The sequence below is a fragment of the Brassica napus genome, chromosome A10 (genome assembly GCF_020379485.1).
Source record: "Brassica napus cultivar Da-Ae chromosome A10, Da-Ae, whole genome shotgun sequence".
Lineage (NCBI taxonomy): Eukaryota > Viridiplantae > Streptophyta > Magnoliopsida > Brassicales > Brassicaceae > Brassica > Brassica napus.
Window position 1 is genome coordinate 341,971 of NC_063443.1, and position 111,758 is coordinate 453,728.

The 111,758-nt window shown below is 35.6% G+C and overlaps 21 protein-coding genes, 2 long non-coding RNA genes and 1 other non-coding gene across 27 annotated transcripts; 12 read left to right on the forward strand and 12 right to left on the reverse strand.

Annotated features, from left to right (window-relative positions):
* Positions 1–1,069: 1,069 nt before the first annotated feature.
* On the forward strand, positions 1,070–5,345 carry LOC106351843. The gene is made up of 8 exons (XR_007317290.1): positions 1,070–2,337; positions 2,424–2,508; positions 2,659–2,883; positions 3,017–3,163; positions 3,854–3,941; positions 4,038–4,137; positions 4,224–4,261; positions 4,567–5,345. It is a non-coding gene; the product is annotated as an uncharacterized LOC106351843 (long non-coding RNA).
* Positions 5,346–10,101: 4,756 nt separating this feature from the next.
* LOC106370879 (zinc finger CCCH domain-containing protein 1) lies at positions 10,102–12,138 on the reverse strand. Its single transcript, XM_013810872.3, has 4 exons — positions 11,883–12,138; positions 11,464–11,559; positions 10,535–11,364; positions 10,102–10,449 (listed from the first exon to the last, which is right to left on the reverse strand). The coding sequence occupies exons 2-4, from the start codon at positions 11,525–11,527 to the stop codon at positions 10,330–10,332; spliced, it is 1,014 nt and encodes a 337-aa protein (XP_013666326.1). The 5' UTR covers positions 11,528–11,559; positions 11,883–12,138; the 3' UTR covers positions 10,102–10,329.
* Positions 12,139–13,293: 1,155 nt separating this feature from the next.
* LOC106370880 (protein REDUCED CHLOROPLAST COVERAGE 1) lies at positions 13,294–22,817 on the forward strand. The gene is made up of 25 exons (XM_022693218.2): positions 13,294–13,546; positions 13,738–13,861; positions 13,990–14,051; positions 14,832–14,924; positions 15,319–15,391; positions 15,587–15,871; positions 15,950–16,017; positions 16,138–16,269; positions 16,355–16,396; positions 16,485–17,000; positions 17,074–17,228; positions 17,325–17,847; positions 17,924–17,986; positions 18,078–18,179; positions 18,274–18,591; positions 18,700–18,792; positions 18,892–18,993; positions 19,116–19,220; positions 19,299–19,432; positions 19,529–19,712; positions 19,811–19,942; positions 20,045–20,157; positions 20,284–20,371; positions 20,454–22,428; positions 22,515–22,817. The coding sequence occupies exons 2-24, from the start codon at positions 13,801–13,803 to the stop codon at positions 22,338–22,340; spliced, it is 5,331 nt and encodes a 1,776-aa protein (XP_022548939.2). The 5' UTR covers positions 13,294–13,546; positions 13,738–13,800; the 3' UTR covers positions 22,341–22,428; positions 22,515–22,817.
* Positions 22,634–23,871, reverse strand: LOC106369389 (pathogenesis-related protein 1A). Its single transcript, XM_013809548.3, has one exon. The coding sequence runs from the start codon at positions 23,727–23,729 to the stop codon at positions 23,010–23,012; it is 720 nt and encodes a 239-aa protein (XP_013665002.1). The 5' UTR covers positions 23,730–23,871; the 3' UTR covers positions 22,634–23,009.
* Positions 23,872–24,943: 1,072 nt separating this feature from the next.
* LOC106370881 (aspartyl protease family protein 2) lies at positions 24,944–27,890 on the reverse strand. 2 transcript variants are annotated; one of them, XM_048743314.1, is made up of 2 exons: positions 26,282–27,890; positions 24,944–25,120 (listed from the first exon to the last, which is right to left on the reverse strand). In XM_048743314.1, the coding sequence occupies exon 1, from the start codon at positions 27,777–27,779 to the stop codon at positions 26,334–26,336; it is 1,446 nt and encodes a 481-aa protein (XP_048599271.1). In that variant the 5' UTR covers positions 27,780–27,890; the 3' UTR covers positions 24,944–25,120; positions 26,282–26,333. The 2 variants fall into 2 exon arrangements, with proteins under 2 accessions (XP_048599271.1, XP_048599270.1); XM_048743313.1 differs by lacking the exon at positions 24,944–25,120 and adding an exon at positions 26,063–26,232 and having other exon boundaries at positions 26,275–27,890.
* Positions 27,891–29,250: 1,360 nt separating this feature from the next.
* On the reverse strand, positions 29,251–31,146 carry LOC106370068 (cytochrome P450 703A2). Its single transcript, XM_013810139.3, has 2 exons — positions 30,163–31,146; positions 29,251–29,990 (listed from the first exon to the last, which is right to left on the reverse strand). The coding sequence occupies exons 1-2, from the start codon at positions 31,075–31,077 to the stop codon at positions 29,337–29,339; spliced, it is 1,569 nt and encodes a 522-aa protein (XP_013665593.1). The 5' UTR covers positions 31,078–31,146; the 3' UTR covers positions 29,251–29,336.
* Positions 31,147–31,566: 420 nt separating this feature from the next.
* Positions 31,567–34,141, reverse strand: LOC106370882 (transcription factor bHLH13-like). Its single transcript, XM_022693216.2, has 2 exons — positions 33,951–34,141; positions 31,567–33,853 (listed from the first exon to the last, which is right to left on the reverse strand). The coding sequence occupies exon 2, from the start codon at positions 33,689–33,691 to the stop codon at positions 31,943–31,945; it is 1,749 nt and encodes a 582-aa protein (XP_022548937.1). The 5' UTR covers positions 33,692–33,853; positions 33,951–34,141; the 3' UTR covers positions 31,567–31,942.
* Positions 34,142–34,288: 147 nt separating this feature from the next.
* LOC106370883 lies at positions 34,289–37,905 on the forward strand. Its single transcript, XR_001274390.3, has 2 exons — positions 34,289–37,212; positions 37,364–37,905. It is a non-coding gene; the product is annotated as an uncharacterized LOC106370883 (long non-coding RNA).
* A 2,352-nt stretch (positions 37,906–40,257) lies between these two features.
* Positions 40,258–41,066, forward strand: LOC106370885 (ethylene-responsive transcription factor ERF023-like). Its single transcript, XM_013810877.3, has one exon. The coding sequence runs from the start codon at positions 40,328–40,330 to the stop codon at positions 40,892–40,894; it is 567 nt and encodes a 188-aa protein (XP_013666331.2). The 5' UTR covers positions 40,258–40,327; the 3' UTR covers positions 40,895–41,066.
* A 1,992-nt stretch (positions 41,067–43,058) lies between these two features.
* On the reverse strand, positions 43,059–44,993 carry BNAA10G00630D. Of its 2 annotated transcripts, none has more exons than XM_048743315.1 (2): positions 44,564–44,993; positions 43,059–44,214 (listed from the first exon to the last, which is right to left on the reverse strand). In XM_048743315.1, exon 2 carries the CDS (start codon positions 44,209–44,211, stop codon positions 43,204–43,206), a length of 1,008 nt encoding a protein of 335 aa, XP_048599272.1. In that variant the 5' UTR covers positions 44,212–44,214; positions 44,564–44,993; the 3' UTR covers positions 43,059–43,203. The 2 variants fall into 2 exon arrangements, with proteins under 2 accessions (XP_048599272.1, XP_013665594.1); XM_013810140.3 differs by having other exon boundaries at positions 44,679–44,986.
* A 732-nt stretch (positions 44,994–45,725) lies between these two features.
* LOC106370886 (ORM1-like protein 3) lies at positions 45,726–47,269 on the reverse strand. Its single transcript, XM_013810878.3, has 3 exons — positions 46,901–47,269; positions 46,248–46,396; positions 45,726–46,058 (listed from the first exon to the last, which is right to left on the reverse strand). Exons 1-3 carry the CDS (start codon positions 47,093–47,095, stop codon positions 45,920–45,922), a joined length of 483 nt encoding a protein of 160 aa, XP_013666332.2. The 5' UTR covers positions 47,096–47,269; the 3' UTR covers positions 45,726–45,919.
* A 743-nt stretch (positions 47,270–48,012) lies between these two features.
* Positions 48,013–49,461, forward strand: LOC106370070 (ras-related protein RABA3). The gene is made up of 2 exons (XM_013810141.3): positions 48,013–48,541; positions 48,806–49,461. Exons 1-2 carry the CDS (start codon positions 48,279–48,281, stop codon positions 49,254–49,256), a joined length of 714 nt encoding a protein of 237 aa, XP_013665595.1. The 5' UTR covers positions 48,013–48,278; the 3' UTR covers positions 49,257–49,461.
* Positions 49,462–54,558: 5,097 nt separating this feature from the next.
* On the forward strand, positions 54,559–56,522 carry LOC106370887 (cytochrome P450 78A6). Its single transcript, XM_048743316.1, has 2 exons — positions 54,559–55,625; positions 55,700–56,522. Exons 1-2 carry the CDS (start codon positions 54,630–54,632, stop codon positions 56,324–56,326), a joined length of 1,623 nt encoding a protein of 540 aa, XP_048599273.1. The 5' UTR covers positions 54,559–54,629; the 3' UTR covers positions 56,327–56,522.
* Positions 56,523–62,461: 5,939 nt separating this feature from the next.
* LOC106370888 lies at positions 62,462–63,697 on the reverse strand. Its single transcript, XM_013810885.3, has one exon. The coding sequence runs from the start codon at positions 63,515–63,517 to the stop codon at positions 62,597–62,599; it is 921 nt and encodes a 306-aa protein (XP_013666339.1). The 5' UTR covers positions 63,518–63,697; the 3' UTR covers positions 62,462–62,596.
* Positions 63,698–65,519: 1,822 nt separating this feature from the next.
* On the reverse strand, positions 65,520–66,892 carry LOC106370890 (GRF1-interacting factor 2). The gene is made up of 5 exons (XM_013810886.3): positions 66,626–66,892; positions 66,415–66,491; positions 66,227–66,347; positions 65,859–66,153; positions 65,520–65,748 (listed from the first exon to the last, which is right to left on the reverse strand). The coding sequence occupies exons 1-5, from the start codon at positions 66,695–66,697 to the stop codon at positions 65,684–65,686; spliced, it is 630 nt and encodes a 209-aa protein (XP_013666340.2). The 5' UTR covers positions 66,698–66,892; the 3' UTR covers positions 65,520–65,683.
* A 1,419-nt stretch (positions 66,893–68,311) lies between these two features.
* LOC106370894 (CBL-interacting serine/threonine-protein kinase 9) lies at positions 68,312–71,720 on the forward strand. Its single transcript, XM_013810888.3, has 14 exons — positions 68,312–68,619; positions 68,976–69,038; positions 69,152–69,223; positions 69,380–69,487; positions 69,579–69,659; positions 69,784–69,837; positions 70,030–70,155; positions 70,242–70,331; positions 70,451–70,576; positions 70,680–70,787; positions 70,880–70,996; positions 71,084–71,140; positions 71,236–71,310; positions 71,394–71,720. The coding sequence occupies exons 1-14, from the start codon at positions 68,431–68,433 to the stop codon at positions 71,469–71,471; spliced, it is 1,344 nt and encodes a 447-aa protein (XP_013666342.1). The 5' UTR covers positions 68,312–68,430; the 3' UTR covers positions 71,472–71,720.
* A 3,013-nt stretch (positions 71,721–74,733) lies between these two features.
* On the forward strand, positions 74,734–76,702 carry LOC106370893 (3-ketoacyl-CoA synthase 1-like). The gene has a single exon (XM_048743317.1). The coding sequence runs from the start codon at positions 74,971–74,973 to the stop codon at positions 76,558–76,560; it is 1,590 nt and encodes a 529-aa protein (XP_048599274.1). The 5' UTR covers positions 74,734–74,970; the 3' UTR covers positions 76,561–76,702.
* A 612-nt stretch (positions 76,703–77,314) lies between these two features.
* TRNAA-AGC lies at positions 77,315–77,387 on the forward strand. Its single transcript has one exon. It is a non-coding gene; the product is annotated as a tRNA-Ala (tRNA).
* Positions 77,388–78,269: 882 nt separating this feature from the next.
* Positions 78,270–80,866, reverse strand: LOC106370895 (protein IQ-DOMAIN 18-like). 2 transcript variants are annotated; one of them, XM_048743319.1, is made up of 5 exons: positions 80,502–80,866; positions 80,142–80,420; positions 79,686–79,934; positions 79,279–79,419; positions 78,270–79,185 (listed from the first exon to the last, which is right to left on the reverse strand). In XM_048743319.1, exons 1-5 carry the CDS (start codon positions 80,616–80,618, stop codon positions 78,394–78,396), a joined length of 1,578 nt encoding a protein of 525 aa, XP_048599276.1. In that variant the 5' UTR covers positions 80,619–80,866; the 3' UTR covers positions 78,270–78,393. The 2 variants fall into 2 exon arrangements, with proteins under 2 accessions (XP_048599276.1, XP_048599275.1); XM_048743318.1 differs by having other exon boundaries at positions 80,142–80,423; positions 80,502–80,865.
* Positions 80,867–81,849: 983 nt separating this feature from the next.
* LOC106370899 (60S acidic ribosomal protein P1-3-like) lies at positions 81,850–82,948 on the forward strand. Its single transcript, XM_013810896.3, has 4 exons — positions 81,850–81,963; positions 82,124–82,207; positions 82,387–82,602; positions 82,695–82,948. The coding sequence occupies exons 2-4, from the start codon at positions 82,136–82,138 to the stop codon at positions 82,746–82,748; spliced, it is 342 nt and encodes a 113-aa protein (XP_013666350.1). The 5' UTR covers positions 81,850–81,963; positions 82,124–82,135; the 3' UTR covers positions 82,749–82,948.
* A 119-nt stretch (positions 82,949–83,067) lies between these two features.
* LOC125575234 (pyruvate dehydrogenase E1 component subunit alpha-3, chloroplastic-like) lies at positions 83,068–85,000 on the forward strand. The gene is made up of 3 exons (XM_048743321.1): positions 83,068–83,544; positions 83,737–84,514; positions 84,583–85,000. Exons 1-3 carry the CDS (start codon positions 83,320–83,322, stop codon positions 84,858–84,860), a joined length of 1,281 nt encoding a protein of 426 aa, XP_048599278.1. The 5' UTR covers positions 83,068–83,319; the 3' UTR covers positions 84,861–85,000.
* A 136-nt stretch (positions 85,001–85,136) lies between these two features.
* Positions 85,137–86,347, forward strand: LOC106370898 (31 kDa ribonucleoprotein, chloroplastic-like). The gene is made up of 3 exons (XM_013810894.3): positions 85,137–85,575; positions 85,659–86,069; positions 86,148–86,347. Exons 1-3 carry the CDS (start codon positions 85,174–85,176, stop codon positions 86,202–86,204), a joined length of 870 nt encoding a protein of 289 aa, XP_013666348.2. The 5' UTR covers positions 85,137–85,173; the 3' UTR covers positions 86,205–86,347.
* A 207-nt stretch (positions 86,348–86,554) lies between these two features.
* Positions 86,555–91,104, reverse strand: LOC106369390 (phosphatidylinositol 4-kinase gamma 3-like). Its single transcript, XM_048743320.1, has 8 exons — positions 90,066–91,104; positions 89,903–89,971; positions 89,466–89,534; positions 88,526–89,087; positions 87,864–88,234; positions 87,683–87,769; positions 86,937–87,060; positions 86,555–86,856 (listed from the first exon to the last, which is right to left on the reverse strand). Exons 1-8 carry the CDS (start codon positions 90,197–90,199, stop codon positions 86,809–86,811), a joined length of 1,464 nt encoding a protein of 487 aa, XP_048599277.1. The 5' UTR covers positions 90,200–91,104; the 3' UTR covers positions 86,555–86,808.
* Positions 91,105–105,481: 14,377 nt separating this feature from the next.
* Positions 105,482–107,544, reverse strand: LOC125579308 (putative F-box protein At4g21240). Its single transcript, XM_048743322.1, has one exon. The coding sequence runs from the start codon at positions 107,413–107,415 to the stop codon at positions 106,171–106,173; it is 1,245 nt and encodes a 414-aa protein (XP_048599279.1). The 5' UTR covers positions 107,416–107,544; the 3' UTR covers positions 105,482–106,170.
* Between the last annotated feature and the right edge of the window lie 4,214 nt (positions 107,545–111,758).

Consider the following 111,758-nt stretch of genomic DNA (forward strand, 5'->3'; position numbering starts at 1 on the left):
CCGGATTTTTAAATGTGTTATATCGATGGGTTTGTACATTGTTTGGTATGCTAATTAGAGTAGAGATAGAATATGCTGAGTTATATTCTAGCTAGTAGGTCTTCACATATATACTAAAGTTCCAAAAGTAAAAGGATAGGTTCATTCATACATTGAATTTGAGAATTTTTCATGCATCGGGTCCCATATGTCTTGACGAACCATAATAAATATAATTTCCTGTTGTTGTTTACTTTGAATTTAGTTGTTAAAAATATCAATTGCATTATGATAATGTCTAGTTACGGTAATACCATATATATCGTTTTAATAAATACTACTCTGGAGGAATTTATGAGTATCAGTCGGAAGATTAATACGTGATACTGGGGCTTCTGATTTGTTAAATCTCGTAGTGAAAACGGTTCAGCCAATTGTCATATGTCAATGGTTGGGAACCGTCTTCCTAATAATATATTTTTCAATGTTCATGTTCCTGCTCAAAGAAACCGACGAAGAAAAAAAAAGGATTAAGCGCAAGTAAATTAAATGCCATGCAAAGTTATCAACCGCTAATCACGCTTCCAAAGTTCCAAATCAGTAATTTATGCAAAACTATTATAATTAGTGATTTCAACTTTTGTTTTCTCAGAGGACCCATATTGACTCTTTCTTCAAACAAAATAAAACATATACACGTCTAAGATAACTACAAAGTTAAATGATAACCTTATCTTCCAACGTACTAATTATGGTTTAAGGTTTGAGATATAAGAATCTCTCTATCTTGTAACCATTTTAGCCAACACAAATAACTAAAACTGGAGTTTTATCAATTCTACAAAAGTCATTATCTCGTCTATTTTAATGCTAAGTTATAATACACTACTTGTAAGATTAAGGAGCGGTAGTTGATGATAATTATAGTAACCTTATCGGATAGGGTAGGACAGGATCAGCTTTGGGCATTACGCATGCAAATGAAGAACGCAGAAAAAGATGGCTTTCACGTAAATGCTAACGGCCACATGATAAAACGACCTCTTTTTTAGTAACAGCGACATCACAACCAAATATGGTCAAACTATAGGAAAATATGTTTACGTGTCGTTTTATTATTGGTGTAATTGTCTGACTATTTTCATGTTCTCACTTATTGTGGCGTCTCTCGTGAAACTGATATACGTTGCAAATCTACTTTTTGCTTACTTTGATAACTTTTTTGCCGGCCAATAGATTCCCGAATCTGTGCAAGCGAATCAAATAAGAAAGAAAAGGAAAACGTTAAAAATGTAATTTACTTTTTTTGCTTTTATCCGCAACCACCGAACCAATGGTCTCTTTTCTCGTTCAGTCAGACATGGAATACCCCGGCTTACACTACACGAACTAATTCGGCTGAGAGCATCTCTAACCCAAAATCCCATTTTAATCTAACCTATACTAAAAGGGTTATATAAGCATCAGAGAGTGTGTCCACGTAGGACAATTAAATCATCCAATCAGAGAACAGCTCTCCGCCACGTCAGATACGCATGACAAATTTTAATTTTCTCAAAATCGAATCTCGATCCCTTTCTCTTCGTCTTCTCCGTCTGCTATTTTAGATCGAAACCGTGTTCGACTGGTCTTGCAGCGACGAATCACCCGCGAGGCATAGTCTTATCTTCCGCGGTTTGATCCATGTGCTGTACGCAGGGTCGGCAAGATCCTCGCACGATGAATCGACAGAAGAAGCTATTGAGTTTGCGACTCAGCAGGGGAAAGAGAAGGAGCTGTGCAAGACTGGAGACTCCGTTGTTGCTCTACTCCGAGTTGGGAACGCTTCCCTAATCAAGATCTTGACCGTTAAGTGATGATGATTAGGAAAAATCCCGTTTTTGGCGTCTGGCGTTTGGAGGAAACGCAACTATATACGTTTTTCTTAATATGAATTTTATTCAAGATTTGTGATTAAAATCTTGAGATTGAAAACTCAAATTCTATTTCTTGATAATTACAACTGTGGTGACCCGTGTGAATCCACTTACGGTTTTTCTTTCTTCTGGATTTCTATTGGTTGTATGGAACTAATGAATCGTACACGTATCTCTACTATCATGATTTTTTTTTTTTTTGGTGAAGTTTGATGCTTTGGTTGCAGCCCTTCCGTTATCAGACTGAGGTGAAGAAACTCAGTTGAAAAGAATTGCTGAACTCCTGGTATTGATAAATAAATCATTGCATGTTCCCTTCTATGCTATTTTTCTTCAGGTGGAAAATGATGTTATTGGCCAAGAGCTCTCTAACGATTTACATCTATTCTGATCCAACTGCTGCGGAACGTTTGTATCAAAGAAAGATGTCATGTAGAAAAAGGTATGTTAAACAGTTTACTCTCTCCTTATATTCTAAACTAAAACCTCGGAATATAATTTTAGTTGTTTATCTTTGCTTTATTTCAGTCATCAGCTGGGCAAGCACAAGGTTTAACAACCACTAAACCACTCAGTTGAGACAGTAGGATCTCTTTCGTGTTGATCATACAAGGTCTGTTGCTAGGCTGAGATTTTTATATTTTTCTGTGAGAATAAATGTAGTATGAAAAAAAATTAACCAATCCCTAACACTTATAACAAACTTCACTATCTCCCTCTCTATTTGTTACCAACTCAAATCACTTTTACTATGTCATTGAAGCTTGCGATATAGAGCTAGAAGACAAAGCCATAGAAGTAGCAGAGCTGAAAACAGAGAGGTAGAGCTAGAGAGAATTACAAGGCTGAAGCATGTAGAGGCAGACATATCCCCAGCTAAAAGTTAACGATGCAAAGCGGAGGCTGATTGGTCGATTATTAAGGACATGGACAATATTCAAACGCTGGATGCAAAATTGTTTTCAGTATTTTATTTGCTAACGCCACCGTGAGTTTATTATTACCTCCATCACCTTATCTCTTAGAGTTACATAGATTTTTTTATTTCTTTCTCTAAAACAGAAGCTTATCATTCATTGTTCCTAATATTGACCACTCTCTTTTGTTTTTCTTTGTTTCAGGTATGTGCAGGTTGCAGAGTTTAAATGCCTACTCGGTGTTAAAGCTAATACCAAAGAATGAATACTATAACAAAACTCTCCAGCTTCCAAAAGAATTTGATGCTACAACCGCTTGGTGACAGTGCACCAGTGTTGGAAGGATCCTAGGTTAGTCTTAGATTCCATTATTTGTGCCTCTATTCATTGTCTTGAAAAATATGATATACTGGTTCTTCTTCTTAAGTTCTGTATCTAATTCTCTCATTGAGTATCACACTAAAGATCAGGTAAAACTTTGCTTGCTAGGTTTTTATATTCATTAGTGTCTTCTAACAATTTCCAATTTCCAACAAGACAAAAATTGATGATTGCTAGCATCTTTCTATCAGAAAGATTAATATGGTGTCCAGAACATCATTTAGATAGTAATCGTCTATACACTTAAGTCTATGTGGTTTTATTCCGAAATCAGTTGTAAGAAGATACTGTTGTGGTCGCTTCTTTTCAGAGTACTGTAGTAAAGGTTCTTCTCGACATGTGCAGGTGCTTTTTTATACAACTAAATAAATGTCTAATACCAACCCGAGGATGCTGTACATTGACAATGTTGATGATGAAACGGAAGATTCCGAGGACGATTTAGATGAGAACTTTCATGGGGATGACATGCCTGCATCCCACTGCAATGTCGACGAGTTTGACTAGAAAAAAATTATCATTATTTTTTATATCTCTGTTCAGGGGAAGAGAAAGATTTGGCTCAACAGATGCCGCCAACATATTTTTTTATCCTTCTTTTCGCTTCGGTACTTCCACAACACATAATCTATAATTGTTAGTTTGTTTTTCTCTCCTCAGGTCTCATTCATCTTCTGTCTATTTGGAAATTAAACTTACTGAAGAAGTTGCAAGGGATAAGCAAAGTTGCTTCTTCTTCAGGAAACAAGTAAGCATCACCTCCTCTCTGAGAAATGTTTCATTGTTTCTTCGACTTTGGATCAATTTTCCGGAGGTTTTAACACTTTCACTGAAATTTTTTAAGGTTAGGTTGCAAGAAACACTGACACCAAAGAAGTTGCTTATTCTAGCTCTTCAGGAAGCTGAGAGAAATGGAAATAGCATATATATTATCTGCCTTATCCGTGAGTACACTTATGGCTTCCACTCACACTTTAATTAGTGTTCCAGAATTAGTTTGGGGCTTTATGTTAACTGCTATTGGTTACAGGTGTGGAGGATTCAGAGGATGAGGACCATACTTCTCAGGTAGGTTCTTACATTACTACTTAACAATTTTTTTACCTTAGAGCTGAGATCCTTTTTTTAACAATATGAACCTTTGTGCCCACGTATGTAAAAATAAATACTGTCCAACCCCTTCTTTTGTTTAGTCATGTGTGCTCCAAAGTACAAAGTTGTGAAAAGACGTTCCCATTATCGAGGAGATACGTCATACATGTTCCATCTATCTATTATGCTTCCCTCTGGTATTAGTTGTTTTGTTTCCATGATCAGGTGGCTAAGCGTTGATGCTTTTTGATCAGGTGGCTAAGCATTGATGCTCACTGCAGGTTTCAACTGAATCACTTTGGTTTACTCCAAAAGAGAGGTATTAGCTTATAACTACTATACACTGTGCTCTTTGGTGTCTGAAGGAAAGAAATCTACTCTCAGGTATATATTTAAATATATGGTTTTCGTAGCAATTTAAAATTGGATTCATATAGTTTTAAGCACACAACAGATATGCTAATTTGAAGGTTCATCGCAATGGAACTCTATAATGTCTGAGAGGTCCTCTATAGTTCCATCGTCAGGCTTCCCAAGTTTAATCTTTCTCCAAGGTATAAGTATTTTCACTATTATATTTTTAAATTTCACTATCTTTTTATCTATGTAGTAGCATATTGAAAACCCAATGTGATAAGAATCTCTCATTCTGAGAATTCAAAAAGTTTCCATATGGCGGAAGGGATGTAACACTTCTGAAGTCATTTGAGTTCCAAGACCTATATTCATGTGGTCAGTTTTTACCGTTTCAAGTTTCAACAGTGGTCACTCCACTTTGGATCAGCTTGCATTCAGTTACATGCCAGTTAAGTTCAAGTTTCTTCGTGCAAGAGCGTGCACCCGAACATCACCTCTCAATTTAGCTATAGAGATTCTGAAATGGAGTGAGGAGAGAACAAACATATGCGTGATGTATACTCTATGTCCAGTACTTATCAAGTTCTTCTCAAATCAGTGTATTCACATTAAAAACAAGTCTAATGTAAATAGTCACCACTATCTGGAGTAGAGATTCTTACACATTGATCTTAATTGTTTGAGATTCAGTTCAGCGCATTCATTTCTTTTTTGAACTTGACCATTGAAACTCTTCGCAACTAAACCATGACTTGAACCCCTCTAACCATCGACTGTTCTCTTCTTTTTTTTTGTGACTAATCGACTGTTCTATAATGAACGCTGACATTAACATTTTAACAATCTGTGAAACAAAACAACTCATCCTTCGTAAGTAATCCTGTTGAGCAGCATGCATCATGAACTAATAAAATATATTTTTTTTGTGCAACATTAGTTATCTACTTAATTAACTTCATTTGGTAACTAAATGTCTTTTTAAAAAAAAAAATATCTCGCAAGTTATCATGTAAATACCATATGTTTTGAACCAAGTGTTGTCCAAGGTTGAGTCCTCACAAAAAGAGTACGAAATATGAGGAAACCATAAGAGAAGACAAATTAATACCACATTAAACAACAACATGTCAACGTTTTTCATTTATGTTCACAAAAAATTAAAAAAAGTTTAAAAATCACAAAAATGTATGAAGTTTAACAAAAACAATAAAAACTAAAGTTAATTAGAAGTAAGAAAAAAACTAATAATGACAGAAATTTTACGGAAATAAAAATCAATGAAGTTATATCGAATTAGAATGTGATATTAATTCAAAACAATAAATGTTTTTACTAAAAATGAAAATATGAAAATAATGGTTTTGGATCATAATTTTGGACCGAAAATATATTCTAAATTCCCCTAAACAATTAAATAGATGCATTAATCCTTAATATTGTAATCAAGCATATAAGAAAAAACATTACGTTAGAACGTATATAAACATTACAAAAGATAAAAGATAGTATCTGTAAAATTAAATAGTATTTAGTGGTAAAAGTAAAATAAATTGAGAATATCTAGATTGTGTTTTTACACTGATTTTAATCAATGAATAATATTTTAACTATAGTTAGATTGTCAAATATTATTCTGTTTATAATAAAAATATAATATATTATATAATAATAATTTTGTAGAATTTTTAGTTAATTTAACTCATACAACATTTTTTCAAAAATTGTTTTAATTTTTTGTATGAAATTGTTTTTTAAGTTAAAAAAATACCATTTAGTTTATTTAAAACAATGAATAGATAAATTAGGTATACTTATTATCAAACAAGTAATAAAAAGAGGATATAAGCTTTAGATAGAGTGTCCATGTAGGCGAACATAATCGGCCAATGAAAAACTACATTTTTGTCATGTCACCTCCTATATTTGTTTTACAAAATGATCCTTTAATTTTTTACTTAAAAAATTATAATTGAAATTATTTTTTAGTGAAAATATATTATTTACATAAATATAATTATAATTTTTATTTATATAATAGTTTGTAAATAAATATTTAGTGTAAATAATATCATAATTTTATAAAATACTAAAATAAATTGGGTTGGTTTTCAACTTTCACAAATAAAAAGTATTATTTGTAAACTTAGAAAAGAATATATCAAGAATATTCTTTTCAGGAGAGAAAATAGAAAAATACATCGGAGACAAATTCATCTCTATTATGAAATTCCTCTATTTTAGAGAAAAAATAGAAGAATACATTGGAGATGGTCTAAGGCATGGCTGACGTAAATGATCGACGTTGAGATTTCAGTTTTTATGATTCTTACTATTCTAATGTTTCAATATAATTTGAATATTCCCTTTACTTTATAATATAATGGTTTAAAAGTATTTTTTGTTTCACTATATAAATTGTTTTTATATTTCAATGTAACTTTATATTTATTAGATATTGTGTTGCCAATTAAATTATATAAACTACTGTGTAATTGATTAAATTTATATATTAAATGACAGTTTTCTAAAATAGTAACTTTTGAATATTTTTTCAAAAAAACTTTTAAATATTACAGATTTTAATTAAAACTGGAGGATATAAGCCTCAGATAGAGTATCCACGTAGGCTAAAATAATCGGCCAATGATAAACTATATTTTTGCCATGTCACTTCCTCTTTTTGTTTTTACAAAATGATCCTTTAACTTTTTACTTAAACAATTATAACCGAAAATAGTTTTTAGTGAAATATATTATTTATATAAATATAATTATATTTTTTTACATAATAGTTTGTAAAGAAATATTTAGTGTAAATAATATCATAATTTTATAAAATGCTAAAATAAATTGGGCTGGTTTTCACCTTTCACAAATAAAAAATATTATTTGTAAACTTAGAAAAGAATATATCAAAAATATTCTTTTTAGGAGAGAAAATATAAAAATATATCGGAGACAAATCCATCTCTATTATGAAATTCTTCTATTTTAGAAAAATAATAGAGGAATACATTGGAGATGGTGTAAGACATGGCCGACGTAAATGATCGACATTGAGATTTCAGCTTTTCTGATTTTTACTATTCTAATGTTTCAATATAATTTTAATATTCTCTTTGCTTTATAATATAATGGTTTAAAAGTATTTTTTGTTTTACTATATAAATTGTTTTTATATTTCAATGTAACTTTATATTTATTGGATATTGTGTGGCCAATTAAATTATGTAAATTATTATGTAATTGATCAAATTTATATATTAAATGACAGTTTTCTAAAGTAATAACTTTTAAATATTACAGATTTTAATTAAAACTGATTACATTTTGAAACAAATAGAGTAATCTATAAACTAACTTTATATAGATATGAAGACAAAATTGTAAAGTGGTCTCACCTTGAACTTTTCTTATTCTGTGCATTCCTAATTGAAATGTGATAATAAACATCTAATATTATATTACTCTGAGTATATTAGAAATGGTCGAACAGAAAACCAATTAACGATGATGTAAGGAAGACATAAAAATGTATTTCTAATTATCACAAATATAGAATCAATTGACAACAACTTAATTATGTCCAGCGTAAGACAACCGAGAAGAGTTTCCTTACATTCTAATATTATAATATCTCACTATATTAGTGGCTAAATCAGTTTTCTCTAGCATAAATACTCACTTCATTCTTGGAGTTTAAGCTTTTCTATCTGATGATATTAGTAGTTTGATCCAAAAAAAAACGATCGAACGGTACATTGTAATTGGAGAATGAAAACAAACAAAAATCAAGCGGAGACTTTTCAGGTATATGAACAAAAATTAGAAATCGCAATTCTCTGCAGTTAAAGAATAAGGCAATAAAATTGTAAAAATACAAAATAAAACAAAAAATATACAAAGAAAGAAAGATTTAGCAAAATAAAATCATAATATAATTTCCATAATTGATAGTGCTCAGTTAAACTAAAAAGTCTAAATCTACAACATACACAGTTTTATTTACATCTTTAAACCTATTATCTAATTAAAATGATTCTACAAAAAGTGCCAGCACGAAGAGTTAGAAAATATATGATAAAATATAATACATAACGTTAAAATACATTATCACTTATCACAAAAAAATCATGTTAGTAGTAATAAAAATGAAATGACAACACATTTATTAAAACCATAGAATAACACGCAACAAGGTGTTATTAAATATACAAACTAAAAATTAAATATGCTCAATGAAAACATAAATAAAAATGAGGCATCATATTTGGATATATTTAAAATTATGAAATATATTATATTCTTGATAATTTTAAAATTACTTAAAAAGAAACTACATTATTAAAAAAATAATATACAAATATAACTAAAGCAATTTTGGTAACGTCAAAATAAAAAATAAATAAAAAATATATTATGTTAATAAAATAGGTTTTAGATTTTAAAGACTTATAATTCATGTAAAATTACAAAATTCAAAATTTTTTATTACAATTAATATTTTACCATTAGATATATTAAAATAATATTCTAGATCGATATCCAATTGTCAGTTTTCAACTATTACACGTAAAAAAATATTATTACGTACGCTTTTTTTGAAAATGAGGTTTTATATTTTAAGTAAGTTATTGGAGTACTTTTTCTTTTCGTGAATTTATTCGATATGAGATTTCGATCTTTTAAAATAAGATAATTTATGTTCTATACATAAATATTTTTTTTACATAACTCTAAAATCTCGAACTTGATTCTTCATATTTTATTAGTTAATTGTATTACATATAATAGAAATACTTACTTCCAACTAAAAATATAAAAAAAAATGAAATTTAAAAATTAGTTATATATAATTTAATATAAAAATTCACATACAAATAAAAATGATAAATGTAACAAATTTAAATATATTATCCGCGCGTAGCGCGGAGAAAGAATCTAGTGAAAATAAAACTTTAAAATGAAGATTTGAAAATTAGTTATTCCAACTATAAATCCTCAAAAAATCTTTAAAAGTATTTATTTGCATTAAAGTCTTTGATATTAACAAAAGTTACTAATATTTATGACATAAATAACTATAAAAACCAAAAAAAAAAATACAAGATAATTTTGAAGTTGTAAACAATGAAACCTCAAATTGGAGGTTTCACTATTTGCAACTTCAAAATTTGAGGATTTGAAATTGGGATGAAATGATACAAAACTTTAAAATTTTAAAATTGGAAGTTGGGTTGAAGATGCTCTAAAGAAATGATTCAGTATTCACAAGTTTTAGACTGATTCAGCCAATATGTACTTGATCATCGTTTTGAATATATCATTTTTTTCTGCTTATCATGGGAGACATGCCTCGACAGTTCGAGTCCCCCATGATGAAAAAGAACAAACATTCACAGCCTCCATGCGCATCAGGAACCTTAACTTCTGTTGCGCGTAAAGTAAGGTCTTAGACATGTCCAAAAGAGTAGAGAGCTTATGTGAATCAGGATATTAAGTTTTAACGACTATTACAGTTCTGACGATGACTACTAGGAAGCTGAATAACAAGTATCAAACGTAAGAAACTCCTCGCCTGATCTGTAAAGGACCATAACAGTATATAAGCCGATGAACACAACAAACAAAAGGCATTCCTCAAACATGAGACAGTAAGTTTTGGCTTGTAATAGAACAAACAAAATTCACAATCCTTGAGCTTTGCTCCGTTCTTCAGCCATTCTCTTCTTGATCTCATGTGCCGCATTGAAAATCCCCATCGTTGGTTGGTTACACACAAAGCACTTCTTGTTCTTCGTGTGATGCTGCATATCATTAAATGAACCAAAACTCACAAACCAAACACACATAATCATCATAGCTGGCACTTAAATAAATTCATCATCATACCTTTAGAGCACAATGTTCGCAGAAGTAATGCTTGCATTTAGTGACAACTGGATCAACGAAACTCTCTCTGCAAATGAAGCAAGCAAAGGGCAACGCATCTTCGTCTTCCTCACTGTCAGCCTCATCATCATCTTCGTCTTCAACTCCCATAGCTTTGTTTCTCTTCCTAACCTTCTCTGCTTCTTCCCACTCTTTCTCTATCTGCCACCCAGGTTTGTAATCTCCACGGTCATGCAGAAACTTACACGAGTCTCCATACCCACAGTAACCAGTTTCTTTGTAATCCTTGCATATATCAGGCTGGTAATCGAACCTAGCGGATACTCTGATGTGCGCAGAAGCTCTCAACGGCCCATGTGAGCCTCCAGCCTTCTCGCTGGAGATGGTTTGCTCTCTTCTAAACCCGGCTTTGTGATCCGTATATCCATGGATTCCGGTATAAAGCTTCTCACCGGAAGCCTTGTTTTTATTCCCTTTCAAAGCTTCGTCAGCTCGCTTGAGAACTCTCTCGCGGATGGCTCGTGCGTCTTGGTTGAAGTCGGTCTCGGTCTCAAGAGTCGCGGTGGCTCTACTGTCGTTCTGAACCTGGATCTCCTTTGATGAATCGTAGTGAAAGACGACGGCCTTTTCAGGAGCCTCGCTCGTCGTCGTGGCAGAGCCCTTGGACGGTCCAGAGGAGAAAAACAGCTTGTTGTCGGGCTTAGCAACTTTCTTGAGGTTGTTCAATATAGAGGTTTCGCTTTTGGCATCTGCGTCTTCTTCATCAGCATCAACCGCAGGTCTTTTCCTTAGATTTTTAGCTTTAGATGGCTTCTTGAAGAAAGTGCAAACTGAAAAAAAAAAACAGAAGAATGATTATTAAATAAATGGGAATTTTATTTAAAGCTAACAAAGAAGAAGAAACACAGTGACACAAGTTAGATAAGTACCTTGTTGAGATTGAGAAGCTTCTTCTTGCTGACATGTTTTGGGTTCTTCTCCAGAGTCTGACATTGTGAGATCAAATTTGAAATTTGCGCCCTTTCCTGCAAATTATAATTTCAGATTAGAGTTGCTTCTTAGCTCGTACTGATCCTAACAATTCAATCGACTTACGAAACGTAAACCTAATTCTTCGATCCACTGAGAAATCACAATACCTAAATAATCAGAGCTAAGAAACCACCCTAAGCTTTACTCGATTGTACACCGATTCCATTCACAGGTATATACCGAAAGCAATCGCTAACAGATAATCCACAACGAAAAAAAAAAACACCACAGTTCCGAAGTTTCTTAATTGAAAGCTCGACGAAGATCAAGAGGAGAGAAGCGAAAGTTGGAAGAAAGAAAATGATGTAAATAATACCTTTAAGAAGCTCGGAGATCCTCGCCGGTGAAGTACGTCGGGAAGAAGAACCACGACGGCGTTCGCACTTTTCTGATCTGAAACGGTTCTATTCAGAAGAAAAGGAGAGGAGAAATAACTAATAAGGAACCCGAGCTGAGACTGGCGGTTTAGTTAAGAGGCCCAATCTTATTAATGGGCCCAATCCTTCTATCTTGTTTATACAACAACCTCGCATCTTTTAGGAACATCAAGTTTAAAAATTATTTTGTTCGTTTTCATGTTCAGACGATTTGTAATTACTTTTAAAGAAACTCTAGGAGAGTAAATATTAATTTTAAGCGACTGATCATTAGAGATTAGGCCATATCGATAACTATATTCACAAAAATTGACGAGTGTATAGATAAAAATACCTTCTTATATATTCAAGGAATTTCTCTACAAATTGGCCATTTCGTTTTGGTTATATCTGTCTGTAAGTGGATCATGGGAGGAGCCAGCTTTACGTGCTCCATTTTGCACCGTCGCCTTTGTACTCAGATTAAGATTTTGAGCGGTTGTGATTCCTCGGAGCACCCATTTTATATGGGACCCATGTGAAACGATGGTCCCGCTTCTTGTCTCTTCGTTCCACTTGTGACCTGCCATTGCCTACATTACTGGACGACAATCTCGCCTGCGCTTTCTTCACATAAAAATCTTTTTTATTTTATTTTTTCCTATAAAATAAATTATACCTCTTTTTTAATTATATTTTGCTTACCAAAACATATTTTTTTGTTTGTCTTAATTAATCACCACCTTTGATTCATTATATGCAAACATACAAAAGTATATTTAAATTATAAATATATCATCCTTGTTAATTAAAATTATACATATTTTTTTAATAAGACTAAAGACAGAGAATTTTTGAACACTAAATGTATTTTAGTCATAAAGGGCGATTTTTCAAACCAGCATTTGAAAAAAAGCTTGAAACAGTGTTGGTTAGCCATATATGCATACCTACTATAACTTGATTTATAAGAATATTCAATTAAATTGTGTTATGTAGTCATTAAACAATAAAAACACGTAAAAATATTTTACCATTTCTTGTTCAAATGTAATAGAATGGCTCATACTTATAAGTTACAAGTTCTTGAATTAAAATTAAATATTCAAAAACGGCTCCGACTAAGAGGGTGTGAAAATTTAGTGATTCCGTGTGGTAGGTATATCAAAATGGAAAGGAGTATAGTCCCCAAATGAATGAATAAGAAAAGAAAGAAATAAGACAATTCCCTCCAGGCCCATTTAATAGGTAAAAGGCCCTAAAATAGGAAAGAAATCATTCCGAAAGAAGAAGCAAAATTCAATACAGACTAAAAGACTAATATACCCTTTCAAGAGGAGATAATTACGGTAAAATACCACCAACGTCCATAAAATGCCATCCTACCCATCTGACTATTGAATCTCCGCCCTTGCTTCCTTATCACTCGCAAAACTTTTACTATCTCTATCTTTTTCTCTCACACCCTTCCTCCATGAAAGCTTACAGCTTCAGCTTTTCTTCGCACTGCTAAACTCTCACATAACTCTTTCTTATCATATTTTTTTACCATTCACTTTTTAGATTTCATATTTCGCTGGTGGAAAAGCTCACTAAACTAAGCTAGTGCTCTACCTATCACTCGGTAACTACCGAACTTTGATTATTATTTTTCGTGTTTAGTTTGTGTTATATCAGCAGATAACATAGCTAACTGTATTATATTCAGTTTAAATGATTTGGATAAAATTATGGACATATAATTTTCTCATTTGTTTGTATGTCAGACAATGGTATTGTTTTAAGTTTTAACTAAGCAATTCGATTTATTTTCAGTTTATTTGGTTCTCTTTCAATAAAAGTAAAAAACAAAAAACAAAAACAAAAAAAGCTCGAGAAATGGCTCCCAAGAGCAACCGTGGAAAGACAAAAGGAGACAAGAAGAAGAAGGAAGAGAAAGGTATCACCAATAGTGAAACCTTATCTATATGAATTTCAATTAAAAAAAATAAGCTGTTGATTAATTTTCTTTAATTAATAATTAAATTATAGTTTACATATGAACCATGGTTTACGGTTTATATGCAGTTCTTCCGGTTATGGTGGATGTCATTGTGAACCTTCCGGACGAGACGGAGGCTATTTTGAAGGTTCGTGTGATTATTTTCCTCGCATCATTTTCGAATTGTGTTGTTATTTCTCATATTTCTTGCGTGTTAACAACTGTTTTTTGGGGTAGCGATTTCTTTGTGAAATTCGTTATAACTTTTAACTTACAACCCGTTTTCTATTTCTTTGTGTTTAACACTTTCATGCACCTGGCTGATTTCTATTACATTAGTTTCTTGACTGTATAATTGTATAATTCTGAAACTTGATCTTAATATGTTTCATGTTTTGCTTTTGATATATAAACTCCCAATGTGCATGGCCGATTTTCTTGTCTTTGATTTTGTTGTTGTTGGGATAAGGTGCGAAAGAATACACGTTACCATAAAAATTGATAGTTATACATGCTGTATTATTATTGTTTTTTCTAAATAAATCAATTTCAATTGACTTAGAATTATCTTTTATTTTTTTATCATTATTTGAACGTGTATATAAATACAAAACTGTGTGTAACACACGAATTCGATTATCAACTTATTCACTTATTTAATATTTTGGTCAATAAATTACGTAGACGTTATATAGACAGTGAAATATGTATAACGATAACATGTGTATATATACAAAATTATCGTCAATAAACACGTACAACTAATATTCATATTTTTCGAAAATTTGTTAAACAGTTTTCTTCTATGATGCAATATCAGTGGTATATATAAGCCGTATTCCAGGCATAGGTTACGCATGTTTATTATCTTAGAAGAAAATATGATCAAATGTAGATTTAACAGAGAAGCACGTATGTCTGAAAACAGGGCATATCAACGGACAGGATCATAGATGTTCGTCGGCTTTTATCCGTTAACTTCGACACCTGCCATGTTACCAACTATTCTCTCTCCCATGAGGTAAAAAAAACTATGAATGATATTTTGAGTGGAAGTTTCTAAATCATTTTCTCGTTGGTTACTTGTTAATGTTGGATGGTCCAGAGATATTCATATTTATTGGGGAATCTCATAGGATCTGAATACCAAAGTAAGGAAAAAGCAAATGAAAAAGACTTCTGTCTAACATCTGATAAAAAAATGATTTTAAGTGTGATTGTGCCTAAAAATTGCTAGTTTTGACTTTTCTTTCCCTTTTCTGCAACTAGAAATGTTACCAGAATAAGTTATTTTTTCACTGATTAAATCATAGGAATAGTATAAAGAAAATAAAAGTTAGAATCATAGTAATAGTATAAAAGGAGTAAAATTTGTACTGTGGTAAAATACTCACGATCCATGTCTGTCGTTACAGGTAAGAGGATCGCAGTTAAAAGACACAGTGGATGTTTCGGCGCTTAAGCCGTGTGTTCTCACGTTAACAGAAGGTAAAGTTCCATCGTGCATCAATTTGACGTGACGCTCGTTTTTAATCTGTTGCCGTTAACGCGCCGTAACGGATATAAAAAACGTGCAGTTACATAAACGATGTCGTATTAATTATATGCCAAAACGGCGTCACATAAGCTTTTTTCGCGCTTCTTCTAATTAGGTGACGTTTGCAATTTTTTTTTTCCGTTCAGAGGATTACAATGAGGGAACCGCGATGGCGCACGTTAGACGGCTGCTTGACGTCGTCGCCTGTACTACTTGCTTCGGTCCGTCGCCGGAGAAATCCGATTCGGTGAAAAATGCGCAGGTTAAGGGAGGTGGAAAGAATCCCAAACAGACTGAAACGTCGCCTCCGCCGTCTCCTGCGCCGAAGGATGCGGTTGTTGATGAAGCCGGAGAGACTAGTCACTCTTTCCCTAAGCTCGGAAGCTTCTATGAGTTCTTCTCTCTCGCTCACCTCACTCCTCCTCTTCAATGTATGATCCTCTCCCTCTCTCTCTCTCTAACCTTAATTTTGATGTCCATTTTCTCAATCGATCTGTGTGTGTTTATAGATATAAGGCTCGTGGCGAAGCGGGAAACTGAAGATATCGCGGCGGAAGATCATCTTCTCTCCGTCGATGTAAGCCGACGATTACGATAACACAAAGTTTCTCATTCTATAATTCGGTTGGTTTCTCCATGTAGCGAATCGGCGTTTTGGTGATAACGTTTGCGTTTGCGTTTCAAACTTTGGTCTCAGGTGAAGCTTTGTAACGGGAAGCTCGTTCATGTCGAAGGCTGCAGAAAAGGATTCTACAGCATCGGGAAACAAAGAATCATATGTCACAATCTTGTTGATTTGCTTAGACAAATCAGTAGAGCCTTCGATAATGTAACTTCTTTCTTTCGCCTCTCTTACATTATGACCTATCCACCGTTGAGCTGAGCTTATTCCTTTTTTTTTTAATCATGTTTAGGCTTACAGTGATCTTCTGAAAGCATTTTCGGAGCGCAACAAGGTATGTTTCTTTTCTCTTAATGAAGATTTAGCCGGTGTTGAATGGGATTACAGTTAAGTTTAATAGCGTTTAATCTCTATATGTGCAGTTTGGGAATCTTCCTTACGGGTTTAGAGCAAACACATGGCTCATCCCGCCTTCTGCAGCGCAGTCACCAGCAGCGTTTCCGCCTCTCCCTGTCGAGGATGAGAGATGGGGAGGGGATGGTGGTGGTCAAGGAAGAGACGGCAGCTACGATTTGGTTCCATGGGCCAACGAATTCGCCTTTATCGCATCCATGCCTTGCAAAACAGCAGAGGAGAGGCAACTTAGAGACAGAAAAGTGTTTCTCCTTCACAACCTTTTCGTTGATGTCGCCACTTTCAGAGCCATCAAGGCTGTTCAGAAAGTAATGGCTGACCCAGTTCTGGCTGAAGACTCTCAAGTGCTGTATTCCGAGACAGTTGGAGATTTGAGTGTTACGGTTACGAGGGATACTTCCAATGCAAGTAGCAAAGTGGATACCAAAATCGACGGAATTCAAGCTACTGGTTTGGATAAAACGAAGCTGATGGAACGGAACCTTCTCAAGGGACTTACAGCTGATGAGAACACTGCTGCTCATGTTAGTCTTTTTTATATAACTTTCCATGTTTAAGATTTGTTACTCATGGTTTAACCATTGTTTATGTACGCAGGATGTTGCTACTTTAGGAACTATAAGCCTTAAGTATTGTGGTTACATTTCTGTTGTCAAAATAGAGAAGGAGAATGAGAAGTTAAGCCCACCTTCTCAAATTGTTGACCTCCTTGAACAGCCTGAAGGTGGTGCTAATGCTCTAAACATCAACAGGTGATCATTTCTTACTTAGTGGGAAGAAACATTCATCCTTTTCTCTTTAGCTTATGTAGTTACTTACCTGACTAATTATTCTCATGGTGTTTACAGTTTGAGATTCCTTCTCCATAAATCCTCTCCTGAGCAGAACAAGAAAACACATCAGCAACAGGATGATGAGCTTACATCTTCACGAGAATTTGTAAGTATAATGCTGGAGGAAAGTCTTGTTAAGCTGGAGGAAGAAGAGATAGACAGGGATAGTATCATGAGGTGGGAACTTGGAGCCTGTTGGATACAGCATTTACAAGATCAAAAGAATACCGAAAAGGACAAAAAACAAACCAACGAAAAGTCTAAGAATGAACTGAAGGTTGAAGGGCTTGGGAAGCCGCTTAAGTCTCTCAACAGCAACAAGAAAAAAACAGACGCAAGCAGCCCTAAGGCGCAGCAGACTGCACTATCGTCTCAGGTTGATTCGGCTTCTTCAGAGGCTGATAATGCTGCAATAACTGCAACTTTGCAATCTGACGCCGAGAAGAATGCTCAAGAAAATGTGCTTGTCCTGAAGAATTTGTTGTCTGAAGCAGCCTTCACTCGCCTACAAGAGTCAGATACTGGACTTCATGACAAGGTTTTTACACTAAACCTCCAGTCCTTTCTCTATGTTCATTTACTTACTGTGTACTAACTAAGAATATTTGTTTCAGTCGTTGCAAGAACTTGTCGACTTGGCACAAAAGTATTATACTGAAGTCGCTATTCCGAAGCTGGTAAATGAGTGTAAAGTTTATTGTATTCTTGTCTATTGCTAGTATGAAGATAATAACACATCATGTGTTTGGTATTTATTTCTCAATACAGGTTGCAGATTTTGGTTCGTTGGAACTCTCCCCAGTTGATGGCCGGACTCTAACTGATTTTATGCACACAAGAGGTCTTCGGATGCGCTCTTTAGGATATGTCGTAAGTAGCCTTGTTTTAACTTCATTTTTCTTAGAATCTACTGAAGATGAATGATCATATAAAACCATCCATGTTTTATCTATGGTAACAACAGGTTAAGCTCTCAGATAAGTTGTCACATGTACAGTCTCTGTGTGTTCATGAGATGATTGTTAGAGCCCTTAAGCATATTCTTCAGGCGGTGATTTCTGCTGTTGCTGCTGACACTGACAAAATAGCTGCAAAAGTAGCTACTGCTCTGAACATGATGCTTGGGATTCCAAAAACTGAAGCGGAAAACTCTTGGAATGTACATCCTCTTATCTTCCGGTGGTTGGAGAAATTCTTGAAGAAACGATATGACTACGATCTCAATGCCTTCAGTTACAAGGATCTACGAAAGTTTGCCATTCTCCGTGGATTATGCCATAAGGTAATTCAATGAATGCTTTAACCAGAATTTTTTTTTGAGTTATAACTAGTCGCTAATCAACTATTAGATTGAAATTTAATGTTTGTGTTAAACTGTATATGTCCTCAGGTTGGTATTGAGTTGATTCCAAGGGATTTTGACATGGAGTCCCCAGAACCGTTCCAAAAAACAGATGTGGTCAGTCTGGTCCCAGTGCATAAGGTAATAGACAAGATGAAAGAATTTTCTATCTGAATTTGTATTCTTTCTAATAATATATCAACCATAGTTGTTAAGACTTTCTATTCTAAATCTCTGCAGCAAGCAGCATGTTCGTCTGCTGATGGAAGACAACTTCTGGAGTCATCTAAAACAGCCTTAGACAAAGGAAAGCTTGAAGATGCAGTTACATATGGAACAAAGGTACATGTCCGGAAAATCCTTTTCCTACTCTTCAGCTCTTTCTTCATATTACTTTTGTTTCTCTGTACAGGCGTCATGATTTGTTTTGTTGTTTCGTCTCTTTTGTTTTTCCCCTCCCTCAGGCTCTTGCTAAGCTTGTAGCAGTTTGTGGTCCGTATCACAGAATGACAGCCGGAGCTTACAGTTTACTTGCTGTAGTTCTATATCACACTGGTGACTTTAACCAGGTCTGTATATAGACAGTTAGGCTGTGATATCTTTCTTCGATATGACAATTGCAAAACTAAAAGACTTTGTTGAAACAGGCTACTATATATCAGCAAAAGGCGTTAGATATCAATGAGAGGGAACTTGGACTTGATCATCCGGATACAATGAAGAGTTATGGTGATCTTGCTGTCTTCTATTATAGGCTTCAGCATACAGAGCTGGCTCTCAAGTAAGTTACCAGTCTTCATTTCAAAGAACTGCGAGGTTTAATGGTTTGGGTGTCTATTTCTATCATCTAAACTCTGATTTTTTTGGCTTTTGTTAGGTATGTTAAGCGTGCGTTGTATCTCTTACATCTAACATGTGGTCCATCTCATCCGAACACTGCTGCTACATACATCAATGTAGCCATGATGGAGGAAGGTCTAGGAAATGTACATGTTGCCTTGAGGTATCTTCACAAAGCTCTCAAGTGTAATCAAAGGTTGCTTGGTCCTGATCATATCCAGGTTCTTTTCCCGATGCTCTGTCTTTTTTGGAACATCACTTTGTAAGAACTTTGATTTGTTTTTGCTGATATGTTGCTGCTAATTATGTCAAATTTCAGACTGCTGCAAGCTACCATGCCATAGCCATTGCGCTCTCGTTGATGGAAGCATACCATTTAAGTGTTCAGCATGAGCAAACAACCTTAAGAATCCTCCGAGCAAAGCTGGGCCCAGATGATTTGCGTACTCAGGTATTTATATATATCTAACCAAAATATCCCAGCAGGCAAATCATTCATCTTTCTGACAATTGTATGCATTCTTAAACCTTACGATCTGATTATATTCTTCAGGATGCTGCTGCTTGGCTAGAATACTTTGAGTCCAAGGCTTTTGAACAACAGGAAGCTGCAAGAAATGGTACTCCTAAGCCTGACGCGTCTATAGCCAGCAAAGGCCACCTAAGGTCAAACAAGTTCCTTAGATATTATTATTTTCTGCTTATTTGTCGTTTAGACGTTTTCTATGCTGTTTGAGTGTATCAATAAAATTTACTCCTCGGGTAGATCCTTAGCTTCATAATGTTTTGCAGTGTATCCGATCTACTGGACTTTATCAACCCAAGCCATAACGCAAAAGGGAAACAGAGTGTGGCAGCAAAGAGGAAGAGCTATATGAAGGTTTAACTTTTATTTCTTTCCACATTTTTCCACTTTAATGGGTAATAGTGCTTACATGATTGGACCTTGTGTTATTGTGTAGCTAAAGGAAAAATCCAATCAGAACGTTGTTTCTGAACAGTTAACAGAAACCCCAAGGGAAAATCAAAAGGAAATGTCTGAAGAGGAGACAGAAGCAACTGGATCAGAAAATGGTCAATCGAGCGATGCGAATCAGGAGACAATTCTTGCTCCAGCTGAAGAACCACCTTCACATCCAGTCATTGACGAGGCTATTATGGATAATAGTAATCCAATTACATCTGCTGAAGTTTCAACTGAGACACAACACCCTGATGGTAGTGAAGATGGATGGCAACCGGTGCATAGACCGAGATCTGCTGGATCATATGGTCGCCGGTTGAAGCAACGACGAGCATCAGTTGGAAAGGTATATACATATCAGAAGAAAAATGTTGAAGCTGATAACGATAACCCTGTTCTCCAGAATGCTACTCAGCCGAACGCCACATACTACGTTGTGAAGAAGCGTACAGCGTCCTATGCAAACTATGGAGATCATCATTCTCCCGGTATGACAACTCAAGGCACCAAATCTGGCAGGAAGGTTAAAACCTTGGCATATCGGGTTAAATCAACGCCGTCTTCTGATAACCCCAAAACTTCAGCTGAAACATCAGAAGAAGATGGGTTGAAGACGGATGCTTCTCCTGCTGTGCCATCTGGTCTGTCTAGTAATGTGCAAAATGAGGCATACCCGAAATCCTCTGTTGTAAGTCTTGGAAAATCTCCATCCTACAAGGAAGTAGCATTGGCACCACCTGGCTCCATTGCCAAGTATCAAGTCTGGGCTCCACAAGCCGAAGCTTCAGATAAGCAAGAGGAGAAAAAATCTGAAGAGGGCACATCGGTGGAGCTGACAAGGGATGAGCAGATGATTACAGTGTCAGAGAAAGAGGTGAAAAATGAAATTTCTGCGGACGCAGAGTCTAGCAAACCTCAAGGCAAAGAAGAGATCGAAGTAGAGTTACAATCATCTGAAGTGGAATTCAAAGGGAACAATTTGAACGGAAATGAAGAATCTGGTGGGGGCATTCAGGTGGAAGAACCAGTACTTGATGAAGCTAACGAAGGTGTAACAGATATGATTCATTCCACCACAGAGCAAGAAGTGAAAGATCAGCTGGCTGCTGATTCAGATGATCTGAAGGAAAAACTGGGAATCTCTGCTACAGACTCGAGCGACGCCCCGCGAGAGTTACTGTTACCTAACAAGAAGCTATCAGCTTCAGCTGTTCCATTCAACCCGTCATCACCTCCAAGTATCATACGTCCTACTCCCATAGGCATGAACATTGGACCGTCGTGGCCAGTGAACATGACTCTTCATCACGGACCTGGTCCTTTCCCTTCACCTCCTACAACTCCAAACTTGATGCAGTCAATGTCCTTTGTATACCCTCCTCCTTACACTCAATCAGTCCCCACAAGTACCTATCCTGTAACCAGTGGTCCTTTCCATCCCAATCAGTTCCCATGGCCGCATATGTCGGAGTTTGTACCAAGAACGGTTTGGCCCGGATGCCATCCCGTTGAGTTTCCCCCTCCACACATGATCGCTCCCGAGCCAATAGCTTCAACTGTCTTAGAGCCAACTGTGATTCTACCAACTGATATTGACACTTCAGGTGTGGAAGAAGGCAAGCAAGTTGCGGCGGCAACCGCGGGTGAAACTATGGATTCTGTTAATCATGTGAATGCAGTGGCTAGCAGTGAAATGGAGAACGGAAACAAGAAGTTTGAGGATGGCGAGAAGACGTTTAGCATTTTGTTAAGAGGAAGGAGAAACAGGAAACAGACACTGAGAATGCCGATCAGTTTGCTTAACAGGCCTTATGATTCTCAACCGTTCAAGATTGCTTATAGCAGAGTCATCAGAGGCAGCGAGGCTCCCAAGTCCGCAGCTTGAAACCAAAGACTCAGCATCGTCGATGAAATTCATCACTCACACATCTCTCTCTCTGATCCTTGCTGTTTCTTAGGGGACAGTATAAAAGGTTTGCTTCTTGGTTGAATCTTTTTTATATATATAGACATATGCATAATACATGTATTTTAAACTTGATGATGACTATATTTTCAGGTAATTTCGTTATCAGTCATCGGAAGCTGTGGCTTGTGATAGTCTCAAAATGATTTGATCTGGATTCTAAGAGAAGGAGAGGTTGAAGAGGGGGAAAAGCCAGAACTATTCTTTTTTTCTTCTATACCATGTGAGGTGCTGAAGTATTGTTTTCTGGGTTTTAATTTTTAATTCAGCCAATAAAAGATTAGGAAATTTTGGACATAATCTTTTTTCATATCCCTTGTGGCCGCCCATGTTAAAAAAACTTTTGTTATCTCTTGTTCACTTTTGCGTATTTGTCATCAATTACATCTTATCTAATGGCCTGCTACGAAATATCGTAATTATAATTTATAAACTTGTTTATTGAATCAGTTATTAGATGATAATACCTCTGAATAAACACGAGATACGTTTTTTCCAAAAATAATAATAATACTTCGAATAAAAAGAAATATTAACAACTAAAAAATGCAGAAGCATGGTGTCCTCAGCTTTCGCGCCATTTTCAAGTTAAAATGGATTAACGACAACCGCCGGTGGTTCTTCCCGGAGAAGACCAATCTGGCCGTGATAACTTACAAACGGGTTTTCACCTTCAAAATTTCCCGGTGGGTTATAAACACAAATAGCATAAAGGCCACCGTTTGAACAATCCACACGTGCGCACCCAACCTTGGTGCTATCTCTCCACACGATCTGCGTGTAATGTCCACACATTTGCCCTGGCTCACACGTGTTACCCCTAACGTCATAGAACTTATTCTCGTCGGCCCACACTTTGACGACATCAATGGGCCTCCAGTTATTCTGTCCGGCCCAAAATATGTTTTCTCCGAACGGACCATTGGAGTGAACTAGCCTGCAGTCCCCGACGCGCTGTCTCGCCCACGCACGTGCATACGCCGCTAATCTTCCATCCCATTCTAACGGCGGTTCTCCCACGCGCGCTCGTACGAGGTTATGTGCGTATAGAAACTCAATGCTTGCTCTGTTTACTTTGTTACGATGTCGTCTTCTCCCCCACCTGAAGGAGGAATGTTTTCCGGTTAACGACAGTGCTGATGAAGAGAGAAATCGTGAATTTGGTGCTGACGGAGAGTTAACGGAGGTTTGTGTAGACGACTCGCTGTGATTGATTTGGGACGTCGCTGCACATAGTTGAAGGAGGAACAACGTAATGGTGATGAATATGTGAAACGGAGCTCGTAGTTCTCGTTTACGAAGCTCCATTTTTCTTTGAAAAAAGAAACAAAAGAGGGTATAGTATATTTTTTTAATAGGAGAGTTAATTACTCAATTGCAGGTGAAGGTGTAATTAACTCTCCGATAGGATTTGTTGAGAGGGAAAACGAATCAATAAGTAATTGTTTCTATTTATGAACGTCAAATGTAAATATATCGTTTGCATGAGTCAACGCACGGTGAATATTGAATACCGGAATGCCGCTAAATTTAAAACCACATTTAGGCAATACTTAACATTAAGGTCTAAGGTTAAAGTTAAGGTGAGATTATTGTTTGTTATCCAAAATTTGATCCGTAATCTGCATTGATCTATATATATTTCAAAGGTTATACTTACGATCGATGATAACTTTCTGTTCCGATTAGTTTTGACGATTATGAAAATCATTCGAGTTTCTTTAATTAAAAATTGATGCAAAGTGACAATAACTATTGAACTTCGTTAGATAGCGGGTGTCAAGCTATCACACTACGTCAAGTCGTCAACCACACTAGTAGAGTAAAGATCTAATGCAGATAGCCAAAATAACCACTTCATGGGTTTGTCCCACACCATACAGAAAACTCAATTACAACTAAACTACAATATCTAACCGAGTGAAGACAACATTCTAATATCTCTTATTCAAGATAATTTGGTGATAAAGTAGATTAAACCCAAAATTACTAGTAGTATTAAAGAAGTATTCAACCCAATAAATAAATAAAATCCGGACCCTGTCTCTAACGTCGCGCTGGATCTTCGTTTTTGTCTGTTTAAGAAATACCAACACGAAAATTCATGTGCTCTATTAGCCTATATAATACACACTCCTACCGTACTTTACCAAGATCTAATAAAAATATGAAAATAGATTTTGGACGTACTTTACCTTCTTTAAGATTTACTCTCTCGGTTTAAAAAAAAATTAATATTCTAATATAAAAAGTATTTTTATTTTTTAAAGTTTTATTTTATTTTATTAAAAACTGTGTAATTAAGTTTTTTAAGAATTTATTTTATAATTGATTGAATACTATTAATTTATAATTTTTGTTGATATTTTCTACAGGAGTATTGTACTATTTTCTATAGCATGGTCTTGAAACTTGTTTTCATAATCTTTATTCGACTTATTCCAAAAACTTGTTTACGTAGTTTTTAAGAAACAAATAGTATTAGAATTCGAATAAATATATCATTTGTAGGTTCATAAAAGTAAATGAAAGCTTTGGTTAATTAAAAAAAGGTCATGCCCGCTCCCTTTGGCCCAAAGAGTTAAAAACATTTAAGACGCTAATAATACAGCCGACAACACGTGAAGTTTTATCAACACGTATTTAAACTCAACCGCTAAAGATTCACTTGTCCGAAAAACACATCTAAAACATAAAATGTGTTATGAATATTATGGTGATGCCATTATGGCAAGTCTTAAATATACTTGTTCTCCAAGTTTTACTTATTCTCCAAGTGGCTTTGTCCGCAAGCTATTGTAATCCTATATAAAGGACTCATTACTCATGGAATAACACACACCAATTCCTCTCTTCTCTTGTCTTCTCTTCTTTATTCAAAACACGTTATCAGCACGATCTCTAGCGACCTTGAACTAATAGGTATAGATTTTTATTATGTTATATTTTTAGTCTATATTCAATCCTTCTTCAAACCATGTTTATTATCAATTCATGGTTTGTAAAAATGGACTCATACATACTATGAGCTTAGGAGCTTTAGTCGACAATATTGATTTACTCTTGTTTCAAGGAAATAAAATCACTCGATCGAAATGAGATCTTGTCGACAAGCTAATGCTTATTTGAGTTTTTGAAAATTTGTTTATTTTTGTTTCACTTAGCATATTAACATGTTTCGTACGGCTGCATATCAACTGAACATGTTTTATAGTATTAATATCACAATTGATTGAATACGCTTCTAAAACTCAAGTGAAACTGATTAGATTTTAGGTAAATTTTCTTCTTGCTTAGCTATGTATGCATGTTTAGCTAAGATCTGTCGCATCTCTTATACATGTTACATATAGATGTTTATTCAGCTATTATCACTACGGCTGCATATTATCATTACGACTGCATAATTGTATTGATAAGTTTAGCATTCGTATTTAACTTTACGGCTGCATCCCTTACTTTCATTAATATTGGTTTTACGGCTGCACATATATAACTGTTGTTGATATATATGATAATTAGTAAGAATATCTTATCTTTGTTTGAAAAGGCATCATATAGGCATGAGATTACTACACGCGTTGATACTATTAATGTTGCTCTTGACAATACAATATATATCATTTGTAGGTTCATAAAAGTAAATGAAAGCTTTGGTTAATTAAAAAAAGGTCATGCCCGCTCCCTTTGGCCCAAAGAGTTAAAAACATTTAAGACGCTAATAATACAGCCGACAACACGTGAAGTTTTATCAACACGTATTTAAACTCAACCGCTAAAGATTCACTTGTCCGAAAAACACATCTAAAACATAAAATGAGCTTAACATTTAGACCAAAAAAAAAAAAAAAACATAAAATGAGAAAACGAAAACAAAGTACATTATCCGTACCGGCTCGGGTCGGGTCAGGATTAAGCACATCCTCGTGGAGCAAACCCGACTCGGGAACCCATCAAATCGTAAACGACCCGGAAACCCTGCTGCTGGATGTTCCCGATAATGGATAGCCCGCTCATCGTACCGGCAAATGCAAAGCAGAACTTGCCGTTAGTATCCACCGGAATCAAATAATTAGTCGCCGGAAGTGACACGTCAGCTCCACGGAAGTGTAGAACCACCGTCGGAACTTTGACCTCGTTTTGATGGGAGAGATCGAAACACGTGTCGAAGAGAGAGTAGTCAGGCGCTCGTTTCAAACTCTTGGCCCCGACCCGGAACGCGTCTCTCATAGCGATGTAAGCGGGTCGGACCAGCCGGGTCACAGAGGTACCCGAGTCGATAATGACTCCGCCGTTACCGATCGGGTCGAGTTTGAAAAGAGAAGCGGCTACGCCGGGGACGCGTGTCCCTCCGACGCTGATTCCGAGCAGCTCGACGTAGTAGAATGTATCAAGCTTCGGATTCGATAAAAGCGGCGTGAACTTCGCGGTTCGCGAAACGGCGGCGTTTCCGAAGACGACTGATGAAGGTTTGGAGGAAGCGGATCTGTCGACTAAACAGTAAGAGAACTTCTGATTAAACCGGCGACCGGTCTGACCGGGAAACGATAACCTTCCTTTCCCGAGACCTAACAGACCGGCTGCTCCGACGAAGAGACCTTCATTGTCGTGGCCACACCCGACGGCGACGCCTTTAACGCGGTTTCGTCGGAAAGTCAGCGTTTCGGTGGCGAAATCGCCGACGGTGAAGGAACCGTCGCCGTACGAGACTTGGTAGAGGCAAGTCCGGCGGCGCGTGTTGCATCCGGCGGAGTCTAACCGGCGGCAGAGAGGCGAAGAACAGGGGATGGTCGAGTAGGTCCGGGACTTTCTCGGGTCGAAAATCGGGTCGGACTGAGAGTAGCATCTCCGGCAAGGAGCGCATTGGAGCCAGACGATGTCGCTTCCGGTGTCGAGCACCATGTAGACATATCTCGCCGGAGTTCCGACGCCGAGGCGCGTGAAGTACTCTCCACTTCCCTGAGAGAGACCAGAGACGACGGAGCTGCTGAATCCGCCGGGTCTCGGCGCATGGGTGGTGTTTCTTCTTGGGATCCGGGCGGCGAGTGTGGCGATTGACTTCACGCGCCGGGAGTCACGCTGGAGCCGAGAGCTGAAGAGCTCTTCGGGAGTTCTGTTGGTGGAGAGAGCATCGATGTGGTCGAGGTTTAGTGTAATGGACGAGTCAGAGTCGGATCCGGATCCTATCAACGATTCAGAAACGGGTTCGGATTCGGGTTGGAATGAGGTGGGAGAAGCGGAAGGAAGAGAGTGAGAAGTGGGGACTAGAGTTTGGTAAGCAGGAAGGGAAGACAAGGAAGGTAGAGAGAAGAAGAAGAAACAGAGAGTAAAGAGCAAAGCATTTCTTCTTCCTTCCATTTCTCTCGTTTTCTCTGGGGAAATGGCAGTGAGAGTGGTCTCTGTATAAATAATTCAACTTTGAACTAAGTCTTCTTGAAGAGACACACCTTTTTAATATTCTTTTTTCTGTAATAAATGGAAATGTGTGAATGATATTCTTCGTTTTCAAATAAATATCTACTCTCATTTTTATCATAAGATTAAAAGCGACGTTATAGATTCGGTGGATAATAAACACTAGTATGAAGCATCATGTGGTGTGGGGGAACATTATGACATGATCAGCTTATTTGAGGAGATAAACACAACTATGTGAATTGTTTGTGGAAAAGGGAAAAAGCTTATTTTATAAAGTTAATCATGCCCAATAATTCACCCACAATTTGTGCCATAATTCGCTCTTGAGTTGTCAAAAACTAAAACATTCCACATGGGTGAAAAAATACATGCAAAATATTCTGACGAAAGATAATCTAACACGGTGACATGAAAAGTATTGGTGTTTATTCGTCACGAACTTTAGATCTCTCACGTTCTTGTTAGATTATTGATATCATCGAACACTCTTTTCATTTACTCTCACATGAGAATTCGATATCCAAGGTTTGGAACTTCCATGTTCAATGCTTCGATATATGTTAACAGCATGCTACTAAAATGAATACAACAAAAACAAAAACCAATAATATAGACTGGTATTGGGATGTGTGACACCAATTAAATGCTCTGACAATCTCTTTCACTATAGTATAAAGAATGTGAATTCTTTTTTTTCTTTTGAACACCAAAGAATGTGAAATCTAGAATACAAGTGTGAACAGTGAATCATGACTTCTCACAGTTGAAAGCATTTATTTTCTAACACACTTTCACACTCATAAATGGTTTATCACAGGGTTTAGGTGAAATTCTCAAATCCTACATCAAATGCTCGAGGAAAAAAAACAACTTTATAAAGAGTTGTCTATCACACAAGAAACACCTACCTGGCCGGTCAATTCATCAACCAAATATTTGTTTAGACCGGTTTTCCTGGTCTGGGCAAGCCAAGGCTTTAGTTTCCGCGTAGTTCCAATGCGATGAAAAATCAGCACACTACGAGAAAAGCGCAACTAAAGAATCTGAAAAAATGGAGTAAAGTAGTATTTGATTAAAGGCTCAAATGTAAAAGAGACAAGAAAGCAAAAGCCATTACAAGAAACACTTTTTGCTTTATTGCTTTATAGTAGTACTTACTATATGCTAAGTGCTCACTCATCATTACATGGTGGTGGCCATGAACAATTTGCATTCGACATGATAATCAAATAAGCATTGCCTGACGATCTCCACTAAAATAATGATCCACTCCTTGATGATTAGAAATTTAGAGATACACATTATGACATATAAGTGTCTTGTAATGTTTTAAGTCTAACATAACATGTTTCATTAGAGATTTAACGTGTGTTCTTGTCAGTTGTCTTGGAAATCTCCCGAGAACCGTGGATATCATGATTTTAAAAGTCAGTTGCACAACGTTCACGAATTACAACGATATTATTTGAGACCGAAATGGCTAATTAAATATAAGTCTTAGTGTCCAATTGTATCATGTGTAATTGTGTATAAATGAGCTGCCAATCGTGGCTTAGCTAACGCCCACAATGGTTTAGCCTTAGGCATAGTCATTCCGTACACTTCCACCGTATCAATATCTTCCGGCGTAGTCCAGTCAAAGCAATGGAAGAGCCGAGCCAAAGCCATCAGCACCATCGTCACACCCAACGGAGCTCCGGGGCATTTCCTTTTCCCGGCGCTAAATGGTAATATCTTATAATCAGGCCCGTGACTTATCTCCACCCTTCCGCTGCCATCAACGGGCCAATGTCGTTCCGGCCTAAACTCCTCAATGTCAGTAGTCCATACACTAGTGTTTCGACCCAACCCATGTGTATTGATGAATACACGTGTCTTTGCAGGGATGTAATAGCCGTTGATCGTTGTTGGTCGCACGGATTCGTGAGGAATCAAAAACGGTCCGGCGGGATGCATTCGAAACGTCTCTCTTACCACACAACGCAGATAGTTTAAATGGACTAGATCCGTCTCATTGACCATCCGGTTTGATCCTACAACATTATCGAGTTCCTCTTGAATCTTACGCATCACTCGCGGCTGCTTAATCACTTCAGCCATAGCCCATTCGTTCGTGACCGCGGACGTGTCAGTAGCAGCAGCTATCATGTCCTACTCAATATTACAAATATAAAACGTGATCAGAAGACTGCTAAGACAAACTATATATGTAAAGGAAAACCTTATAATATGTAATAAAAATTATAATATAATGCAAACAAACTAGGGAGTTTTTAACAAGCAATTCATTTGATGCATTAACAAAGTTGATAAGTAATGTAACCTGAATGAGAGCTTTAATTTCAACGTCGTCCATGTGTTCTTTCCCATTCTCACCAGGAAGAGATAGTAAAACGTCAACAAAATCCATGTCACCCTCAATATTTTTGTCTTCCTTTTCTCGTTTTGCCCTTCTGTGCTCCTCGATGATCTTCGTGTGAAACTTGTCCACACGCTTCTCCACGTCCCTCATTTCTTTCTCGCAGCCGTATGGATCCACCCATCTCCAAAACGGCAGGTAGTCTCCTAAGTAAATAACACCCAACAGCCTAAACAACTTGTGAGTTATATGCATAAACTCTTGGGCTTCTTTTGCTCCTACCACGGATCCAGGCCCAAAGAATTGTTTTCCCAGTAGCATCCTGGTCACATTGTTCATAGAGAAAGCACCCAATACTTCCCTAAGGTTTATAGGCTTTCCGCATTCCGCTCTTTTGCACACATCTTGTATAAGATACTGGGCTTCCTCGGCTCGCTGTGAAGTAAAAGATTCAAGTCTTTTGGTTGTAAGTAGGTGCTCCATGCATATCCTCCTCATTCTTTTCCAGTGCGGGCCCATTGGTGCTAATGCTACATCTCCGCAGCCATACGCCAAGTGGACCGCGGCGAGTGTTTTAGGCCTTGATGCAAAGACATCGTCCTGCCGAAAGAGGATCTCTCGGATGGTCTCCGGATCATTTGTTGTGATGGCATCAATGTTTCCGAGCCGAAGGTAAACTAGTGGGCCGTATTTGCTACAGAGAGCGGCCATGTCCCGGTGAGGTAAAGGGCCCAATTGGAGAAGGTTGCCCAAAATAGGCCACCTTGGTGGACCTGGAGGAAGCTTTTGGACGTTACATGCTGAGGCTTTTAGCCATCTCCATAGAAGAACATTAAGAAAGAAAATAGCAAACAGAGAAAAAACTAACACCAAAATCATTTTAGTCTTATAATTTGTGTTCGGACAGATGTTTTCATTTTTTTTATAGTCTTTGTTGGCTCAATATATAGTTATATACTAACAAATAGTGGAAGACTAGTAGCTAAGGTTTTGTTAGAACTACATACCACTTACCCAACTTTCAGAAAATTTAAATATAAACCATATATACATCTCTTTCTTTGTGTGTCACTTTTACAAACTACATGCCTTCTTTTTTTTTTTTGATCAATTACATGCCTTCTTCATGTTCTTTTAATCGGTTTGTTAGGACAGAATTAGCTGTCAGAAAAAGACATTGCATCTTTGATTAAAGAACGGAAACGTGAACATAGATAGAGAATCAATAAAAATGCTTGAAAACCTTTAATTCGAATATTTTCTTTGAATCATCCCAACATAAAAAAAAAAATTGTTATTTTTAATCCTTGCCATCTGAGATATCAAGAAAGACATGAATAAATCTTAGCCATAGTAAGACTTCCGAAAGATCATTGGCAAATGGTTCTATGAACAATCTTTAACACTATTCAGAGTTTTATAACATCAAACTAAAGCAAAGGCTGCAGATCACAACATTTGGCTAAAAAGTTGATGTACCTGTGGCACAATCACTTAGTTAAACTCACTCTAAGAAGAATCCATATCTCTCTAAGGAGGCCAAAAAATCAGAACAAAAGACAGATTCTCAAGCAAGTCCCAAGGCTTCTTCAACATAATAAATAGATGCTATTTTTTTTTTGTAAAGCGAGTTGTCTACTTTTTGACAAATTAAAAAAAAAAAACTTCTAAAATCCTAGCCTCGAGGATTGTTACAGACTACAAACTTACTTGCAACTTCTTCTTCTGGTCTTCTCAAAAGGCGCTATCTACCTGATGATGTTCTTGACTGAACAGAACCGGATTGCTCTCTAGATAAAGCTGAGATGAGCTTCTCCTTAGTCACCTCTTCAGATTTGATCACAAACGTATGCAACACTACGTCCTGTGGAACCTCCAGTTTTGCATTAATCACTTCTACTTTAGCCTCTTCAAACGCGTGGAAGATCCTCGACGCCGGATGAGAATCCAACGAACAGTTAACCGTCACCGCCACATCTTCACCCGCCGTTTGAACGTTAACGGCCGGCGGCTCCAAGCAGATGAGAGGGTTAGAGCTATAGCCCAACTTCTCCCTCTCAGCTTCCATAACCTTGAGCTTAGCGTAAAGCTCGTTAATGTAAGAGACAGCGTCTCCCAACAAGGAGGCTTTGTCCATCTTAGAAATGTTGGGAACAACTGATCTCAGGGCGTAGAACCTCTGGTTAAGCTTCTCACGCCGTTGCCTCTCAGCTTCCACGTGGTTGAGAGCTTCAGCTCTTCCGTTGGCAGGTCTCCTCCCTCGTTTCCTCGGCCTGTTGTCGCCTCCAGATTCATCAACACCGCCAACAAGATCAGACCAATCAGCTCCTCCTCCTCCTCCTCCTCCTCCTCCATCTGAGTTATTGTCAGAAGGCCTGGAACTAGCGCCGGAGAAATCAATCTGCATCTGAGCAGGAGGAAGCAGCCTGTGAGATGATGATGATGTTTGCTGCAATGGGAGAAACTTGAAATCTTCCCTGGTCGGAGCTTCTGGAGGGATCCATGTAGAAGTAGTCATGGTAGTGATGGGATTAGAGAACATAAACCTGTTGTTGTTTCCATCTAATCTCTTGGGAACTCTGTTATCATCCATTTTCCTAACTGTAAGCTTCTCTCTGAACTGCCTATGTTGCTGCTGATGAAGAAAACCAGAAGAACTGTGCAGATCCTTGCCGAATATCTTCGAGGAACTGTTATCATCATTATGATTAGCCACAACAACAGGTAATCTAACCGGAGGAGGAGGAGGTGGTGGTGGAGGAGGACTTGAAAACGACAATCTAATAGAAGACAATGACTCATCACTGTGAGGCAAACAAGAAGTAGACCCCAACTCAACAACGCCAATATCAGTAGGAACCAAAACAACAGTCTGTATCCCTGCAGACTTAGCCAGAAACGATCTAACGCAGTAATCAGAACCGGAATTAACCAAATCAGATAACCAAACCGGCTGGGAAGAGTGGAAACACTTGCCAGGACCACCTTGACCGCGAGGGAAAGAGAAGTACATTGAAGCGAGAAGAAACATCTCAGTGTCCGTAACTCTATCGAGCACCAAAGCGCAGCTATCTTCTTCATCATCCAACCCACCGAACAAAGCGTGAAGCTTTTGAAGCACTCTCTTCCGCAGAGTCTGGTGGGTTTCCTCTTCTCTCCCCATGGAAAGCATCCTCATCATCTCCGACCTCTCTCCGTCCTTAGGCTCTCTGCAGGAGCCGTCGCCCCAGCAGAGGACTAAATCTCCGGACTTTGACCGAGAGACCTGCCAGAAAATGGCGTAGTTCCAGGAGAAGTTGGAGGAGTTTGGGGTCTCCACGAGATCCGAGAGCTTGTTCTGGAGATTGTCGTCGCTTCCGACCGTCATCAGGAGGTTAGCGTTTGGGACGGAGTTTGAAAGCAAGTAATCGAGAGCCTTTTTGCCGAGCAGGGATGCAACAATCGCTTTGTCATCTTCGTTCCACACGCTGCTGCTATTATTATTATTACTCATCTCTCTAATTTGATAAAAACCGAAGCTTTGTTTGATTTCAACAAGAAGAAGAAGAAAAGCAGAGATCTTTCTCGAGAAGAAACAGAGTGTTGTTGGTCAAATCCGTGAAGAAACCAACAGGCTTTGCTGCATGGAACAACACCAGAGATCTCAGATCTTGTCCTGTTTTTTTTTTAAACATTTAAACCAAAAACACATTAAAAAAAAAAACACAATCCAAAAACAACAAAAGAAGAAGAATGATAGTATATGTTATTACCAATAAATTCTGATTTAAGGAGATTTGATTTCATCAAGTTTCCTTCTTCCTCTCTTTCGTCGCCGTGTCCTCTTAATTGAATTGAATTGAAGCAAATAAGAGTTAGAGAGAGAGAGAGAAATAACGCATGTTCTTCCTTCTCTCTCTTTTTTTTTTATTTACTTCTCTCTATTTAGGAAAACATGACTTTGCAACTTAACTACGGTTACATCTTAACCACCTAGTATAGTTTTAAACTAAACCGGGTCTGGTCGAGCGAGCTACGGTTTTGTGTCTTTGTCTCCTGTCTTTGACTGTATGAAACAAATACTGTACATATTCAAAAATAAGGGTTTTTGATTATTTGATAATCAGATCTATCTCTCAAAACCGTATATAGATCTAAACCTGTATCTGACACCCTTGATTAGATTCTCTATTCCAGCACATCATATCCTATTACATCTGAATGCAAAAATGGAAACACAACCCCCAAAATTAGTAATTTTGCTTTTACATCTACTCAAAGCAAGTCCGGTGGTCAATAATCATCTGAAACATTGACCCAACCCTATTCACGTTATTCATACTAGGCTTTACATTTATTTATTTTGAATGTCAAATTATACGTTTTCATATAATCCATTTTTCACGTTTATATAACTACTGAGTTTAAGGTCGACTAGGCTTACGCAAGAGACGTGAACAGGCAATGCGAGCAACTACTGAGTTTTTTTTTTATAACTTATAGAAAATGCGACGTCTTCTCCGTTTGAGTTATTATGGAGGTATAATAGTAGTTAATTAAAAACCAATAATATGAAAAAGACAAGTCGATTTAATATAGAGGCTTTAAGAATTCGGCAACAGGCGTGAAAACCATGTGATATTTACGTGGATCAAGGCGATGACCAAGAATGAGAAGAACGTGAGATGCATTTAATTTTCTTGGATCTTTTATTTTCCAAAATAACGCCTCCACTTTCTTCTTTTTTTCAATTTTTGCCTGCACTTCTTTGTGTATTAAATTTTTTCATCATCTCGCACAACACAAACTAAAACACTCTGTAAATAGAGGTTTCACTATTGACATACATTGTCACATTATCATCAACAACTAAACTAGGGGTCATGAAATTCTCGTATGCAAAAGCGAGTAACAACAACTTGGTTTGGTTATGGAAAATGGAGTCACGAGTGGGTTATAATATATGGCGGTGGTGGGAAAAACATAGCAAAAAGCGGGGACCGCGTGATTCACGTGCTTAAAGAATCCTTTAACTCAGACGCGGGTCCTACCTTCCCCTAAGTCAACAACGACAACAATCTCCAAGTCTAAGACAGCTCATGTTGAAAATGGGCCAGTGTTACGGACGGATTTATTCAATGAGCCTATTGTTCTATTGGGTAGGATATGGGCTGAGATAGCCGTACTAGGTTAGCATTTCTTAATGACCCATCTACTCATATTTAGCATTTCAAATTATAATGGGCTGGGTCTTGCTAAAATCATATATCTATCTAATATATGCATAGACTATAGTAATTTTATCTATCAAATCCTTAACTTTTATTTTTAAATGATCAAGTTTGGTTAGACCTTTACAAGAGATTGTAAAAAGTTGACTGAGATAGATGCTCTGTTGTAGATAAGGCATATTTTGAACGGCAACTATGAAACTTGTAAATGGTACATATTACAGCATAGAAATATCTGCACAGCGAACTAGAATAACGAATACTTTGTTTATATCGTCCGTTTATAGCCAACATAATCACTCCGACACTCTTCACGGCTAAATGTAATTTTATTTGTACACTCTTATTTTCTAGGAATCACAAATTGGCGTCCACACAATTGAGCAAGCAGATATCTATATTCACTTGTCAAAATGGAATCCGTGTTTAACTTCTACAAAAATCGTCACCTTTTTAGTAACAACCAAAACATAATCATATAAAACTACTTTACATCACGAAAAGGAAAAAGCACCGACCAAAACTTAATGCTCATCGTAAGGAAAAGACAAAAAAAAAAAACTGAAATCTCATCGGACAATTAAAAACACGTCAACATACATTGTTACAATTTCAGTTACTTCGTGTTTACAAAACGAGCAAGTGTAGAAATTGGTTCAAGAAAGCACCTGAAGACAACCCGATATATCTCTAACTGGTAGTAAAGCCGTAAATTATCTGATGTAAGAAGAACGAGTGTTTTGTAACTCCTCTTGCTAGCTATTTCCCAATTGAGAGTATATATATTATATTTTCTTCACAGTATTACATGTACGTGGATCAACTGTAAATATTTTTTTTTTTGTAAAAAATCAAGTTTAAAAATTTCCTTGTTTATATGTGTGATATTTATTGGTTTATATATACGTGATGGTTTAAAAAGTTGAAGCCATATATTTCAGGTGATACTTATCAAGTGCCCTTTAGATGTTAATAGATAAATAAATCACCGTACGAAGACGTGAGTTTTCTTGTGATAGTCATATTCTTCTTGAAATCCATATATGGTTCATTCATATAAGCTTAGAGCATCATTAGTAATGGTTTCTAAATCAAATCTCTGAATAATAAATTTAATAGTATTTTAACATAAGAAAGTTTAAAATTAAAACAAAAAAATGTTAAAATTTGCTGGATAAAAACGTGTAGAAAAAATATCTTCAGCAAGGTGAAAAGTCTCTTTTTCCCGAAACGTTCTTCTACTTTTCTATAGTTTCTCTCCTGCTTTTGATTTTTATATTATTTTTTACTATCAGAAACTCTTACGAGAATAGACCATTGCGCATGGCCTTAGAGCAGCATTAACGCAAGCTCCTAACCACGTCTCTTAGCATTAATGGGATTTAAAAAAAAAGGAAATTAGTATAATGGAGAGAAGACGTATCTTAATTAGGAGAAATAAGAGACGTGTTTTCTTGGACACGTGTTGTGTTTTGCGGGCTTTGTGACTCTCTCCTTCGCTCCATTTCGTTGCCGCGTCTCTCCATCTCTCCTCGACGACTCCGGTGATTTCTTCATCTCGTCACGATCGGATGAAGGATTAGGCGTCACTCTCGATTCCTCACGTTTTCGTCTACGAAGACTCTCGGTTCCTCTCCTACCTCACCGTCGACCGTAGTCACTAACGGAAGGAGCTTCGATCCTCATCTCGATCCATATCCACTCGAGCAGATCTCTCTTCCCACCGCGATGTCGAAAGCTCCGACGTGAACGTGATCCGTCCCAAAGAGTATTGGGATTACGAGTCTCTCAATGTTGAGTGGGGGTAAGATCGAAAGTCTGAGTCTTTTTGTGGAATTGATACAAAAGTGAAAAGTTTGAGCCTTTTTGATCTGTATGATGAAGATGCTTTTGTTAAAAGATTCTCTTAATCTCACTGTTTTTCTCGGATTGATCTTTTTCTTATGTTTAAACAGAGCTCTGAACAATCTTGGGAGCATCTACATCGATTGTTCGATGCTAGATCAAGCTGAAACTGCATACAGGAACGCTCTAGAGATCAAACACATTCGTGCTCATCAAGGCCTAGCAAGAGTTTACTTCCTGAAGATTCAACGTAAAAGAAGCGTGCGAGGAGATGACAAAGCTGATTGAGAAGGCGTTTAGCAAATCAGCAGCCTATGAGAAACGGTCTGAGTACTGCGAACGTGAAAAAGCCAAAGAGGATCTCGACATGGCCACAACACTTGACCCTCTTCGAACCTATCCTTACAGATACCGAGCTGCTGGTAAACTAAACTCTTCTCTTTGCCTGTTGATGTAAAGATCGTAGTTGCTCTTTGTATCGTTTACAATCGGTAGATAGATCTAGGAAAGCAATGAAGTTGTGTTTTCTTGGGAATCGGATAAGCTCGTACCATTGTCGTCTCTGTCTTGTGCTGTTCCCTCATAGTGGCTTCAATACATCATTTTTATGTTCCCTTATAGTGGCTTCAATAAAAATGATTTTTGAGTTTTAGCAATGATAGAAGCTGTGTTAATGACTTGGGTAGCTTCTCCACTGTTTTCTTGAGGCATCGATTGAAACAGGTGAACTTTATGTGATAGTTAGCATGCTCTGCATTTTCATTTCATTACTCTAAATCTTTGCAACGATATAAACAGAGACGCACGTTTTTCTCTGTGTGTCTTCATGCTCACATATGTTTTATTAGCTGAATATATGTCGTAGTAGTGTCTTATTATGCATGTTTGTCAATGGTTCAAAAAATTTTAAGTTTAATAAAAAGTTTTTTTAAGAACTTTTAATTAAGAACCTTGCAATGGACCACAAACAAGTTTAGGTTTCTTAATGTTGTTTCTTAACTCACTTTTTCTACTTAAAAGTATTAAAAAAAAAATAAGAACCCCCAAATGGGTCTTTGGGATAATCATGCTCTTATAAATCTATACGTGACATGGTTTACTGTTATAGTAGTCGTAAAAATACCATGCAGGGTATAGTTTTATTCTTTTGAAACGTTGATTTTAGCAGCAAGTAAAATTGTAAAAAAAAAACTTGTTAAGTAGTATTATTCTGGTTTCTGAGTGGCATAGAGCCATAGACTAGAGTTTAGACTATGGTCCCTCCGAAAATGAATTAATGCTCTCTTTTTTTTGGATAAAAGCAACCTCTGTGGACCTGCGCTACCGAAAAATATGAACTAACAGAAAATTAATAAGTTAACAATTAGGAAAGAAAAGGCTTCTTTGTAGATATATTTTCACGATAATGGCATGCATGCACAAAAAATAACACCTAATAAAGCGATTTCCATTAATAATAAGAAATCAACATAACATGAATCACTCTTTTCTTTGCCGAAGTTTGTCTGAAATTTTTGGATACATTTGTAGTAAACAAATGTTCACTATATCATGCCCTTTCTCAAAGAAAAACAAATGTTCACTACGAAAGGTAAATTCCATGTGTATATATTGTCAAGAGATGAGGTAAGCTACTAAAATGTTTTGGGGTTTTTTTTCTGCTAACGAGTTATAGACATTCAGTTCATAATTTTCCGGTCCTTTTTGTTAAAGAAGACTAGAAGATATTAGATGATGATGTTAGTTAATTCTTTTCCTGCGATCAAATATTTTAGCTTTTTACGTCATCTTTATAAAATATTTAACCATAATATATGCATGTTCATTTACGTCGCAATTTGAAGAGATGGTCATGCTATTTATTCTTATTTTACTTAACTACAAACATACAGGACAGGGCAACAGCAACACCAGTACCATAAGCTATTGAAAACATTTCCCCACCACTCCCGAATGCTAGGAGACATAGATTAGACATAAAAAAAATTTTGGTTTAATTTGACATATAAACTCTTATCACTGGAGAGACATTAATAAACCATGATCATAAATTTTGTTCTTATGAGATATTTGTAATGGCGTTTACTACTAAAACTATTTATTACTGGTTGAACTTGATTCAGCTAATTATTAATCCATGGGCAGGCCAACATCCATATCTGCATATATGCGAACACAATAATCTACAACACTAGCTCTCATGTTTAGTTAATTGAATTATCTTATTAATTAAGGCTTCACCAATTTACCATACATCCAACTAAGGTGGCGATTGGTTTTCCCGCTACCACCCGCAAACGCAGCTTTTGCGGTCGGTAGCGGTTGTCGGCGGTTTGCAACAATCACTCAAATCGCCCTAAACCGCTTCAAACCGCTCCGAATCTCATAAATTCAAAAGCTGGCTCCAGCTAGCGTTTGCGGTTGCGGGCGGTTGCGGGAGGGTAAAATTTTTTTCTTTTTTTTTTAAACAATATATATACAAAGAAAAATATTTAATAAAAAATTTAAAATTGAAATTATGAAAATATTAAAATATATCTATTTTATTTTAATTAATATTATAAAATTTTATAATAAAAACAATTTCAATAAATTTTCAAAAATTAAAATTATAACTTTCTAAATATAAATTTTATATTTATTATAATTTTATGATTTTTGATATTTTTATAATTATATTAAATGTAAATATTGTTAATTTATTATTTGACTGTTACCGCATTTGGTAGTTAACCAGTCATAAGTCACCCGCAAACGCACCAATTTTTAACCGCAGTACCAGTCGTACAAATCTCTTAAAACCGCTAGAAACCGCAACCGCCCGCATCCACAAACTCCCGCAACCGCAACCGCAACCGCTGCGTTTGAACCAGTCAGGCCCTAAGTAATCAGCGGTATTTTTGGAAAAGGGTTTGATAATCTAATTATTGAGCTATAGCCGGAGGGTATTCATGTAAATTCGTATGGAGAAGAGTAACGCTTTTGGTTAGAACATGGGATTGGATGAGATTATAAATGTTGAAAACAGTGTGAGACTAACCACATAACAAACTCTTTTAGTGTTACAAGAAAGAATGAAACTATCTCCACCACAACCACCAGCACTTAAGAACAACGACCCAACAGCCGCTGCTTCTGCCGTTAAATCTTGCGGCGGAGGCGGTGGAGAAACCTTCTCGACGACGAGGCATCCAGTGTACCACGGAGTTCGCAAACGCCGATGGGGAAAGTGGGTTTCCGAGATTAGAGAGCCACGGAAAAAATCTAGGATTTGGCTCGGATCTTTTCCGGTGCCGGAGATGGCAGCTAAAGCCTACGACGTGGCCGCGCTTTGTCTGAAAGGAAGAAAAGCTCAGCTTAATTTCCCTGACGAAATCGACGATCTACCTCGACCTTCGACATGTACGGCCAGAGATATCCAAGTCGCGGCGGCCAAAGCTGCCAATGCCGTCAAGATCACTAAAGCGGTAGATGACGTGGCAGACGTCGACGACGGAGATGATTTCTGGGAAGGCATAGAGCTGCCCGAGCTTATTATGACCGGAGGTGGGTGGTCGCCGGAGCTTTTCGTTGCCGGAGAAGATGCCACGTGGGTGGTCGACGGTGACTCGTATCAGTATCAGTTCATGGCGTGTCTGTGAGTGTAGTTGTCTTGTCGACTGTGTCGTATTCGCTATACGTGTGCGCTGTATTGTTATTGTGTTGGATAGATCGATTTAATGCAACTATATTTTTATGCATTTTCATTTTATTTGTTTCTAGTTTTATTGTTTTATGTGATTTATAAATATATACCCTGTTAAGTTTGTACGATCTGGACGTATATGTATGTTATTATATACAGTTTTGATTACATAAAATTGCTTGCATGAAGGACTAAAGTTTTAGGGTTTTATTCTTGGATAAACAAGACATACTAAACTAATTTTACTTTTTTTGAAAAATTAGAGCTTGATTAGTTTTCCGAAAACCTAGAACCATAAAAATATAAATATACATTATGTGTATGCGATGAAAGAAATTCGCTACCTAGCATAGTTTCCAATTTGGTACAATTTGTCATTGTTCAAGCAATAGTTTTCAGACCATTATCCATATTTGATATCAAAATTATCATTTTTAGTTGCTATTGATATCTGTCGTATTTTATTTGTTTTGTTATTTCATAAAAAAGGGAACCGAACTACATAAATGAAGCATTGGATTCGAGATTGATTTATCGTTGTGTGGTTGGAACTATATATATTCGGGTATATACAGCAGATTTTACATATTTTAATCATATAAAAAGTAAAATTCTATCATTTTCGTCGATATGTTATTTTTTGTGTAAATATTCAGTTTTAAATTATTTTGGAGAACAAGATTACAAGAACCGAAGGAACAAAAAGAGGATGCAAGAGATATTTATATAGAAAAGCTAATACAACCAAAATACAATTTAAGGAGTGAGAGAATATTTGAATTCTGTGGTGAGATGGTTCGGAGCTGATCTCGCCATCTCGGACTAGTATTCGATCGATGGCCTGCCTAATGGTTAGAGGATGCGATGAAGTCGTAGAGAAGATGCGAGCACTATGTTGTATCCAAATTAATTAGAAAGATGGATTCTTGAAGCATGAGCTTATTGATGATGACTGATGAATGGGAGTGCTGAAGCGTTACGATCGACAACTTAAGATTTTACTTGGATCCGTTACAACTTAAGTATTATTTATTTAATTCAATAACAATCACTATTTTTCAACAAAATAATTCTAATATCTCTTTTCGCTTTTCATTAGGATTTTTCATGTAGCAATCAGTTTCCAGTATATCACTGAGAAAATACATAATCCATAGGGGACAAAAAAAAAGTTGAATACCAACCAGAAGATTTGAGCATTCAATACGAGGAAAATTAAAGGACGTCTGTACCTTTTAAAGCTTCATTGGTCTTTTACTCTTTACCTTCACTTCGACTCATAAGCTTCATTCGTCTTTACCTTCTCAACGCCGCAGAAACTTCGGAGACTTTCCCTAAGCTCTGACATAATCACATAAACTAATAATTATATTATACCTAATACAACTAGTTAACGTTCTGACATGTGCATATTAGGTTGCAGTACTGTAATAGTATAATGTTCATGTAGGACACAGGACGACGAGAACGCGGAAATGGTACCCGCATGGTACCAGGAGCTGTCTGGCTGAGTGATATTTGAAATTATTAGTATCTGTCCTTGTATCGTCATAATACGATTTTGCACCACATATTAGGATATTTGTGACATTTGATACGACACGTGTTGAATAATCACGTCTAAAACGATACTCGAATTTATTGTTTCAGACAGGGATTTGTTGGACTTGAATTCAACTAGCTACACTGGAGCTATTTAGTGGTTTAGAAATCGACCGTATATATATAGCGTCCAAGAAAATCGAATATTGGTTTCTGCAAAATGGAAAAATGTTGTTTAATTCTGAACTGTTGGACTACGAAATGATCAATAAAATATCTTTATGTTGGAAATTTATTCACATTTGTATTCATCAAAGTAAGTGCGCTATTCATTTGTTTTACTTACAAAATCATTATGGGTGAATTATTTGTTGTCAGAAACAAAAACAAAAAATCCCCAAAATTGTTAGCATAATGGATCACAATTTGTTAATTGGGTCATATATAGGCCCTGATTTGTGATCTGAATCTGAAAAATGGTTAGAAATATGAAAATGTTGGTACCAAAATTCTTAAGCCTTTGATACATTTCCATGTTTCAATCTCTTTTCTTCTCAGCTTTGTATAGAGAAGAGAGGGATCTAACCAAAATAACCTTCCAAATAGGAAATATCAACACATCTATACATGAAGACAACAAGACATGCACACAATTTTAGAGGCAGAGTGAAAGTTCTAACTCTTGTAAATATTAGTGATAAAAGAAAATACATTTTGAAGATTCTAGAAGGGAAACAACCATCCAACAGTCCAACCTAAGAACAGACCAGCACCAATGAGACTAAACCCTAAAGCAAAAGCCATCATATATCTTCTACCAATCTCAACCATTTTAATCTTCTTCCTTCTCTGCTTCCTCTTCTTCAGATTCACTCCTTTGATCTGCCCTGGTTCTTCTTCCTTCCCCTCCTTCATCTGCCGATAGTTAGCTTCCATTTCAAGAAGATTTACCCATTGCTTATAAGCCAACAACTGACTCGCTTGTCTCAAAAAGATTGACATCACACCTTCTTTTTCAGCGCAAGCTTCTTTAGCCGCTTTCTCTGCTTCTCTAGCTCTCGTTTGAGAATGCCTTAATGCTTCTAAAATTTGAGCTTTGCTAAGATCATCACTCATAAGAGAAGACTTTGGACTCGTGTTCTTGCTCTCTGTGCTACCACTTCTACTCAGAGATCTCTCAAATGGATCACCCCAAGCAACTTGTTTACACGGCGATTTCACCAGTGTTTTAAACCCTTTTTCGCCACTGGTGCAGTGAATCCTCTTGTGGAGCTTCTGGGGAGGAGGAAGATCACAGTTTTGAATATTATAGTCAAGGGATCTAGACGCCACCAAGAGAGCTAATTCGTCTTTATCCGTAGAGCTTCTCCACCACGCTGTTGCAGCTATATCTTTCTTGCTCATAAAGCTATAGTCTACCTCTTCTTGTTCTCTTATACCAATCAAGTCGACGAATTCATGTAGTTTCTTGCATTTGGTATCATCTTCAAAGAAGGTGTTTGAAATCTCCTCATCAAATCCAGACGATCCCTTGAGCCACCATTTGGTATCGCAAGAGAAATCTCCAAAACTTCCAGAAGAAAAGCTGTCTTTTTCAGTGTTGCCCGAAGAAGAACGTTGATGATGATGACAAGAAGCTAACCTCGGAGCCATTTTAGAATCTTCATGAACAACAAAGCAACGACCTGCTGCTGTTCTTTGCCACAATGCTCTTGCTTCAGCTGCTCCCATTTACTAGATCAACCACCATATAACCAAAAGAAAAAACGTTAGTTTTATGAAATAAAACCAAACCTTGTGTCTTTCTTCTTCCCCTAGATCCTACAATAGAAACATAAAACAAAAGTACAAAGGAGTTTATTCTTCTTCTTTTTTTTTAGATCGCTTGCTACTTCCGAGATTGCTTCTAAGCAAAATGATTAATTCAAATACAAGCAACTGATATAAAGAATTTAAATCAAACAATAACACGCAAGTCTTGCAATCACCCATTCAACATAAAATGAAATTCTGAGAACTTTCCACAGATACATGAACAGGAATACAAATATAATTGCATAAATCAATTAAAAAACAACTCAACTTGTTCTGTAGAAGAGAAAAAGTCTCGGAACAAACATAGTAAAATTTTGGAATTTCTCTGGAAGTTCAAAAGATAAGAAGTGTACCATTTGATAAAAAAAAAAAAAGAAGTATACCATTAAGATGAACTCATCGCTGAAACCAATCAGATTAACCAAAAGAACAGAGAGTTTCCATGTAAATCAGACTCGAAAAGAGAAATATAAGAGTAAGCTTTGTATAATAAATCTTGCAATCGAAGCTTCTGGATTTTCTGCTTGTCTATTTTCTCCTTCTTTCTTCCTTAAACAAGAGAAGGAGTAAGAAAATAAAATAAAATAAAATAAAAACGTCTTAGGGCATCTCCATCCCTACTCTATTTTTTCTCTAAAATGGAGTAAAAGTGATTATGGAGTAAAGAATGCTCCAACCCAACCTCATATCTCACTCCATAATGAATTTTACTACATAAATAGAGTAATCTATTTTTTGTTTGTTCATCACTCTATTATAGAGTGGGATTGGAGCAATTTTACTTCATTTTCACTTTTACTTCATTTTGGAAGAAAAAATGGTATTTTACATTGGAGATACTCTTATCCATTATAACAAGATGGGGTCTACACTGTATAAACCGTCGATTTTGTCTAAACTCGACACGTGTTAGTCAATCCAGATGCTACCAAGCCAACAAGTTATTTGAACTGTGTGTGTCGCTTTAGGTCGTAACTCAAAAGCTTTACGAACAAAATAACTGTAAAAAGTCGGCTGGGTTAGAGTGCTAGTCATTCACTCCTTTCGTTTTGTCGGCACTAAAGTTAGATTACAACTAATACCAATTAACAATCTTAAAACACTGTAAATTAAACTATTGTTTCCCCAGTGCAAATGCTATTAAATGAGTGGTTTACTGAATAAAAATGTATCACCTAAAACCAGACACAGGTGGACTTCAGTTGGATACGTAGATATCATGTTGTCAGCCACGTGTTCTCTATACCCCACTGGATCATTACACACACTCGTGTCATGGATGATAACTCATGAGTCACATTCACACCATGCATGATGCATGCCTGTGCCAAACCTCAATTCCCAACTATTGTTTCAGGCCCATATTATGTCTTACGCCCAGATGCCCAGTAACTAACATAAACGCCCAAATTAATTTGACTTAAGAAATATTTGTTATGAATTTCGTGTCTATATATTAAAAAAGAAAACATAAAAAAGAAGAAATTCAAAGCTTCAAAGTTACTTACAAAATATCCGACAACTCCAAACCAACTCATATCAACATTTTATACATACATGTGTTTGGTTATATCCACTTTTCTCTTGCCAGAAAAGAAATGGATCTGAGTTTTGCTAAAGAACGTTACTTATCACCGTTGATCCCGAAGATGCGCACCTTGTGCATGTTAGGGAACTTGGCCACAACTAGAACCATCACAGCGAGTGTGTTGAGGAATAGCCATGGATGCCTGTAATCTGTTGTATGTGATGCTATCAAGTACCTGTTTTTTCATATATATACAAATAATATCTATTTGATTAAGAAACCAAGAACAAGAAGACCCTAAAGGGCTTATGCATTATTAGGATAAAATGCAGAGTAACAAAGAGTTACAATTGTTAAGAAAATGCAGATTGGAAAAAAAAAAATAAAAACAAGAAGGTTAAGGAAGGAGGGAGTTGGGACATACAGGACAACAGGAACAACGGTAAGGAACTTGCGGTTGCGGGTAAGTTGCTGACCGTTGTCCATCTGTTCCCACCAGGTGAGACCATTGTAGACTCCCTGGTCGTCTGCAAAAGGCGTTCCTTTCATCCAGTGAAAGGAGTGATACGTTACCTGACCCACAAATATATCCAACTATTCAGATTTCACATTTTACAAAAGAGTTAAAAAAAAAAAACTGGTTCGGATAATCAAACATATTACTAATTTACAAAATCACCTAGATCATAAGGGAGTAACATTTGAATGATACTATTATTACAAATTCCAGTTTCTGATACCAAAACTAATCAATGCACTAGATTGCATCTTAGTTCGAAGCCTTATCAACTCGAAAACTGATGCAGAAGGTATTGCATCTTAATTATAAGTCTGATCAAGTCAAAGGTTGCTATTAATAACCAAACCGATCAATTCATTAATCAGAAGCTAATGATGATGTTAATTCACAGCCTGGTCCAAATCAAAAGCCTTATCATCTGAACCAAACCGATCAATTTCAAAAAATTGCTGACTCTGAAAAAAACAAAGCCAGATCTCAGACCAAAACAAAACAATTAAACAATTCAAAAATCAATCGGCGAATTCGGATCGAGACGGTATTGAATAGGAGCTTACAACGAAGTGAGCGAGATTAACAACAGTCCAAGCCATCCCAGGGGAACAGCCAGAGAGGGAGAGAACAACGAGCCATCCGAAGAAGAGGATGAGTATATAAGTGGTCCACACCCCTGGGTACATGAACCACTCCGTGTTCCTGTTCATATCCGGCGGTGGAGCCGCTTTCACGTACAGATTCGCCATCGATCCCATCTATTCCACAACAATATCACGATTCGAAAACCCAGATTCACACAATACTCTCTCTCGGAGGAACAAGGAGAAAGGAAGGAGTCTCTAGATTTCTGGTTTGGTTTGGTTTAATGCCGGTGAGAGGAGACGACTGCTTTTTCGCATCTACTGTGGAATCATTTTTAATTAATTAATTCTCTAATTGCCATCTTTTCAAGAGCTTATTATAAGAGGCCCTGGTTGATTTTTAGCCCATTGTTTTCACTTCTTGTCCTCTTTATTGGGCCCTGCAGGCTCTCCAATTTTATCTATTTGATTAAGAACAAAAAAACTAATTTAGTACTTTCTGTATTTAAAATTTGATGTTCTAGAATTTGTTGTTTTTTTTTTCAACGGACTTTTTTGTTTTATTTGACAGATTGATGTTTTAGATTTTAATTTATTTATTTATTTTAAAATTAAAACATATATTTAAATTTTAAAATATAATTAGCTGAACTTCATTAGAAAATAAATAAAAATTCAAACCAATAAAATAAAACTAGAAAGTAAAAAGATAAAAATATATTGATGTGTAAATAACCTTAAACATTATTCTGTTAAATATGGAAGGATGGAGGAGACATGGAGTAGTAGTGAACAAGACGTCTAATTTACATATCTAATTTTCAATTTTTGTGACATTTACAACGAAATAAAACAGATATTTATTCATTTAAGATGTTGTCTTGTTCGAAAAAACAATCAATCGATAAATTTACAATCGATAAATTTAATTTCAGCAACAAGAATGGAAAGAAAGAAAGGGACCAGAAAAATGCAATAAATTCATACATGAGGGAGGAGTAGAGAACAACCAACAATTGATGGATCATAAGAGATTTTTAGTTGGTCTCTCCAGACAAAATGTGGGTTTCATGTTGAATCAATCAATCGTTTTAGCAAAATAATAATACCAGTAAAGATCTTTTTCTTTAATTATGTCGGTTCATGCTCACAGCTATATTAACATTGTATATTCATTTAAAGCCACAAGAGTATTAAAAGAATGAACAGAGCATCGTTGCTGTCTTCACAAAACAATATTGGCTCAAACCGTTTTTCTTCCCACTTTCTCTGTTTCACTGACTCTCCACTTACTCGAACAGAAAGGTAGTCAAAACTTTACTGAGCTTTTCCTCTTCATCGACCCAGTTCCTCAACAATGAACGAAGAGATGAGCGGAGAGACGCCGGAGAATAAACACGTAAGTAGACCAACATTGCCGGAAAAGATCGACTACGTGTTCAAGGTGGTAGTGATTGGTGACTCTGCTGTCGGAAAAACGCAGCTCCTTTCACGTTTTACACAGAACGAGTTCTGTTATGACTCAAAGTCCACCATTGGTGTCGAGTTTCAGACACGTACGATCACTCTTCAAGGCAAACTCGTTAAAGCTCAGATCTGGGATACCGCCGGTCAAGAAAGGTAAATGTCTATCTACATCTATACACACACACATTTAACTATTCTTACAAAGCTGAATCTCAGGTTGGCTTTCAAATTAAATTGTTTACATATATTAAAGTATAGTTTATTTTTCTTGGATCACGACATTTAGATATGATTTGATTTGATTTCCGATCTACTTATAATCATTGATTATACGTATTTTATTTTAAAACTATTGGTTTTCTAACTATTTTGTTGGAACTAATCAATGAGTTGTTTTACTGCGTTTTCGGAGATTAGATACAGAGCGGTGACGAGCGCTTATTACAGAGGCGCGTTAGGTGCTATGGTCGTTTACGACATAACCAAACGCGTATCCTTCGACCACGTGGCACGTTGGGTTGAGGACCTACGTGCTCACGCCGACGACTCCGCCGTGATTATGCTCGTAGGAAACAAAGCCGACCTTGCCGCCGATAAACGCGCCGTCACGACAGAAGACGCCGTCGAGTTCGCCGAGACTCATCGGCTATTCTTCTCGGAAGTCTCGGCTCTAAGCGGCGGGAACGTGGACGAAGCTTTTTTCCGTCTGCTAGAGGAGATTTTCAGCCGCGTTGTTGTTGCGAGAAAAGCTCTGGAATGTGAGAATGGGACAACCGCGAAACTTGACGGTTCGAGAATTGATGTGATCATCTCTGGTTCTGATCTTGAGACTGGTAAGACGAATGAACAAGCTTCGTGTTCGTGTTGATTTTTAGTTTTGAGTTTTGAGTGATGGGCTCAAAGTATGGGCCAGAAACCTCGAGACATAGTGGGACTTTTTTGAATATCATTTTACCCATGCCTTTGTTTATGGGCTTTTCATATATTTTACTTATTCGATACCGTCTAAAAACTATTCATGTCATATTTAATATACTTTTTTCTACACCATTTATAATATATATTTAACATTATTTGTACATGCAAGAAAAGGAAGTCTGTTATACCTTAATCAAACATTTGAAATTATTGACGTTCAAATGAAAAAAATTACGCACCATAGTTTATTAAGTTTAACTCTTTCTTATGCTTAAAACCATAAGAATTATGCAAAAATGGTAAAAGCCATATTATGCACCCATAGTTTATTAAATGGTAAAATGGTAAAAGCCATATTATCCAAAAATTATGCAAAAATTAAGATTCAAAAAAATTATGAACCATTAAAATTTGTTAGGTAAAATGGTAAAAGCCATATTATGCACCCATAGTTTATTAAGTTTAACTATTTCTTAAGTTTTTTCTTATCAATAATGTACCCATAGAATGATATTTCTGGCTTCCCTCCTGGCTGTAAGTCTGTATATATATGGGACCAAATGTCAGTTAAATTTCTAAAGCCACTGTACTCAAGATTTTAAAATTACAATCGAACCTTTTCATTATAAATATTTCACACATAACTTTACTGTTCTTTGTTTTGTTTAGTCAAGCTGTTCTTCGTTAATAGATTTTCTTTAGCTGTTATATGTTATTACTGTAATGGTTTGTAAGATATGAATAGAAGTGTTATTGATCTCTGAGCAAGAGGCTCGGTATTTATACATGTAAGTCCTAACATGATAAGGACAAATAACGATAACTTAGAAACATCATTATCAGGAAATATAGAGTTATCCTAATCTAAATAGGAGTTATCTCATTACTCCCCCTCAAGTTGGAAGTGTGAGATTCGAACAGCCAACTTGGACAACAATTCTTCAAAGAGAGGGCGAGGAAGTGACTTAGTAAGAATATCAGCTAGCTGATTGCATGACGAGACATGCTCTGTGGCGATAAGCTTTGCCTTGAGTGCATCCCGAACATGATGACAATTCCTCTCAATGTGTTTAGTACGTTCATGAAAAACTGGATTGGAAGCAATGTAGAGAGCAGATTTACTGTCACAAAAGAGACGCATAGGATCAGGATGAGAGAGACCAAACGATAAGAAGAGACCTTTCATCCATTTCAGTTCTTTAACCGTATCAGACATAGCCCTGTATTCAGCCTCGGCAGAAGAGAGCGCCACTGCATCTTGTTTCTTAGTCCTCCAGGAAACAGGCGAATCACCAAGAAAGACAATGTAGGCAGAAAGAGAACGACGACTGAGAGGACATCCCGACCAGTCAGCGTCACAAAATGCACTAATACGAAGTTGATCATCAGCTTTGAAGAAGATGCCTTGGCCTGGACTTCCTTTCAGGTAGCGTACAACTCGGATTGCAGCATCCCAGTATGGGAGAAGTGGCTTCTGCATGAATTGGGCTAGTATATGAACCGAGTACGCAAGATCAGGCCGAGTGTTAGTGAGATAAATTAAGCGACCTACAAGACGTCGGTATTGTTGCGCGTTTGCCAAAGGACCCTCAGCCTTGGCGAGCTTATGATTAAGCTCCATTGGTACCGGAGATGGCTTAGATGCAAGAAGACCAGTCTCGGCGATAATATCAAGAGCATACTTGCGCTGTGACAAGTAAAAACCAGAGTTGCTGCGAGCAACTTCCAGACCAAGAAAGTATTTTAACTTGCCAAGATCCTTCATTCGAAAGCATTTGTGGAGGTAGTCTTTGAAGTCTTGAAGAGCTTGTGTATCATTGCAAGCGATGATGAAGTCATCAACATAAACTAATATGTGAAGACAGATAGACCCACGGACTTTAGAGAATAAGGACTGATCCGCGTAGTCATGTAAAAACCCAAACCGTAGAAGGGCGTTTGTGAGCTTGGCATACCAGCAGCGAGGAGCTTGACGAAGCCCATACAGAGACTTCTTAAGACGACAGACTTTGTTCGGATCCGCGCTTTTATATCCTTGAGGAAGCTTCATATATATTTCTTCATCAAGATCCCCATGCAAGAAAGCATTACTAACATCCATCTGATGCACAAGCCAATTCTTTACTGCTGCCACTTTTAGAATAAATCGAACTGTAGTTAATTTCGCTACAGGAGCAAAAGTTTCATTGAAGTCATCTCCCTCTATCTGATTATTTCCAAGGATGACCAGTCTAGCCTTGTGGAGAAGATGATTCCCATCAGCATCATATTTGTCGGAGAAAAGCCACATATTACCAAGAGCTGTGCGGCCAGGAGGGAGGTCTGTGACGTCCCATGTATCAGTGTCCTCAAACGCATTGACTTCTTTAAAAATAGCATCACGCCAGGCTTTGTGTTGTGCTGCTTCTTTATACGACCGAGGAACCGCACTTGTAACAATGGCGGCCATAAAGGCACGGTGACCATCTGAAAAGCCATGGTCAGATAAATAGCTAGAAATAGGATACGGAGTGATACCTGAGGATGTTCGCAGAAGACACTGATCAGTCGTGGGAAGAGAAAGAGAGGGTTTATTATCAACGTGTGCTGAGTGTGTGACGTAATTCTTTAGAAGAACAGAAGGTGTCTTCACTCGCTAACCACGACCAAGAATCTCAGGTATCCCTGGAGAAGAAGGTTCCGGAGGAGGACTGATGCAAGGTTCCTGAGGTGTCGGAGAAGGAGGTGCTGTGTTATCAGGTATAGATATCGCAGTAGGTGCAGATGGCAGTTCCGGTGAAGAGCTCATAATGGGCTCAGACTGAGTACTAGGAATAGGATTTGTAGAAGTAGGTTCTGTGACAGGAGAAGTGCTCCCCCTTGATGCAGTAGCAGGAAGTAACCAATCATCAATAGCTGGATCATAAGAGTTTGTTGGTGATTCGCCTACAACATCGGTGTAGTAGTAGTAGTTGTAGTAAATTAGGTCAAAGGATCTTATCGCTCTGATACCATGTTAGATTCGGGTTTATTATGGGCTTCCAACTCAAAACCAATTGGCAATTAGTGGATTGGCCCTAACCCTTTATATAGTAGTAGATTAATTCTTATATTTCCGATGTGAGATGTTTTTCATCAATACCCTCCCTCACGCTCAGACATCTAGGTCTGAAGCGTGGACAATGTGGGAATAACATCCACAGAGGGCCCAACATCGGTGTAGTATCGGTGTAGTAGTAGTAGTTGTAGTAAATTAGGTCAAATGATCTTATCGCTCTGATACCATGTAATGGTTTGTAAGATATGAATAGAAGTGTTATTGATCTCTGAGCAAGAGGCTCGGTATTTATACATGTAAGTCCTAACATGATAAGGACAAATAACGATAACTTAGAAACATCATTATCAGGAAATATAGAGTTATCCTAATCTAAGTAGGAGTTATCTCATTAATTACTTATGAGAAACTGGTATTGCATATAGAGAAAACTATAGATCGAGAACACCAAATTATCATAAATATGGAACTTTGTGGTTATTAAAAAGTTTTGTTATACGATTTTATGTTGTTTTAAAAGTGTTTAATGGGGTTGATTGTATGATCGCAATATATGTTATACATGATCATGCGTTCACCCACGCCGATATAATTATTCACGGGGAGTTTTGTATAGAATTAAGTGAAATTATTAGAATTTACAATAAGATCACTAAGCAGATATTTTCATATAATTTTTCATGACATCAACTGTGAGTGTCACTTAGAATCTCGAATATAATCCAAATCCGACATAAGATATGATTCTCTTATTTTTGCATTCAACCGAATAATCTGAAGTGCTCCAATCGCAAACTCGCTTTCTCGCCCATGACCTAAAAATGGTCTTTTATATAATGCGCATATGATTAATCCGCCACCAAAGTGCTTTGTGACCACTTATTTACTTATTTATATGCTGATAACTCTGTGTTATGTGTAAAGTTACTAATTAGTTTAATATTTATAAGCAATAGAAAGATTCTCATGATAAACATTTAAATTAGTATCTCCAGTTACGATTGTATTCAATAAGGATTGCTGAATTAAGCTAGTTGATAGTATATTATAATTTTTGACAAATTTAACAACATTCAGAATCATTTACTGCTGTTAGAAACCTGTGTTATAATTATAAATTTCATTTTTGGGTCAAAAGTAACTTTCTATACATAAAAGAGATAACTCAGAGGAAAGGCAGTTGACTTGAAAATATAAAGTCAATTGGAGAGCAATTTGCAGGAGAAAAGTCATAAAGTCGTACATTCGCCACTTGTAATTAACAAGAATCATCGGAAAATGGCATCTTTGAAAATAATATTGATAATGGCAATTCTTTTCAAATTACTCTTTTAAAGTTTTTATCACCAAAATAGTCTTAAAAATGATCAAAATTGTTTTTTTTAATTAATTTTAAAATTTATTTTTTATTTTAAAAATTTGAAACTTCACTCTCAAAACTTCATCCTTTAGCTTAGCTGTAAACCTAAATATAAATTAATTAACCATATGGTAGAAATGTATATTTATCTTTTAATAAACTTTTTTGTCATTTTCTTCTTTGAAAGCTATTTTTGTGAAAATAAACTAAAAAGAGTATATTAGAGAATTTCTCTATTGTGGTAATTACGTATACATATTATTTATATTTTTTAAAAAAATATTTCTTGTATTGTTATTTAAGCATATATTGTCTTTTGTTAGTTAAGCACTACGGTAAGATATGCAAGTTACTTTATTAAGATGCATATATACTCACTTTTATTACATATATATGTTTCTAAAACATAGTATTATATATACAAAATGTCTACGTATGCATTCCATTAGAAAAAAATAATGATGATAAGTAGAATATTAATCAATTTTAAAACTAGTTACAATCTTTTTAAAAAATAATAGACAACTTTTTACAAATGAAACCAATGGGACAGGTGTAGGAATAGTCTTCAATATGTGTATAGATTAGAAAATCTATTGAGGATATAGTCATTTGAGTGTAATAAACATAACATGACATATGCATATAGATGACCACAATTGCATATTGGCTTATTAGCATATACCCGTTTGAGCACCTACTGACCTACATATAACTTTGAACTAATAAATATTTAAATGTATATGAAAAACCTTTCAAATGATAAATGATTAAATGTTAAACCAAACTATGATCTGGCATTGGCTAATAGCTTCACACTTTGTGCGCACGTCTATTTAAAGCTTCACAAAGACCCGAACTTACATCACAACCTGAAAACGAAAAAATATCACAAGAAAAGAAAAAAATATAACCATCTATTCAGAATGTTTTCTCTGGGTATGAGAACCGAAATAGAAAATCTGTGGGTTTTTGCTCTTGCATCAAAATGCAATATTTTCATCCAAGAACATTTTATTTCTCTTCTCATCGCCGTAGCCATCACTTGGTTTACCTTAACCATCGTATTTTGGTCTACACCTGGTGGACCGGCTTGGGGAAGATACTTTTTCACTCGCCGGTTTACTTCCGGCTGTAACCAAAAAAACAAGAATATCATTCCCGGTCCGAGAGGGTTTCCACTCGTGGGAAGCATGAGCCTAAGGTCAAGCCGCGTTGCCCATCAGCGCATAGCAGCAGTGGCTGCGATAAGAAACGCCAAGCGGCTCATGGCGTTTAGCCTCGGTGATACTAAGGTGGTGGTGACGTGTCATCCTGACGTGGCAAAGGAGATACTGAACAGCTCGGTGTTTGCAGACCGACCTGTTGACGAAACCGCTTATGGTTTGATGTTTAACCGAGCCATGGGATTCGCTCCAAATGGTGCTTACTGGCGTACGCTACGTCGGTTAGGTTCGAACCATCTTTTCAACCCAAAGCAAATCAAACGCTCGGAGGAGCAGAGACGAGTGATCGCGACTCAGATGGTGAATGTATTTGCACGTAACGCTGAAACCGCGTTTGGAGTACGTGATTTGCTCAAAACGGCGTCGTTGTCTAACATGATGGGTTTAGTTTTCGGGAAACAGTATGAACTGGAGTCTAATAACAACGTTGAGTCGGAATGCTTGAAGGGTTTGGTTGAAGAGGGGTACGATCTTCTCGGTACACTTAACTGGACCGACCATCTTCCTTGGTTAGCCGGTCTAGATTTCCAACAAGTCCGGTTCAGATGCTCTCAGCTTGTACCGAAAGTAAACCAGTTATTGAGCCGAATCATTCATGAACACCGTGCACTTACGTGCAGTTTTCTCGACGTGTTACAACATTCTCTTCATGATTCAGAAAAATTATCAGAATCCGACATGGTCGCTGTTCTTTGGGTACGTAAACATTATATAATTCTTGTAATATGTAGAACATGGACATTAATATTTCAAAATTTTGGTCCCTTTAGGAAATGATATTTAGGGGGACGGACACAGTGGCTGTTCTAATCGAGTGGGTGCTAGCGAGGATTGTGATGCATCCTAAAGTTCAGTCAACGGTCCACGATGAGCTTGACCGAGTCGTTGGCAGATCCAAAGCCGTTGATGAGTCTGACCTCCCATCTCTCACGTATCTAACGGCTATGATCAAAGAAGTGTTGAGGCTGCATCCACCAGGCCCACTTCTCTCTTGGGCTCGTCTCTCCATAACGGACACCACCGTAGACGGATATCACGTGCCGGCTGGGACCACCGCGATGGTCAACATGTGGGCTATAGCACGTGATCCGCACGTGTGGGAGAATCCTTTGGAGTTTAAGCCTGAGAGGTTCGTGGCTAAAGAGGGTGAAGCTGAGTTCTCTGTTCTCGGGTCGGATCTGAGGTTGGCACCGTTCGGGTCGGGTAAGAGAGTTTGCCCGGGAAAGAATTTGGGGCTTGCGACGGTTTCGTTTTGGGTTGCAACGCTCTTGCATGAGTTTGAGTGGCTTTCTAGTGTCAACGCTAACCCTCCTGATCTTTCAGAGGTTTTGAGGCTGTCGTGCGAGATGGCTTGTCCTCTTGTCGTTAACTTACGCTCAAGGCGTAAGATAGCATAAGCTTCGGTTTAGTCAATGCACGAATGCTTCAAAGTTATTGGCAAATTAAAAAAACACGTATTCTAATAAAACCTGGAAACTGATATGTATGCAAAGTCCAAAGTGCAAAGTATATTCGCCCATCTTTTATTGATTAAGGGAACATATTAATGTATTTGTATTATATGAAATAAATTTAATATATGTTTCATGCGTACGGTTTGATGATGAGTAATGTTGTTAATTTTATTAACCAACGCAGTAGTACGGTAGTCTCGGCTCTAAAAAAACTTAAACACGTTTCAGTTTTACGTGGGCCATTTGGTTATTTGAACTTAAACTCATGTGTTTGTTTCGTTATGAACTAGTGAGAAATTCCTTGTAAAAATTTGTTGGCGTGAGTCGCATGTTTTTTTTTTTTTTTTGAAAAAGGGCTGTGTGAGTCGCATGTTTCGGCTAACCTTCGGTATGCAATGCTAAATCTACAGAAAATACAATTTGTACATTAACTAGTGGTCGCTATTTAATGTAACTTAACTAATTTTTCTTAGATATAAGAGTTCTAAGATATTGGTAATATATAACTAAAGTTTACTTATCTTCAAATGAATTCAACGATCATCCTAGGAATTATTGCACTTAACTAAAATAAATAACTCTATACTTCGCGTGTTGAACGATTAACTGAATTATCTTCTCCGGCTTTAATTATATCCTACTCCCAATTGTATAAAATAATATGCTTAATTTGCTACGAAGTTTCTTAGAAGAGCTAGGTCAGTCAACGATTTTACTAATGAAACAAGCATTTGGCTGAAATTGTGTATAATAGGTGTCGTCGTCGAGTGTTCGACTCAGCTAGTGTTTCTGGTTGTTCCATTACGTGATCTCATTAACGCTTGTGTAATGGACTTATCACTTCTGAACTTCTAGCATTTTTATTTTGACCAACGCATTAGTCCTCTTATATTAGTTTGTTTATTTAACATTCGCCAAATACATATCTGACTTCCACTTTGTTGGTGAAAACAACATAAACACATATCTGACTGCTTACAAACTGTTAAGGTGATAAAAGAAGATAAAAAGATTAGCCGATTTGATAATCTGAGATAGATGATTTCTTATATTTTTGTTTTACTTTTATAGAATTTTCCTATTTCTTTCTGTGCTCAACTCCTTGCTAAAAGAATCGCATTTTCTGGATAAATGTTATTGAGTATGAATTAAGTCATGAGGCTTGCCTACTTGAATTAACGTATAATATATGGAATTATTTGCCATTAAAAAATATTGACACTGAGTCATTGGCGTTAAGTGGATAATCATGAATAATGCAGTTAATAAATTTCTTTTACATGCTACCACAAAGTATATACGGCAATACCGAATTACAAACTTTGTGTAAAACAACTGTTGGTCAAACCGGTTCAGTCAAATTAATAAGAAGCACGGAAAAGTCAAATCAAAATACAATTTCCTGTGATGGAATATACACAGCGAGTCTTTTTTTTTTTTGTCAACACACAGCGAGTCTATATGCTATATAATTAAACTTTTGATAGTGTATTATATTATTGTTTTTTTTTGGATCAAAATATTATTATTGTTTTTCTTTCCTAATGTTTCTTATATTTTTTGGTCATCTTTCTCTTATATTCACATCAAACAAAGAAGAACAAAAAACTTAAGTGTAATTTGTTTATTATAAACAGTATGTTGTCATTAATTTGTCATAACACTATTTAAATTTTATTTACTGTAAATTATAAACCTTGGCTTCTACGGTCGTTTGTTCGTTGATGAAGACAATTTGATGAAAGAACAAATGTTCAATCCTTATTTTTATAAAAACGGACTTTCTTCTGCTCGACCTAATGAAGTAGTACGTGCATTGAATAATTACATTTAATTGTTCTTGGACACTGAAAGTACTAATATAATTAATATCTAAAATAAAAATAGATGTCATTATAGAGTTACATAGATTGTGAAAAGCTATAAGACAAACATGCCTCAAAACTTGACACTGCCCTTTATATTTATTATTACGTTCCTAATTACAATGCTACATATATGAAGTAGGAGCCACTAGCCAGACCTGTATTCTCTATTGAAATAAATTTTACACATAATATCTCAGAACGGATATATGACTTGAACAACATTAAAGTATTGGGAAAAAAAATCTGAACCAATATATTTGGATTGGCTGAAGTATTCTGATTGGACGTTTTCTTTAACATAGCCAATAATTTTTTGGTATTATTAGTGGATGGTTTCTTGAGATAAAAAAAACGGTTAAACGTTTTGTTAATTAGACGGTTAAACGTTTTGTTAATTGATATTTTAATTTTGAATACGCAAATTAATAAAACATTTATTTTTATATATTTACTGGATAAAAATATCATTACCGATACATTTAACCACATTTCAATCAATAAAAAAATAGATAATCTTTTTAATAAATTTGCATTAAAATTATAAAGCGACACTTATTCTGAAACAATTTTTTTTTTAGAACGACAACTAAATCATAATGGAGGGAATATAATTAATTTAATTCGCTGTTCACGGATGTCTTAAAGCCTAAAATGCAACTAATGTTCGGTACATAAATTTATGGCTTATATAGCATTAATAAACTAATCAAATTGGAGAATATAATAATCTTAGATGGCGAAAAGAATACCCACGCCATGTAGAAACAACGACATGCCTTCTGCTGTAAACGACTCCCCGGAAACTTCCAAATAGTTTGAACCTAATTCTACTTACTGTATTACATAAAAAAACATAATTAATTAGAAAGTAAAAACAATAGTCTTAGATTCGTTTCCAGTAAAACAAAGGTTTGACAGTCATCATCAATTAAAATCCCTTGCCTGAACTAGGACATTATTGTCGATGTAGAACAATTCATACATTCTATTAAGTTCTTCATTTCTATCTTATGTTTGAATTTATTTGTAGTAGGGATCGTTTCATTATAAACCTGTCTGTATAGAGATTAACACTAACGCGAATGTATATTTTTAGATCGTAAGTACTAAAAATGTTTTGAGCTTCTTTGCGGTTGGTATTTGCGGACAGAGATGGCACGATCAACCTCATATGAGAACTTAGAGAATAGATAAATCGATTTTTCATTTTTAACTCAAACCGTTGTATCCTTTTTTTTTTCTGGGTCAAAAAACCGTTGTATCCAAACCTCTTAAAAACATGAGAAAAATAAAATTATCTGAAAAATGTGGAATATTTATATCATTATTGTGTATACTAAAATCAAATGTTGCATACAACTATCAAAAATTCAATGTTTACAATTAATGAAGTTGGTAGGATACCTAAAAAGTGATGCAAAATTAAATTGTAAATATTTTGTTTCCTAACAGGTCATCCTCAGTTTACCCAACTACTCTTCTGACTAACTTCTCTTGCCTTCTTTACTTCGCATTTCAATAATACACAGTCGCCTATATATATGCACGTATGTATACAATCATATATTTTGCAATTCAATACATAAATCAACTTAGATTTTATGCCTCTTAACTAATTACGCGTATAACATTTTAGAGACAAATGACATTTGAAGTTCCAAATTTTAGAATTTGAATAGTTACATAATAACAGTTGACATATACCATATGTGAATTTGAACTCAAAATAAAACATTTTAGAAAAAGATGATATAAACTTTCATTTAAAAAAAAAACTAGTCGAATCTAAGGAAACTACTGAAGTTAATTGACAAAAAATGGATTAAATGTCTAGTACTCTTTTTAACATAAGAAAAAATTTAGAACTTGTAATGATGAGAAAAAACACTGTAAATTCGTAAAAAGTAAAAAAAAAAACTTAGCATTGTAAAAGTTCGTTTAAATACTTTTTCTCATTAAAATGACTAAAAATTATCTATAGTTTTGGAAATAAATTATCGAAAATAATTATAATGGCGAAAATGTTATGCTAGCTATTCCATGAATTAGTTGTACTAACCATAATCGTCATACCGAGTAAAAGTCTAATGAAATTATCCTTTTTTCTGAGATCAATGAAATTATCCTGCCAAATAAAACGTGTGACGTTTATTCAAAAATATATGCATTAAATGCTTTGATATTAAAATATTTCCTTTTAAAAGCTAGCTAGGGTTTAGGAATGACGAGTTGTGTCTTATTAAAAGCCCTTCTTCTCCTCCGCCACTCATCATTCCCTCATCATAACACCATCATCACCATTCATCCACCTCTTCTCTCCTCTCTCTCTCTCTCTCTCTCTCTCTCTCTCTCTCTCTCTCTAGAACAACAAGTGAGAATCTGCTAAAATATTGTGATTATTATCATGAGAATGAAGCTATTTCAGTTGAGGGGAATGTTGTCTGGATCGAGGATATTATATATACACAAATATGTATATATATGTTAATATCAGTGTTTGATCATATATATGTATATAGATTATTCTCGGACCAGGCTTCATCCCCCCTAACATGTTATTGCCTCTGATCACCAGATTCTATCAACTCTTAGCTTATTATTTGTCACAAACAAGTAATAAGCTCAATAATGTCTTTGAGTCTTTCAGCATCGTTTCATATGTTTTCGAATCCGTCTTCGTTCTTTCTCTTCGTTTTCGTTTGGTAATTCTAGATATTATATATGAGTACCTTATGTTGAGGATTGAAGAACATCGCTTGAAGATCTATGTTAGACTGCTGTTTTTGCTTTCTGTAGTTTCCTTTGTTGATACATTTCTTCTTTTTAGCGTTGTATCCAGCTACTCCTTATCAGGGTTGAGCTAGTAGCCTTGTTTGGTAGTATTTTTCATCCAACCTACTTCCATAAGAGCGCCGAAGTCAAGTGACCACATGCAGAATTTGTTCGGAGCGGGATTGAAGACACAGAACTTTGTACATATCCTTGGACTCGTATCGTTAAGAACCACCCCAACCACCACATGCATAATTTTTTTCCTGTGAATATTAAGAAATATAAGGAATAAAAGCAAAAAACAAAACAGTTTTGAAAAAGCTTTTAGTTGTTATATATATATTATTAAAACTGAAATAAATATACATAACCTTATTTTCAACAAATTTATTACATCTTATATTTTATTATTTTCATTAATCTTAATTACTTTATTAATTACTATTTTCTAAATAATTTGATAGCATTTATTATATAATTACAAAACAATACTAAACTATTTTAATTATTTTATTATATCTTTTATATTCTTTTCTCACATTTTTAACTATTTTTTAATTGTTTTTACCATAATAATTCTTTGACATCATTTTTTTTACGTTTTAATCATAATAATTCTTAATGTTTGGATGAATAACTTTTTATATGTTTACATAATCAATTAGGTATGGGTATTATATATCCGTTCATGTACATATTAGTTTTTCGGGGATATCGAGTTTTTTTGGGTTTTGAAATTATACTATATTTGGATATTATAAATTTTCGGATGGAGTTAAAATCGGTTTTTCTAAGTTTGGTTGGGTTTGGTTATGATATGTAAAAATCTAAAAGTAAACAAAAAACTTATGTGTTTAAAAATTTTACTAAACAATTTATAAAATATAAAATAAAAACCAACACCCGCATGTTGATATTAAATTCAAACAAGTTTTATTCTTAAGTCGATGTTTTCTAACTTCACTCGTCGATATTTGGATAAATTCAAACTCATAACAAAAACTTCCAAAAAGGTAATGAAAGCATACGGGCCTTGAAATATAAGCACGTAAATATAATTGGGCTGAAATGGTCTTTTCGATGTCCTCTAGGCTCTATGTACATGTGCTGCGGACCAACACGCTTTTATCCTCTAGCTTGTACATGGACTTAGTTCATAATTTCAAGAATTCAACACGATGTCTTCTAGGCTCTATGTACAAAAGACTTCTATGAACTCTTTACGCCTGTGGTACTCTTTATATCTTTTTTGGTATAACTGAAGAAACAAAAGAATACAACAAATTTCACGATGTGGACATTTTTCTTCTTCTAAAACAACACCTTGTTAGAAAAAAAGGAGTTTTAAATAGAAAAGAAGGTGTTGTTAAAAAAAAGAAGAAGGTGGGTTACCTCTTGTACAGTTTACCAGGATAGGTTTTATAGTAAAACTATACAATAAAACCTACAAATCTGTTTTCTTGAATTGATAATCATCCATTATCTTATCATACATCGCATTTAAAATTCTGCATTTCGTGCACAAACAAACAAAAAAAAAATCGGCCATATTTTTTTTATACTAAAAAGGGAATCAAGTAACATTAACTGAGTCGATAACCCAATGCTGACCATCAGTTTTGACTTTTAACCGGTTAATCTCTGCGAACAAATTCACAGCTCTCCTCACTCCTCTGTTATCCGCTGCCGTGAAATAATCGTGACCGAATAAAACTCCGCCGGGTCGAAGTATCCGGACCGCCCGGTTTATATCAGCCCAAGCCGAATTGAAATCGTGACCCGCGTCTATCTCCACCAGGTCCGCCGTCACACCCCACTCACACAGCTTCTCCAAAGCCGAACCAGCAGAGAACGGAACCGGTAAAATCGAACCGGTTGAACCGGAGCTGACCACGTTCTGCATAAACTGGTACAAAAGCAAGACATCGCCGTTCACCAACGCCATGTCTTTAAACCGGTCTCGAAAACCGGGCCAGCCACGAAAATCATCTACGCATAGAATCTGAGTCTCCTCGAGCCCAAGGCGGCGCGTGAGATTGGCCATGTGAATCGCCGACGCGCCGAGAAAGCTTCCAACTTCGACGATGGTCCGAGGTTTGACCTGTCGGATTAAGTTCTCGAAGACGGCTCCGTACGATCCCCAGCCTTTAATTCGTTTTGACCGGAGATATTTCCCGGCGTGCGGTGGTGGAAAGTCAACGTACGGAGACGTTCCGTTGAATATCTTGTCGATAACCGTTTGTCGGATTGATTCCGGCGGAACAGGGTCGCCGCAGCGAGTCGTTACTCGGAAGTTGTCAACTAGGGAACCGCGAGGTTTTGTCGCCTTGACGGTCTTCAACACCGTCGTCGATGGTGGCACGTGATTATAGTATGCGGTCAAGTAACCAAAGGCATAAGTTAGTACTATGAAGATAACGAGTGCCGGTTTGGTTTTCATGAACTGGAGGACTTCATGTCTGTGAGGAAAACGCCGATCCTCCTTCATGATCATGACTTTGGAAGTAAAAATGATGAGTAACGGTGTTTGTATTTAAGTTTATATCATTCAAATGCTCATATTTAATCTATTATTAATTTGGCACGTCAGTTTATTATATTGGCCATGCGTTCTAGACTTCTAGTATGTTGATTTTTTTAAAGATTAGTTGATAACTTTTGTTCTGATTTATATTATCCTAATTCTAAAAATCCCACCAGATCTGTTAATATTAATTGCTAGAGTAAACTTTACATACAATTTAAGATCGTAAATTGCATAAGACATATTCTAAATAAAATTAGAAAGTCAATGACTGGATAGCTGAGAATTTTAGTAAGAACTTGAAGATATATAATTCAATAACACATGGTTTTATTTGGATACTGAATTCCACTAACATGTGTGAACCAATATGCCAACTAAGCTTGTGATCTACTTTATTTGACTTTACGTGCCTAGAAAGCTACACGTGATGCGGTAAGTGTAGCATTATTTTAGCGGTAACACTAATATTACATTAATAACATCATAGGCCTGTTTATTTTTAAAATTATGTAAGTTTTAAGTTAATTATTTTAAAACAGGTTTAATTAAGCTATTTTGCGTTAATTACAAAATCAGCATATTAGTACAACAGCTTTTCTATTTTGTGTAGATTTGTTTCATGTTGCAACATGCGGCTATACTAGCTCAATTGTCCAAATAGTTAGATTAGTATTCGGATAAAACACTTTAAAATCAGTTTTTGTGCTTATATGAATTATTACTGTACAAAAAGGTTTGCAATTTAAGCAAAATAATTAGCAACATCCAAATATATTTGTGAAATCACCTGCTATAGTTAAATAAAAAGAAATACGATCTCAATAATTAGTACAATCATGTACAAACATGCAGCATGCAGCACAGCTAGTTTCGAATAAAAAAAATTTAGGAAATGAATTATAGTTGAATGGAGAAATGATCAGTTTTTAGTTATGGTAATAATACAAGAATTAATTTTGTCCTAATCAGAACCTTATCTATTTTGTCTTAATCAGAACCTTATCTATTTTGGTCAAAGTTAGAAGTAGAACAAGATAAACATAAACAGTTGATTTTGTCACCGTTAGATCTTGAAAATACGATCGGACGCCTGTAAATGAACAAGACAAACAACACTTTGGTCTTTGCACACGCAAGCGAGAACGACCCTTCTCGAAGATGTGCCCATTTTAGTAATTTAACAAAAGTTTGTCCAGTTTCAATCAAAGATAAGAGGAGATAAAGAGTTGAAAGATCGAACACCAACCAACCAGTCAACTGTTTAAGCTTCACTGTCTCTGAATCGGCAAAAGGTAACTCTCTGATGTAATTAAAGCGAAACTTAGATTCACTAATTGGTTGTGTAAGTTGCTTCTTCAGACTCGTCTCTCGAACTTGGTTGCTTCATTTTTTGCATGATAAGTAGTACAGCTTCGATTCCCTAGGGAATCAATGAATATTCTCTGACGATCTCAGTCTTTGTTAACTGAGAGAGATTAGTTGAGGCTGAGTTAGTTTACGTCTTCTTGTTCTATGGTGCTTCTGGCACCACAGATCTTCTTGAATGTTGATATGGTAGTGAGAATCGTTTTCAGGTTATAGAAGAAAATGGCAGCATCAACAGGAGGAGGTAAAGCCAAGTACATCATCGGTGCTCTCATCGGCTCTTTCGGAATCTCATACCTCTTCGACAAAGTTATCTCCGATAATAAGATCTTTGGAGGCAAGTTTACTTCTTCTTTAGACTCGCATCATAACTTTGGATACCATCTTAATTAAAACTTATGGTGATTCAACTCAGGGAGTACCCCAGGAACGGTCTCTAACAAGGAATGGTGGAAGGCGACAGATGAGAAGTTCCAAGCTTGGCCTAGAACCGCTGGCCCTCCCGTCGTCATGAATCCCATTAGCCGTCAGAATTTCATCGTCAAGTCTCGTCCAGAATAAGGGATAAAAGGATGTATCAATGCTTTTGGTTGTAAGCCTACAATGAATGAGAATAATGATGCTTCTAGAACTTGTACTAAATAATATTACAACACCGTTTGTGGAACTAACTCCACAGTCTAAAGAAAACTGATGCAAAAGTCCTTATGAGAGAAAAGCACAAAGTCCTAAAAATATAAACAAAACAAAGCTTTCTTTGGTTCCCTTTCATTTGCCATCATTGTCTTTCCCTTGTCCTTCTGCTCCATCTTGCTTGCCTACTCTAAGTCCCACTGTCAGTTACAAAAAAAAAGATGAATATGAACAAAATCACAGGATAGGTTTACATTTGCTCAGAAGATTATGAGTTAAAGAGTATTTGTCATAACGCAAAGGAGTTCACCACTTCCTCCAAGAGAGGTTTCTGGGAGTTGTTGCATCTGATGCTGCTGCATCCCGTTGTTGTTGTTGATACCCATTGGTCTAATCCCCATGTGTCCTCCCTGCATAGCTTGTTGGTGGTGTAGCTGCAGCTGCTGGTGCTGATCCTGAAGCTGGTGTGGGTTACCAAACTGCAAAGGACCTCTTTGGGGAGGGAAAATACCGGCGGGAGATGCTTGTTGTTGAACCATCCCTGAAGCTTGTGGGTGTTGCATGAAGTAGCTAGGCGGTTGCATCGAAGGATGCGGTGCCGTCATCTAACAGAAACCACACACACAATAGTAAGGAAATCCAAAATATAAATGTTCTGATTGATTTCAAACAAAAAACCTGGGAAGCCATAGCTGGTGCAGGTGCAGGTGCAGGTGCAGGTCCTGTAGTAGGTGGAGGAGGTTGAGCATCAGCAATAGCAGCGAGGTACATTAAGTTCTTCTGGAGAAGAGCTTGGTACCTGCAAAGTATATAATTCTCATAGTCCGTTAATATTCAAGAGATGTGAGAGAGAGAGAGACACTTACTGTGCACATTCTGCAAGTTTTCCAAGATTCTGGTTCTCCATGATCGCCATTATCAGCTTTTTGTTCTCATCAAGGTACTGAAATTTAAGCAAATAAAAAAAAATAACGAAGCTAAGAAGACATTTTCACACAAATTGCCACCAAATAATCGAACCGTTATAGCTTCACTAAATAAGACAGGAAAGATACAGAGAGGGAAGAAAGAAGAGACCTTTTGGATCTGCTCAGTGGTGATGTTAGATGAGGGAATCGAAGGAACCATCGCCGGAAACATTTGCTGCATCTTCTTCTTAAACACCTAAACCCTAGCTACCTTTCTTCGAGATACACGGAGCCGAGAGAGATTTTGATAGACCAGACCCTCACCTCACGCGCAAAACGAAATGATTGCACAGGATTCCGACCAATATTTATAGATTATCCTTTCACTTTGATTCGTCTACGATGTCTCGTCTCCTCCGATTTTTATGACCAAATCTGTATGTCTTATATTAAAAAGTATAATAATGGCGAATGTTTCGACATGTTTGGGCCCTGAGGTCCAACATAATACAAGAGGCCCATGTGTTATCAAACAAGTTACATTACGGTGGTTCTGGCTAATTGGCAGTCCAGCCCAATAACCCCTGTTGGTTCACTTTAATTTTGCCATAGTTTTTCATACAAGACGAGATAACTATACAAAAGATTTTATTCGAATAATTCATAGGCAAATGAAAACTCTACAAACAACAAAAAGAAGAAATAAATAAACAAATTTGAATTACTTTTTCATACAAAAGAGTTTATTCGTACTAATTCATTGGCGAATGAAGACTTTACAAACAAAAACAAAAGTATATAAAATTAAATTTGGATTGAAGAAGTTCAATTTGATGACCAAATGTATTTGCTTTCATGTGATGGCGACGTGAATATTATTGTACCCGACTTTGACAAAATAAAAAAAACTTATAACACACTCAATTATTGAATGAGTGGTGCAGTCTGCATTATTTCCTTTTTTTATTCGTGAAATATTTTTTTAAAAAAGATATTGTATCATTATTAGTTTTGCCATAACTCATTTAACTCACTGTCTGCCACAGTTTTCTGCATTTTTGGCTGTATTCTAATATCAGAAAAATCAGACGAATATATAAGAGGAAATAAATAAAAGAAAGAAGAGTCTTTGTTGTATAAGAACAGAAATATAAAAACATTATCACATTCTGTGTCATCTGAGTTTATCAGGAAGGATTTATGTGGGGTTCACGATTACCTTTACTCACATGGAAATATCAACTATTTCAATCATCTCGTTTTTTTTAACATACTTTTCTCTAAATCAAATCTATAACAGTTACATAAATGATTGCAAATAAAAAAAACCTGTTGTTGGAACCATATATTTGAAAATGTAAGTCAATAATTTTGTTTTTAACATAAACAGAAAAAAATCATTAATCTACCTTTTTAGTCAAATCATTAATCTATACTCATAAGATAGAAAGAGAAGAAGATCGACCACACAATTATATGTAATAAAATCTACCTCACAGAAAACATTCTAAACTCATTATAGAAGAACATCTGATAATTTCCTTGAAATAAAACCATATCCACATATATTTAAGAAAGCCCAACTTCCTATAATCCAAAGTCTGAACCTCAAAACTAGATTGGAGTTTATATAAATTACCACAACACACACAAAAAAAAAAAAGAATGGATGAATGCGATGTTTTACCCCAAAAAAATGAATGAAAGAATGTAAAGTAACGTACGTACAATCCAACACACGGGAAGGACGCGGAACAGAAACTAATGTGTTACTGTCAAGTGCATGTGGGACCCAGATTAAGTGCGTGAATCTCACTCTCCCTATTACAACTCTCGCTCGCCCGCTTCGTTATATTCCCACCACCCATCCATCCACTAGCAAGCGAGAGACAGAGAGAATCATAACTCGAGTTCTTTGAGTTTACTTGTTATTGTGATTTTTTACTTGATCTTCGTTTAGGAAGAGAGTAAAATATGATCGGGAGTAGAAAGAGGACGACGCCGGCGAGCAGGACTCGAGTGGGGAACTACGAGATGGGACGAACTCTAGGCGAAGGTAGCTTCGCTAAGGTCAAATACGCTAGGAACACCGTCACTGGAGATATAGCCGCTATTAAAATCCTCGACCGAGATAAGGTTCTACGTCACAAAATGGTTGAACAGGTTCGTAAGTAATCGTATATGTAATCTTACTACATATTCTAGTAATAGTTTGAGTTCGTGATTAGGGACCCACATGTCCGAGGAAGGTTTTGTTAGGTCTTAGGTTAATGATTTGTTAAACTTTTTACAAAATCTTCCAGCTAAACACGGATTAGAATTTATACGAATGTTTTATGGATTTTAAGACCATGAATCTGTCAAAGTACATCACTGATCACGACAATGACAGCATGGATATGGTTTTGAACTAGAGTAGCTTCCTTTTACGCCTTGAAAGTGGTTATGAGCATGATCTTGATGATATATAATGAGCATGCTGCATGCGTCTTTATTTATATTTTTCTTTGTGGATGCAGCTTAAAAGAGAAATATCGACAATGAAACTGATTAAACATCCAAATGTGGTCGAAATCATTGAGGTAAGAATATAATGGCTTTTTAATATTTTCAAACATATCTGTGTGTATGTACTAATAAGTCTTGAGTCTTTGCGTGTTAAAAAACCTCTATATGTGATGTTCGGTGTTGGCAGGTTATGGCGAGCAAAACGAAGATCTATATCGTCCTTGAGCTTGTCAATGGAGGTGAACTCTTTGATAAAATCGTAAGCATATCTAATCCACATACTATTTCACTCTTACTTGCGCTTTCACTGTATTTGATCAAATCTAATGGCTTAACTTGAGAGTTTCTTTGATCATGTTCCCAGTTTTCCTCTGTTTCTTACTAACGTCATTCTTGGATATGAATGATACAATAGGCTCAACAAGGGAGACTTAAGGAGGATGAAGCTCGGAGATATGTTCAGCAGCTCATCAATGCCGTTGATTACTGCCACAGTCGAGGGGTCTACCACAGAGATCTCAAGGTCTTTTATCTTCAAATTGTGCACTTCTTTGATATGCTGATATTTATTATGTTCAAAGCTTCTCAACCTATATATTGTTTGCTTGTTGCAGCCTGAAAATCTTCTTCTTGATGCAAATGGGGTTTTAAAAGTTTCTGATTTTGGGTTAAGCGCTTTCTCACTACAAGTTCGGGTAAGTCATCTAGTTTATCATTTGGATATCATCGCAAATGAACAATATATCAATCTCTTTTTTTTTTTTCACACATTTGATTGTTGTAACTTGTAAGCACTAAGCACCAATTTTTTGAATGCAGGAAGATGGTTTGCTTCACACAGCTTGTGGAACCCCCAACTATGTTGCTCCTGAGGTACATACTAATAGTTACAGCAATAAAAAAGGCAATGCATATTAAGTGTACCAAGGAATCTAATAATCGACCAAAATAAGATTTTAAATATTTCAAGAATTGTTATTCGTTTTAGAAAATGTAGCAGGCCGTAGATCTATGATGTTCATCAAATATATGAGTCTAATCTCTACTGCATCTTTTTGTGGGCAGGTTTTGTCGGACAAAGGCTATGACGGTGCAGCAGCAGATGTATGGTCATGTGGTGTTATTCTATTTGTTCTCATGGCTGGTTATTTGCCCTTTGATGAGCCAAATCTCATGACATTATATAAACGTGTACGTGTTATAACAAGCTTCTCTTCATCTGCTTGTTACTATTTTCTAAGTAGTTTCATAATCTCATCTTTGGCGTTCAACTTCAGATATGCAAGGCTGAATTCAACTGTCCACCATGGTTCTCGCCAGGTGCCAAGAATGTCATTAAGCGTATTCTTGATCCCAGCCCTATAACAGTGAGCGTCTAAAACTCTTAATTAAAATTGATTTGTGATCATAAAATGCTGTAAACAAAAAGACCAAAATGGTCTACACTGTTAAAGAACTTAACAAACACTGTTTTCATTAATTGTAGAGAATAAGTATCGCAGAGTTGCTAGAAGATGAATGGTTCAAGCAAGGGTACAAGACGCCATCATTTGAGCAAGATGATGAAGACATAACCATTGATGATGTTGATGCTGCTTTCAGTAACTCCAAGGTAAAGAACCGCCTTTGTGTACCGGTATATACCATAGTTCGGCTAAGTAAAACGAGTATATTTTACCAACTAATAAATACTCTTTCGTGCTCTGCTACTATAGGAATGTCTTGTAACAGAGAAGAAGGAGAAACCTGAATCAATGAATGCTTTTGAACTTATCTCTAGCTCAAACGAGTTCAGTCTTGAAAACTTGTTCGAGAAGCAAGCCGTATGAACCCTTTTTCTACTTACTATTTGTTTTGATGATTGTCTAACATCATGCACAGGTTTGTCTAAATGATTTGCTTGTGTAATTTTCAGCAACTTGTGAAGAAAGAGACGCGGTTTACTTCAAACCGACCTGCAAGCGAAATAATGTCGAAGATGGAAGAAACCGCAAAGCCATTAGGCTTCAATGTCCGTAAAGACAAGTACAAGGTTTGTTTGTATTCTTGATTTTGTATGAGTTAGTCATTCATTAGACTTTTTTCTGGCTTCGTTAAAGATTGTTAAATATTATCGCAGATAAAAATGAAAGGAGACAAAAGTGGTCGTAAAGGCCAGCTCTCAGTTGCTACAGAGGTAAATATTTAAAAAAAAATAGAGATGAACACTCTCTTATTTGATCAGCAGTACCTGTTAAGTAATTATGTTGGTTTGGTTATTTGGTGTAACAGGTGTTTGAAGTGGCACCATCTTTGCATGTGGTAGAGCTTAGGAAAACCGGCGGTGATACCCTCGAGTTTCACAAGGTATGCATTCGGTCCATGAACCGGTAAGCATCTTTAACTGGTTTGGTTTTCTAATTGGGTTTATAAATTAATCTGTTTTGCAGTTCTACAAAACCTTCTCATCTGGATTAAAGGATGTAGTCTGGAATACTGATGGCGCAGCTCAAGAACATAAAGTTTAATAAGTTTATTAGCAAGTTGTTCCATTCAAAAGCAATATAAACTAAATGAAGAAAGAAAGAAAGAGCATTGAACAAGTTGAAAGTTTTAAATGAACCTTCAAAGATAGTAGATAGCTAAAAAAATGTCAAACCTAATGGGCTATGAAGGTATTATATCCACATGCGATATTCCTCAAAACGCGGTGTGGCTTACTTTGAGTCAACTCAATTTGTCAAAAACAATAAAATTAAGGGATTGTTTCATCAAAACTCAGGAATTTCACTATTTGACTATAGTTTTTTTTGTTTTTTTTTGAAAAAGACACTATTTGACTATAGTTGAAACATTCAGTAATCTAACATTTACATGAATCAATATCCATATACCAATTCTAGTTCATACTATCAATTTTTTTTTAAAAATGTTTTGTCGTGTTGCTTATATGGTTATTGGTACACTGAAGGACACTGTAGTCTGTAGTGTGCATATATTATCGTACTGCCAACATTAACAACCATGCCACTTGTTCTACGTATTCGAAATCGTTTTATTAATGTTGCAAGCATCTAAATTGCTAGTCCAACTTTATACATCATATGTGAAGATAATATATATATTTTATATTTATTCATACATTGATGACGAACTGGTTTCTAGTTAGTTGGTATTAGGCCGACCAATATTAACTGTTCGTCTAAGTTCATTTATTATCATCATTGTTTCATTTAAGTACTTTGATATTGCAGTTAAGTAGCTTTGTACGACACCTTTTTAGCTCTTATTACGCTCATGAAGTTTGACGTCGATAGATAACTTGTTTACTACTCCTATATTACGCTCTCAGTCCCACAGATATACTAATATTTTCATTTGATAATCTGTTTAATCTACACACTAAGTAGTTTAATCTATGTTCTCGGTTCTTCTAATAAGACTAGCTAGTTAAGATAACACAAATAGGTTTGTACTTCGTACACTAGTAAAATGTTGTAAATTGAAATGATTTCACAATAAATATAAAACGAACGATGTTAAATAAGCGAAGATTCAAAGATATCAAAGTTATCAGTATTACTAAAATAATTCATAAGTTAAGTTTGTTTAAAATAAAATTCAGAAGTTACGTGACTCATAAGCCCACAAAAGCAACTCGTTGTTTGCTACGTAATTAGCTCCTCTGAATTATTGCAGCTTTAAAACTACTTATCCCAAAATTCTTAAAAATCCCGCTCACTTTACATAGAAGACTAATCCTGTCTCTGCCCTTCAGTGTCCATTTTTGACACCTTGGCACAATCAAATTTATAGTTTTATACTTTTATTAGATAAAGATATTCGAAAACTATAAGTACAGTTCCACAATGTTCATCGTCAGGTCTTGTTAGATTTAGTCACTTTAATATTGTTAACGTTAACACCCATAATGCTAAAATAAGTTCATACTATTTCAGCATTTTAACTCCAGACAATATCAAAATTTACATTGGCATGCAGACAAAATATTGTTTGTTAATAGAAACAATTTGTGGAATTTTATACATTAAATCAACGTCTTAGTGGAGACAGCCTGAATTTAAATGATATTGACAACAATATCGAAACATTGAATTTGGATGGGTATATAATGGAGAAAAAAACAAAATGTGCTGATGTTAAGAAGTAATCCAACCCATTGTCAATTTATCATGGTCCATACAGAGGAGTTTCCATGCAGGCGAGAATACACAATTACATAAAAATAGCAAATTTGAATATTTGGGGACACGCTTTCGTCTACCCTTGTAGTTGAAATTGGGGAAGGGAACGCTTCTCATGAACGAAAGAAACGTTCCTCTAACACACGTTTCCTTCAAATTTACAAGTTACTACATGATATTTTATCAACTTTTAATATTTAACTAGATTTTGACCATGTGCGGATAGAATTAAAATTTACCAATATTAAATAATTGTTTTATATGTAGTTTTAAGCACACAATTTGATAAGAAAGATTTACAATAATTTTATTGTGTTTTCGACAACGATAATATTAGCCAATTTTATATATTTGTCTTGTTATATTTTTTTTCTAATAGAATCAATAATGCAAATATGCGTAAATACATATTTATAAACAATTTTTATTTTATATAATAATGTTCCAGTTGGTGATGTTAATTGATTATTTACATTTGTTTAAACATTTTTTAGTCTTTAGGAATAAATAATTAGGTATTGGATGATATTTTAAAGACAAAATATTTCCATTAATTTAAAACGTTTTTAATTTATAAAATATTTTACGATAAAATATTTCACATTAATTTAAATTATATCATATTTGGTTAGTTAAGTTTTATATTATGATTTTGTAATAGGACATTTAATTTTCTACTATAAAATAGTTTTATATAAGGAATATTCATGTTTCAAAATTCTATTAACGATTTTAGTTGAAAAATTGACATTATTTTATATATGTGATAGTATATATATGAAAAGAATCTCGTTGTTCATTTTTATTTTAGGTTTTTTAATATTTAATTGTTTATCTACTATATGATTAGTCAAGAATATATATTGTATACGAAAAAATGATTTCTTTTTAGTTAATTTGATAGCAGTAAAGTAGGGATACTTTAAATTTGGAATTTTCTTGATATTAGAAATATTTGTGGAGTTAATTATAAGCTTTAGACATTTTTTCTGTTTAAAATAGATTTATGTCATACATTTTTATTGATCGTAAAAAACAAAAAACTTAAAAATATGTTCATTAAATATATCAACAGCATTTGAGTGTAAATAAATTGCAAAACTAAAAGGTATTTTTATTTTGTACTTATCTTTTAATAGATTAGATTGTTAGTTTTCAAATTCTCTCTCAGACTCTCACTCAATCTTGGATAAACAATGTATCTGCTAATGCCTGTCTAAAACAGTTTAATTAGTAAGAAAAATGTATCTAATAAACATGTCATACTTGGTTATTGCGTTGAAGCACTCTAGTTAACGAAGTAGGCTAACCAAAAATATAAAGTTAGGATGCCGAAGTTTATGTGTGAAACAGAAACCTAGATTTATGATCTAACCATACGTGTGTTCAGCTGGGAGTTGAAAGACTTTTGAAAATGTACTATTCATTATTTGCATTTCGTGTGACAAGAAGTGACGAATAATCTGACTACTTAATTTAATATGAAGGTCCCATTTAGGTAGTTGAGCTAAATAGTATCTCGGAACCACCCACCATTAATTTCGAATATTATTCATTCCTCTCTTCTTCTTCTTTTTTGGTTAAATCATAACTACTGTTTATCGTCGTATTATTTAATCATACTATTGTCTTTTCTCTTTCTTGCACTTAATAGCAATTCTATATATCTCTTCACCTGCACTCGCCCTAATTTCACGAAAATCATCCAGATTCACCATTTTTAATATTTTTCCTTCATCATTTTCTCTCCTTCTCCGGAGCTGCCTAAGCATTTAATAATCATACACATTTTTTTATCCCGTTTGAAATATTCCGACCAAAAATGACGGAGAAAACAAACAGCATAGAAATGGATCAAGAAAGATTAACGGCCGAGATGGCGTTCCAAGATTCTTCACCGGCCATTATTCGAATCCAGAGACATTTGCCGGATTTATTAACGTCCGTTAAGCTCAAGTACGTGAAGCTTGGACTTCACAACTCTTGCAACTTCACCACCTTTCTCTTCTTCCTCATCATTCTCCCCTTAACCGGAACCGTGCTGGTTCAGCTAACCGGCCTAACGTTGGATATGCTCTCTGAGCTTTGGTCTAATCGGGTGCTCCAGCTCGACGGGTCAACAAGACTAACCTGCTCCGTTTTCCTCTGCTTCGCTTTGACCCTCTACGTGACTAACCGGTCTAAACCGGTTTACCTAGTGGACTTCTCCTGCTACAAACCGGAAGACGAGAGGAAAATGTCCGTGAATTCCTTCTTGAAGATGACGGAGGAAAACGGAGCGTTCACCGATGACACGGTTCAGTTCCAGCAAAGAATCTCGAACCGGGCCGGTTTAGGAGACGAAACCTATTTCCCACGTGGCATAACCTCAACTCCCCCGAAGCTAAACATGTCGGAGGCACGTGCTGAAGCTGAAGCAGTTATGTTCGGAGCATTAGATTCCCTTTTCGAGAAAACCGGGATTAAACCGGCTGAAATAGGAATCTTGATAGTAAACTGCAGCTTATTCAGCCCGACGCCGTCTCTATCGGCGATGATCGTGAACCGCTACAAGATGAGAGAAGACATCAAAAGCTACAACCTCGGAGGAATGGGCTGCTCCGCCGGATTAATCTCAATCGAACTCGCCAACAATCTCCTCAAAGCAAACCCTAATTCTTGCGCTGTCGTGGTCAGCACGGAAAACATAACCCTAAATTGGTATTTTGGCAACGACCGGTCAATGCTCCTCTGCAACTGCATCTTCCGTATGGGAGGCGCAGCGATTCTCCTCTCTAACCGCCGACAAGACCGGTCAAAGTCAAAGTACGAGCTAGTTAACGTCGTGCGGACACATAAAGGATCAGACGACAAGAACTACAATTGCGTGTACCAGAAGGAAGACGAAAGAGGAACGATCGGTGTCTCTCTATCTAAGGAGCTTATGTCTGTCGCGGGAGATGCTCTGAAAACAAACATCACGACGTTAGGACCGATGGTCCTTCCATTGTCGGAACAGTTAATGTTTTTGATTTCGTTGGTCAAAAGGAAGTTGTTCAAACTCAAAGTGAAGCCGTATATTCCAGATTTCAAGCTAGCTTTCGAGCATTTCTGTATACACGCAGGCGGTAGAGCGGTTCTTGACGAGGTGCAGAAGAATCTTGATCTTAAAGATTGGCATATGGAGCCTTCTAGGATGACTTTGCACCGCTTTGGTAACACTTCGAGTAGCTCGCTGTGGTATGAGATGGCTTACACCGAAGCTAAGGGTCGGGTTAAAACAGGTGATCGACTTTGGCAGATTGCGTTTGGGTCTGGTTTCAAGTGTAACAGTGCGGTTTGGAAAGCGTTACGAGCGGTTTCGACGGAGGAGTTGACAGGTAATGCGTGGGTTGGTTCGGTTGAGGATTATCCGGTGAAGATTGTGCAGTGATTGGTTGGACCGGATGGGTGGAGTATAGTGACCGGTCTTATTATGTAATTGTTGTGTACTTCTTGATGTTAAATATTTTTATGTAAGTAAGCTGTCAAATGAAGATTATAGTCTAATTAATAATACAAATGTGTGTTTGGTATACGTTAGTTGATTTTTTGTAATATGGTAAACCAGAAAATTGAAAATCTGTCAAAAGACAGACATATGTCGTCGTATCTTCGTAATCTACACGACAGATACTAAAGTGATTTTTATATTTTACTAAGTTCAGATTTCTGGGTACCCTTTTTTATATATGTTCTTTTCAATTTCTATGGATATTCTCTTCTAGTTTTGTAAAAGTAGCGGAGAAGGTCTCCAAGAGAAAGCATATCCTGATATCCATTACAAAATTCTCTTGGTTCTTCAAAGTCTTGATCTTATATTAATAAATTAAATAATAACTTACTAAGGTCGGTACGTTCAGATCGACCCATTCGTCCGGTCAACAACTCTTCTAGGTTTAGGTCGTTGAAATATCATCTGCATAATTGGTTGGCGCCTACATATAACAAGAACAACAACAACAAAAAGGCAAAAACATAACATTTACAAAAAGAAACATGCCAGACGTTTAATGCCTCTAGAAAATATACAACAAAAGTTACAAGATTAAAACATGTTCTCCAGGATCATTGCCATCTTTGGAGTCTTTAGTCTTACATGCACCACCATTAATTTGTCTTCTTAATGCCCCCACCAAAAGCAAAACGGGGATGTAGCTCAGATGGTAGAGCGCTCGCTTAGCATGCGAGAGGTACGGGGATCGATACCCCGCATCTCCATTTATTACTTTTTACAGAATTTTTTTCTGTCTTGTGGCTTTAGAGTAAAAAGTTCATTGCTTTGCTAGATAGGCCCAATCATAACCCTTATGTGAGTTATGGGCCACACCATACCGCATCTTAAAATGATGCTGTTTTTATTCAGAAGAGGCTAGCTTACATGCAGGTATATATAGTTGTCTTATTTCAGGGAAAAAAATAATAATAATATAGTTGTCTTATTTCGAACACCTGTGACATGTTAATCAAAATTTCGGTTTAACTTGTTTTAGACATCATTTGCAATTCGAATTACAAAATGATAAAAGAGTTTCGAAAGGAAACAAAGAGATTTCCTCTATTATAATGGAATTTCGTCACAGGTGATACATACGGAACGTGTGTAAACGTCAAGTGACAAGACTTGTGATTGATGGGAATCATGTCACATGGGTGATGTCCTCTGCTCGTGCTTCAAGTTGCAAAGTTGCAGCTTTTCTTTTTCCTTTTTAGCTAATTCTTAAAAGATTTAAGTCTCACTTTTGCATCAAAATCATCAAAATACGTAAATTCTGGTGCCGAAGTGGAAGGTTCAAAACTTTTTATCCGAAAGTTATTCCTGTAAAAGGCGAAAAGAGTATAAATTAATTATTTGTGTATACGTCCCTTTTTTTTGTTTATTCTTTAAATCATTTGATGTTTAGTTATATAAATTTGCTTTAAAAGTAACACATGCAATGTTAGCTTTCGAATACAATATTCTTGTACATCTCCACTGACCTCGATGTATTTATCCTACCGATAAGTTCTAATCAAATTTAGTTTTCTTTACCGTTTCATATTTAAAAAAAAAGGTTACAGAACAATTAGTTCATTCTCAACGGTAAATTTCCAAACACAACATAATCTCAACGACTAAAATTCAATAGTCAATACGAAAAACACTGCATACAAATAAAATTAAAAACGTTTTTCCTGGAGGGATAACAACATATTGTGACCGTTGATATGGCATCACCACCGACAGTCATCTAAGCCAATTCCTATAGTCACTAGTAGAAGCTGGTGAGACCTCAACACCATTAGACTCAGTGCAACACGAGGAGTAGTTCGATTGCTGCTCCAACAATGCACCAAAGTGTGAACCAGCCACACTCTTAAAGCTTGGACTCCTCAAACTATTAATGTCATCATACTCCGGTTGTGGCGGGACTGGAAATGAAAGCCGTTTCTTGACCAAACCCACACGGTCCCTCTCGGGAGTGGAAGGTCGCTGCCTCGGCGCGCTCTGGGACCTAATCCTCGCCTTAGCCGACTCTGTATTGGCCATATAATTAGGCAGCATTGCTGCATTATTGACCATTGTGGTACTAACGCTACAACCACTTCTAGCAGTGAAACTATAGTTAGATCTCAGGCTAGGTGTGTTTGATGTATAACTATAAGCTGCTCGGTCATAGTCATCCCTAGGGTCTTTCTGGCACCGAGGACTAGCTGACCGGATATTGATCGGTCTAGACTTAGCTGGAGATGGAGTGGCTGAAAAGTTACTGCGGGGTTGGTAATGATGGCTGCTTCTTGATGGGGAGCTAGGTCTCTGGCTACGGCTCGGGCTTCCAGTTCTTGCTCTTGAGTAAGGTTGAGAAGTGTCGATTTCCACGGTTTTAACTGAAACCCTTTGATCAACCGAAGCTCTACTAATAGGTGGTTTATCCCACGGTCTAGTTGCCATCCACCGGTCAAGCCATTTAGGTCTTTCCTCCTCGAGTTCTGCCCTGTGGTCTCTTCCTGCGGATTGGCTTCCAGACGTCCTCCACGTCTTTTTTATAAAAAAAGGAAACGGTATTATCAAGAAGCTCTATACATATATGATAAATAAGTAATAACACTTTTTCAGTTTTAGTTATTTTACCTGTTGAGAGAAAGCTTGAGACAAATTAGTCTTCTCGTGTCTCAATGCTGTGTCTCGTCTCCGTTGCAGCATAGCTTTCACTTCGTCTATCGTGTGTGGTCGGTCATCCCAATCTTCCGGGACGCTGCTTCCTTCTCTTGACTATAACAAAAAAAAAAACCAAAAGATGTAAACCAACAAGAAAAAAAAGAAAGAAAGGTTCTCAAACTCTCTAGCTCACTCCTGACCAGACTAATATTACAAGACGAGACTCGAACTACTATTTGGAAACTTAACCATATAGACCAAAACATGTTAAAGTAAAACGTTCATTGATTATGCTTTAAGTTCTTTTTTTTTTGATAATCATGTTAAATGATCATGCTTAAGTTGAAGTAAGATCCAAGTAGAAGGGTCGATCTACTAACCATGGACTGTCGGTCTGAAATGTCTTGGAGATAACGAGATTCAAAACCACAGTGAGTACTGTCACTGAATGCGGATTTGCGGCTACCATCATGAGACAGACGCTTACGTTGGTCAAGCACACGAGACTGGACTCTAACCAGAGCTTGCATACACCTTAAAGTCATTTTGGCTTGTTTTCTGACATTGTGACCTCTTACTAATGCTTGTAGCTTCACTAATCCTTTTAATGCTCTTAATGCTCTTCTTGCCTTCATTTACACAAAATCAAACACCATATATTAATTAACACAAAATATAAAACCCCAATCTGGTACCGTTACTTATTTGAATAAACATTATTAGTTTTTAATACAATAACACGTCTTTGTCACTATAAAGTTGGCTAACAGTCAGTAGGTAAAATATAATAAAGTAAAAGCATTGGTATTAATTCTAGCTAATTGCTTATAGCTTACAAGGTAGCCTCTGAAAGAAGTCTGGATAACAACAGCAGCGTAGTTCTCTCTTGCGTAATAGATCCGCCTCGTCACATTTGGTACAGCTACCGGAGATGCCGATGTGGTGACGGACGGTGATTTTCCGACGTTCGGTGGTGTCGTCGGTGCGGTCTCCGGTAATGTTTTCGAGTTTGCGTTATCTGATTCTTGCGGCGGCGGAGGCGGAGAGACACCGGAAGGCTTCACCGGAGAATCTTGAGTCGCCGGTTTTTTGAACAACCACCGTCTCTTCTCTCTCTTCTGTAGAAAAAAACAGAAGATGAAAAAAACAGAAAACTCTTTTCTTGAAATGAATAACAAGATCTAGAAACAACAAACCTTTTCTTCGTCTTCTTCGATTTCTTTACCGTGAGGATCATTTCGTTCCTTCTTAGACGGAGATCGGAAAGCTCGCTTCACGGCAGAAAGCCAAGAAGAACCGTTCTTTTTCCCCATGTGTTTTTTGTTGTCGGAAAATCACCCTTTAGCATATTATTACCATCGTTATGTATCGGTGTTCCTTGTCTTGTTTCTCAGTAAAAGAGGGTTGAGATTTGGCTTTAGATTTTTGCTGAACTCAGGAGAGAGAGAGAGAGAGAGAGATGGAACAAGTACAGATAATCTTTTGGTTGCTTTGCTTTGTGTAAGAAATGGGCTCTGACCACCTCTTTAACTGCAACCACGACACCGATGACTGTGTTTTATCTTTTTCTCTTTCATTATTTTATCTTATCGCAGAAACAAGTAACTATATATTAGTATTATTTTATATTTTCGTAATGCATCGATATTAACATGCATATATTCGTTATCGATCCATGTGGATGTACCGTAGGGACTAGGGATATAGATGGGCACTTTGATTTAGTCCTATCAACTAAGAGCAGGATTAACGCAAGCAAGAGAAAACTGAGTTCTTATTTTTTATTTTATATTTTTTTTTTGTCTAATTTAAAAAAAAAAATTAAAGATAAACCAAACGCGGATCGCCACGTTTCAGTGGAGTCCGCGAAAAGTACAGAAACTTTACCACACTCGCCTCTTGCAGAAGAGGAAGAAAGTGTGGATTTTCATTTTTTGGTGAGCCCCATAACTCTTAAAACTCTTTAAAACCCTGCGTTAATGCTGCTCTAAAACCACGTCAAATTACTTTTATTTTTGTATCATTCAGTTAAAATCCTAATTATAGACACAGTAACATTATCAATTGATGGTTGTCAGTTTTAGTAAAGATTCTACAACTTTTGGATCAAGATCAATTTACCATATAAAAAGACACGAAACTTGAGTACATGAGAAAAATATAGAGAAAATACAAGGTTAGATATCATGTCATCACATGTTGTTTACTCAAGATGATGTACAACATATCATCTGAAGGATTATATGTTAACTACTTGAAACTGACAGCCAAGCATCAAAGTATTTGCTTGACCAAGCTCGTGCTGTCACGTGCGTGGAGCCAGGTATCGAGACATAAGGTGGACCACCGTGGTCGTTCCCTAGAACCCAACCAACATGTTTTGTTTTTTACTCAATACAAACGCATCTGGTCAAAGTCAAACCTCTCTCTCTTTGGGCTCTAGTTTAAAAATCAAACAGGCCTATATAGGAGTAAAGGGCGTAAGGCCCAAAGTTAAATGAAAGATTAATATCTAAAACTCAAATGGGTCATTTAATCGGCCCATACATGCCTGGGGGGTACAAGCTTTATAATCTCAGCGTCTCCCCAACTTGGCTTCAAACCCTAGCGAAATTCACTTGAGCCGCTCTCCGAAAGCATTTTCGATCCCAGTCTAAGGTACTTTCGATGCTTCTCCATTTCTATTTTATTAGTCCTGGAACCTCTCACTGTTAGATTGTATCTACATATATTTAAAGTCTTAATTTGTGTATTCCGAGTATTGATATTTATTGATAAATAGGTGATTAATTGGCTGTTGTTCTTACATGGTTTTCAGAAAGAAAAAAGAATGTCGACGGTCGGAGAGCTTGCTTGCAGCTACGCTGTTATGATCCTCGAGGACGAGGGTATTTCTATCACGGTTGGTGTTTTTTGTTATTTATCTGATTATCCATTTACTTAATATTCGGTTCTTACCTAGTTTTTTTTTAAGACATTGAGTTGAAGTAGTAGGAGTTATGTCTGTTCGCTTTATAATTGAAAGCTTAGTTAAAATTGTTTTAGTTTAATCTCTCTAAACCTTAATATGAATGTTGTTAGGCCGACAAGATCGCTACGTTGATCAAATCCGCTGGTGTTAGTTGCGAGTCATACTGGCCAATGCTATTCGCCAAAATGGCAGAGAAGCGTAACGTTACTGACCTCATCATGAACGTTGGTGCTGGTGGCGGAGGTGGTGCCCCAGTTTCAGCTGCTGCCCCTGCTGCCGGTGGTGGTGCTGCAGCTGCTGCACCTGCCGCTGAGGAGAAGAAGAAGGTTGGAGAAATACCAATTAATAAAAATACTTTGTTTTGCTTAGTTCAACTTTGTTTCTAAACATGTTTTGGTAAAATCTATTGTGGATGCAGGAAGAAGTGGCAGAAGAGAGTGACGGTGATTTGGGTTTCGGCTTGTTTGACTAAGCAAGAAGCAATTGCTTTGTTTTTTCTTGTTCGTAGTTGGTTGTTTTATCGAATTGAGACGACATGTTTTGTTTAGTTGCTACTTCGTTTCCTCAAGTTTTGGTTGTTTTCTTGAATCACCTGTTAGTGTATCTCAAGTCTACCGAGCAAAACCATCGGGAGTTTGACATTTTCTTTATATTTCCTTCTTTGATAACTAATATTGGTGTGAGATTTAAAAATCATGAATCACAAGAAAAGATTATCCAATCGCAAGAAATTGGCTGAATAAATATAAATGTAGAGAAATAAAAAATTGTTGAGAGACCTGTAAATGAGTAACTGGGCTTTACAATAGTAGTTTTTGTCGGTGAACCCGGTCCATTAAGTGTGTTAATGAGGAGAGGGAGAGTGGAGCAAACGCGCTTCTATTTGGGTTTATGGATTGAAACAACATACTTCTGTCTCTTGTTAGTTGTTACACTTCCAACTCATCCTCTTCCTGTCTTCCTCGTTTTCTCCGCCTCTCTCTCTCTCCTTACAGTTTATTTTACTCAGTTCTTTGAATCTCATTGGTCTCAACTATATCGAAATGGCTACGTCTTTCTCCGCCACACTTCCTCTCCATGGATCTCAAGAGAATCGTCTCTTACTTCCCCCGATCCGATTGGCTCCTCCTTCTTCTTCTTTCCTCGGATCCACCCGTCCTCTCACCGTTCCTTCTTCTCGCAGACTCTACCACGCTCACGCCGCTCGTCGATCTCCCGTCGTTGGCGTCCAGGAAGTTGTCAAAGAGAAGAAAGTCACCAACAGCCTGGTATGCATTGTCCAAACTCACTGATACTTATTATTAGCATCACGATCCTTAAGAAATACTATAATCATCGAGAGAGTTAGTTCTTTAGTATTATATAACTATGAGATTATTTAAATTTCTATATATGCTTTTAATTGAGAAATTGGAGTTATCTAGATTGTAAGATTTTTATTTGATTTGTTTTGAAATTAGTTAATAACCAAAGAGGAAGGATTAGTGTTGTATGAAGACATGATCCTCGGTAGATCTTTCGAGGACATGTGTGCTCAAATGTACTACAGAGGCAAGATGTTTGGTTTTGTCCACTTGTACAACGGCCAAGAAGCTGTCTCGACCGGCTTCATCAAGCTCCTCACACAGTCCGATTCAGTCGTCAGCACATACCGTGACCACGTCCACGCCCTCAGCAAAGGCGTCTCCGCTCGCGCCGTCATGAGCGAGCTCTTCGGGAAAGTCACCGGTTGCTGCAGAGGCCAAGGTGGGTCCATGCATATGTTCTCCAAAGAACACAACATGCTCGGTGGGTTCGCCTTCATCGGAGAAGGCATCCCTGTGGCCACCGGTGCTGCGTTTACCTCAAAGTACAAGAGAGAGGTCTTGAAACAGGACTGCGATGACGTCACTGTTGCGTTCTTCGGAGACGGGACTTGTAACAACGGGCAGTTCTACGAGTGTCTCAACATGGCTGCGCTTTATAAGCTGCCTATTATCTTCGTCGTTGAGAATAACTTGTGGGCTATTGGGATGTCTCACTTGAGGTCGACTTCTGATCCTGAGATTTGGAAGAAAGGTCCTGCGTTTGGGATGCCGGGTGTCCATGTTGACGGTATGGATGTGCTGAAGGTGAGGGAAGTGGCTAAAGAGGCGGTGACGAGAGCTAGAAGAGGAGAAGATCCGACGTTGGTGGAATGTGAGACTTATAGGTTCAGAGGACACTCCTTGGCTGATCCTGATGAGCTCCGTGACGCTGGTATGTATTGAAACTAACCTTTTTTTTATTATGAATCTTTCATTAATTTTTAATTTATTTTGGGGCAGCTGAGAAAGCCAAGTACGCGGCTAGAGATCCGATCACAGCGTTGAAGAAGTATTTGGTAGAGAACAAGCTAGCGAATGAAGGGGAGCTTAAGACGATAGAGAAGAAGATAGACGAGTTGGTGGAGGAAGCGGTTGAGTTTGCAGACGCGAGTCCGCAGCCTGGTCGGAGTCAGTTGCTAGAGAATGTATTTGCTGATCCCAAAGGGTTTGGGATAGGACCTGATGGACGTTACAGATGTGAGGATCCCAAGTTTACTGAAGGCACCGCTCAAGTCTGAAAAAAAATCTACTTAACCTGTGTTCTGTTCTGTCTTTGGCTTCTGTGTAATGTTGTTTTTTTTTTTATGTATCATTAAGTTAAAATGCTACAGAAAACACAGTTTGGATCGTTTGAATTTCTTTGCTTTTTGTTGGATAATGCTAAATTTACAACAACAAAAAATTGTTCTTCCAACATTCTAAATAACAAAACAGCTAAACCAAAGAGAGGGTTTCATATGACCCGACCCGGTTTATCCTCTTAATTTTCTATATTTCTTATATTTATTTATTTTTAGCTTTCCTCACAAATTATTTACTTATCTTGGTTCGATGATAATGGCAGCCTCCTGCTTCGCAACTCCCTTATCTTCTTCTTCTTCTCGATCATCCTCCAATGCCATCCCAAAATGCAAAACTCTAATCCCTTCGTGCTCTTACCTGAAAGCGTCTACCACCCCTCTCCATCTCTCTTCTCTGTCTCGCCACTGTGTAGCTCAACGACTGCAGCAAATCAAGGTCTCTTCTTCTTCTTCAGAATTATCAGTTCTAGATGAAGAGAAACAAGAAGAAGTCGAAGTTGATGGAGAGACAGGTGAAGAAACCGAAGCTGAGCCAGTGGTGATGAAGAAGCCGAGACCTTGCGAGCTATACGTTTGCAATATCCCAAGAAGCTATGACATTGCTCAGCTTCTCGAAATGTTTCAGCCTTTTGGAACTGTCATCTCCGTCGAGGTAAGAAGAATAAATCTAACTTCTTCTTATCCTCCTCACACGTGTCTCTTTGTGAGTGTGTGTTGGTTGAAATGATGATGCAGGTATCTCGAAATCCACAGACTGGGGAGAGCCGTGGAAGTGGATTTGTCACGATGGGTTCTATCAACTCTGCCAAAAACGCCATCGCTTCTCTTGATATGAAGGAAGTAGGTGGTCGGGAGATGCGGGTAAGGTACTCTGTTGAGATGAATCCAGGAGCCAGGAGAAACTCAGCAGCCTTGAACTCAACGCCGAAGAAGATTCTCATGTACGAAAGCCAGTACAAGGTTTACGTCGGAAACCTCCCTTGGTCAACGCAGCCCGATGATTTGAGAGACCATTTCAGCAGTTTTGGGACAGTCGTGAGCGCGAGAGTGTTGCACGACCGCAAGACTGGGAAAAACAGAGTCTTTGCCTTTCTTTCGTTTGCAAGCCTTGAAGAACGTGATGCGGCTCTGTCACTCAATGGAACAGTAAGAAAGAAAGAAACAACGCACTTGTGCTTAACTCCTTTTTACTTATTAACTCAAAAACTCTCTTCTCTTTTGCAGGAATATGAAGGCCGCAAAATCATAGTCAGAGAAGGTATCGAGAGGACCGAGTCTTAAACCATTTTTCATCGTTCCATCTGTTTTTGAAGTTTCTTGTTACTCTTTAGTGTAATTTTCCAAACCGATCCTGGCATCTCATTATGTATGATTTTCTTCTCCGACTCATCTACTTTTACAAATCAAGTGTAATCGTCAGTCAATCTCCACAGGCGTCTAGATGCACTACTTCCTAATTCTTGATGTCCATCGCAATTTTTACAAATATAAAGTTCGTAATGAAACGTTGTATGTATGTGCTGTAATGGGATCCCAATACAAGTCTGGAATTTCATTCATTTTCCGTTAAAGATAATAAGAGCTTAGAGAATATTACCGGCAAGAGACATGACGAGGGATAATATGAACGCTAATTGCATAATGTGAAAATTGCATAATGTGACTGAAAACTAATCAAACAAGTTTCCTGTCAATTGATCGTTAGAATAATATGTAAACGTTGACCTTTCAGTAGCGAGTAGGTATGCCTCTAAACATGCATTGTTTTGGATATTCAAATTTGCTATACAGAAGAAAACTTTAACATTCTCTGTGTTCTTTTTCAACACCCAAGTAAACTCAAGGTACCAAGTATTTCTCTGGAAAGTAGCGGCTTTATCCTACTTCAATTGCCTCCAGTGCCAAGTTGCAACTCCTGTCTCACCTTCTTCAGCTGTGACACAAAACTTTATTAATATCATCCTAAAGTGAAATGCAAGAAAGTACATTTAAAACTTTGGTATTGAGACTTACCACAGCCTTTATTTGATTCCTGGCAGTAGCAGTTCCTCCAGTGACACAATCATCATGGTAAGGGCTACGGATACGCACTTTTCCCGATACCAGAATGTCTTTGTTTACCCACTGTACAGGAAGCCTGGAATGGAGCAGCACATACCATTATTCAATTAGAAAAAAAGTAAATGTTTCCGGTTTCGTTGCGTCAGCCCTGACGCGTTCATTAACTGACATAAGACAATATCAGGATACACCCTACAACCATCTTCCACGAGAGGTTCTTAATTGGCAAACGAAGAAAAGCTCAGTGTAAACAACATAAGTAGCCTACAAACAGCTCGAAACTAATTGTCAAACTCACACAATTAGCAAAAACTAGCTGAGTAACTTCTTTGACAAGTCTACTCGAACATTATAGCATATTTCTTTCAGCAATGTCATAAAAATCAGCTCAGCATAAATATCTACAGTAACAAAAAATGAGGTTTGATGCTAATTTACAGGCATTTTCACAGCAGCAAATGCATAATCCGAAAAAGAATGCAACCTCTGCAAACCAAGAGCAATACTGAATCAAGATTCAAACATACTTCTCACACAATAACACAATATCTAATTTCAAGAACAATCCCAATGATTCACAGTTTGCTGTTTAACAATCATATCATAAATCAATCTTTAACGGTATCTTCTTAACATAAGAAAATAACCTAAACCACACGCACACAAAAAGATCCGAAGAAGAAGCAAAAGATCCTTACGTCTTAGACAAATCGTTGAAGATCTTCTGCGCCTCTGCGGTAACACCAACACCAATGCTCTTGATTTCCCTGCGTAGTACACGTTCCCTGTGTACAAAGAACAACAACAACGTCAGATCAATAAAAATTATATATAATAGTTAAGATGAATTTTCCTTTTCTTAAGATTTAAGAGACGTACTCTCTAGCCCACTGCAAAACGCCTTTTATACTGTCGTGTAAAGAGTCCATTAATAGAGTTACGTCAGTGGGGTTACGTGTCATGCACTTATGAAAGAGTGTACCGAGACTTTCTGAAGTACCGCCACTAAGCGGATGGGTTAACAGGTGTCCAATGTCTTTGGGGACATTACCCCCTAAAACACCTAGTTTCAACACCATGTGTTGAACTCTGAAGACAAACACAGCTCTACCTCCCAGTTCTATACCATTTGTTCTCAAAATCTCCAAATCTTTGTCCACGTCCAAAGTCTTCACATACTCGACCATCTCAGTCAAGTACGGGATCTCTGCCATCTCCCATACAGTCCAATCAAGCCTGTAACGATCAAACTAAAAAACCAAAAAAATTGGAAATGTAAATTAGCAGTCTCCACTTGTCACAAAATAAGCTAAGCTTCAAAAGAAGGAATGAATTGAAAGCAGGGGAGTAAGTAGGGGACACCATTATCATGTTTCCTTATTGTATTTGCAAACATTAAACCATTTTTTCCTTTTTATATAAAGAAAACCATTTTCTTGGCTTCAACATAATTTGCATGATTCTCATAACAGCAAATAATATCTATTTCTCGAATATAAGTAATAAAATATAATGGAAAACGATTCAAGATCTGAAATTACCTCTGTGGGAAAGCACTCTCCATGGTCAATAGGAATCAACTTGCCTTCTTTGTTAAGTATGTTGTCCTGGTTTCTGTCCGTGTTGCCATATCGGATATCCAGAAGTGTCATCTTTTGGAAATCTTGGATACTGAAAATAGCATCACTCCTCTCACCATGAACATACCACTTCTTGTTTGGAATGAATTGCTGTAATGATCCTTTTGCCCATCTTTTCTCTCTGTCCCCTTTGAAGTCCATACAACGAACCATTGTTGTTGGAGGGACACCTCCGAATCCATCTTCTTCACTATCCTTGGGGAAATCCAACAAATATGCAGCCACCTCTCTGTTGGCCTTTTCTCCTTTCCTCGAACAACCATCTTCTTCCTCTTCCGGTTTGAAGACTGCAACCTTCCTCATTTTCTCGTCCATGAGGAAGTAAGCTCCATTAGTTGCACGAGAAATCTTTTGGGCAAAAATCTTTTTCTTCAAGGCCATGTTGGCAGCTACAATGATATCTCGTGCTCTCATAACTGGAACGGGGAGAATCTCCACAACCAAATCTTGCTCGATAGGGTACCTAAACCAACAACACCATGCAAACATTATTTGGATTTAAAAATAGCAAAATGAGATAGTAATATATTGAGAAATGTTACCATTTTAAGAGGAAGAAGTGTGAGTCGACAGACAAAAATATGGAAGGAATGAACGATGGAAGTAAACTAGTGGTATTTAAAGATAAATGACCTCAACCACTATCTTAATTGCCAAACGAAGAAAGCTCAGTGTAGACAACATAGTAGCCTATAACTTTCTCGAAACTAATTATCAAACTCACGCAACGGTAGCAAAAACTAGCTGACTAACTTCTTTGAAAACACTACTCGAACATAAGAATCTACACTTAACAAAAAAAAAAAAAAAAAAGAAGATTCAAAGAACAAAAGATCCTTACGTCTTAGAGAAAGCGTCAAAGCTCTTCGGCGCCTCGGCTGCAACACCAACACCAATGCTCTCGATTTTCCTGCGTAATACACGTTTCCTCGTAAAGCTCAATTTAATTAAATCAAAACACAAAGTGAAGAATTGGACTAAATCATAAAAGAGGTAATGATGCTGATTTACAAGGCATTTTCACAGCAAGTAAAAGCATAGTCCCAAACAGAATGCAACTTCAGCAAACGAACGCTAATACAAAACAAACGCTAATACTGAATCAAGATTCAAACATACTTATCCCACAATAACACAAATATCTAATTCCAAGAACAATCCCAATGATTCACAGTTTGCTGTTTAACAATCAAATCATAATCAATCTTTAATGTTATCTTCTTAACACAAAAACTAACCTAAACCACCACAAAAGAAAAAGATTAAAAAGATCCTTACGTCTTAGACAAATCGTTGAAGACCTTCTGCGCCTCTGCGGTAACACCAACACCAATGCTCTCGATTTCCCTGCGTGATCTCGTAAAGCTCAATTAATTAAATCAAAACACAAATTGAAGAATTCGACTCAATCGTAAATGAGTTTCGCAACAAACTAACTCACCTAATAGCGATCGCCTCTTTCTCTTCGAGTCCAGAGAGATCAATCCAACGCTCTTTCGAAGCGAGCGGATCCTTACACTTCCCTATATACGTAAGCGTCGATATGAAATTCTCATTCACCATTCGTGTATTCATCGAATCTCCAGTTTCCGGAATCGTTCTCTCTTGTAAAATCCACGTCAAGGACACCGCAACAAACAAAAATTTCAAGCGCGAAAATCAAAAACCACCTAAAAGAATCTCCAACGATGTTCTCAACAAGACGAAGTCGAAGAGATAAAGAAACTACAGTGATGATTTTAACATCGGAAAGGATATGGAAGATGACCAAGTGTGGATCAGGATCATACGCCAAGACGATCCCCTTGAACTCGATTCCAGTCGTCAGCTTGACGTCGTATATCTTCCCCACCTCGAACTTATCTCCCTCTTCTCCACCTGCGATTTCGATCTCCGTCGCATTTGCTGGACTCATGATGGTGGATTCGAATCGAACCTCCTCTCGCGCTCTCCCGCCTGACGGTTGAAAAAAAACCTTCGGCTCTACGTCAGATTCTGTAACCGTAAATGAGATCTAAAGGCCCAATGTAAACCTCGGTTGTTATATTTGAGAATGGGCCTCATTTGGTCCAATTAAATTTTTGGTTTGAACGGGCCCAACTTTGCGACTATCATATGAAATCGTGACACGTCATCACGTCATGAACTGAGATGAAAAGGCGGTGCCGTATCTCTGCCGTCGATCTCCACTGCTTGCTTGCTTGCTCGCTCATCCATCTTTCAATCGCCGTCAATCTTCAAGGTTTCCTTCTCCTATCAGTAGAGTTTTGATCCAAAATTCCACGAAACGCTCATCACAAAGGACTCCTATGGCTTCGATCGCTGTAGTTTTCTCGGCCATAAACGCTTTTAAGGACTCGTTCATCTCCTCCCCAATCGACTCGTCCGACCCCTCCTGATTCCTCTCTATCTTTCTCTTTCGATTAGGGTTATCTTCTTCTTTCGATCAGGATTTAGAGATTAGACCATCTCCAATCACACTCTATAATTTCCTCTATATTTCACTCTAAAATAGAGTAACTCTATTATAGAGTTGAATTTGCTCCAATGGTTCACTCTATAATATTACTCTATAATAGAATGAAATATAGAGTATTTTTGTTTTTTCACTCTATATTTGGAGTAAAAAAATAGGATTACTCTATATTTCACTCTATTATAGAGTAACTCTATTATAGAGTGAACCATTGGAGCAAATTTAACTCTATAATAGAGTTACTCTATTTTAGTGTAAATTATAGAGGAAAAAATAGAGTGCCTTTGGAGATGCTCTTAGAGAGAACAAAGTAGATGAAACGAAAAAGGAGAGAAATAAAATTTTAAATAAAATTTTAAATAAAATTAATTACCGATGAGATCTCATCGAGCGATTTGTGGACCTGACTTACAAAAATGGCCCAATTTAAATTATTCATTTTTCTTCGTGTTTTTAGACCGACTACGTCGTACATTGTTGAAAATATATCAACCTAAATGTACATTATATACCACCCTTTAAGGCTTTAACTCTTCAATTTTTTTCATACAATATATATTTTTTTCTTTCTATGCCAATAGAATATAAATATAGGGAAGAATGTTTTTTGTTGGGTTTGGTCTCACCTAATAGTCACCAAAATCCCATAAGAAAATTCTAATATTCGCTAGAATTTCGATATAAAAAGGAAAATTGTGAAGAGCAAAAATCCCATCAACAATATGTCAAGAACTTTTTGTAAATGCCCAAGGAAGAAACTCGAGCAAAGGGTCTACTACGATCTATCTAAATATTTAGGTTTTTTTTATTATTATCTAAATTAATGTCTTTCGAGTTTTGAGTTTCTAAATTGTAACTTAACTAGAACGCCAAAGCCCGTAAAAATTCTTGTTATTTAATTCTATGGATGTCTCATATCATAAATTTATGAACAGTTCATTCCTTTTGATATGATTGAGGCTTTTCAAAATTATTCTCTCGATTGTACTCCAGACTCTTCAAAAAAACATGCACGTCCTCTTCCATCAATTTTGTTTGATAACTTTGCTCTAGTATAGAAATCTTAAAAGAGTATATATCATATGTATATACTTCGTTTTTCTATACAAAGGACAAAAATATAATGTAGAAATATATACAAAAATTAATGAAGAAACTAGAAGATGATGAAGTTGAAACAACCATGTTGTTCTTGTTGATGTGTACATATGTGCATGTTTATAAATTACTCTTCGGCTAAGATTGTGTATATATGTGCGTGTCTATAAATTAATAAAATTGTTAGTTCGTTTGATTTGATTGTTTGGCCAAATACGCGCTAATATAATGTTTTCACTAATTTGAATCTTTGACTAGTTGCTAGTATTTGGTTTTATAGTTGATTGAAGCCAATGGATCCAAATGATGGGTCCAACATTCCTCAAAGTTTGATTACACAAAAATAGGATATTCACTCCACAATAATGTATTGGTTCTTACTTGTGGGATTTTGCAAAAAAAAACATCCCTAAACTTGATGGTGGTTTACAATAGATTGTGAAATAATATAGAGCAAGAATATAAGATTAGCATTTTTTACTGTTACGCTTAGAAGCAGAGCGAGTTATCTGCATTTTTTAAGCGTTTATAGCTTCTTCATTTGTCACGAATTCAACAAAAGGAGAGTGTGAAGAACAAAGATTGCATAAACCGATAAACGGTATGCGGAAAAATTCTATGAAAGTTCACGGAACTCGAGCAAAGGGTTCAACAATCTAACAATCTAACAAAGGCTTTTAATGGGCCTCACTTAGAACTACCAAATGGTCCAATTGTATTTTTGGTTTGAACGGGCCTAACTTTGCGACTATTATTGATCTTTAAATTTTATTCAGTAGAATCGTTTATACATAGTTTTTTTTTCTCATTTGTGTTAAAGTGTAAGTTCATTTCTTTTACTATCGATCTCACAAACACTTGCTTAGACCACCCGCAACGGTGTATTTTGAGGGTCGTTAGCACATAATCCTAGACTAATTGGAATAAAATAATATTAACTAAGCTCAGTTTGGTAAGGAACAGTCCTAAATTAAGAGGTTTTAAGGAGCAAATCCTTAGTGACGTGGCAAGCTCTTTTCCAATCATCATCGGAGCTAACGTCTTCCGATCACTTATAAAAACCACTTTTAAAACTCATTAAAAGATTAAAATTGCTATAGAAACTTGAAAATTTTTAAAATAAAAAAAAAAACTTATAGAAACCACTTTTAAAATTCATTAAAAGATTAGAATTGCTATAGAAACTTGAAAAAAAAATAACTTATAGAAACCACTTTTAAAACTCATTAAAATATTAGAAATATTGCTATAGAAACTTGAAAAAAAAAATTAAAAAAAAACTTATAGAAACCACTTTTAAAATTGATTAAAAGATTAGAATTGCTATAGAAACTTGAAAAAAATTAAAAAAAATAACTTATAGAAATCACTTTTAAAACTCATTAAAAGATTAGAATTGCTATAGAAACTTGAAAAAAAAAATAAAAAAAAAAACTTATAGAAACCTCTTTTAAAACTCATTTAAAGATTAGAATTTCTATAAAAAATTGAAAACAAAATTGAAAAAATAGCTTATAAAAACCACTTTTAAAAATTTTTATTAAATCATGTTATAAATAAAAAAATTTAATTTCACTTTTTTCTAAATATATAATTTTTTTTATTAATAAGGATTCTAAAAGTGAGACACACCATTGGACTTCCATATTGGATTAGAGTCCTTAACTATTAGAAAAAAGAAAAAAAATAGTAAAATAAGCCTAAGGACTCCACGGTGAGCCTCACCATTGCGGATGCTCTTAGTGTTAGAATCGTAATATCTGTGTTCTGTTATCCTCATCTCTTAGGCTTAGACCTAAATCTCGAGTACTATATATATGATTCAGATTGATCAACAACAAATAGCTTTTCTCTCCACTTTATCTGAGAGAGCAAAGGTAGAAACCTTCATAGAGGTCTAATCTTAGACCTAAGTCACTTTCTTCAGTTTCCTTTCACAAAAATGTTGCTCGTAATGCCGCCACTGCTCCTCCACTCAGCTTTCAAGGCTGGAAGTTTGACTACTGCAAATCAATCAAGGTCTGGATGCCGAATATATAATTCTCTGAGCTCTTTATTAATCTAGCGTCCTTACAACCTATTCATTTGTTTATGTTTGAAGAGTGCAACGAGTAAGAGATAAAAGTTTTTGTTAACTGAGCTTAAAGAAATTAACGGTTAAAATGTCCTCTAACCGTACATTTAATTGTAACTAAATATGTTCTAATATTTTTTTTTTGACGGCAACTAAATATGTTATAAAGTTCGAAAAAAACTAAAATAAAGATACTAAGGTACATACTTTGTACAATTAACCAAAAGTATATGTGTTAAAAAAAATATGTTCTAGTCTCAAATGTATATATTTGTTAACCAAAAGAAAAAAAAATTTGTTTGAATATATGAACTTGTTTCAGATGAATAATTTTATTGTCATGTAGCGTAATATTTTCTTTTCAAAGATTGATAGTTTTTATTTTGAAATGACAAAAAAAAAATTTAAAACATAAATAAAGATAACACCACATATTGTATTTTTCAACAATCAAAATCATCTCATGACTATGAGAACACCGACCTTCCCCTAAAGAATCTACTTCAGTCAAAATCAATTATATTCACTTATGATTATATGCTATTAGTAGTTCCTCTTATGGCTTCTAACTGAATCCTACAGTGGACTGATATGGAATCACCATTAAGCTAGAACATGAGATCATGCTCATTGGTAAACCATATTGTTTTTGGTATAATTGCTTCAATCAGTTCTGTTTTCGACGACATTTTCTCTTCATAGCTAACGATCATGCGATCCTGATATCTTTTCTTTGTTAACTGCCTTGACAAATTTGGAGGAAACTATAGAAGTAAAATAGTTTCTCTCAGTTTTGTTCACTAGTCTTTAGGTTTATTTATACAAAGTATTTAACTTGTTCACCAAGTTTTTTACATAATTAATCATGGTAAATCTACTTATTTAGCAATATGTAAATATAGTGCAAATATCAATTTTCCATATTTAACTCAATCTCTCCAAGATCTCATTTCTCCAAGATCTCATTTTTCCTTAATATGCTTATAGGAAGAGCAAGTACTCTCTCAGGTCATTTTTGTTCTCTTGCATTTATCAATGATTTTCGTTGAATTAATCATTTTTCAACTTTTAAATTGGATTACAATGTTATTATCATGTGATGAGAATTATTACACTACATAAATAAGGATAACACCACATATTGTATTTTTCAACAATCAAAATCATCTCATGGCTATGAGAACACCGACCTTCCCCTAAAGAATCAACTTCAGTCAAAATCAATTATATACACATGATTATATGCAATTAGTCGTTCCTCTTATGGCTTCTAACTGAATCCTACAGTGGACTGATATGGAATCACCATTAAGCTAGAACATGAGATCATGCTCATTGGTAAACCATATTGTTTTTGGTATAATTGCTTCAATCAGTTCTGTTTTCGACGACATTTTCTCTTCATAGCTAACGATCATGCGATCCTGATATCTTTTCTCTGTTAACTGCCTTGACAAATTTGGAGGAAACTATAGAAGTAAAATAGTTTCTCTCAGTTTTGTTCACTAGTCTTTAGGTTTATTTATACAAAGTATTTAACTCGTACATAATTAATCATGGTAAATCTACTTATTTAGCACTATGTAAATATAGTGCAAATATCAATTTTCCATATTTAACTCGATCTCTCCAAGATCTCATTTCTCCAAGATCTCATTTTTCCTTAATATGCTTATAGGAAGAGCAAGTATTCTCTCAGGTCATTTTTGTTCTCTTGCATTTATCAATGATTTTCGTTGAATTAATCATTTTTCATTTTTCAACTTTTAAATTGGATTACAATGTTATTATCATGTGATGAGAATTATTACACTACATAAATAAGGATAACACCACATATTGTATTTTTCAACAATCAAAATCATCTCATGGCTATGAGAACACCGACCTTCCCCTAAAGAATCCACTTCAGTCAAAATCAATTATATACACATGATTATATGCTATTAGTCGTTCCTCTTATGGCTTCTAACTGAATCCTACAGTGGACTGATATGGAATCACCATTAAGCTAGAACATGAGATCATGCTCATTGGTAAACCATATTGTTTTGGTATAATTGCTTCAATCAGTTCTGTTTTCGACAACATTTTCTCTTCATAGCTAACGATCATGCGATCCTGATATCTTTTCTCTGTTAACTGCCTTGACAAATTTGGAGGAAACTATATAAGTAAACTAGTTTCTCTCAGTTTTGTTCACTAGTCTTTAGGTTTATTTATACAAAGTATTTAACTTGTTCACCAAGTTTTTTACATAATTAATCATGGTAAATCTACTTATTTAGCACTATGTAAATATAGTGCAAATATCAATTTTCCATATTTAACTCGATCTCTCCAAGATCTCATTTCTCCAAGATCTCATTTTTTCTTAATATGCTTATAGGAAGAGCAAGTACTCTCTCAGGTCATTTTTGTTCTCTTGCATTTATCAATGATTTTCGTTGAATTAATCATTTTTCATTTTTTAACTTTTAAATTGGATTACAATGTTATTATCATGTGATGAGAATTATTACACTACATAAATAAGGATAACACCACATATTGAATTTTTCAACAATCAAAATTATCTCATGGCTATGAGAACACCGACCTTCCCCTAAAGAATCCACTTCAGTCAAAATCAATTATATACACATGATTATATGCAATTAGTCGTTCCTCTTATGGCTTTTAACTGAATCCCACAGTGGACTGATGTGGAATCACCATTAAGCTAGAACATGAGATCATGCCCATTGGTAAACCATATTGTTTTTGGTATAATTGCTTCAATCAGTTCTGTTTTCGACGACATTTTCTCTTCATAGCTAACGATCATGCGATCCTGATATCTTTCCTCTGTTAACTGCCTTGACAAATTTGGAGGAAACTATAGAAGTAAAATAGTTTCTCTCAGTTTTGTTCACTAGTCTTTAGGTTTATTTATACAAAGTATTTAACTCGTACATAATTAATCATGGTAAATCTACTTATTTAGCACTATGTAAATATAGTGCAAATATCAATTTTCCATATTTAACTCGATCTCTCCAAGATCTCATTTCTCCAAGATCTCATTTTTCCTTAATATGCTTATAGGAAGAGCAAGTACTCTCTCAGGTCATTTTTGTTCTCTTGCATTTATCAATGATTTTCGTTGAATTAATCATTTTTCATTTTTCAACTTTTAAATTGGATTACAATGTTATTATCATGTGATGAGAATTATTACACCACATAAATAAGGATAACACCACATATTGTATTTTTCAACAATCAAAATCATCTCATGGCTATGAGAACACCGACCTTCCCCTAAAGAATCCACTTCAGTCAAAATCAATTATATACACGCATGATTATATGCTATTAGTCGTTCCTCTTATGGCTTCTAACTGAATCCTACAGTGGACTGATATGGAATCACCATTAAGCTAGAACATGAGATCATGCTCATTGGTAAACCATATTGTTTTTGGTATAATTGCTTCAATCAGTTCTGTTTTCGACGACATTTTCTCTTCATAGCTAACGATCATGCGATCCTGATATCTTTTCTATGTTAGCTGCCTTGACAAATTTAGAGGAAACTATATAAGTAAACTAGTTTCTCTCAGTTTGGTTCACTAGTCTTTAGGTTTATTTATACAAAGTATTTAACTTGTTCACCAAGTTTTTTACATAATTAATCATTGTAAATCTACTTATTTAGCACTATGTAAATATAGTGCAAATATCAATTTTCCATATTTAACTCGATCTCTCCAAGATCTCATTTCTCCAAGATCTCATTTTTTCTTAATATGCTTATAGGAAGAGCAAGTACTCTCTCAGGTCATTTTTGTTCTCTTGCATTTATCAATGATTTTCGTTGAATTAATCATTTTTCATTTTTCAACTTTTAAATTGGATTACAATGTTATTATCATGTGATGAGAATTATTACACTACATAAATAAGGATAACACCACATATTGTATTTTTCAACAATCAAAATCATCTCATGGCTATGAGAACACCGACCTTCCCCTAAAGAATCCACTTCAGTCAAAATCAATTATATACACGTATGATTATATGCTATTAATCGTTCCTCTTATGGCTTCTAACTGAATCCTACAGTGGACTGATATGGAATCACCATTAAGCTAGAACATGAGATCATTCTCATTGGTAAACCATATTGTTTTTTGTATAATTGCTTCAATCAGTTCTGTTTTCGACGACATTTTCTCTTCATAGCTAACGATCATGCGATCTTGATATATTTTCTCTGTTAACTGCCTTGACAAATTTGGAGGAAACTATAGAAGTAAAATAGTTTCTCTCAGTTTTGTTCACTAGTCTTTAGGTTTATTTATACAAAGTATTTAACTTGTTGACCAAGTTTTTTACATAATTAATCATGGTAAATCTACTTATTTAGCACTATGTAAATATAATGCAAATATCAATTTTCCATATTTAACTCGATCTCTCCAAGATCTCATTTCTCCAAGATCTCATTTTTCCTTAATATGCTTATAGGAAGAGCAAGTACTCTCTCAGGTCATTTTTGTTCTCTTGCATTTATCAATGATTTTCGTTGAATTAATCATTTTTCATTTTTCAACTTTTAAATTGGATTACAATGTTATTATCATGTGATGAGAATTATTACACTACATAAATAAGGATAACACCACATATTGTATTTTTCAACAATCAAAATCATTTCATGGCTATGAGAACACCGACCTTCCCCTAAAGAATCCACTTCAGTCAAAATCAATTATATACACATGATTATATGCAATTAGTCGTTCCTCTTATGGCTTCTAATTGAATCCTACAGTGGACTGATATGGAATCACCATTAAGCTAGAACATGAGATCATGCTCATTGGTAAACCATATTGTTTTTGGTATAATTGCTTCAATCAGTTCTGTTTTCGACGACATTTTCTCTTCATAGCTAACGATCATGCGATCCTGATATCTTTTCTCTGTTAACTGCCTTGACAAATTTGGAGGAAACTATAGAAGTAAAATAGTTTCTCTCAGTTTTGTTCACTAGTCTTTAGGTTTATTTATACAAAATATTTAACTCGTACATAATTAATCATGGTAAATCTACTTATTTAGCACTATGTAAATATAGTGCAAATATCAATTTTCCATATTTAACTCGATCTCTCCAAGATCTCATTTCTCCAAGATCTCATTTTTCCTTAATATGCTTATAGGAAGAGCAAGTACTCTCTCAGGTCATTTTTGTTCTCTTGCATTTATCAATGATTTTCGTTGAATTAATCATTTTTCATTTTTCAACTTTTAAATTGGATTACAATGTTATTATCATGTGATGAGAATTATTACACTACATAAATAAGGATAACACCACATATTGTATTTTTCAACAATCAAAATCATCTCATGGCTATGAGAACACCGACCTTCCCCTAAAGAATCCACTTCAGTCAAAATCAATTATATACACATGATTATATGCTATTAGTCGTTCCTCTTATGGCTTCTAACTGAATCCTACAGTGGACTGATATGGAATCACCATTAAGCTAGAACATGAGATCATGCTCATTGGTAAACCATATTGTTTTGGTATAATTGCTTCAATCAGTTCTGTTTTCGACGACATTTCTCTTCATAGCTAACGATCATGCGATCCTGATATCTTTTCTATGTTAGCTGTCTTGACAAATTTGGAGGAAACTATATAAGTAAACTAGTTTCTCTCAGTTTTGTTCACTAGTCTTTAGGTTTATTTATACAAAGTATTTAACTTGTTCACCAAGTTTTTTACATAATTAATCATGGTAAATCTACTTATTTAGCACTATGTAAATATAGTGCAAATATCAATTTTCCATATTTAACTCGATCTCTCCAAGATCTCATTTCTCCAAGATCTCATTTTTTCTTAATATGCTTATAGGAAGAGCAAGTACTCTCTCAGGTCATTTTTGTTCTCTTGCATTTATCAATGATTTTCGTTGAATTAATCAATTTTCATTTTTCAACTTTTAAATTGGATTACAATGTTATTATCATGTGATGAGAATTATTACACTACATAAATAAGGATAACACCACATATTGTATTTTTCAACAATCAAAATCATCTCATGGCTATGAGAACACCGACCTTCCCCTAAAAAATCCACTTCAGTCAAAATCAATTATATACACGTATGATTATATGCTATTAATTGTTCCTCTTATGGCTTCTAACTAAATCCTACAGTGGACTGATATGGAATCACCATTAAGCTAGAACATGAGATCATTCTCATTGGTAAACCATATTGTTTTTTGTATAATTGCTTCAATCAGTTCTGTTTTCGACGACATTTTCTCTTCATAGCTAACGATCATGCGATCTTGATATATTTTCTCTGTTAACTGCCTTGACAAATTTGGAGGAAACTATAGAAGTAAAATAGTTTCTCTCAGTTTTGTTCACTAGTCTTTAGGTTTATTTATACAAAGTATTTAACTTGTTGACCAAGTTTTTTACATAATTAATCATGGTAAATCTACTTATTTAGCACTATGTAAATATAATGCAAATATCAATTTTCCATATTTAACTCGATCTCTCCAAGATCTCATTTCTCCAAGATCTCATTTTTCCTTAATATGCTTATAGGAAGAGCAAGTACTCTCTCAGGTCATTTTTGTTCTCTTGCATTTATCAATGATTTTCGTTGAATTAATCATTTTTCATTTTTCAACTTTTAAATTGGATTACAATGTTATTATCATGTGATGAGAATTATTACACTACATAAATAAGGATAACACCACATATTGTATTTTTCAACAATCAAAATCATCTCATGGCTATGAGAACACCGACCTTCCCCTAAAGAATCCACTTCAGTCAAAATCAATTATATACACATGATTATATGCTATTAGTCGTTCCTCTTATGGCTTCTAACTGAATCCTACAGTGGATTGATATGGAATCACCATTAAGCTAGAACATGAGATCATGCTCATTGGTAAACCATATTGTTTTTGGTATAATTGCTTCAATCAGTTCTGTTTTCGACAACATTTTCTCTTCATAGCTAACGATCATGCGATCCTGATATCTTTTCTCTGTTAACTGCCTTGACAAATTTGGAGAAAACTATAGAAGTAAAATAGTTTCTCTCAGTTTTGTTCACTAGTCTTTAGGTATATTTATACAAAGTCTTTAACTTGTTCACCAAGTTTTTTACATAATTAATCATGGTAAATCTACTTATTTAGCACTATGTAAATATAGTGCAAATATCAATTTTCCATATTTAACTCGATCTCTCCAAGATCTCATTTTTCCTTAATATGCTTATAGGAAGAGCAAGTACTCTCTCAGATCATTTTTGTTCTCTTGCATTTATCAATGATTTTCGTTGAATAAATCATTTTTCATTTTTCAACTTTTAAATTGGATTACAATGTTATTATCATGTGATGAGAATTATTACACTACATAAATAAGGATAACACCACATATTGTATTTTTCAACAATCAAAATCATCTCATGGCTATGAGAACACCGACCTTCTCCTAAAGAATCCACTTCAGTCAAAATCAATTATATACACGTATGATTATATGATATTAGTCGTTCCTCTTATGGCTTCTAACTGAATCCTACAGTGGACTGATATGGAATCACCATTAAGCTAGAACATGAGATCATACTCATTGGTAAACCATATTGTTTTTGGTATAATTGCTTCAATCAGTTCTGTTTTCGATGACATTTTTTCTTCATAGCTAACGATTATGCAATTCCTGATATCTTTTCTCTGTTAACTGCCTTGACAAATTTGGAAGAAACTATAGAAGTAAAATAGTATCTCTCAGTTTTGTTCACTAGTCTTTAGGTTTATTTATACAAAGTATTTAACTTATTCACCAAGTTTTTTACATAATTAATCATGGTAAATCTACTTATTTAGCACTATGTAAATATAGTGCAAATATCAATTTTCCATATTTAACTCGATCTCTCCAAGATCTCATTTCTCCAAGATCTCATTTTTCCTTAATATGCTTATAGGAAGAGCAAGTACTCTCTCAGGTCATTTTTGTTTTCTTGCATTTATCAATGATTTTTGTTGAATTAATCATTTTCATTTTTCAACTTTTAAATTGGATTACAATGTTATTATCATGTGATGAGAATTATTACACTACATAAATAAGGATAACATCACATATTGTATTTTTCAACAATCAAAATTATCTCATGGCTATGAGAACACCGACCTTCCCCTAAAGAATCCATTTCAGTCAAAATCAATTATATACACGTATGATTATATGCTATTAGTCGTTCCTCTTATGGCTTCTAACTGAATCCTACAGTGGACTGATATGGAATCACCATTAAGCTAGAACACGAGATCATGCTCATTGGTAAACCATATTGTTTTTGGTATAATTGTTTCAATCAGTTCTGTTTTCGACGACATTTTCTCTTCATAGCTAACGATCATGCGATCCTGATATCTTTTCTCTGTTAACTGCCTTGACAAATTTGGAGAAAACTATAGAAGTAATATAGTTTCTCTCAGTTTTGTTCACTAGTCTTTAGGTTTATTTATACAAAGTATTTAACTTGTTCACCAAGTTTTTTACATAATTAATCATGGTAAATCTACTTATTTAGCACTATGTAAATATAGTGCAAATATCAATTTTCCATATTTAACTCGATCTCTCCAAGATCTCATTTCTCCAAGATCTCATTTTTCCTTAATATGCTTATAGGAATAGCAAGTACTCTCTCAGATCATTTTTGTTCTCTTGCATTTATCAATGATTTTCGTTGAATAAATCATTTTTTATTTTTCAACTTTTAAATTGGATTACAATGTTATTATCATGTGATGAGAATTATTACACTACATAAATAAGGATAACACCACATATTGTATTTTTCAACAATCAAAATCATCTCATGGCTATGAGAACACCGACTTTCCCCTAAAGAATCTACTTCAGTCAAAATCAATTATATACACGTATGATTATATGCTATTAGTCGTTTCTCTTATGGCTTCTAACTGAATCCTACAGTGGACTGATATGGAATCACCATTAAGCTAGAACATGAGATCATGCTCATTGGTAAACCATATTGTTTTTGGTATAATTGCTTCAATCAGTTCTGTTTTCGACGACATTTTCTCTTCATAGCTAACGATCATGCGATCTTGATATATTTTCTCTGTTAACTGCCTTGACAAATTTGGAGGAAACTATAGAAGTAAAATAGTTTCTCTCAGTTTTGTTCACTAGTCTTTAGGTTTATTTATACAAAGTATTTAACTTGCTCACCAAGTTTTTTACATAATTAATCATGGTAAATCTACTTATTTAGCACTATGTAAATATAGTGCAAATATCAATTTTCCATATTTAACTCGATCTCTCCAATATCTCATTTCTCCAAGATCTCATTTTTCCTTAATATGCTTATAGGAAGAGCAAGTACTCTCTCAGGTCATTTTTGATCTCTTGCATTTATCAATGATTTTCGTTGAATTAATCATTTTTCATTTTTTAACTTTTAAATTGGATTACAATGTTATTATCATGTGATGAGAATTATTACACTACAAAAATTAAAGTCTCAATGCCGACGGCACAATAACTCGAGAATTCGTCGAAAGCTTTGATCGTCGACACATTTCCGACAATCAACAAGTGGTCGGCATTTGAGTCTCGGAAAACATTAGTTATCGTGATTTTGTGGGATTTTTCTGATAGAAAATTTCTTTCGGGGTATCTTCGGGAATGGTCGTCGGAAGAAAACACTATTACCAACTATGACAGCTATTGGGAAATTTTTGGAAGATTACATCGGGAACTTATAGCAAGTTTCCAAGGAATTACAAAGATGCATAAATAAAGTTCTCGGTAAATTCTCGTAAAATTCTGATAAATTTTCAACGATTAGAAATTTTCTTTAAAGAAAAAAAAAATATAAAATCGCATTCGAGAGGCGGAACAGAGTTGTTACATGGGCTCATACTAAATAATTATATTATTACATGTGACAAGAATACAATAATATAGTTTTAAAATAATACTCCATCCGTTTCACAAAGAGTGTCGTTTAGACGTTTATTTTGTTTCACAATGAGTGTCGTTTTCAATTTTCAATGCAAAATTTAGTGATTTTTTATGTTTTATAATTATTTATATTTTGTAGTTTATTTTATCATTGGTTGAATTCGGTTTAGGTAGGTAGTTAATGATATATTTTTTTTGGAAAACTAGCAAATTAAATATTAATCTATGTACATACTTCCAAAACGACATTTTTTGTGAAACAAAGGAAATATATTAATTAATATGTTTAAACCAATCTTAACCGAAAATGGTTTACAAACAACTTTATCAGATTAAAGAACAGATTATCACAGTCCTACCAAACTTCTTGAAGAAGACATTCTCAATCTTCGAATTCTGAGAGTGGGCCACCAAGACACCATCAAGAACTAGCTAGCCGCCTACAATCTGACTCAGAAGAAGAATTCGCAGCGGCTGAGAACACACGAAAGTGGGCAAGGCAACCCATCCATCACCGCCATCGAGACACCGTGAGATGCTTTGACCAAAAACGAGAGCCACCGCGTTCCTCCCTCAATGAACAGGAAAATACCCACCAGATCTAGCAAAAAATACTACCATATCTCCATAACTAACGATATACAACCATTATATTATAAGAATAGAAAGCATAATGAAATTTAAAAAGAAACAAGTTAAGGTATTAATACTTTCGTCTACTGAAGAGATTGGATAGAAGTGGGTGAAAACCCTTTGGAAAGAGATTAGATGAGAATGGTGAAAACGTTTTAATATAGAAGTATGTTCCCACAACTAGTTTAATCGCTTTTCCTTTGGAAACAAAATTATATACAGAAAATTACTGACATTGGTCATCGTCGATCTCTTCTAGAAAACTATTACAATGCTAACACGTGTTCTCGGCAACTCGTTTGACAAGTTTTTGAGGTCTTGTCATTGATATTGGTAATTCTCAAGAGAATACCGATGGTAACACCACGATTCAATCCATCATTATCTCGTTCGAAGCTAACATGTCATTTCGAGAAAAGTCTGGATTATTTTCTGTTGAGTTTCCTACAAATTGTACCGACAATTTATCTGTTGTTGGAACATATAACTCTCCAACTAAGTACAAACAAATTTCGACAAAAGAAAACTCTCGGAAGTTGTTTTAGTTCCGACAAGTCCCGATTTATTCCGATAAAATTTTCACGAATATTGATCATCGAAAATTTCTGAGAAGTTTCCCATGAAATTCATAATGTCTCGGTACACAAAGACAAAGCAAATTTCTGATAACTCACACTCTCGGAAACCATTTTCGGAGTCGAGGCTTTTCTCTTGTAGTGTTATACGGACAACAATGGGGATTTTGTATAATTAAGCATTTCAAACTAAGTTCTTGACCATTGAAATCTTCTTCGACACCTAGATGCTTTCTAAGTTTTTTGAGACTTTGCCCGTTGGTGGATTTCAATATCTTATTGCGTTGAAAAATATACATGATTGTGTTCCTTTCAGAGAAGATGCTGGGGTACAAACTCAAAACCTGTTCCCTCTCTATATCGTGTTGGCAAGACACGTTTTTCATAAGGATGTTGCAGAGGATAGGCGTTTGAACCTTAGACAGAATTACACTGATCTTTGTATGATCCATGATCCATGATCCATTATTTAGTCTTTGCAAAAATTATTAAAATAAAAAAAAAATGAGAAAAGGGGTCACTGGAAAGCATCTAACGTGAACTGGAAGGGAAAACAATTTAACTTTCAACCAAAATTTCAATAATAGAAGGCGTTACTAAGTCCAAATGCTAACTTTTAATTTAACCGGGGTGACCCGACCGGCCCAAGACTCCATGTAGGCCAGGGACGTTATCCAAAGACATGAGACTCTCACTGTGATTGGGAAACCAATCGACACTGTAATAGGTGCCACGTAAAATTCCATTACGAATCCAGAATTCTTGGTCTCCAATGCCTTCATATTCGATCCACTTTGCACGCTCTCTCTTTGGATCATAATATAGAACATAAAATGCATCATGCATCGTTGCAAAAATGAACTCACCAGTATCATGAGTAATACCCTTCAGCTCCAGTAAACATTCAAAGACCGGGTCCCTTTGACGAAAGCCTGGAAAAGGCAAAATAAAGTTTCTAAGCGACCATTCTTGTTTCTCCCCCTCCCCCCAAACCCAAAACCTTATAGAAGAGAAGCTGGTGCAACCCCATGCTATTTTTCCTTCATAGTTGAGCAAAAAGTTGCGAAGTGTAGGATCAGCTGGTTTTTCTATTGTGCTGAACTTTTCGTACCTCACATCGAAGCTCATAAGTAATTTTTCCTCTTGGTAACTGTTATCCACTTTATAAGGTATTGTTGCTTGATAATACACATGCCCGTTGATGCATATACCTATTCGTCCCATGGTGTTTGTAGGGAAGTGTCTAGGGCTATTTTGGGTCACTCTCCATGATTCTTGAGGTCCCAATGTGAAAACAAGAGGATCTTGGCATCTTTTGCCTGAGATGCACAATACTTTATACTTATCGCTGACTGGATCGTATCCTAAACAGCTACGTATATACCTGACCCTGGGTTCGAGTTCGGGTAAGGTAACATGTTGTCTCATCGAAGGATTCCAAACTACTATCCTGTTAAAATTCCCGAAACATACCAAGCCGTGGACAGATTCGGACATCGGTTCGTCATCAACAAGAGCATTTACCTCACAGTGTTCCAAACGGTCCACATAAGAGTAGTCAGATTCATCCGGATGCACATGTTGGGGCAGAGAGATAAATAAGCGCTTGCCGCTTAAGCTTGCATCGACGCAGGCAAGAAGACACGGCTGTTTTGAAGACTGGATCGCGAACGATCTGATGAATTCTGGACGAGTAGTGATGGACGACCATAGCTTCGAGACGCAACGGAACCTTACGGCAGATTTAGCGGGCAGTCTCAAGAGTATCTCAAGAGTCAGATCAAGAGTCAGCTCGGAAAACTTACCGTCTTCTTTGGATTGTATTCTTCTCTCCCCATCTCCCGTTTCTTCTTCTCGTATATCCATCAGCGGCGACCCAACCCTAACTTGTTAATTATCTTCGTCCCTCTTTCACGTATCTTATATATTAAAAATAAAGAGAAGTCACAACTTTGACTCATGTGTGATTTTTAAAAAGATGGACCTAATGGACCTATTACTAGAAAGTCATGTTATATTTAATTTATAATCTTACATTATTATAGATCTAAATAACCTACTTTCTAGATTATAGGAACTAAATAATATGTCTACTACATTGTAGGAATTAAATAATTATCAATATTTTCCAAGCTAAAAACGTGATCTAAAAACAACCAATTCAATAAAAATATATATATAATAAAATTATTATGTTTTAAAAAATGATAGACACACCTAGGGGTGTCAAAATGGGTCATGACCCATGGGTTGACCCAACCCAATTTGACCCATTAACCCAAATGAACTGTTTATTTTTGATCCAATGGGTTAATGGGTTAAAAGATTAATGGATTAACAGGTTAATGGATTAACAGGTTAATGGGTTAACAAGTTAATGGGTTAACAAGTTAATGGGTTTATTGGGTTGGGTCAACTCTAACCCATTTTGTTTTCAATTAAAAAAAACCATGAGTAAACTCAATTCTAAGGTTTGATAAAATTGGAAAATCATGAATTTCTCTAAAGTCCAATCATTTATTCCCGCAAAAACCAATTTTCCCGCCAAAACGTATTTTCCCGCAAAAACCGCAAAAACGCATTTTTCGCCAAAACTTCAAAACCCCATTTTCCAGCCAAAACCGCAAAAAACGCAATTTCCCTCCAAAAATGCATTTTCCCGCCAAAATCGCAAAAATCCATTTTCCCGCAAAAACGCATTTTCCCGCCAAAACCGCAAAAAAACGCATTTTCCCGCCAAAACCGCAAAAACGTATTTTCCCGCCAAAACCTCAAAACCCCATTTTCCCGCCAAAACTGCAAAAACGCATTTTTCCGCCAAAACCTCAAAACCCCATTTTCCAGCCAAAACCGCAAAAACGCATTTTCCCGCCAAAACCGCATTTTCCCGCCAAAACCGCAAAAATCCATTTTCCCGCCAAAACTGCAAAAACGCATTTTCCCGCCAAAACCGCAAAAACGCATTTTCCCGCCAAAACCGCAAAAACGCATTTTCCCGCCAAAACCGCAAAAATGCATTTTTCCGCCAAAACCGCAAAAACGCATTTTCCCGCCAAAATCGTAAAAACATGTTTTCCCGCCAAAACCGCAAAAACGCATTTTCCCGCCAAAACTGGGAAAATTCACTTTCCCGCAAAAATGTTATTTTCCGCCTAAACCACAAAAAACATTTTATCATTTTGATCAACTTGGTCATAACTTAAAAATAATTTATTATAAAGATATTGGGTCCATGGGTCAACCATTAACCCATCTAACCTTTTTAATTTAATGGGTCATGGGTCAACCCAACCTATTTAATAAATGGGTTGGGTTGACCCATGACTCATTAACAGTAAACCCATTTGGATTTTGGGTTGGGTTGACCCATTTGACCCATTTTGACACCCCTATCACACACCTCATATATATTATACTAATATATACCAATGTAGAATTAAAAATAAAATATTTCTATAAAAATAAATGAAAATAAACACCCGCGCAAATCTAGTTCTCTTTAAATTAGTCGTTTGGGTTGGGGGAGTATTATACAATCGTTTTGATTTAATGAAAATAATTAGACAATTTTTAGACAAACGGCAAAAGATAAGTAAATAATTTTTTGATTTCTGTATACAAATTTAATTTGGCAAAATTTGGCAAATAGTATTTTCCTAAAAGGCTAAAAACAAATAATAGTATAAACTTTTTAAATTTGAGAGTCCCAAAATCACGTGCCAAATAATAATATAATTTTTGGGGTAATCTATATTATTAAAACGGAATCACACTTAAATAATAATCTTGTCACTGTGTGTAATTTAGTCATTGAAAATTTACAAAGAGATTTGAGATGACATTTTTTTCAAATAAATAAAAGATCGAATTTAGAAGAAAAAATTGATTTATTAGATATTTTCAAAAATACAAATCTGATATTTTTTTATTAGGATTCCAAAAGTTATATTAAAATTTCCTTATATAATTGTGTATTAAATAAGATTAGATTAATTTTAAATCTAAGGAAAATAAAAAGTTTAGCACAAAAAAAAAGTATAAAGTAGAAAATCCCAAAAAAAATGTTCTTCAACAAACAAATCTTCTTTTAACATATAAATTGTATAACAAACAAGATTGGGAAACAAAATAAAATAAGAAAAATACAAAGTAAATAGTTTAGCCAATATAAACTTTTATAAAATAGATCATAACAAGTTATATCACCTATACACATATGATTATTCAGATTTTAGTTGCCAAAAATAATTTTACTTATTTATCATTAATCATTTTTTAGTTATTATATTTTTATCATTTTATTTTCATCTTATTTTTGTATAAAATTAAAGAATCACATCATTCATATAATATTAAAATATTTATATTTTGTATATGTTATAAATATATTTATAAAATATCATAAATTATTATAAAATTGTGATTTTACATTATAATGCGGGTTAAAATCTAAAAAATACGGTTCACTAACGGGTCAAAATTTAGTAAATTATATGATATATCTATATTAAATAAAATTATTAACATATCATACTTTCAAAATCATAAATAAATTTATTAGAAAAAATTTAAGAAATCAGAAAAAAATAAAATAAAGATCTTTCATTTATTAAATGAAGATTTTGTGAAAAAAATAATCTCAAAAACAGGGGTCAAAATCTAGTAATGATTCTTATTTCCTTTCACCGAAACCGTACTAAATGAGAACATGGATCTATTATCATGTTAACAGTCATGCTAATTTAATTTGATACAAGAAAAAGTAATGACACTTTTTTGTTTAATGGTCATGAGTCTTGGGTCGAAACACTTCTCTGCTACCCCACTTGGGTCAAAGGTTGATCCTGTTCGAGTTCGTTGAACCACTTATCTTCGGATTTGGTGCGTTCTGACTAACTCGTGACAAGTTAAAGAAGCTGAATTTTGGATTAGTCTTATCCCATCTATGCTCCAAGTAGGTTTACTAGTAGTACCAACAGTGGCGGAGCCACATAGACTAAGTGGAGGGCAGTTGCCCCTGGTGACTTTTCAAAATTACATGTATAATTTTATAAACAACTTCCATTATGTTATTCTACTCCTATATATTTACACCAATGCCTCCCATAAAAAAATTTTATATCTCCGCCCCTTGTACCAAGCACCATCTAGACTAATCTTATATAATAAAATAAGGTTTCTTCAAGAGATATTTTGATAAGGTGTCATGCGTTCTTTCAAACTTTAATGTTCTTTTTTTCTATTTGAATGCAATGACTTAAATTTTTTTATTAATTTCAAAAAGGAAACAATAAAAAATATCCTTTTTAAATAATCAAATTAAAATTTATTTGAAAGAGAAAAAGATAATCCATAAAACATAATTTTTAATATTTTTGAGATGTTAAAGTTAAGAAACTAGGATCCTCTCAAGAGAAGCTTTTAAGAGTTTTTCATGCATCCTCAAAATTTTATAAATCTTTTTCTACATTTTTCTCTGTTATTTTGTTACTAATTTAATGATTTTTAATTTATGTTAATTTTAAACTTATAACTTAATATATATACATCTTTTATGTTTTTTTATTTTATATTTATTTATTAATCTTAGAATTTTATTGAATTCATGAAATATATTTTTAAAGGTTTTGAAATACTATAGTTAAGAATGTGAGATAACATTTATTTTTAGTAAAATATTTGCATTTATAGCAAAATATATGTTTATTTATTAATAATAAAAATATATATGTGCAAATATAAACATAAATAAATGAAAATTCTAAAGAAAAAAAAACTTACTTTAAATTTATATATGAAATGTTACATATTAAATTATAAAAAAAAAACTCACGACGATATATAAGACTATTTCTAATTTTATCTAACTGAAAATATCAACAATCTATCTATCTATTATATAACTAAAGAGTGTTTTTTCCATCTAAAGCGTCCACCTCAGCATATCAATTTTGACATTTATCACTTTAAAAAAAATTAAGAAAACTTCATATTTATACAAAAAATTTTGGTTTTATTATCAATTTAATACACTTATTTTTCCAAAACATTAGATTAATTTTTTAAACTGTATTCATTTAACACCACTAATTTATAGGAGAGTTAACTTCAGTAATTTATATTTTATTTTAAATTCGAAAAATAATTTTTAAATTAATAATAATTAAAACTTAACAAAAAAAAGGTAAAGACGTTCGAAAAAAATAAAA

Coding starts and splice junctions, on each gene's coding strand:
- LOC125579308 (XM_048743322.1), bottom strand. CDS start 107,415: ATGGATATACGAGAAGAAGAAACGGGAGATGGGGAGAGAAGAATACAA.
- LOC106370887 (XM_048743316.1), top strand. CDS start 54,630: ATGTTTTCTCTGGGTATGAGAACCGAAATAGAAAATCTGTGGGTTTTT. Junction 55,626..55,699: donor ACATGGTCGCTGTTCTTTGG/GTACGTAAACAT, acceptor TGGTCCCTTTAG/GAAATGATATTTAGGGGGAC.
- LOC106370888 (XM_013810885.3), bottom strand. CDS start 63,517: ATGATCATGAAGGAGGATCGGCGTTTTCCTCACAGACATGAAGTCCTC.
- LOC106370894 (XM_013810888.3), top strand. CDS start 68,431: ATGATCGGGAGTAGAAAGAGGACGACGCCGGCGAGCAGGACTCGAGTG. Junction 69,224..69,379: donor GTGAACTCTTTGATAAAATC/GTAAGCATATCT, acceptor ATGATACAATAG/GCTCAACAAGGGAGACTTAA. Junction 71,311..71,393: donor ATACCCTCGAGTTTCACAAG/GTATGCATTCGG, acceptor TCTGTTTTGCAG/TTCTACAAAACCTTCTCATC.
- LOC106370070 (XM_013810141.3), top strand. CDS start 48,279: ATGAACGAAGAGATGAGCGGAGAGACGCCGGAGAATAAACACGTAAGT. Junction 48,542..48,805: donor GATACCGCCGGTCAAGAAAG/GTAAATGTCTAT, acceptor TTCGGAGATTAG/ATACAGAGCGGTGACGAGCG.
- LOC106370068 (XM_013810139.3), bottom strand. CDS start 31,077: ATGATTTTGGTGTTAGTTTTTTCTCTGTTTGCTATTTTCTTTCTTAAT. Junction 29,991..30,162: donor AAATTAAAGCTCTCATTCAG/GTTACATTACTT, acceptor AATATTGAGTAG/GACATGATAGCTGCTGCTAC.
- LOC125575234 (XM_048743321.1), top strand. CDS start 83,320: ATGGCTACGTCTTTCTCCGCCACACTTCCTCTCCATGGATCTCAAGAG. Junction 83,545..83,736: donor AGAAAGTCACCAACAGCCTG/GTATGCATTGTC, acceptor TTTTGAAATTAG/TTAATAACCAAAGAGGAAGG. Junction 84,515..84,582: donor TGATGAGCTCCGTGACGCTG/GTATGTATTGAA, acceptor ATTTTGGGGCAG/CTGAGAAAGCCAAGTACGCG.
- LOC106370882 (XM_022693216.2), bottom strand. CDS start 33,691: ATGAGTAATAATAATAATAGCAGCAGCGTGTGGAACGAAGATGACAAA.
- LOC106370881 (XM_048743314.1), bottom strand. CDS start 27,779: ATGGAAGGAAGAAGAAATGCTTTGCTCTTTACTCTCTGTTTCTTCTTC.
- LOC106370893 (XM_048743317.1), top strand. CDS start 74,971: ATGACGGAGAAAACAAACAGCATAGAAATGGATCAAGAAAGATTAACG.
- LOC106370879 (XM_013810872.3), bottom strand. CDS start 11,527: ATGTCAGACTCTGGAGAAGAACCCAAAACATGTCAGCAAGAAGAAGCT. Junction 11,365..11,463: donor AGCTTCTCAATCTCAACAAG/GTACTTATCTAA, acceptor TTTTTTTTTCAG/TTTGCACTTTCTTCAAGAAG. Junction 10,450..10,534: donor GCGAACATTGTGCTCTAAAG/GTATGATGATGA, acceptor AATGATATGCAG/CATCACACGAAGAACAAGAA.
- LOC106370895 (XM_048743318.1), bottom strand. CDS start 80,618: ATGGGGAAAAAGAACGGTTCTTCTTGGCTTTCTGCCGTGAAGCGAGCT. Junction 79,935..80,141: donor CTTCTTTCAGAGGCTACCTT/GTAAGCTATAAG, acceptor GTGTAAATGAAG/GCAAGAAGAGCATTAAGAGC. Junction 79,420..79,685: donor TTTCAGACCGACAGTCCATG/GTTAGTAGATCG, acceptor TTTTTGTTATAG/TCAAGAGAAGGAAGCAGCGT.
- LOC106370899 (XM_013810896.3), top strand. CDS start 82,136: ATGTCGACGGTCGGAGAGCTTGCTTGCAGCTACGCTGTTATGATCCTC. Junction 82,208..82,386: donor ACGAGGGTATTTCTATCACG/GTTGGTGTTTTT, acceptor GAATGTTGTTAG/GCCGACAAGATCGCTACGTT. Junction 82,603..82,694: donor CCGCTGAGGAGAAGAAGAAG/GTTGGAGAAATA, acceptor TTGTGGATGCAG/GAAGAAGTGGCAGAAGAGAG.
- LOC106370890 (XM_013810886.3), bottom strand. CDS start 66,697: ATGCAGCAAATGTTTCCGGCGATGGTTCCTTCGATTCCCTCATCTAAC. Junction 66,492..66,625: donor CCACTGAGCAGATCCAAAAG/GTCTCTTCTTTC, acceptor CTTAAATTTCAG/TACCTTGATGAGAACAAAAA. Junction 66,348..66,414: donor AAACTTGCAGAATGTGCACA/GTAAGTGTCTCT, acceptor TATACTTTGCAG/GTACCAAGCTCTTCTCCAGA.
- LOC106370885 (XM_013810877.3), top strand. CDS start 40,328: ATGAAACTATCTCCACCACAACCACCAGCACTTAAGAACAACGACCCA.
- LOC106369389 (XM_013809548.3), bottom strand. CDS start 23,729: ATGGAGCTTCGTAAACGAGAACTACGAGCTCCGTTTCACATATTCATC.
- LOC106369390 (XM_048743320.1), bottom strand. CDS start 90,199: ATGAATACACGAATGGTGAATGAGAATTTCATATCGACGCTTACGTAT. Junction 88,235..88,525: donor GAGAGTGCTTTCCCACAGAG/GTAATTTCAGAT, acceptor TTGGTTTTTTAG/TTTGATCGTTACAGGCTTGA. Junction 87,770..87,863: donor GTTTTGCAGTGGGCTAGAGA/GTACGTCTCTTA, acceptor CTTTGTACACAG/GGAACGTGTACTACGCAGGG.
- LOC106370880 (XM_022693218.2), top strand. CDS start 13,801: ATGGCTCCCAAGAGCAACCGTGGAAAGACAAAAGGAGACAAGAAGAAG. Junction 16,270..16,354: donor TCAGTAGAGCCTTCGATAAT/GTAACTTCTTTC, acceptor AATCATGTTTAG/GCTTACAGTGATCTTCTGAA. Junction 17,987..18,077: donor AAGTCGCTATTCCGAAGCTG/GTAAATGAGTGT, acceptor TTCTCAATACAG/GTTGCAGATTTTGGTTCGTT.
- LOC106370898 (XM_013810894.3), top strand. CDS start 85,174: ATGATAATGGCAGCCTCCTGCTTCGCAACTCCCTTATCTTCTTCTTCT. Junction 85,576..85,658: donor GAACTGTCATCTCCGTCGAG/GTAAGAAGAATA, acceptor ATGATGATGCAG/GTATCTCGAAATCCACAGAC. Junction 86,070..86,147: donor CTCTGTCACTCAATGGAACA/GTAAGAAAGAAA, acceptor TCTCTTTTGCAG/GAATATGAAGGCCGCAAAAT.
- LOC106370886 (XM_013810878.3), bottom strand. CDS start 47,095: ATGGGATCGATGGCGAATCTGTACGTGAAAGCGGCTCCACCGCCGGAT. Junction 46,397..46,900: donor TTAATCTCGCTCACTTCGTT/GTAAGCTCCTAT, acceptor TTTGTGGGTCAG/GTAACGTATCACTCCTTTCA. Junction 46,059..46,247: donor ACCGTTGTTCCTGTTGTCCT/GTATGTCCCAAC, acceptor ATGAAAAAACAG/GTACTTGATAGCATCACATA.
- BNAA10G00630D (XM_048743315.1), bottom strand. CDS start 44,211: ATGGGAGCAGCTGAAGCAAGAGCATTGTGGCAAAGAACAGCAGCAGGT.